Source organism: Lissotriton vulgaris, chromosome 1_2, assembly GCF_964263255.1.
Source record: "Lissotriton vulgaris chromosome 1_2, aLisVul1.2, whole genome shotgun sequence".
Classification (NCBI taxonomy): domain Eukaryota; kingdom Metazoa; phylum Chordata; class Amphibia; order Caudata; family Salamandridae; genus Lissotriton; species Lissotriton vulgaris.
In genome coordinates, this window is record NC_141686.1 from 359,834,754 (window position 1) to 359,978,932 (window position 144,179).

The 144,179-nt window shown below is 47.7% G+C and overlaps 2 protein-coding genes across 2 annotated transcripts; one reads left to right on the top strand and one right to left on the bottom strand.

Annotated features, from left to right (window-relative positions):
- Window positions 1–8,256: 8,256 nt before the first annotated feature.
- On the bottom strand, window positions 8,257–35,151 carry LOC147736848 (uncharacterized). The gene is made up of 3 exons (XM_086953827.1): window positions 35,035–35,151; window positions 19,924–21,315; window positions 8,257–12,592 (listed from the first exon to the last, which is right to left on the bottom strand). The coding sequence occupies exons 2-3, from the start codon at window positions 21,281–21,283 to the stop codon at window positions 11,736–11,738; spliced, it is 2,217 nt and encodes a 738-aa protein (XP_086809953.1). The 5' UTR covers window positions 21,284–21,315; window positions 35,035–35,151; the 3' UTR covers window positions 8,257–11,735.
- A 248-nt stretch (window positions 35,152–35,399) lies between these two features.
- On the top strand, window positions 35,400–121,041 carry LOC147736849 (uncharacterized). Its single transcript, XM_086953527.1, has 7 exons — window positions 35,400–35,678; window positions 48,556–50,170; window positions 87,208–87,623; window positions 87,969–88,653; window positions 88,692–88,788; window positions 120,375–120,585; window positions 120,670–121,041. The coding sequence occupies exons 2-7, from the start codon at window positions 48,586–48,588 to the stop codon at window positions 121,039–121,041; spliced, it is 3,366 nt and encodes a 1,121-aa protein (XP_086809653.1). The 5' UTR covers window positions 35,400–35,678; window positions 48,556–48,585.
- Window positions 121,042–144,179: the final 23,138 nt, after the last annotated feature.

Below are 144,179 nucleotides of genomic sequence, written 5' to 3' on the forward strand. Positions count from 1 at the left end.
AGACGCCCTAGCGACCGATGCATTTCTTCCACATTGGGGGGAATGTTATGCTTTCCTTCCATAGATGAGGATTCTGAGGGTATTCTCTCAGGTGAGGAGGCAGGAGGCAGAGTTAATTCTGGTGACAACTGCTTGGAAGACTTCAGTATCTTTCCCATTCCTTCTACAGCTGTCCTGCGACTCGCTAGTTGTTGCTCCAGGACCCAGTAGGCTCTTTCCCATCCACTGGCACAGTCCATTCGTCTGTAGCTCGTGGCTTGGAGAATTTCAGGACTAGATTGCAAGTGGCAGGACATTCGGAACCGCCTTCTATCTTCATCCAGTGTGCCCAGAAGATATCCTTCAGCCTAGTCTAGACGGTTAACTTGGTGTGTCCAGTGGAAGCACCTATAACCATGGTGGTACATTTCCTACCTGAACTGGCGACTTGTGGTCTCCCTTCACAGTCCGTTAGCACCTCTCAGTCTGTTGTTTCTGCTGGACATTGTCACGTGGAGGGTCATCTGGTGGGGAAAATCCTATGGTCAGTAAACTGTTACGGGTAATTAGATTTTTCCAATCCCTCTTGACCAAGATATTAATTTATGTGGGATGTGAACGTGGTTTTAAAGTTCTTGGAACATTAGTCTGACAACTCTGATCTTTCAGGCAAACAATTATTGGACGAGTTGACCATGTTGTTACGTCTCATCTCATGCAAGAAGTGGTAGAATGATTGAAAATGGGATATTACAAGTAGAGTGATTTTTCACACGTCTGAACTTAATATCAGAACTATAAATTATCCTGCATTTCCTAACAACTAGATGTTGTGTTTGGTTGGTTGTTTCAAGTAATATATGAAGATATTGCCAGAACGAATAGACCGGATTCTGCAGGGCAGCTGCTGATTGCATTTCAGAAACCCTTTCGACCCGTCTCTTCTACCAGGTTGGCCAGATGGCACAAGTGGCTGCCTTTGGACTCTGGAATAGATGTTTCTGTGTTTGGAGCTCCTTCAGTGCCAGGAGCTACGGCTTTTTTAGGTTCACGACTGGAAGAGATCACAAAAGCGGCAAATTTGTCTGCGTAGTCTACTTTTTGTACCTTTTATCATGAGCATGATGTTGATGTGGCTTCTGAAACAGTGGGACAGCTTTGAGCAAGCATAATCTCAGCCTCTGGTCCCGACATAGAATGAAAAACCTTTTAACTATTGCGTTAAATTCTATTAAAGACATGGAGGCGAGGATTATCCCACTTGATAAGGTACATTTCATATATTATTGGCGATGATGGAGTTGTGCACTACTAGGATATCCTGAAGGTAATAATGAAGCTCAATCAATTTCTTCGTTGTAAGAGTCTTTATTAGTATAATTCCAAAGTGTAAAAACAACAGCCAACGCGTTTCGTTCTTAGAACTTCGTCAGGGCAGTCAGTAAAGTTGAACAGTGATCGTCTCAGTCTATCGTGTCTTAAGCATCATGGAGTGAAGTATTCTTTCAAGGACGTGCGCCACCTTGATAAGGGCCACAATAAAGAACTGTTTGTCAGTCGTCTCTACGCGGTGCCGTGTATTTCCTGGAACCTTTTCATATATTATGTTGAATATGTAGTGTATTTTGCCCTCTTGATTGTGTTTGCACACTTGCTGTTGACGCATAGTAATATTTTGCTCCCTTGCTTTGTCTTCGGGAAACAGAGTTTACCAAATGTTTTTCTTTTCTATCTGGGGAACAGAAGCAAGAGTGAGCAGTCCTACTTCTGGTGGATTCAGATTTTCTGGAATGCAATTCTGTTCATCTGAGGGACGTTTTATACAACTAATGTAGTGTTCCAAGTTAGACAAAGAAGGCAATCCCATCTAGGACCCGGATACTTTGGTTGAACTGTTTGAAACTGAGCATACTCAAAGACGAGGCAGTAAGATGGTGCTGGCCATACTTGAGAAGCATAATGGGCAGTGATTGCTGGATTGTGGTTACTGCAAAAACAACAGTTGATGGACAGAATGCAGAACAATGCCATACATTCACCCCAGTCCAGAGATCTGGGCCTAAATCCATCGTTTTTTTGCACTCCACACCACCCCAGTTCAGACACGTCCATATGCAAATCAGCCTTGACCCTGTGCCTCATGGGAACAGTCCAACCCGAACTGCCAAGCCATGTCTTTACTGGACCGGAATCAAGCATCCTAGGACCGGCTTCTGGCTATCAGCCCTCTTCAGTCAGGATAACTTGACTCCAGTGGTGTGGAGAGCACGGGACTCACGTCTGAGCATACCCATCCCACTCGGGGTGACAAATGCAAAAACAACAGTTGTTTTGCGGATTGTGGTTACTGACATCATGGGAAATTTTGTTTTTAAGTTTTCTTTTGATTGGTTGCTGTGCAAATTTAGTAAAAGAAAAAGAAGTCTTTTTCTCACCCATATGTGCTTAATAAAATTGTTAATTCTTGATGAGATAGCTTAAAAAAAATGTAGTCTCAACAATTATATACAGATACATAAACATTAGGCCTGGGCGGTGAACTCTGCTCCGTTCATGGACTTTGTGGAGTTTTTCACACTCTGCAGAGCACTCGGAGTTCAGAAAAAACATTTCCTTGCTCGTGCTCACCAACATTAAATTGAAGAGCGTGAGCAAGGAAAATCCAGCACCAGACCATCTCCCAGCCAGATTTCTCAATGCAGGTGCTCGGGGATGGGCACTAGCACTTGTGTTGAGAAACCTTCCATTCACGTTGAGGAAGCTGCCGCTCTAGTAGAACTTCTACTCAAGCGGCGGTAAGAAGCAGCGCCCTCTTGAACTGTGCGTGGTGCCATTCACACGGATTTTACAGTGCGGGACAAACATCTGGCGCAGAAAAAGCAGTGCAAAAGGCGCAACGTATTCCACTCCACCCCTTGCTGAACTCCGCATAGCGCGGTGGAGATTTTGTCACTTCTCAGAGTCCTGCTTAGCAAAACTCGCTGAACTCCGCCCAGGCCAAATGTACATTAGGCAATACAATAAAAATTTAAAATGTAGACACGGACATCCCTGGGAGGATTTGCAATGAAATCCTCACTTACATCAGCACAATAAAAGTAAATAACTAAAGCGGCCGCCAATCCCTATATGCACTGCAGCTACCACCACTGTGTAAATAAGTTATGCCTACAAAAAAAATAAAAAATAAAGGCCTAGAAGTTCATTTGCTTCAAAGAAATTGGATTTCCCAAGGGGAGGCACTTGCACTATCCTGACACTTCTTTATACGGATGACGCAGCCCTATTACCAGCCCCTGGATACCCTCATGGGTGATAAGCCGTGCTCTACAAATCTGAGATGTTGGACTTGGCCGTTTCTGCAGGATCATCCCTGAACTTTTTGCCTTCCTCCAATATTCTCTCTGACCTGTTTTTGTTGGTTTAATGACTCTGGGCACTTTACCACTGCTGACCAGTGCTAAAGTGCATATGCTCTCCCTGTGCAAAATGTGTATATTAATTGATTTCCATGATTGGCTCATTTGATTTACTGTCAGTCCCCAGTAAAGTGCACCAGGGGTGCCAGGGCTTGTAAATACAAATACTGCTAGTGGGCCTGCAGCGCTTGTTGCGCCACCCACAGAAGCAGCCTTTTAAAATGTGTCTAAGTTCTGCCATTGCCGAACCTGCGTGCAGTCTGGTACGGTCATGCTGGCTGGGCAAGTGCACACACTTGCCAGCCCCTAAACCTTCCCTTTACTTCATGTGAGTCACCCCTATGGTAGGCCCTAGGGCAGGGTGCATTGTAAGCATAAGGTAGGACAAGCCCTGATGTGTGTGGCATGTCCTAATAGTGAATTACAGCCATTTTCGTTTTTCACTATTGTAAGGCTACCTGTTCTCATAGGCCAGGATGGGCTGCTGGAATTATTACACCCTATAATCCCAGCAGGCTCAGGGAACATGGTAGATGGTCAAGTCTAGTATGACTGAACTCAGAATAATAAAATACTTCTTTTAGTAAAGTTTATTTTAATATACTGTGTTTGCAAAGGCAACTATTAGAAAGTTAGCATTTGCTTGCCTAACCATTTCAGCCCGCCTCTGCTCGGATGTGTATCTGCTGTCTGTGTTGTGTGAGTGACAGGGCTAGGGATGACAGGTGGTGGGAGTGCCCCTGGACTCTGAATAGGGCTGTGCTCTGCCACCACAATGCTGGCTCCACCTCCTGGGGAGCGTCTGATGACTCTGCCCGACACCTGGCCCAGGAAGAGGGAAGCCTGTCAACAAAGTGCTCCTGGCTGTCCTATCATCTCAATGCCGGCTCCACCTCCTGCGGAGCATCTGCTGCCCTGCCCCACACACTGAAAGCAGAAGGCACACCCTGCCCAACAAAGTGCTCAGAGATTGAAAGAAACTATGCAATGGCCCCCCTAGGCTGGCAAGACAAAAGAAATACTGTATAAAAGACGGAGCCCTGCTCCCAAAAGATCAGATCCTGTCAGCCCAAAGAAGAATCTCTGCCAGAGGAAAAAGGATCTTGCTGCTAAGAAGACAAGAAGAAACCTGCAAGGCCCCTTTGACCCCCCTGGCCTTATTCCTGCAACCACGGGGCCTCTGACGATCTCCAAGGCCCTGTAGCTGAGCTGGTCCCCTGACTAGAGTCCCAGAACCATTGGACTCTGCCTGATCCTCTCTGACCCGCTGCTGGGCCCCCCTCAGAAGTGCCTCGCTCTCACCTCGGCAGCTCGTGCCCGGCCTCCCCCGTCTAGAGCTGCACCGCTCCTTGTGAAGCCGTGCCTGCTCCGCCTGGGCCGCCTGCATCCTGCTCCTCGGCAGTTCGTGCCTGGCCGCTCCCGACTCGAGCCCCCACCGCTCCCCCCAGGAGCCGTACCCCCTCGGCCGGACCGCCCCGCACCCTGCCCACGACTCCCCTCTGAGCTGCACTCCACCAAGAGCCCCCACTGCTGGAAAAGACAGGCTGGGTCCGCGGCGAGGCATCGGACGTCGCCTCTCCCCGCTCGCACCTCCGTGACAAGCCCAGAAGTGTACTTCGAAGCGCACCATCTCCTGTGCGCCATGCCTCCCGAAGAAGAGGGATTTCCCCTCTTTCACCCGGCACTCCCGGAGCGTTCATGGCATACGCCAGAAGCGTACGCCATCACTCCAGCCTTTGTTTTTGAGCCCCTACGAGATGCACCGTCTTGCCTTGTGGCTGTACGCCTCGCACCTGCCTGCAATCATTGAAGAACAGCACTCCTGATCCTGCGAGCCGTACCAGCATGTGGTTCTCTGCCGGGTACGACTTTCCCTAGCCTGCATCTGGTGAAGTTCGCCTCGTACGCCTGAAGCGTACCATTTGCCCGCACCTTGTCCCCGAGGCCGCGCCGCACCCGTGAGCCGCACTGTAACGGTGTACAGGCCGTCCCGTGCTGCTGCCGCCTCTTGGGGAACCTCCTGGCACTCGAGGACGTCTGCCACCAGCCAGACTGGCCCTGACACATCCAGCGTCCCGAGTCCGTCCAGCAACTCGCGGGGCCAGCACATTTTCAGGTACTGTGCCCGCCTTGGATTGTAAAGTCCAACCCTCATTGAATCTAAGGGCAGAGCTGTACTGTTACCCCCCTCGGGTCGCCCCACAACATCGACCTACATTCAGGGAAAGTTAACGTATTTCAACAAGCAGCCAAATTCACTTCACCTCATTTTGAATCGATTGAAAGTTTAAAGAAAGCATTGTTTTACATCACTGAAGCATTTTTTTTTTAGAAAGCCTCATTTTTGTGCATTATTGAAACGTGATAAGCAAGCCTTGTTTTTCCTCACTGGAACATCCAAAGAAAGACTGGTTTCACCTTTTTGAAGCATACTGCCTGATTTAAAGACCCTGATAAAAGCCTATATCCTCAAACCCAAAGTATTGTGTGCATCTCAAAGTGAATGTTATTTATGGTCTTGTGATAATTACTGCAGCATATGTTATATCTTTTTGCATAAAGTACCCGTATTTTTGATACAACTTACAGTCTGGTGTCCATTTGTGGGGGGATCATTGGATTTGCTGTGTGTAGTCATAAATGCTTAACTGTAGCGCCCCGAAGTTTAGCCTTGTCTGCTCGCGCCACGCACCTAGAGGGTGAGCAAGGGTTATTCCCAGGGGTAATCTCCCACCCTGACAGGAGGTGAGGGTCCCTGCTTGTCGCTGGTACTTACCTGCGCCAACCAGAGCCCCCCATTTCCAACATGAGAATTATTATGAATATTATTAACTAGGACAGCAATGAGCCTTCAAAAAGCCCTGGATACCTTTGTGGAGTTTGTCATCCCTAGATTTGCAGATTATTCAGCAGAAGTCATTTGTAATGCTCTGTGGGACAAGGAAATGTAAATCTAAAACGGTTATCATTGAGGGACCTCCAGTTGCCAAAGTAGAGAATTTTAGGTTGAGACTAGAGTCAGCGCACAAGCTGACTCTAGTCAGATACAAACAATCAGTGCTAAAGTTCGAGGCAGAATGTCATAGAGTGGGACACAATCCTGTATCCTTCAAGGTTCAAAACAAAGAGACAATAACACGTACACAAAATATTTTCAGGCATGAAAAAGAGCTCATCGCCAATACATGAAACATGAGGGCAAGCTTTGTAAAGACGTAGACAAAAATGCACAAGTTTTAACGAATGTGTTTAACATGCATTCAGTCTAAAAGAGTCGATAACGTTTAGATCTATAATGAGGTACATAGATCATCATCAGGACGGAAATTTACATACGCCTGAAAATTAACAATGCCTTGAGGGTGAATACGAGTGCTGATGTCGCCAAGGTCTAGGGATTCCAGGCGGAATTGCTATAAGGATACCGCTCGGTCACTACACAATGATTGAGGATTAATAGGATTCCAATTGGTCATGACTGCATGAGTTGGACGGGTCAGGAGTTGAGATGAGCCGGCCACGAAGGAATCGTGAGATGGGCACCGGACCTCTAATGCCCGGATTGGCAGGTTGAGGAGCGGAAGGTCTGCTGCCAGGATCGGCAAAGCACATCGCCCTTTCTTCTTTTCTGAGCACTTTATAAATCAGTGAGAACCCGTTTGTTTATTTCCTCATAGTTTTAATTCTTTTCAGGGAGGTTTTAGATTTCTGCAGCACCTCAACGCACCTGAGATTTGCTTTGCTGTGATCAGTTTCATTAGAGGGTCACTTATAATTAGGAAAAGATACTGCTAATGGTTGGGCTTTGGTCTTGGTCGGGGATTTAAGTTATCGACATTTTATTCCATGTTTATATTTGTTGAGATCTTGAATGTGTTTATGTATGTTTTATTAAATGAATTTTGAGTCTAATATGCTGGTAACTTGTACTTTTAGAGCCTATGTAAGCTGAATAAAGTTTTATGTCTGGCTAATATGCCGTAAATGTGCCAACGCAGCTGTAACAATCTTGTGACCCACTGACTTGCTCTTGACAATAATCCAGTATCACAGCTTCAGCTGAGGCCCCCAATTCCTAGTCTCATCATTCTCTTAGCATCCAGGGCGTCTCATCATTGCACACACATACATGCCACCATTGCGACTTAGTTCATTCCTGGAGATTCACACGTCACTGCAGATCCAGGGCTTGCCACCAGCCACAGCAAGCTCCAGCACTCACCCAAATGTGGGTGTCGATCTGGGCACTGGAGTCTGAGTGACCCCAGATCACCCTCGCACCAAGCCTAGCACCAGGCATCAGCCTGTCTCTTGCTGCATGGCCACATGCAGTGTGGCTAAAAGGAGGGAGAGCTCAGTGGGCCCCAAAGGGAACTCATCACACATGGTCACTGATGACCACAGGTGGATCTTGTGGGGGACTCAGTGTTCACCAGGATTCTTCACGACTCCATACACTAGTGCTGTTGCTTCGATATAATGGTTTGGAGGCACGCTTTGTGCGCTCACAGATGGCACAGAGTCCAGAGTAATCATCTATTTTAAGCCAACCAATACGGTCAGTGAAGGAAAAGGTCCAAGGGACAAAGGTGTTCCCAAAGCAATTACACTATTAAACGTCAAAAGTTGTCTTTGGAATCCATCTGGGCCTCCCCACCCCATGCGGTGACTTTACATCAGGTATTAGGTTACCAGAGGTTGCCTTTCTGCTGATATGGGTAAGGCTCTGTAAATAGCTCATCTCCGCCGGGTGAGAGTTTACTGGCATAATGATGATGCCTATTGCGCTGTAAGACCTACAACATAATGTTTACATTGAAAATCCTGGATTTTGAACGACATAAGACAGTGCTTATCAAAGGTGTGAAGTTTATTGATATTCTATACCCCGTTTTGGGACTGGGATGAATTTATAATTAATTGATATACCAGTAAGCGATAACGATGTTGGGTGCTTCAAATTGCTTGGGGCTCCTGCTCTAAACCATGTTTCAAATACAGTTCGGTGCCTGACAATACAGTGTATTTTAAATTGTTGGGACTGCTGAAAAAGGTTTTTGTCAACTTGCAATATCGTTTTTGAATTTGTTTTTTAAAAAATTTCCCCGCTTTTCAGTGAGCCGTTTTTTCTTTGAGCCGTTCTTTCATTGAGCCAGTTTTTTCATTGAGACAGTTTTTTTCATTGAACTATAACCTCGATCTTTAGTGCAGTAAATTAGATCGTTGGTGTACACAACACGGCGTTTGACGCCGATGAGGGAGTCACATGACTGACCCTGATCACATGACCATAACAGAGTTTAGATCTTTCTCCTGTACAAACTCGGCATTTGATGCCGAGAAGGGAGTCATGTGACTGACCCAGGTCACTTGCCTGCAATAGAGATGCAGCTTTCTCCGCGGTGAATTTTAAGTCAGAGAACGGAAGACGCCGTGTCATCTGGACGAGAGACAGAGCTCCGTAGAGCTCCGTATGGTGAGGAGTGGGGGAGCGGGGCTAGAAAAATCTGACGGGATAGTAGGATTACACCGTTCAATTTGGGTGCTAAGAGATGAGATGTAAGATGATCTGATGGCATGATCGGAAAAGGGAAATTGATGGTAGCAGCATTTTCAAAACGGAGTGAACGGGCTGTCACAGGATATTAAGAGAGACTGTGCATATCAAGGTAGTAGTTTGCGTAAAGCAGTTAGTGTCACTCTTTATCTGGATCTACAATTGTACTTTGGATAGGGCATATTCGTGTGTCAGGTAGTGACCATGGACAATATAATTTGACCTATGACACGCTGTTTTGTGTTTTGTTTTCCTAGATTGATGCAACAATCGTAGGGGCCATTAAGTTGATGTTGAGGCTCACATGAGGAGCCAGCATATACCTTCCTCTTCCGCTGGTAAGAGAAAAATTGACTGGAAGAGGGTAATGCTGGATAGACTAAGAGTGTCCGGAGAGGTGCTCCTGGTGTGTTTTTAATCTCTGTATTCTTTCCATTTGACAGTCCCAGCGTACAAGGTGTCCAACATTGGTGCAGTGACAAAGTGTCAAGCCCTGATGAATCTGCCGGAAGTTTCAGTGGCAGTGAAACATGTTGGCTGTAGGTAATGGTATGCAGAGCTAGCTACCAGCCTTTTTCGTTCAACAGAATATACCTAATTTCAGAATAAAAGTTGTGCGAAAGATGTGTCTGTTTATTTTAAGCACCTTTGGTCACAAAAGGGAGTGAATGCTTGTTGCTCCTTTGCACTTTATACACTTTTTTGGTTTGTCTTGGACACTTTTCTTTCTTCTTTTCTGAATTGAATGACTACCTATGATGAGAAAAGGGGCATAATCTGGTGAACACATGCCAGTTGCGCCGAGAGTGGTGCGCCCGTGAGGAGTCATTCTTTTCTCCACACATTTTTTTACACGTAGTAAGTGTGGGCGGATGTCCTGTGTACATGACTGATACAGACATCGTTTAGTGCTCTGTTTGACTGTCTTTATGAAGTTTACTAGGAATTTCCCTTACTTTTATGTTGAGAATTTTGGGCGAAATACACTAAACACACCAATGGAAACATTTTCAAAAATCGGTGGTGTAGCATTGGACTTTGATCGTTTGTGTCTCCATTGCATTTATACGAGTGTTGATATTTAACGCCTTGGGGACAGGGTTTTTGTGATATTGTTGTTTGTTCATCACCACATGAAACAGGCAGGCAGATTAGTTTATTAGCAAAGTTTTATTGCGTAAAATAAGTCATTCTTGGCAAACAGCTCCCTGCAACAGTGTCCTTTGTCTAGTTGTCAATCTCCCCCTCACACTAGGACAGGACACAACTGACTCCACAAAACACATCACAGCATGCAAAGAAATACGCCTTACAGTGTCTTTATCAGACAATCTGCTTTGTTTTGTAATAAATGTGAACGTTAGTTTTTGGGTATTTAATTCTCACCAAAATAGCGGCCAAACTCCGGCCGACTTCGACCATATGGTTTGCTTTGCCCAGGCCTTGACCCATTCTGGTCCGAGGAGGAATCTGAGCTCACACAGACCTTGGGTCGCCAGGTTCCACACGATCCCTTACGTCTTCTCCTGGGTGTATTTGAAGGTTTGGACGACTCTAAAGCGGACAAACATTCTCTGGGAACGGCGGTCGCTGTGGCTAAATCAGATATTGCAGCGGCCTGGGCCCAGCCCAACCCCAATACCCTGCGAAAGTGGCGCCGGGGAGTGGATTGGTGTGCGGCCCAGGAGGAACCCCTCTTTGAGACACATGGTTGTCCCGCGAGGTTCCATAGGGTTTGGGGCAAATGGCTGAACCTACTGTTTTAAATTGCCAGCTTTGGCTCTCCCATGTAACGGGGTGCTGCTTTGCAGCTTGGGTGGCTTGCATATACACTCCTACCCTAACAGTGAGGTTTTTTACTGTCTGTTGGAGATGGAATTGGCTTTACTGTGTAAGACGTATGCGGCCTTTTTTTTTTCTTCAATTTGATAATAAAATTGATTATAAAAAAAATAAATAATTCTCACCAGAATAAACCATCTCAAAACATTGTGAATTGTGTCACGGTTTTGGCAGTTAAAACTGCAGAATTATTATGGTTGGTGCCACCTTTGTAAGTTGTTAGAATCTGGAGAGCCATGAATCCTCTTTTGATCTCTCAGCCTGGATGGGTTGTACAGAATATTTACACAGCCGGTCCGAAGATACTGATAGGGAGTAGATGTTCCTGCTTTAGTGATGAAAGGAGTTTATATTTTTTGTCCTCAAGTGGTTATTGATTCCTATTTCTTCTCCTAGTTTCTTTTTCCCATGTGCTCAGGTCTTTCAATATTTTTTTGTTGAATCCCAGAAGTTATGTCTATCTGGATAGTTTATGATCCACACTTGATAACATGTCCTCAACACTGCACACATTTCATGAGAGTCGGAAAGGTTTAATTCGCAGTGAAGCAGCCTCTGTGAAGTTCGTGGCTTGGTGAAGGGACGTTAATGACATTGAAGAAGCTACATTCTATTTGGAGACGCTGCGAACGTTAGAGTTTGTCCTTTAACTCAAAGCTTTTCTGACATTCAGAGAACAGGGAGGATCTCGCCCCGGAAGGATCGTTAGATGTCATAGGAGGTCTAACTTCAGCTGTAGATTCTTAGATGATGTAAAAGATCACATTTCTTTTTTTAAATGAAGGTTTTTGTGCAGTGCTTCAAGAAGGCTTCCATCTTGTATGTGTTACTTGAGGTTGCTGAGCACCACCTTTTGTTTACAGCAGTTTCCATATCCTGTACGGCGTCATGGCCGTCACCTGTGTGTTCTTTGATGGCGTACAAGGCGTGCCTTAAGATTAAAGCTCTTGCTCTTGATGAAGCCTCTGTCCTGTGTGTATGCTTTGATGCCGTACAAGGGTCTCCTTCCGAGAAAACCTTTTCTCACACACAGTGCAGTGATAAGGCCTCTCTCCTGTGTGTATGCGTTGATGGCGTACAAGGGCTGTCTTAAGAGTAAAGCCCTTGGAACACACGTTGCAGTGATAAGGCCTCTCTCCTGTGTGTACGCTTTGATGCTGTACAAGGTACGCCTTCCGAGAAAACCTTTTGGAACACACAGTGCAGGGAAAAGGCCTCTCTCCTGTGTGAGTTCTTTGATGTAGTACAAGGTTTGTCTTCTGAGAAAAGGGTTTGGAACACACAGTGCAGTGATAAGGCCTCTCTCCTGTGTGAGTTCTTTGATGCCGTACAAGGGTCACCTTCTGAGAAAAGGGTTTGGAACACACAGTGCAGTGATAAGGCTTCTCTCCTGTGTGTACGCTTTGATGTTGTAGAAGATTTCCCTTCTGAGTAAAACTTTTCTCACAGATATTGCAGTGAAAGGGCCGCTCTCCTTTGTGAGTTTTTTCATGAGTTGCCTTATCAGCAAACCTCATTTCATGCTCAGTGTAGGAATACCGATCTGTGTGTGTTTGCTCGTGCAGTAAAAGACGCGTCTTTCCAGTAAATGTCTTCTTACACTCAGCACAGGCATAAGCTCTTAGGCCGGTGCGTATTCTTTTCTGCCTTGCAAGTGGTGTTTTATTGTTACAATTCTCCCTCTTCTGTATTCCTTGGTGTTTTCTTTCATTCATTTTATAAGCAAAATTCTTCCGTCCTCCAGAAGCTTTACGTTTCTCTTTCCCATCCATACTTTCTGTCGTCGGCTGCTGTGCTGCAGAATGAAATGAACACTGAGAATTATACATGAGAAATATTTCTTGAAAGAAATGCACGGTTATAATATGAGAAAGGTGGACAGTAATATCTAGGAAGGAAGGAAAATGTTACTACCTGTAATCAATCATTTGCTGCTTGTAGTTCTACAGTTCACATGTGGTGACCTCTCATGGGTTGGGTACTGACTACTAAAAATAATTAATTTAAGATTGAGTTTTCATCTGGAGAACGACTCGTAATCCGATACCAGAAAGGCATAATGCATCAGCGCGCAGACTCCAATTAAAATCATTGTGTTGTTTTCTCCATCGGAGTACAACTGCTTACATTGTAAAATAAAAAAAATAAACTGCTTAATCTGAGCAACCTATATACTTTCCAACCATACAGCAAGTGGGTGATGCATGTGAGCCTGCAACATGACAAGCTGACAGTATTTGCAAGAGAGTAACATTTTCCATTTGCAGCAAGCTGTGGCACATCACAGGTTGTGCCATAACTTAAAAGAATCGGTAAGGTCCATAACGCCGTGGCCAGTCTCATTCTAGGGACACCACGCCACAAACATATGACCCAACACCTATGAAGCCTCCACTTGCTCCCCGTCAAGAAGAGGATCACCTTCAAACTCCTCACCCACACCTAGAAACACCTCAACAACATTGGACCTACATACCTCAATGACCGAGTATGATGTCCACGTACCCAAGAGGAACCTCTGCTCCACAGACCTCACCCTGGCAGAGGTCCCTGCATCCACAGAAACAGAACCGGCGGGAGAGCCTTCTCCTACATCGCAGCTAAATCCCGGAACGAGCTCTCGGTCTACATCAGACGCTCCCCGACCCTCCACATGTTCAGGAAGGACCTCAAGATCTGGCTTTTCGACTGACCCGGAGCTGCTCCCTCCACCTCCCAGCGCCTTGAGAAGGATGCACAGAACCACATGTTTCTACTTTACAAATATCTACTAGAGGTATGTTGGGTAGAAAAGCCATGGTTGCATTTTTATCACACGTGGACTCAGCCTGTAGTATTTCTATGTGGAGTCTCCGCTAGGCCTGGTGGGTAAATTCAGTTCCACTTGCGGCATTTGTGGAATTTGGGTAATTTCGCATTCCTCGGAGAAAGTGGAATTGCCAAAACTTCCGAGATCCGCGGCTTCGCAGGATTGTTTACTTGCTCACACTTTCAAAATGTGTGTTTGCAAGATATTCTCCCCCCGAGCATGGAAACAGCATTCGGGAACAGGGAAAAAGCATTGTGAACGGGCGGAAGAAGCCATTCCGCGTGTTCGCAGAATTCTGCGCGCTCACTGAGATTTTTTTCGTACAGCTTTGCGTAACACGACTACGCAAATTCCGCCCACCCCTAGTCTCTGCTCGTGTAGACAACCATATGCTAAATTGTGCCGGTGCAAAAAACAGTCTTATTTTTCATACATTTTCAATTCTGATAATGTAGAGCATGAGTGTATGTTTAACACTGGATGCAAAAAAAAAAAAAAAAAACACAAAACACTGGATGCATATTTAACTTTGTCTTTGTAAACTTGCAGGAACTGTTCATCTACTTATGGGGCATGTAGTTTGCTAACTGGTTGAGGAAGTGACTGCTACTAGGTAGACAACTATCCACATTAAGGTTTGCAGTGACGTAGTGGCTTAAAAGGTGGCCTTTTTACTCTTGATAAGACAACATTAAAATCTTAACTGTATGCCAGGGGTGCTCTGGTCGGATAACCATTCTCAACCCTCCCATGAACATTTTCACAGGAGTTTTTTCAAAAGTATTCAAACGTTAGTGTAGGCTAGGCCAGCTTCTTTATGTATGTATGTATATGTTATTTCTATACTGCAAACCTAGCCTAAAGCTAGGGCCAAAGATGAGCACAAATTATTTTAAAGAAGGAAGTCCTCAACTCTTTCCTAAACGGGAGCAATGTTGGGCGGTCTTGATGGATGCAGGGATGTTGTTCCAGATCATGAGTTCATAGATGGAAAAGGCCTGCTAACTTGTTTTTTTTGTTACAGTTCTAAGTCTGCAGTCCGATGGAGTTCTCCAACCTCACATTTGTTGCACTTGAAAATAAGAGCTGAACTTAAGGACAACGAGAATGATGAACAAGTGATAAGAAAGAGGTAATAGCTACAAAAGAGGAAATTTTAAAGGGAAAAGCAAGACTACTGTCCTGGAAGAGTCTTAAACTTTGTAAGATGATATGAATAAGTAAGGAGACCAGTCAAAATTTGATTGACACAAAGACGACATGAACTTCTGACAGAGGAATCAAGATCAGAAGGTGACTCAGACGACTCTGCTAGCAACAACCTAGAAAAAAACCTACTTGTCAGACAAGGACGGACAATGGAATATCATAAAAAAGGAAAAACAAAAGCAAGCGGCACAAACAGAGGAAGAGAAAGACAGGAAAGAGTAAATGGAAGACAAAAAGATAACACCCCATAGGAAGAGAAAGGTGATAGAGCAAGGCGGGATATGATTATTAAATCATCCCAACATTAACTGACAATGGATGAACTAAATATCCAGAACCGTGGCTTATATTTCTGCCCCAGGAGGGACTTAGATTACAGTTCATGTAGAATCAACATATTTCCATTTCTAAGATATCAACATAAAATCAGATCCAAGCCAATGAACCTGAGAATAGGGGGCCCAATACAGAAAACATGACTTGTGTTCAAGAGACGCTGATACTTCATGACATTGGCTGGTCTGGATAATGGAAATATATGTGCAACGAAAGAGCGGGAAGCGTTGCTTGGAAAGAGGGCACAGATAGATCAGGGAAGCCTAACTCGCTTCAAAAAGCAAGCTACATATAACTCCAACTTGCCTCATGATAATCTGGATGGCTTCAGTGACTCGGTCGCCAAAGACTTGTTCAAATAAATTGTTCACCAGTTAAGGCAAGAAGGGAAGAATCAGATCCGACTTGAGTAATGGACAAAGGGAGGCCATTAACATTTACGTAACGACAACATAAGTACCAATGTCATACGAAAAGGGGCAAGAATGTGGTTTTAATGATTGTTTCCAATTATGAACAAAAGGCTTTTCAATAATTATTAAATACAGATTGTTGTGAAATGGGAATGGCAACATTTTCATTTGTGTAAAACACTACCCTCTACTCTACCATGCTTTTACCTTGTAACAAATGTATGCAAGAACAAGGGGGGCGTATAGTGCCCTCCAACAATAGCTCACTGAAAAGCACAGCAATAAACTAAAACCATTTATTGCTGATTCTTGTGGAGAGCCTCCCATCACATTGTATAGATAGAGAGAATTTTCTACAAAAGATATACACAGGAGACAATCATATTTGACAATTACCTAGGATGTGATCTTGCTAATTATGTATACAATACACACAAGGTCTAAGAGCCTACGAACACGCTTTTTGCAATAGACCAATATCTCCATATGACTATACGTGGATGCTTAGGACCACGACTTTTGACAAAATAACAATATTTTCACATTTAAAGATAGATATTACAGACAAATCTCAGGAACAGCAAGGGGCGCCTGCTCTCCCAGCTCTGCAAATGTATTTGTGGTCTGGTGGAAGGAACAGGTGTGTCGTGTAGTTCCCACTAATCCGTAGGACCAGCACGTTTGATGGACAACATAAACTTTGGATTAGGTGCCTAGACTGGTTCCGGCAATTGCAAAAACAACAAGTGATGGACTGAATGTGGATCAATGTCACACACTCCCCCAGTCAAAAGATCTGGGCCCAATTCCATCGTTTTTTTGCACTCCACACCACCCTGGGTTAGACAATGGCGATATGCAAATCAGCTCTGACCCTGTTGCCCCATGGGAACAGTCCAGTCCAAACTACAAAAGCCATGTCCTTCCCAGAACGGAATCAAGCATCCGAGGACCGGACCGGTTTCGAGGTAACACCTCTCATCAGCCCGGCTAGCTTGACTCCAAGTGGTGTGGAGTGCCTGGGACCCACGTCTGGGGATCCCCAGCGCACTTAGGGCGGCAATTGCAAAAACAACAAGTGATGGACTGAATGTGGATCAATGTCACACACTCCCCCAGTCAAAAGATCTGGGCCCAATTCCATCGTTTTTTTGCACTCCACACCACCCTGGGTTAGACAATGGCGATATGCAAATCAGCTCTGACCCTGTTGCCCCATGGGAACAGTCCAGTCCGAACTACAAAAGCCATGTCCTTCCCAGAACGGAATCAAGCATCCGAGGACCGGACCGGTTTCGAGGTAACACCTCTCATCAGCCCGGCTAGCTTGACTCCAAGTGGTGTGGAGTGCCTGGGACCCACGTCTGGGCATCCCCAGCGCACTTAGGGCGGCAATTGCAAAAACAACAAGTGATGGACTGAATGTGGATCAATGTCACACACTCCCCCAGTCAAAAGATCTGGGCCCAATTCCATCGTTTTTTTGCACTCCACACCACCCTGGGTTAGACAATGACGATATGCAAATCAGCTCTGACCCTGTTGCCCCATGGGAACAGTCCAGTCCGAACTACAAAAGCCATGTCCTTCCCAGAACGGAATCAAGCATCCGAGGACCGGACGTTCGATATGTAGATAGCCCTGTCACTCCGTGAATGAAGATCGTGATAACATTTGTACATAGTGCGTCAAGAGGCCTTGTACATGGTGTTCGAGGCATCGTGATAATGTTGTGCGAAGCTAGATGTGTAAACAAAGTAGTTTCAGCGAAACAAATCCAACATTGTCGTGCATGCAAATATGTGCAAAAGGTCACAGCAGAAATGATCCTGTAAAACATTGGACAATATATGAAATGAGCCACTTCGCTAAATGGGCCTAACCCGGGCACATTACGGGTGGTCTGGACATCACGAAATGAAAACATGACAAACCATACGCTGATTTGGATCGGGGATACAGATGACCTTTCCCTGCTGTGGGACGGAAGTAGGGAAATGTCTAAAAGATATATACAGAGACAGACAAAAACTGATCTCAACCGAAAATTCACTCATTAGATCAGAAATAAATCTATAAATGACCTGGCTAAGTCATCCTTATGTGGGACCAAGTTCAGATTATGAACTGATGATCAACCTCTTTTGAATGGTAATAATGTGAACACCAGCAGGCTACTGCCAGGTTGGTGAGGTTAAGTTTGAAACATCATTTTGAGAATGAACACACTGCAGGCGAGAGGGTCAAAAATACTGATTGCTTGCCTTGACTGCCCTGAGGGCAGGAAGATGTGGAACATGAGAAAAAAAGAGAATGACTGCGAAGATGTGGAATGTATTGCAGCAAGTATTTGTTGGCCGGGTAAAGAGTGTGTGTGTGTGTGTGTTTGTGGGCAAAAGACATTGGATGAAGATTCTATTTTATTGAAAGTGATTCATTTCATGAGGAAAGAATAGCCAAAAGAAAAGCGATTTGTTGTGTGAACTGCAGACCGATGGCCAAGTTCATACTGTCAGAGGAGAGCCATGAAGGACATTTAGGTGTGATATCCAACAACAAACGACTGACAATGCAATACTGGTCGCCTGCCATGGACAGGGATGTGGAAAAATCCATTAGAGAGTTACCAGCTGTTTGTAAAATGATAAAAGGATGATATACAGTGTTCTGCTTATGACAGAAGTGGGTTTTCCTGACAGAGTGCAGGCCAATGAATGTAAAGATTTTTTAGGTCTGGTTCAGATGCTTGCTGTGCATCAGAAATTTGCCATTGTGCTTGTGGAGTACATGTCAAATTGGTTGAAAGTATGGTTTGTACATGGAAGTGAGGGTTTTCTGTGTGAATTGGTATCGGATAATGGTGTACAGTTTGTCTTGTTCGAGATGAAGCAGTATTTGGATGGAACTGGTATTAAGATAAATGTGCTAGTCGTCATCACCCACAGAGTAATGGCCAAGCAGAGAGGATGAACAGATTGGTCAATCAGGGTTTTTTCACGGCCCTTTTCAAAGTGGAAGATGCTTCGAGGGCTATGCTTTCAGCTTATCGCAACACACTGCACTGCACCATTTTGTGCAGAGAGACGGACATTTGCATGATTTGGTCCTTGTAATGTGCACTGAAATGTCTAAAGAGGGGCTGAGACACAATAGCTAAATAAAGAAGGAAGAAAGATAAATTGGGCTTCAAAAGAAACATGTGATATTGTAAAGCTATTGTTCGCACAGACATGATCACAGAGCCAATAATCTTATGCAATCATAGTACTCTGGAATTACTGAGGGAATCAGATGCCAAATCTCCACAGTAATTCCACATAACTCAGAGCAATCACCATTTACTTCACCCACCCTTCACCAGAGTTTCTTTATTCGCGGATATTGCTGACTTAAAGGGAGGAAAAAGTGAAGGAAATGTAATAGGAAACATTATGGAGACACAGCTGAGGCCTTATAATGGAGCCCATATTAGATAAAATAAACATAAGAAAATATATCTCCCAATCCTGTATACGGTAATACAACTAACCCAGCTTGATATTCAGAACACCTTGTACTGTGCACCTAACCCTACAGACCACACTTAATCTTGAAACTCCCTTGACCTTGTACGTTGTTCTACATGATGTAGTATGTTATAATACAGCCAGCCCTCTCTGACCTGCAGGCCCCCCAGTTCTATGTACCTGTACCTACATACCACAGAAATAGACCACTTCTTATCGAAGGCTCTGGGGTGCAGCGGACCTTACCCCACCCATCCCACCACTACAGACCTGACTTACAGATCACCTTTCCTCTTCACACTGCCTTCCTCCCCTTTTATGCGGCAGACCCTGACTGACCCAGAAATCCTCTTATATTCTGTGCACTCGAACATCACAAAGACCCAGCCCCATCTCTAAAGTGCTTTAGTTTGCACTAGCAAAAAAAAGGGCAATATTACACTCTGTGAATAACACCTCACTTTCATCTCACACTCAGGGGACGAGGAGTATTGCGGTGCTTGGATTGAAATCACAGATTCTGCCACATAATTCCTGAGCCCGGAATGGGGCGTCTCATGCACAGATCAGAATTCAGGTCATTTTTCATGTGCAGAGTCCCAATTCTTAGCCTATCACATAACGGGAAGGAGAAACTCCTTTGCGAAAATAAAGGAGATACTAGGTACATGACCGCTTCTGGTGTACTCAAGGCCCCCACAAAGATGCCACTCCACAAAACTCAGATTATGCCCCCTGCAGGTCTTACTAAAAATATGGAAACATCAACTTTGGAAATATTTTATGCTACATTCCCTCAGAACTGTACAAGTTACTCGACATTCTGCATGTTCATTCAGTACAAACCAAATACCTGGGATGGCTTTGGGCAGCAATCCATCTGCGTCTGTATTTCCTCTCTCCAGTGGGTCTCTAGCGATAGCTCCATCAGTATCAGCAGCATTCTGTGGCAGGAAGGATGAGGATCCAGATGGGCCCTGCGCATCAGCACATGTTGGTTGTAGGTCAGAGTTCTCATCTCGGTTCTCAGGGCCCAGTGGTTCTTGCTTGTAGTTCTGATCGTAGTCCTCAGCACTCAGTGGTTCTAGCTTATAGCCACGATCTGGACTGAGTGCCTCAAGGTGCATTGGTTCGGTCTTGCAGTTCTGATGTGGTTCATGTGCATCAGAGAGCACCTGCAGGCATGTGTTGAGCTGCAGACTCTGGTCCTCTTGAAATGCTGGTTGTCTGCAGATGTTGTGCCGTTGATCCTCACCCTCAAACCACAACAACTCTTGCTTTAGAAGTTCACTTGTTCCCTCCCCATCTGGGAGCACTGGTTGTCTGCAGGGGTTTCGCTGTGGCTCATGTCCCTCATGAAACAGTGGCTGCAGGCAGACGTTCTGTTGTGGGCCCCAACTATCTGCATACAATGGTTCTTTCTTCAACTGTTCAACTGGGAAAACTAGTTGTATGCACTGGTCCTGCTGTGGTTCCTGCCCATCATCAAACACTGGTGGAAGACGAAGGCTTGGCTCACCTGGGATGACTTGAACATCCGGAGGAGGGCACCTGGAGACAGTACCGTCCTGCTGTGGTCCAGGGCCAGCCGGAGACAGAGTTTGGGGGCACTGTCTCTGCTTTGGTTCATGCCCATGAGGAGACAGAGTTTGGGGGCACTGGCTCTGCTTTGGTTCATGCCCATGCGGAGACAGAGGTTGGGGGCACTGGCTCTGCTGTGGTTCATGCCCATGAGGAGACGTAGGTTGAAGACACTGATTCGGCTGTGGATCACGACCAGGTGAAGATGTCGATTGAAGGCATGGGTTCACCTCCTTGGCCCTGACTGAAAGATTGATCGGAGGGGACCTGCTGAGAGGATAATCTCTAACCACCACCGGACTGACCATCTCCAAAGACAAACCCCCATTCACAAGGTGATCTAGACCCTTTGCTATCCAGATTTGCTCCATGAGCCCAGCGACTCTTGACGGCATGTCCTCTAGGGTATTCTGCAAGTTATCCAGTTTGGCTTCCAACTGCTCCAACATAGATAAAAGGATCATGTTAGGTGCGTTCCCCGATAGCGGTTCCATCTCACAGTCCCTCTGAGCATCAGTTTGGGATCTTGAAGAAGGCACATTATGGATAGGAGAAGATGGGAGTGTGGATATTACGGGTTCAGGTGAACTCTGCACTTCTCCTTTTTGTCTTGGAACCCGCCTTTTCTCCATTCTGAAATTCCGATGTTCATGTCCTCAAGTGTCTGTGAAGGGGAAGAAAATAGAAAAGACAACACATTATCACAGGACAATTAGGTCAAAATACTCCTTCCTGTCTCACCACACGTTGTTTAAGCTTTAAGTAAAAATTATTCAGTCCAGCTAATGGCTCGAAAGAACTAAATTGTCTCAAGAGCTGGAGAGGATCTACCCTGATCAAGGTCAGGCTGTCCCCGAGGACATCAGGAGTTACCCCGCTACACATCTAAACCCGCTCAGTGCTGCCCTTACGTGATATGGTGAGATTTCATGCAGGTCCGCTCTGCCCTGCCAGAGAGGACTCCCTATCCAGAGTTGATCTGTTAAGCTTCAAAATTTATCAGTATGACCTCATCAAACCTAACCCTATAATTTAACGGACTTATTATGTTTTTGTAATTCTTTATTAAAATTTGGCAAGCATTACCATAACAGATATTCTCTATGAAATTGAGCATTGAGGAATAATAGATTTAAAGTCCCAGATAAAAATACAAATGTGCTGGTCAGAAGCTACCTAGGCCACGTATTCTCTGCTGATGGGGTCTGCCCCAAAGATGAATCAATTAAAGCGACACAGGAAATACCTAGACCCATAAAGAAAGAAGAGGCACTCACGTTTTTGGTGAGAAACATTCTATTCTCAGTTTGTACCTAATTTTCTTGTGCCATGTGAGACCTGCTGAGGAAGAGTGCAGACTACGTGTGGAGTAGGGAATACGAGAAGAATTTGCAGATGTTAAGGAGAGTCTTGTGAATGCTCACAGTCTACATAGTTTTGCCCCATTGTGTTGTTACGGACGCCAGAGACAAGGGCCCAGGAGTGGAACTGAAACAGCGGCATGATCGGAAAGAAAGTCATTATTGCCTTTGCATCTAGGGCTTTGCCGGAGGCTGAATGTAGACATTCCACTACTGAGAAGAAGGCCTTGGCCATGTTTTCGGCTCTCAAAATAAACATTCTTGAGGACTGTCGGAAACTGTAAGTAGAGGATGTTCGACCAGTCCAAACTGGACCCAATCTATGCTGTTGCTACAAGGCGCCTGCTTTCTAGTGTCAAATAAGAGGCAATCTCTTTCTGGGTTTAATATGATACATGCACAATGACACGACTCACAGACCTTGCCAGATCGAGAAAGCACTGTTGATCTTTACTTTCAAGCTCTACACATTTTGAGCAAAGAGTGGAAGAGTGCCCATCTCCGAAGGCTAGTAGGCATCAAGCCATTAGTCATTATGACAATTAATAAGCAGAACGTTTGTCTTCTCAGCGTGTCACTTTAGTTTATTGCAACCCAGCCACTGCTATAGACAGGCAAGGTTTGGTGGAATGTGAGGTGAGGGGAGAGTTAACTGTCTAAACACAGCAAGATCTGGGTGTCGTCAGAACACATAAATGCTCTAACACCTTTCTCAAGTAAAGCTTCAGCAAGCGGGATTACAAAGCTGGTGAACTAATGGGCCGAGATTGAGGACCCACGAGTCACTCTGAAATTGCATGCAATATGTTGGACGAACAGTTGCCCAATCTGGCGATACGTGTTCAGCCTGTAAAGAGTGATATGAACCTCTTTAGGGCCTAGCACCCGATGCCCAAAGCCTCAACATGATTCCCCAAGATGGAGTACTCAACTGTGGACGACAGCAGAGAGATCTAACGAGAACAAAGCTTTGGCTCCTGCTCCCATTTCAGCTCATCCATAATCGGTAGAGGCACTGTCGTTGTATTGTGTGATGGCCTTCAATAATGCCCTAGTGTCCTTGAGAAAGTGGTTTTGCTACAAACCTTTACACCAGCTAAGAGCAAAAGAAAGTAACGATATTGGTAATAACTTTTTTTAAACCAAGGAATCTGCTCCTGGCTTCCAGAACAAGGGATTCACTTTAGTGTCTTTAAGAGCGGCAGGAACCATACCATTAACAACTAAGTGGGGAGTAATGGCAGAGGTACTGGACCAACTTAGAGGTTCAGATGTTTGAAATTTGTTACAGGATTGACGTTGTTCAGCTAACCAGATCTAGCCACCCCAAAAGGAAGTTGCAGAAGTCTCAGGGTATAAAGTGGAGAGCTCCCTGTGTCAAATAATACTAGGTGCTGAAGTGGTCTCTACCAGGGGGAAGGTACGTATATCAATCACCTCCATTAAGGTTTTAATTTTGTTGTGTCACACAGTTGGTGCAACAGTGTGAGAGTGAATTATAAATTGAAAGTTTCTGTGAAGCTGACATACAAAGGGACACGGATGAGTTGGATGACAAGATGAAGTCATTGTAGGAGGCGACAAACAAACAGATTCTCTGAGCTAGAACAATAACCCCGCCACATAACTTAGTTGGGAAAAATAAATATAATATTTCAGTAAAGGAGGAGGACTTAGAGAAGAGGTCCTGAAGGAATAACATCAGGATCGAGGAGTATATATGCGCAAAGCAGAGGAAGACAAGTAAACATGTTAGAGAAATGTTGCATACAATCCTCGACTAAAGATGAAAAGGCTTGGGAATGACAAGGCTATGACACTATGAACGTTTGGAGACAGCTGCTTATCACCTCCCCTCCCTTCCTGGACTCACCTCCTCTCCACACCCCTGGACTCACCTCCCCTCTCCACCCCCTGGACTCACCTCCCCTCTTCACCCCTGGACTCACCTCCCCTCCCCCCTAGACTCACCTCCCCTCCACACCCCTGGACTCACCTCCTCTCTTCACCCCTGGACTCACCTCCTCTCTACACTCCTGGACTCACCTGCTCTCTACACCCCTGGACTCACCTCCTCTCTACACCCCTGGACTCACCTCCCCCTCCCCCCTGGACTCACCTCCTCTCTATACCTCTGGACTCACCTCCCCTCTACACCCCTGGACTCACCTCCCCTCTACACCCCTGGACTCACCTCCTCTCTAACCCCTGGACTCACCTCCCCTCTGTGCCCCTGGAATCACCTCCTCTCTACACCCCTGGACTCACCTCCACCTCCCACCTGTACTCACCCCCCCCCCCCTGGACTCACCTCCCCTCTTCACCCCTGGACTCACCTCCCCTCTTCACCCCTGGACTCACCTCCCCTCCCCCCCTGGACTCACCTCCCCTCTACACCCCTGGACTCACCTCCTCTCTACACCCCTGGACTCACCTCCTCTCTACACCCCTGGACTCACCTCCCATCTACACCCCTGGACTCACCTCTTCTCTACAACCCTGGACTCACCTCCCCTCTACACCCCTGGACTCACCTCCTCTCTACACCGCTGGACTCACCTCCTCTACACCCCTGGACTCACCTCCTCTCTACACCCCTGGACTCACCTGCTCTCTACACCCCTGGACTCACCTCCCCTCTACACCCCTGGACTCACCTCCCCTCTACAGCCCTGGACTCACCTCCCCTCTACACCCCTGGACTCACCTCTTCTCTACAACCCTGGACTGACCTCTTCTCTACAACCCTGGACTCACCTCCCCTCTACACCCCCGGACTCACCTCCTCTCTACACCCCTGGAGTCACCTCCTCTCTACATCCCTGAACTCACCTCCCCTCTCCCCCTGGACTCACCTCCCCTCTACACCCCTGGACTCACCTCCCCTCTACACCCTTGGACTCACCTCCTCTCTACACCCCTGGACTCACCTCCTCTCTACACACTTGGACTCACCTCCCCCCCTGGACTCACCTCCCCTCTACACCCCTGGACTCATGTCCCATCTATAGTTAAACATGCAAGTACATTTTTTAAGTGGTGGATATGTTAGTCAGTTATCTGGATTCGGAAGGATAGTAGAAGGATAGAGGAGGAAAAAAGGTTTGTGTTTATATAGCGCTTGGGGTGTTGAAGCACGCTACTCCGGAAGCCCATGAAGGCCTAGTGGTGAATTAATATGGTGAAATGTGAAAGTAATCTGCGTGGTGGATATTAGTCAGTTATTTGGAGTGAGGGGAAGAAAGGTTTGCATTCATATAGCACTTGTTACCCCTGATGGGTTTAACGCATTGGAGCCAGAACCATAACTGAACTTTTAACTGTGTCCCTGGGGACTCGCATTGATACTAGACAAGGTGTGTCTTGGCTGTACAGCACTTCACAATTCACGCGAGTGTGGGTGTGGTCTTGGGCCCTCGGCCAATGATTAGCATTGAGCTGCTCTGATGTCAGCGCGCTCATTTGTCACCGGACTGTCTGGCCACTGTGATAGGCGCACGCCACGTCTTCATCGTGGTCGGCGCACGTCCAAGCAAGAAAAAAAGAGCACACAAGCTTAATAGCAGCCCAAAAATGTGCCCCCCGCCAGGCATGGGTTTTTCCCGCACAATTGGAAAAAATGTCGCCCAATCTGGCAACACTATCTGGAACTCTTGAATAGATTCACTTCCGGCTGACCGGAGGCAGCTCCGCGCGGAGGATGTTTAAAGCCTCTTTGTTTTCTGAAAGTTACATTACACCGACACAGTCCTTCTTCCGGGTCAATCGCGGCAGAGAGCACCAGCAGCAGAAGCCGGAGGGAGCATTTGTCTCAGGACAACATTACCCCGCCCCCTCCCTCTCACAATGTCTGCTTCCGGGTCAGCGGTGGCAGAGTCTCCTCTATTGCCGGATCCTGCTGAGCTCCTCAGGCCTGCAGGTAGAACAGTGTCCGGGTCAGCGGGGGTAGAGTCATCACCAGCAGTGGAGCCCAGCCTCGCCCGCTCTCTTCCTGTGGCTCCGCAGGGGGAGCGGCTCGAGACGTCTCCCCCTGCGGATTTTTGCACAGATGGTAGGGTCCAGGAGCGCGAGGCAGGGAGAGCGTTTAGGGCAGATTAGACGGCGTTTTTTAGTGAGGAGAGCAGGCGTAGGTAGATAGAGAGGGCGTTTATCAGTAAAATCAGAATAGTGAGCGTAGATAGTGTTAATATTGATATTACTGTAGAAAATAGTGTATTTAGTGAAAGAAAAGGAGGGTTTTGTTGAAGGGGAAAAATGGATATGAGTGAAAATGTAATAGCTGCCTTAAGGGTAATACAGCAGGAAGGTAGGGAGGACATGCTGACACAGGCAGCACTTGAGGAAATGCTCCCCCCGAAGCGCCCACCACGGAGACAAGCGGCAAAAGGGGTTCAAATTGCCATTGAAGCCTGTCAACCGGCTTCTGTCAAGAGGAAGAAGGTGAGAGCTCGTTCCTTGAGCGCAGGTGCGGAAGCAGCCTTAAGACCTGTGGAGATGGAAAGGGGTACAGAGGAGCGTAGAGCGTCTTCCCTCACACGGCAGAAGGCAGCAAGTGACTTTGGAGCTGAGGTAAATGTGCAGGTGGCGCGGGTACCTTCAGGAGCGGCTAAGAAGGGTACACAGGTAGCCCTGAAGAGAAAAGGGAAAGAAAAAGCGATTAAGAAGGTGGCCCTTACGCAAGACAGAATAGGTGAACAGGGGTTGGCATTACCTTCCCACACCTTTAGCTGTCTTCCCGTGCGGGATGCGACGGGCAAGGACTATATGCAGAGTTCTGCCAGTCAGAACTTCATCATGAGAGGGGGGTCGGGTTCTTTAGTGGCATATTCAAGCGACAGCGAAGAAGAAATAGTTTATGACACGCAACCCACCAGTGCCCCCCTCATTCAGCTGATTCCTATCTCTATACCTCAGAATAGTGCCAGGCTGGCAAGAGTGGTGGAGACTGGAGCGAGGAAGCCCCCATTGGTTTCGGCGGTGGGGCATCAGACAGGTCAGCGAGAGGGCCCAGGTCAGGGGACTCAGGATGCGAGTGATTCTGAGGTAGAAGAAGAATATTATGAAGAGACTGACTCAGAAGTAGAGTGCGAGCAGGACCAAGGACATGGACTTTTGCCTAGGGATCAAGACGCCGGGCAATGGGACACTCAATATGTTTTTCCATGTGCACGCCCTTCACCATATGATATTCCACACAGAAAGAGCGCGCAGGGCGAGAGCGGAGACGGTCAGTTGCTTTGGGTGGAGCGCCCAATGTTCACTGACAAACAAAATGTGCGCCATGTTTCCAGAGAGGTGGCTAACTCGAGAGCACAGCGCGACATGGTTGAAGCGCAAATGGTGAATTCTTTGAATGGGCCATTTGTTAATGCGGCTGCCCCTATAGTGTCAAGGTATACTGGGGAGCTTGATCAAGTTTACTCTAGCGAATCCAGAGCGGATTTTGTGCGATCAGATAGGCCTCAAGAGCGGAGTTCAAGTCTGATTTGGTCACAGTTTGATGGGGGGGTGGGAGACGGAGCTTGCCCAGGGACTAGTGCTGGTTTTCAAGGGAGTGGTGAGTTTAGTCAGGCATCCAGGAGTCAGGCTGGGAATTTCAAGAAAGGCAAAAAGAGTGTAAATTCAAAACAAAGTGTTGGGGGTAATGTGGGGAAAGAGGTCAGGATTGGGGGGGGGGGCAACAAATTCTTCTTTGTTGTTCCAGAGGTCAAGTGCGGACTCTTCGGTTCAAAATGTGACACCACGGGACTATCAAGAGCGGATGGCTCCGACTGAATTACAGCGGCGGGCAGGACAGCTACCATGCGGTAAGCATCAATGGTGGGCAGTGTGGGAGGAGGGAAGGAGTGACAGAGTGAATGTCAGGCAACTACCTGTGGTGGAGTTTGTGGGGGGAGGTGAGGGCAGAAAGATTGTGGTACCACGTGCCGTGGCAGTTCCAGGTAAGCTGCAGTCCAGTACAGCAACAGGCACGTTAGATTTACCCCAGGAGTTACCGGTCGTGGTGGGAGGGAATACACAGGAGGCGGCGTCCGATCAAAGAGTAACTGTTAACGTTAGGCAGAAGCTTCCCTATATGGGTCTGGCGATGCCTTTGGGTTCCCACTTATCAGAAAAAACTAAACAGCGAATTTGGAATCACGAGTTTGTAGATATATTCAAGTTGCTTCACCGAGATCTACAGGCCAAAGAGGGGTCAAAAGAGGAAGAATGGGAGTTGGCGCGACGTCCCAGGGTGCCTCGCACGATTGAGAACTGGACCTCAGCTTTCTTGATTTATGCGAGCATCTACTGTGAAAGGTATCCTGACAGATCTGTGGCCTTGTACAAATATATGGACATAGTCAGGAAGGCACATTCACATTTTGGTGGATACTCTTGGCTGAATTACGACGAGGAATTTAGAGCTCGTATTAGCATCTCTGTAGAAAAGCCTTGGGGTGATGTGGATTCAGAGTTGTGGCTTCAATGGATGTCCACGTCTCATCCGTCAGCTACGACGCATACAGCGAGTGGCTTGCCAGTCCCATACCGGCCCTTTCTATGGCGTCCCGCTCAATTTGGAGCGGGTACAGGGGGAAGAGGTTTCTCTTCAGGTACAGGAGCCTGCTGGAATTACAACAGGGGCATGTGCAACAGGCCATTATGCCGTTTCAAACACGACTGTTCCCATTGTGGGGGACGGCATCCGCTTACGCAATGTAATGCACCGGCAGGGAATTTCGGTGGGTACAGAGGCGGTGACCAGCAGCGGTTCCCAGAGCAGGGGGGCTGGGCAACAAGAGGTAGAGGTGCCCCTTTCCATACTTTCCCAAAAGGCGCCTACTCCAATTAAATTGAACAACTTAGTGCCCTGGTTGAATAGATATCCTGATACTGATTCAGCAGCTCGATTGTTCTGGGGGTTTCAAAAAGGTTTTAAACTAGGATACCAGGGACCCAGGCACCAGAGGTGGGCGGACAATTTACGTTCGGCGAAGGAACTGCCGGAAGTGGTCCGTAAGAAGCTTGCAACTGAAATCGAAGTTGGTAGAATAGCGGGCCCTTTCCGGCATTGCCCTTTGCCGAATCTGATGGTCTCCCCTCTTGGAGTTATTCCCAAGGAAGCTGCTGGAGAATATAGGATGATACAGCATTTATCCTGGCCAGAGGGGGGATCTGTCAATGATTTTATATCAGAAGTCGACACATCAGTATCCTACACAACAGTCGATCAGGCAATGGAGCTTGTGACAAAAATGGGCAAGGGAGCTGAAATGGCCAAATGTGATGTTCAATCTGCTTTTCGTTTAATGCCAATTCACCCTACTGACTTTGAACTATTAGGAATGTTCTTTGAAGGACATTATTTTGTCGACAAGGTATTGCCAATGGGCTGTGCGGCCTCTTGTGCGATTTTTGAAATGTTCAGCACATTCATACAATGGATTTTTTCCCAGACGTGTCCTGAAAGTGTCAGTTGTCACTACTTAGATGACTTTCTGTTCATAGGAAAAGCAAACACTGGGCAATGTAAACAGGCATTGATGCATTTTCAGAGATGGGCTGAAGTTTTGGGGGTCCCGTTAGCACCAGACAAGACCGAGGGACCGGATACAGTCATAACCTTTTTGGGCATAGAGTTGGATACCAAACAGATGTATGCGCGCCTCCCACGGAGTAAAATCTGTGAAATTAAGGCTTTTCTCCTCACGATTATGGATACCACTAAGATTGAAGTGAGGCAGGTGCAGCGTTTGTTGGGTTATCTGAACTTTGCTTGCCGGGTGGTGAGGGCAGGGAGGACGTTTTGTCGACGTCTAGGCATGGCTTTATCGGGAGCGTATCTCCCACACCACAGAGTGCGAGTGACGAAACACATCAAGGAAGATTTGCGAGTGTGGCTGTGCTTCCTGGACAATTTTAATGGTGTACCTTTACAGTTTGTGGATGACAACTTCATTTGGCAAGTTCAAATATACTCAGATGCAGCGGGATCCATTGGTTTCGGTATCTTCTGGGAAGGCAGGTGGTGTGCAGAGGGTTGGCCAGTACATTGGAAGAGTCAAGGCAGGAGCATAGCCTTTTTGGAGCTTTTTCCACTGATTGTAGCATTGCTAGTGTGGGGCAAAGAATTTCAGAACAGGTCAGTGTTATTTCATGTTGACAACATGGCAGTGGTGAACTTGATAAATAACCAAAAGGCTAAGGATGTTAGAGTGTTGCAACTACTGAGGATGTTTATGCTTTTAAGTCTGAGTTTCAACATGATGTTTAAGGCTAAACACGTCCCAGGGGTTAATAACTCCATCGCTGATGCTCTTTCCCGATTTCAGTGGCAGAAGTTCCGCGAGCTGGCGCCTGGGGCAGATTTCCACAAAACGACAGTGCCGCACAACATATGGGCCCTAGGGGAGTGAGGATACGTCAGATAGTCGAACAGTCCATTGCCCCTTCGACTAGAAGAAGCTATGCGCAGGCGTGGCAAGAGTTTGTACAGTACTCACAGAGTTTGGGCAGATCTGAGTCAGCGGGGAAGGTCAAAGGTAGTATCTGTGATTTTGTTTTGACTCTCATAGATAACGGTTTGTTACATACAACCATAGCAGGAAAACTGTCAGGTTTATCATTTTACGGTCAGTTGTTCTGGGGTTTTGACCCGGTTGAGGATCAATTAGTTAGAAGAATGTTGAAAGGTGTACAGAGGGGGTCAAGTGTTGTTCAGCAGCCGCGAGCTCCCATCACTTTTGACTTATTGCAGAAGTTGTTAGATCAGTTGGGTTTAATTTGTTATGATCTTTGGGAGGTGGGGCGTTTTAGGTTAGCTATGATTTGGATGTTCTTTGGGGCTTTCAGGGTGTCGGAAGTTTTGGGGGTGGGAGAGGACACAGGTTTATCCAGTGCTGAGATTTCGGTAAGAGAACACAGATTAGGAATTTGGGTGAGGAGGTCGAAAACAGATCAGCTAGGCCGAGGGACGTGGGTCTTTCTGAACAAGAGTGGGGTAGCAGATTGTTGCCCGGTGCAAGAGTGGGTTCATTTTGCTTCTGGGGACAAGTTTCAGAAGGGACCGATTTTCATACATGAATCTGGGAGGAAGATTACAAGTTCTCAATTCTTAGCAGTGTTAAGAAAAGCGCTGACCTTTATGGGGGAAAACCCGCAGTTTTTTGCCACACACTCTTTTCGGATAGGGGCGGCTACAGAGGCTGGCAGGTTGGGTTTAGGTGTGGATGTGCTAAAGCGCATAGGCAGATGGAAATCTAGCAGCTACAAACGTTATGTTAGAAAATGATTTTGCTGTTGTTTTATAAAACTGATAGGTTGTGTGGGTCTAATTTTCATTTCATTCCAGGTACAGTGCGGGGGGCAAATTCGAAGTTTAAGAAACAGACCTGGATGGTGGGACATTCGTTTATAAAGTGGGCAGCCCTGTTTGCGGAGAAGCAGATTTACGGAAGGTCATTGGGTATCCCTAGCGCGACGCACGAGGTAGTATGGAAGGGTAAAGGAGGAATGAAGTGGGTTGATTTGTTTCCTACTCTATCGCAAATGTTCCATGTACGAGGATGCCCGGATCAACTGGTAATACATCTGGGTGAGAATGACTTGGTTAAAATGTCAGGACTCACGCTCATCAAGCAAATGCAACTTGACTTGACAGTTTTAAGGATAAATTGGCCGACCACTCGTGTGTTTTGGACTGAGTTCGTTTACAGACAATCGTGGCGGCAGGCCAGGTCCCATGGAGCAGTCGAAAAGGCCAGGAGGAAACTAAATAAAGCCATGAAAGTTTTTTGTAAGGTTATGAAGATTGGGGTTTTGCGACATGAGAGCATCTCGGGTAGCGAGAGCCACCTTTTCCGGGATGACGGGGTTCATCTGTCCCAGATAGGCATGGCCTACTATTTAGTGGAAATAAGAGACATGCTTGCACAAGAACTACAGGTCAACGTTTGGTGCAATTCCAAGTTATGAACAAGATGTTTGTGCTATTTTAGGTGGGGACAGGAAAACTCGTTGGTTTTCCTGGGTGGCATAAAATCCCCAGGGAAGAGAAGCCTAGAGCGGGCTCCTCTAGTTATTAGTTAGATAGGGGGAATTAGACCCAACAATGGAGGGGAAAAATGGAAGGAAAATGTTGGGGAAGTTATTGATGATTAGTTGATGGTTTCGGTATAAAGTCCAAATTTTGAATGAAATGAGATAAATAAATAAATAAATAAATGGTTTGCGTTCAAATGCCAAAGTTACATTATTGATGATCTGTTGGGAAATTTTATGATTATTTATATCCTGAATAAAGTGGCCTTTTCTGCTATAACAAAGCGAGTGGTCTGAATTCATGGGCAATGGCTCCGCAGGGGGAGCGGCTCGAGACGTCTCCCCCTGCGGATTTTTGCACAGATGGTAGGGTCCAGGAGCGCGAGGCAGGGAGAGCGTTTAGGGCAGATTAGACGGCGTTTTTTAGTGAGGAGAGCAGGCGTAGGTAGATAGAGAGGGCGTTTATCAGTAAAATCAGAATCCCACCCACCCACCCCTTTTTAAAAAAAAAAAATAAATAAATGCATGATGTACTTGTTGGAAGGCTGGTACATTCATGAGTTAAGATTTCTAATCTTAGTTGCCACTTCAGGATGCGTTTCCCAAACAGATGGCTGCGGCATAAAATCCCCAGGGAAGAGAAGCCTAGAGCGGGCTCCTCTAGTTATTAGTTAGATAGGGGGAATTAGACACAACAATGGAGGGGAAAAATGGAAGGAAAATGTTGGGGAAGTTATTGATGATTAGTTGATGGTTTCGGTATAAAGTCCAAATTTTGAATGAAATGAGATAAATAAATAAATAAATAAATGGTTTGCGTTCAAATGCCAAAGTTACATGATTGATGATCTGTTGGGAAATTTTATGATTATTTATATCCTGAATAAAGTGGCCTTTTCTGCTATAACAAAGCGAGTGGTCTGAATTCATGGGCAATGAGCCCTGGCTGCAGGCACCCTCGCTTTCAGCCGAGGTAAGTGAGCCTCTCACAACCATCTGCAACCTAAGGAGTGTGAATGCAGCCTGGGGTGTACTGACCTCACACCATCATCAGGGGGTGCAGGGGGAAGGTGTACTGACCTCACAGCATCATCAGGGGATGCAGGTGTACTGACCTCACACCATCATCAGGGGGTGCAGGGGGAAGGTGTACTGACCTCACACCATCATCAGGGGGTGCAGGTGTGCTGACCTCACACCATCATCAGGGGATGAGGGGGAAGGTGTACTGACCTCACACCATCATCAGGGGGTGCAGGTGTACTGACCTCACACCATCATCAGGGGGTGCCGGGGGGCAGGTTTACTGAACTTGCAGAATATAAAGGCAAAACTGCACATGCAAAGCTCTTTTAATAGGCAAATAATAAAAATAGTTTTTAGATGTATCCCTGCACTCTTCTCTGTTTCCACACAGGACTGCATCCTTCGTGTGCAGAAACAGGCCTGGTTATGGGACTCTGCATGAGACAAGGAGGCCAGTAGCTCCCGTCCTTCAATGTTCGTCGCTATTCCTGGCTGAGGAACTGGAAATAGCGCTATTCATGGGAGGAATTACTGGCCGGAATCACACGTAATAGTCAATGCAAGTGATGTGGTGTTCATTGAGAATAGAAGACATGTGCAGTCCAGAGAGGGAACTGTGTTTCCAGTTGCACAGTTACATTGGGTAAGATGCAGTCATCTCCAGTTTCTGATAGAAAAATCCTAGTCTGAATTCAGGCTCAATAGTAGGGCCGACCAGGGATGTTGTTGCCACTGCACGGTTCTCCAGGAGTGCACACCACCTCATGGTAGATATATACACAAAGTGATTGGTTATGTGTCACTTGTGAGTTCAACCTCCCAACCTCTAGCTCAGTAAAGAGAGTTAATTGTATTACGGGCAGACAAAAGTAGCCATGATCTCCCTACAGCAGCACCTTCGGGTAAAGTCAGCGCTTTATAAAAATGCATTAAATAAAATAAGTAAATAAAATATAAACTAACTGTGTAAAATGTCATCGCATCATCACACGTAACATACTGAGTTGGGGTTTGCACACCCGTAGTGTGACTGACGGATTGTGGTTCTAACCATAACTTGCAAATTTCAGGACTTTGTTCGGCTTTAAGTCTTAACCATATATACATTTTACCCTTGTTTTTAAGTGAATTTCTGATTTTTTTTAAAGACCCATTCAGGCGTTTTAACAGAGCCAACTATAACTTCACTCTAACCATATTCAGTGGAAATATATTAGAGATAAAGTACCCCCTGCTGCACCTTCTAAGGATATTGCAAGTCAACAAGGTGTTCCATAACCATGTAGAGGAACGAGGAAGGCAGAGTTCCTTTATAAGGTTACGGAACTCTAAGGTGACTTGCAATAATCTTATTATATGCACCAGGTGGTACTTTATCCCGTATAATACATGGTCACACCATCACCTTTCCTACAAACCCATAGCTGTCAAGGTTTCAGATTGCTATGTGTGACATTTTGATAATTTCAGTGTAATTACGAGTGACATTTTAATGGCTATGAGTGACACTTTCTCACAAGCAAAATCAAGCAATGAAGACAAGGGAAACATATATATATATACCGGAAATGACACCTCTGTATGAACTGATCAAACTGTGCTGAGAAGCCCCAGCACCAAACAACTCAAAGAGTGTATCCACCTCCTGTACCAAGTGACACTCAAAGAAAGCCATCTTCTGACACAAATGTCACCTCATTAGGAGGGTTTGTGTAGTGTGTATTTGTTATGGCAGAAAAGACAGCCTGACCTTTCCTATACATCTGCAGAGTCACCACTACCGTGGAAACAGAGTGCAGTTGTAAGGAGCCAAAGTAAAATTACATACCCAAAGCATTAGGACTAAAAGATATTGCCTTGAAATAAATGCTTGTAAATATTTATTTTTTTCGAAAATAATGCATTTTTAAAACAAATAGGTAAAAACAACGATAATTCTAAATATGTTTTGCCGTATTGTCAGTTGAGTTTACCTTACTTTTCATCTCCTTCACTGTGGGAAACTCATGATCAGTTTCTCTTCCGGGTCACCCGGGGCAGAAGCAGCGGAGCCGATGGACTCTTCCCAGGCCTGAGAGGGGAACAGTGTCCGGGTCAGGGGGGCAGCGTCAGCATCAGCAGAGGAGGTGGAAAGAAGCCTCCTCTCAGGATACCATAGCCCCGCCCCCTCCCTCTCAGTAATGTCTGCTTCCGGGTCACCGGCGGCAGAGTCAGCGTCAGTACCGGATGTTGACGAACTCTCCTCGGGCCTGTGAGTGTGATAATGTCTGGGTCACGGGGGGCAGAGTCAGCATCAGCAGCGAGCCCCAGCCTCCTGCAGAGGAGAGGAGCCCTGAGGGTCTGTCTGTCTGTCCAGAGGAAGGAGGAGCCCTGAAGGTCTGTCTGTCTGTCCAGAGGAAGGAGGAGCCCTGAGGGTCTGTCTGTCTGTCCAGGGGAAGGAGGAGCCTGAGGGTCTGTCTGTCTGTCTGTCTGTCTGTCCAGTGGAAGGAGGAGCCCTGAGGGTCTGTCTGTCTGTCTGTCCAGTGGAAGGAGGAGCACTGAGGGACTGTCTGTCTGTCCAGTGGAAGGAGGAGCCTGGCTGCAGTTACCTTCAGTTTCAATCGTAGACACATCAGGGGTAAGTGAGCCTCTCACAACCATCGGCAACCTAAGAGGTGTGAATACAGCCTGGGGGAGTACTGACCACACACCATCATCAGGAGGGAGGGGGGAAGGTGTACTGACCTCACACCATCATCAGAGTGCAGGGGGAAGGTGTACTGACCTCACACCATCATCAGGAGTGCAGGGGGAAGGTGTACTGACCTCACACCATCATCAGGGGTGCAGGGGGCAGGTGTACTGACCTCACACCATCATCAGGGGCGAGGGGTGCAGGTGTACTGACCTCACACCATCATCAGGGGGGAGGGGTGCAGGTGTACTGACCTCACACCATCATCAGGGGGAGGGGGCAGGTGTACTGATCTCACACCATCATCAGGGGGGTAGGGGCAGTTGTACTGACCTCACACCATCATCAGGGGGGGAGGGGGCAGGTTTACTGACCTCACACCATCTTCAGGAGTGCAGGGGGAAGGTGTACTGACCTCACACCATCATCAGGAGTGCAGGGGGCAGGTGTACTGACCTCACACCATCATCAGGGGGCGCAGGGGGCAGGTGTACTGACCTCACACCATCAACAAGGGGCGCAGGGGGCAGGTGTACTGACCTCACATCATCATCAGGGGGTGCAGGGGGCAGATGTACTGACCTCACACCATCATCAGGGGATGCAGCCTGCAGGTGTATGTGTAATGTTTAATTGTGAGACGACATGGCCCACTGTCATATATGAATCCCTTCATTTAGCCATGGCTCTTTAAAGAACATTGCATTATGATATTTAAACACCCATATTAACAGTGTTTAGATCCAAGCTACATGTCCCAGAATGCTATGTATCCTTGCTGAAATTCAGGACTTGAGGTGTACTGTACAAGGGGGTCACTTTGTGACCTTGTTATAATACATCAAAGATTTACTGTGGCCTCAGTGTGTGGTCTTAACTCCTTTATAGCAAAAAAACAGGAGAGAGTTTTCCCGAGAGGACCCAGAAAGGACTGGGAAATAGTAACAACAAAAGTGGGGGGTTTCCTTTCTGTGGTTATTTCATAATTGTTGTACAATAGATCAAACCAATAGATCAAGACACCTGTTATGAGACAGTTTTTAACTTAAAATGAGTTACAATATCCTCAAAAACACATATACCTTCAGACCAAAAGTTGTATCAAAAAAGTCACATTTATTAAAAATCAAGACACAAGCATTAATATTAAAGACTTCAAACAATATCTTAAGAATACATACATATACTTTTCTTCCAAATGTTACAATATAAAAACATAAAGAGACGAATAAAAAACACTGTTGTCGACGCGTTTCGGTGCTTAGTTGGGTAAAACACCTTCTTCAGGACTAATGATTAAAAAGTTCATAAATCTAAAAGAAACATATGTGACATAAATTAATACAAGGTATTGGAGGATTTGTTTTTTCACAGAAACATTTTTGTCTCACTTCATACAGGGTCATTACTATTAGTAGTCAAAATATCTTACTCTTAAAGCATTTTCAATTTGCTATGCCAGTCTTGATCCTGGAGTGGAAAGTTCCTTAATTTGTGCATTCACCTCAGCTTGACAATCTAGAGGATCTAAAGTAACAATAATACTTAGTATTACATGAGGCTCTCCGTGTCGTACATATATTCTTATTTTACATGCACCAATGCTTACTTGGTAGCGATGTGCAGATACAGTGAATTTAGATGGACATTTCTCCAAGCGCCTACTTTTTATCTAGGTCGCCTTAGGGTGTGCAGGAGCCTTCTTACAAGTAAATTGTTTGTTTGTTTGGGCAAACTTCACATCTATAAATGGAAAGCAATGAGCAAAGTCTATTACCATGTTTAATTTGTAATAAATCTACGTGCATTAAGTCACATAATTCACGGCCAGCACTATAATCAGGCACATATTGGTTAAAGTGCTGCTACAGCTCTGTTTGGATAATGTTAGCAGAGCATTAGAGCTACTCTAGAAGTTCGTTTGTACAAAAGAGTAGTTTTAGGTTTAGAAGCAGCAACAATATTTATCGAAAAGGGGGGCTAGAGGTCCCCTATAGCTTGGTTCAAGACACGGGTATAAAACTCCGTGTTTACGGGCAGAGTCTTACCTAGATTAAGTTTCATGCCCGCGGTCTGCCTGGTCTCCCCGGTCTCCAGAGTCAGTATGGAGGACGGGGCACGCATTGAATACAGTGCTGCTGAGGCTCTGTTGGGGCAATATTAACACAGCGTTAGAGCTACTGTTAAATTTGGTGAGCGCACAAAACTAGCTGGATGATAAAGTAGTTTTTCGTTTTAAAGCAGCAACAGTATTTAACAAAAGAAGGGGGCCAGAGGTCCGCTGTAGCTGGGCTTCAGTCACGGGTATAGATTTCCATATTACCGAGTGGAGTCTTACCTAGATACAGTTTCATGCGCGCAGTCTGCCTGGTCTCCCCGGTCTCCAGAGTCAGTATGGAGGACGGGGCGCGGAGGTGGTATTTATACGCAAGAATATTGCAGTAAACAGGGTAACAAGATGCACCTGTTTATCGTTAGATCATGTTAATAAGCCGCGCCATTTTAGTAGTTTTACGGTATCAACTATACACCTTCAATACAAAAGACGGACTTTGGTAAATGCCTATTCGTAGTCAAGGAAACGTATTCAATTGTGCAATTGTTGTCCGAAGGTGAAAACGGACTGCGATTTTTACGTAGATTCCATTGTTTTAACTACTAAAATGGCGCGGCTTATTAACATGATCTAACGATAAACAGGTGCATCTTGTTACCCTGTTTACTGCAATATTCTTGCGTATAAATACCACCTCCGCGCCCCGTCCTCCATACTGACTCTGGAGACCGGGGAGACCAGGCAGACTGCGCGCACGAAACTGTATCTAGGTAAGACTCCACTCGGTAATATGGAAATCTATACCCGTGACTGAAGCCCAGCTACAGCGGACCTCTGGCCCCCTTCTTTTGTTAAATACTGTTGCTGCTTTAAAACGAAAAACTACTTTATCATCCAGCTAGTTTTGTGCGCTCACCAAATTTAACAGTAGCTCTAACGCTGTGTTAATATTGCCCCAACAGAGCCTCAGCAGCACTGTATTCAATACGTGCCCCGTCCTCCATACTGACTCTGGAGACCGGGGAGACCAGGCAGACCGCGCGCATGAAACTTAATCTAGGTAAGACTCTGCCCGTAAACACGGAGTTTTATACCCGTGTCTTGAACCAAGCTATAGGGGACCTCTAGCCCCCCTTTTCGATAAATATTGTTGCTGCTTCTAAACCTAAAACTACTCTTTTGTACAAACGAACTTCTAGAGTAGCTCTAATGCTCTGCTAACATTATCCAAACAGAGCTGTAGCAGCACTATCAATCAATCAATCAATGACACTTATAGAGCGCGCTACATACCCGTAGGGTCTCAAGGCGCTGGCGCTGGGGGGGGGGGGGTGCGCTACTGCTCGAACAGCCAGGTCTTCAGCTTCTTCCTGAAGGAGAGGTGGTCTTGGGTCAGGCGCAGGTCGGTCGGGAGGGAGTTCCAGGTCTTGGCGGCCAGGTAGGAGAAGGACCTTCCTCCTGTAGTCGCTCTTCGGATGCGGGGGACGGCGGCGAGGGCGTGGTTGGCTGATCGGAGGTGGCGTTTGGGAGCGTAGAAGTTGATCCGGCTGTTGAGGTAGCTCGGGCCTTGGTCGTGTAGGGCTTTGTGTGCGTGGGTGAGGAGGCGGAAGGTGATTCTTTTGTTGACGGGGAGCCAGTGAAGGTCTCTCAGGTGTCCGGTGATGTGGCTGGTTCGTGGGATGTCGAGGATGAGTCTGGCTGAGGCGTTCTGGATCCGCTGGAGTCTCTTCTGGATCTTGGCAGTGGTACCGGCGTAGAGGGCGTTGCCGTAGTCAAGTCGGCTGGTGACGAGGGCCTGGGTGACGGTCTTCCTGGTCTCGGTGGGGATCCACCAGAAGATCTTCCGTAGCATGCGTAGAATGTTGAAGCACGCCGAGGAGACGTTGTTGACTTGCCTGGTCATGGAGAGGGAGGAGTCCAGGATGAAGCCCAGGTTGCGTGCATGGTCTGTCGGTTTGGGTGCGGTGCCCAGGGCGGGAGGCCACCAGGAGTCGTCCCAGGCGGAGGGTGAAGAGCCCAGGATGAGGACCTCCGTCTTGTCCGAGTTCAGTTTCAGGCGGCTGGTCGTCATCCACTCGGCTACCTCTTTCATCCCTTCGTGCAGGTTGGCTCTGGCGGAGGCGGGGTCGTTGGTCAGGGAGAGGATCAGCTGGGTGTCGTCGGCGTAGGAGATTATGCTGAGGTTGTGTTTGCGTACGATGGCCGCGAGGGGGCTCATGTAGACGTTGAAGAGGGTGGGGCTCAGAGATGATCCTTGAGGGACGCCGCAGATGACTTCGGAGGCCTCTGACTTGTACGGTGGTAGGCGGACTCTCTGTGTTCTTCCGTCGAGGAAGGAGATGATCCATTCCAGCGCCTTGTCCTGGATTCCGGTGTTGCTGAGGCGCTGTACTAGGGTGCGGTGGCAGACCGTGTCGAATGCCGCGGAGAGGTCTAGGAGGATGAGGGCCGCTGTTTCTCCATTGTCCATCAGGGCTCGGATGTCATCGGTGGCGGCGATGAGGGCGGTCTCGGTGCTGTGATTGGCTCGGAAGCCGGACTGTGAGGGGTCGAGGGATCCGTTCGTCTCGAGGAAGGCAGCCATCTGCTTGTTGACGGTCTTCTCGATGACTTTCGCAGGGAACGGGAGGAGCGAGATGGGGCGGTAGTTCTTGAGTTCGGTGGGGTCCGCTGTTGGTTTCTTGAGTAGAGCGCTGAGTTCGGCGTGTTTCCAGCTCTCAGGGAAGGTGGCGGTGTCGAAGGATGTGTTGATGATGTCTCGCAGGTGGGGTGCGATGACAGCGTCGGCCTTGTTGAAGACGTGGTGAGGGCAGGGGTCGGTCGGTGATCCGGAGTGGATGGAGTTCATCGTGCGGATGGTGTCTTCGGTGCTGATCGGGGTCCAGGCGTGGAGGGTGTTGGTGGGGGGTGGTTGTTCGGTCATGGTGTGCGTTGGTTGGTTGTTGAAGCTGTTGTGTATGTCCGCGATCTTGTTGTGGAAGTATGAAGCGAGGGAGTTGCAGAGGTCTTGCGATGGGGTGATGTCGTTGTTTCCTGCGCTGGGGTTGGAAAGCTCTTTAACGATGTTGAAGAGTTCCTTGCAGTTGTGTGCGTTGTTGTCCAACCGGTCCTTGAATGCTGTTTTCTTGGCGGCGCGGATCAGCTGGTGGTGCTTCCGGGTGGCAAGCTTGAAGGAGGTCCTGTTGTCCGGTGTAGGTTCCCTTCTCCAGACTTTCTCGAGGGCTCGGCAGTTCTTCTTGGAGCTCTTGAGTTCGTCGGTGAACCATGGGGCTTTCTTGCTGCCGGGTCTGCTGGGCGGGGTCCTCAGAGGGGCGAGTTCGTCCGCGCAGTTGCTGATCCACTTCGTGAGGTTGTCGGCGGCCTGGCTGGGGTTCGCTGAGCTGGCAGGAGGGTGCTGGCACAGGGAGGTGGCGAGCTGGTCTGCTGTGATCTTGTTCCAGCTTCTGCGGGCGGCTTGTTGCTGGTGGTGGTGGGTCGTCGTTCTCTTGAAGGTGAAGTGGACGCAGCTGTGGTCCGTCCATTGAAGCTCTGTGGCGTGGCTGAAGTCGATGTCTGTGCTGGAGGAGAAGACTGCGTCGAGTGTGTGTCCGGCGAGGTGGGTGGGGGTGGACACCAGTTGCTTGAGTCCAAGATTGGCGAGGTTGTCGAGCAGGGTGCTGGTGTTGCGGTCGTTGTTGTTCTCCAGGTGGAAGTTGAGGTCCCCCAGGAGGATGTAGTCAGCGGAGGGGAGGGCATGCGGGCTGACGAAGTCGGCGATGTCCTCGCTGAATTGTGTGCGTGGTCCAGGGGGTCGGTAGATCAGGGTGCCTCTGAGGGTGGTGTTCGGGTTGGTGTGGATCTGGAAATGCAGGTGTTCGGCGCTGGTCAGGGTGTTGTCGGTGCTGGTCGTGAGACGGATGGTGTTCCTGTGGATGATGGCGATGCCTCCTCCCATCTGGTTGGCGTTGCGATCCCTCCGGACGATCTTGTAGCCCTCTGGGATAGCGATGGCGATGTCGGGAGCTGAAGAGGCGTTCATCCAGGTCTCCGTGAGGAAGGCAACGTCAGGGGCTGTGGCGTCTAGGAGGTTCCAGAGTTTGATGGCGTGTCTGTGGACGGAGCGGGTGTTGAGCAGGATGCACTTGAGGTGGGTGCTGCTGGTGTTCGGCTTGGCGGGTGCTGGTGCGAGGCAGGTCCGGATGCAGGTGAACTTGCAGGCGTGGCAGCTGAAAGGTCCGTGGGTGCGACGTGGAGTGGCTTGATGGCATTCTGGGAGGCGGCCGGTGTTGAGTGCGATGAGGGTGGCGGCGGAGTACGTCCGGCGGGTCGGTCGGGGTCCTCGTGGGCCAGGGGTCCTGGCGCTGGTCGCGATCCGGTCGCGGACGGGCGCAGACGGGCTTACCTTTGGCGCGCCTTCGGCGCACAATCGGCGCGCCCGCTGCGCGTGACCGCTGCGCGTTCGCACGGTCGCCATATATGGCGAAGTGCGCGGGTGGGCGGGGCAGCTGGGAGGCGGGAGCGGGGAGGGATACAGAAGGCAAAAAAGGGGCGGGGCTTAGCGGCGGTGGCGGGAAGCGGGGAGCGGGGAGGGAACAGAGGGACAGAAACTACAATGCTGACAATAAAGGAAAAAAGACAATATTACACAGATTAAGCAATACAGATCTTACTTAAGCCTAACAGAAGACAGCAGGGCACAGGAGCTACCACGGACCTCGAGGCTCGAGGGAGGGGGCGTGGTCGGGCGGCAGCAGCTGGGCAGCGAGGCAGAGGGCGGAGGGAGCACACGCAGCAGCTGGTGGCCGTGCGGCGCGGGGGTGTCCTACAAGTAGGTCACACTCACCTGCGTCGCGCGGTCGCCATATATGGCCAAGTGCGCGGGTGGGCGGGGCAGCTGGGAGGCGGGAGCGGGGAGGGATACAGAAGGCAAAAAAGGGGCGGGGCTTAGCGGCGGTGGCGGGAAGCGGGGAGCGGGGAGGGAACAGAGGGACAGAAACTACAATGCTGACAATAAAGGAAAAAAGACAATATTACACAGATTAAGCAATACAGATCTTACTTAAGCCTAACAGAAGACAGCAGGGCACAGGAGCTACCACGGACCTCGAGGCTCGAGGGAGGGGGCGTGGTCGGGCGGCAGCAGCTGGGCAGCGAGGCAGAGGGCGGAGGGAGCACACGCAGCAGCTGGTGGCCGTGCGGCGCGGGGGTGTCCTACAAGTAGGTCACACTCACCTGCGTCGCGCGGTCGCCATATATGGCCAAGTGCGCGGGTGGGCGGGGCAGCTGGGAGGCGGGAGCGGGGAGGGATACAGAAGGCAAAAAAGGGGCGGGGCTTAGCGGCGGTGGCGGGAAGCGGGGAGCGGGGAGGGAACAGAGGGACAGAAACTACAATGCTGACAATAAAGGAAAAAAGACAATATTACACAGATTAAGCAATACAGATCTTACTTAAGCCTAACAGAAGACAGCAGGGCACAGGAGCTACCACGGACCTCGAGGCTCGAGGGAGGGGGCGTGGTCGGGCGGCAGCAGCTGGGCAGCGAGGCAGAGGGCGGAGGGAGCACACGCAGCAGCTGGTGGCCGTGCGGCGCGGGGGTGTCCTACAAGTATAACCAATATGTGCCTGATTATAGTGCTGGCCGTGAATTATGTGACTTAATGCACGTAGATTTACTACAAATTAAACATGGTAATAGACTTTGCTCATTGCTTTCCATTTATAGATGTGAAGTTTGCCCAAACAAACAAACAATTTACTTGTAAGAAGGCTCCTGCACACCCTAAGGCGACCTAGATAAAAAGTAGGCGCTTGGAGAAATGTCCATCTAAATTCACGGTATCTGCACATCGCTACCAAGTAAGCATTGGTGCATGTAAAATAAGAATATATGTACGACACGGAGAGCCTCATGTAATACTAAGTATTATTGTTACTTTAGATCCTCTAGATTGTCAAGCTGAGGTGAATGCACAAATTAAGGAACTTTCCACTCCAGGATCAAGACTGGCATAGCAAATTGAAAATGCTTTAAGAGTAAGATATTTTGACTACTAATAGTAATGACCCTGTATGAAGTGAGACAAAAATGTTTCTGTGAAAAAACAAATCCTCCAATACCTTGTATTAATTTATGTCACATATGTTTCTTTTAGATTTATGAAGTTTCTAATCATTAGTCCTGAAGAAGGTGTTTTACCCAACTAAGCACCGAAACGCGTCGACAACAGTGTTTTTTATTCGTCTCTTTATGTTTTTATATTGTAACATTTGGAAGAAAAGTATATGTATGTATTCTTAAGATATTGTTTGAAGTCTTTAATATTAATGCTTGTGTCTTGATTTTTAATAAATGTGACTTTTTTGATACAACTTTTGGTCTGAAGGTATATGTGTTTTTGAGAATATTGTAACTCATTTTAAGTTAAAAACTGTCTCATAACAGGTGTCTTGATCTATTGGTTTGGTCTTAACTCCTTTATATCCACAATGGGAAACAACCTTTACAACGCAACCATTACATCGCACTACACTTACAACGCAGGCATTACAACGCATGATACTACATCGCAATTCACTACTACGCAGGCATTACAACGCATGATACTACATCGCAATTCACTACTACCAGGCATTACAACGCATACCATTACAACGCATGCCATTGGAGTTAGAATAATATTTTTTACCACTACACTATCCAACACTTATTCTACTGTTGCACCCCCCGGAGTTAGAATAGTAATGTTTACCACTACACTGTCCAACACTTACCCTACTGTTGCACCCCCTGGAGTTAGAATAGTAATTTGTATCCCCATACCATCCAATCCTTACCTTAAATGCAATGTAATGATATGCGTTGTAATGGTTTGCGTTGTAAAGGTAGTATGCGATGTAATGGATTGCATTGTAAAGGTAGTTTTTTAAAATGCGATGTAGTTTCATGCGATCTAATGGAATGCGTTGTAGTGGATGTTGTGATGTAAAAACTGAGTTGTAAGTGCATGCGTTGTAAATGTATGTGTTGTAACGTCATACATTCGTCCAGAATGGGCCCGTGTGGAGTTGTTACTCATTTTCATGAATACCTGCTCAGACCTTGTTTTTTGATGTTTGTACTCAGTGGGAGGTTGTCTCTGCAATGAATTAAGAGGTATGCTAGGAGGAAACAAAAGCATATTTTTACAGAACAGTATTAGTTTCTTCTCTCAGAATGCATGTCTTTATTTGGTACCTTTGTCCACAGTTTTGTACGTTGAACCCTTTGATATCCGGACTTTGTTCCATAAAGTATGATGGTTGTTTGATTCATAACTAGCATATGAAGCTGACTTCTAGTTCATTGATATACTAATAATTTGTGGGGCCCGGGCAACACATATTTGGGTCTCCCTATTTGGAATACATTTGAATTTATTACAGCTTTTAGGGTCATTGAAGTCCGTGTGATGCCCCAAAAATATTTAATCATGTTAAACCTTCAGAACCCGGGGCCGGCAAAAGCATCTAAAAGCCCAAGCTGACTAGAGTCCACCAGCCAAGTACTATCAAAAGAAGCTTGAACAGACACTGATGAAGATATTTCTTTTTGCGTTTGAGTCTATATTTTTTCTTGCAAAAAGGTTTTATGTGGCTGTCCAGTCAGCTTGTTACTCCTATTGCAGGAAATCCTGTTATTGGTTATGTGTTCTAAGTTTAATGGACTAGTGCATAACATTACAATAAAAAGACTTATAGATATAGCACTTGAAAGTGTAGCTTTAGTTGCTTAATATTTGTAATTACAAATATATCCCCTTTCACCATGGGCATTCCTACTCCAGCAGCAAAATTCAAAGCACCGATCTCAGGATTTTCGCCATCGCATTAGTGAAAATCGAATAACTTTCTCTTTATTTCTCTTTCCCTGCCTTGTCCATCTCTACTTCTATATATGTGTAAACCTACGGATGTATGACATTACAACGCATGCTTTTACATCGCATGCCTTTACAACGCTGTTTTTACAACGCATGCCTTTACAACGCATAGTGCTTTGGGGCGCTGGATAGTGAATAGTTTAATTTACTATTCCAACTCCAGTCCCCGTGGATAGTAGGGAAGGTGTTGGATAGTAAATTAAACCTATTGCCTATCCTAGAGCGCCCCCCAGCGCAATGCGTTGTAATGGTTTGCGTTGCGAGTGAAGTAGTGTGGCTCACTGGTTAGAGGCGGCAGACCGAGAGCAGAGGACGGCCCGGGACCAGGGTTCGAATCCCGGCGCGGCAGGTTTCTGGACCAGGGTCAGCGGACTCGATAATTCTCTCGACTCGGTGCCCACTCTGATCAGCGATCACACTTGGCAACTCAGGGCATTAGCTTGCCTCATCTTCACTAACGGCCCCACCAGACCGCCGGGGATGCCTGGTCTCACCCTGGAGATACCCATTAAGGGACCATCTCTCAGGGAAGCCAGGAAGGGTTTCGCAGCGGTCGAAGCGCCTTGGGACCCTACGGGTAAGTAGTGCGCTATATAAATGCCAATACATTTACACATTTACATTTACATTGTAAAAGTTGCGTCGTAAAGACACTGCTTGGTAAAAGTTGCGTTGTAAAGGATGTTTCCCAAACCTACAGCTAAACCCGAGCCGCTTTCAGTGGCGGGCCTTGGCGGGGTCGCGAATTCCAAATCTCAACAATCGTTTCGCCGGTTTCCCACAAACGATACCCGGGCCACAAGTATTCCTTTTCAGCGTGTTTTTATTTTAAGCAAAGTCACTCTGCTCATTTCGGAGGAAACCTCCTGGTTCACGAGTACGAGTGCAATGCAAATCACAGTGTTTATACAATATCATGTGACACACCTCTACGTAATAGACAGTGACAACAGATTGAAGGTGTTTGACAGTCCTCGGAGCTGGAAAAACAGACTTGTTTAGTCAATGTTGGGAGATACATCATGATACATTGCATTAAAATCATCATGCAGTATGTAAATTAAACATTACGTCATTGCTGTTAACCTAAACATTTTTCTTGAGTTTTTTACGTGCTTTTGCGAAAAGCATTAATTTTGCATCGTCATGTGCGGCACCTTGTCATTTCCAACCAAATAAGTGCTGGCGAAAGTTCACTGTGATTATAAGATAAACCACGCCATCTGTAATTCTACGCGCTTGGTGTAAAACACATTCAATCATTAATGCTGGTGACCAAGTGCGTAGAATTACAGATGACGGGGTTTATCTTATAATCACACAGAACTCAACTCTGAGGTGAGGCTGGGTAGACCACGCATACACAGGAGAATGTGAGGGTTGAGGCTGCACAGATCAAGCATGCACAAGAGAATGTGAGGGTTGAGGCTGCACAGATCAAGCATGCACAAGAGAATGTGAGGGTTGAGGCTGGGCAGACCACGCATGCACAGTTGAATGTGAGGGTTGAGACTGGGCACACCAAGCATGTACTAGAGAATGTGAGGGTTGAGGCTGGGCAGACCACGCATGCACAGTTGAATGTGAGGGTTGAAGCTGGGCAGACCAAGCGTGCACAAGAGAATGTGAGGGTTGAGCCTGGGCTGACCACGCATGCACACTACGGGGCATATTTATTATTTTTTAGTGCAACGTAGTTCAGCAGTTAGGTGCAGCGCTGTGATGTGCGAGGGGGAGAGAGCCGCGCTGAGCAAGATTTATGAAATACAGCACGCTGCTGCACACTGCCCCGGCACTAGTACACAATCTACCTAGGGCCACACAAAACCTTTACACCATAGGCGTGTGTGCTGTCTAGCATAGGATTCGTACTGGAAACACACCATTCCAGTATAACATCTATACATAAGTAATCCTTAAACACTCCAGATTTAGTATTTGTCAATAGCGGCGGCTGTAGTCCTATTTAGATCGCATAATGCCAACCGTGTATATGTAAGAATACCCACTATCACCATTCAAGGACTACAAGTAATTCACTGCGACACAGCTTGTGTACTACATCATCTTCAGAGGTGGGCACGCGCCACACCTATATTGAAATAACAAATCCCCTCTAAGAACCTCTGCCTCAGCCCTAAAGGGGTGAGAGGTCAAGCCCCTCACTTCATTGCAAACCAGGTGGAAATGCATACACCCGTACAAAAGCAGAGATCTCCTAGCTTGAATTTACTTTCTATTCCAAAATTACAGAGGATCAGATCAGGTGGACGCAGCTTTGGTACATGCTCCTTTCATCCAGAAAGCTGACAACCCACAAGCCTATTCAGACTAGATTCTTCCCTGGTCTGATTTGTTATCTCCTCTTTAATGTATTTCTGATTCAGTTCCAAGAAACCACAGGTTGAACATGCTCTCTATATATGCAATGACATAACAAGCGTTTTGTAGATCCTGTAGAGGTTTGGTATGTTGGCGCGTGCTTCAGTCACTGAACTGAATATTGCAAAGGAGAGCTGTACAGTGCAAGTGAGAATGAGAGTGCACTCTGGTCTGCTAGGGTGCTATAAACCTTTCATTGCTGCAAGGCTGTTAGAATATTCTCTTTTTTTGTGGTTGCACAGTGCACAATTTGAGCAGACCAAGGACAAGACATAGTGTTGACAACACATTTCAAATTCTTGCCTTTCATAATATATGAACTACGTTGCGGGTATTGTGACATTTTAATGATTCATTCTTTTCTGGTTTTAGAAATGAGCGATGTTCTCTGATCACACTGGAGTTGGTGAGACAGGAAGGAGTATTTTGACCGAAATGTCCTGTGATAACGTGTTGTCTTTTCTCTTTCCCTCTCCTCTGCAGACACTGAGACTTGAACATCAATTTACCGGAATGGGGAGAAGACGGGCTCCAGGAAAGAAAGTGACAGCGCAGTGTTCACGTGAATCCGTAAGAGCCACAGTCCCATCTTTATGTCTTCATGACGTCTCAGCTTCAAGATCTCGAAAAGATACTCAGAGGGACAATGAGTTGGAACCGCTTTCGGAGAACCTGCCCCACATTATCCTTCTATCCATGCTGGAGGAGTTGGAAGCAAAACTGGATAACTTGATGAATACTGTGGAGGACGTACCTTCTAGAGTCGCTGGGCTGATTAAGAAAATCTGGGTAGAAAAGGATCAAGGTTCCCTAGATAATGGTGCAGTGTCTTTGCAGATGATCTGTCCGGCGAGCATTAGAGATTGTACTGTTAGCCGGTCTCCTGTGACACCTCAACTGGACAGGTCAGAGGAACCGAGCTTGTGTCTTCAGACAGTGTGTTATGATGAGCATGCACCAAAGCAGGAGTGTACGCTCTCCTCGCCAACTGATGTTCAAGGGTGTCCAGAGGAGCCAAACCTTTGTCTACAGCCAATGTTTCCTGATCGACATCACCCACAGCAGGACCAGTGCTTGCAACCTGGGTTTCCAGATAGAAATGGAGTACAGCAGAATTGTCCTCTATCCCGGTGCCCTCAGACAGATCCTCCATGCCGATCACAGGAGGTAAAGCTGTGTCTTCACTCGGAATTTGTTGATGGGCAGAGACCAGAGCAAGAACAGAGCGTACAGACGGCGTTCCCAGAAGAGTTGGAGCCAGATGAGCCCCTGAAGCAAGAACCATCTCCATTGTGTGATAATAACTGGGACCAGCAACAGAACCTCTGCCCACACCCACTATTTCCTGATGGACACGAACCACAGCAAAACCACCGTATACAACCTGCGCTGCCAGATGGGAATGGACCTGATGATCCCTTGGAGGAAGAATTGATGTGTTCTGATTTCCAAGATCCCCAGGAGAACCGCAGCCTACAACATATGTCACCTGATGGGATGTCATCACACGAACACTTAGAGTCTGGGCTATTGTCCTTTGATGATTTGGGGTCACAACAAACCCAGTGCCTACAGCAACATCTATTCTTGAAGCAGGAACTTCCTTTTGCGCAGGATCCAATCGTGAACTATGAGCTGGAATCTATGAGCCCTGAAGCACAGGAACCAGACAACCATGACAATCTAGAACCGGCCTATACGGATGCACATGGTTCAGATCAGAATTACAAGCTAGAACCACTGCACACTGCGGCACAGGACCGAGAGCTAGAGTCAGTGATTCCTGAAGCACAGGAACCAGATACAAATGACAATCTAGAACCGGCCTGTACAGATGCACACCATTCAGATCAGAAGTACAAGCTAGAACCTCCGTGTACTGATGCAGAAGGTTCAGATCAGAACTACATACTCGAACCACTGCACCCTGAATCACAGCATCAACATCAGAACTGCAAGGCAGAACTGCTCTGTCCTGATGAGCGGGGTCAGTGTGTGCCTCCATCATTCCTAGGACTGGATACAAATACTGCAGATGAAGACTCAATGGAGAGAGGAAATACAAAATCACATTTATTGCTGTTCGAAGCTACCCCAGGTATGTGTTTCACTATAAATGGTCTCTCGGAGTGCATACTAACACAAGTAACCTCTTCAAAATGCGTGTTGGCAGATTTTAGAAAGTCTCTGAAGGGATGATTATGGTTTGGAATGAACCCACTGAGCGATACTGACCCCCAGCCTCAACAGCAGGGCTGACCAGGGATGTTGTTGTCACTGCAGAGTTCTCCAGGAGTGCATACCACCTCGTGATAGACAGATACACAAAGGTTTTGGAACTCTGAGGTGACTTGCAATAGGTTTTGTAAGTCTGAGGTGACTTGCAATAATCTTATTATATGCACCAGGTGGTACTTTATCCCGTATAATACATGGTCACACCATCACCTTTCCCTCAAACTTTGGTGCGTAGCTCCTATATATGCAGCAAACATGAAGAATGAACTTAAAACCTCTTGTGCAAAAGTAAAAATAAAAACTGTTAGATATTTGTTGCAAAAAGATGTTAGAAACAGTTCAATAAATGTCTATTGAAAAAAAAAAAGCTGCAGTAGCTCGGAACGTGTAGAAACATGCAGAAAGATTCCACCCTTTCTTTATCTAAGGAAACTAATTAACATATTCCCTCTGCTTCTCATAGTAAGCTAGTAACATACAGCAGAAGTAATAAAAGCAAAGTTCTGTTTGTTGCTTTAAACAGTTGCTTCAATTATGCTTCGTTACTTGACCTTCTTTTCACATCAGCTGCTGGGGCTGGCAGCAGGCATTGTGCCCTCAGGACTCGACTGTAATAACATATAAAAGCCGAGTTCTGACGTTTTTTCTTCATAATCACTGACTTGGTGCATCACAAATTCCTGATTATAAAGAAATTAGAGGCTGCCATTTATACAGGGATTACAGAATCCCATGTGATATAATTATATATAGACATATAATAACGTTGGAACAGTTCAATGAATCTGCACAAAACTATTTGGGATTCGCCTGGCTAGTTTCATGCAGTGTTTTTTTGTGGTCTTCAAATTAAGCCACTAGTCATTTAAGATAGAGCTAGCGGGACCTTTAGCCCATGAATGGTCCGTGCATCTGGACTCGTGGACCCAATTGTAAAAATATATTGGATCCGATTGGATGAGGGAGCTTTTTCGCCCATCCATTTCGGATACGTAAACCCAAAGTTGGGTCTGCGGACCTGAAGCTCCCTGATTGGCTGGCTACATCTTGAACCATTACATGACGAAGAGACTTGTTCCCCGCATTCTGTAAAAATACTAAAGAAGCCATAAAGAGCTGTGGTGCCATCCTGTCTCTGAATGGGTTACCTTTGGGTTACACAGATTCTGACAGCGAGTGAAGATCTGCTGGTCCCTCTGAGCCCATGTAGCGGTTCATTAAACCTAGCACTGTAAGTTTGCCACAATTTCCTATTTTATTGCTTAATCCTCCCATTTAATGCTGAAATCCTCTTTGCACTAAAAAATAACTACTACTGGTCTGTCACTTAATATACTCCCTTGTCTGATTTTAAATCTACTGTTGGTATGAAACACTCATGAAAAGTTACCGAAAAGAAACTTTGGTTTGACAGAAAGGGAATACTTTCTCCTTTTCATAAATGTAGGCATGTAGTCTTGAACCTACTTGTGGTGGACAATAAGGTAGACACCACTAATATCCTCATTAGAATAAATGAAGGGTAGAATTAATATTCTGTATTTGAATGAGTTCATACATGTTGAGTAAAGGGCACAGGTGTGAGGGATAGATATATAATAAGATTTGATATGTCATTTTGTTCACAGATACAACGCCTGATGACTAACAGGAGTTGGATGGGTAAACCATGAGTTATCCTGAGGACAGTACTAATTGTTAACTTACCTCACTTTTCATTTCCTAACGGTGTGGGCAGGCCTTAGCGTGCTTGGACCCCCGTAGGATTGTTTTGTTTTGTTTTAATTTGGTCCTGAAGAAAGCTGAGCTGACTTTAGCTTTTTACAGCAGAAACATGTTGACCAGTCACCTATTGGTTCCGCTGGACTAAAATCAAAACATCCAGTGATTATACCAATTTTAATGTGAAACAACTGGCCCCGAATAAAAGTTTGTTGAGGCACGGTTGTGATCTTTTATCCACACACTTTTTGCACTGATCACCACTTTCACACACACCTGCTCCGCTGCACTTGCAGGCGTGGTAGCACACAGGAGGGGATAGTCAGCCCCCCCTGTGAACAAACCCAATGATGAAGCATGTCACCTCTAGGGTGAGTGAGGGTTCTTTTAGAAAATAATTAATTTTCCCCTTTTTTTTCCTTCACATATGCATATACTTATGCACCATCTGACCACTCACTTTTAGGATAGGTTTTCCACCTTGTTTACACAGAAGAATAGGGTTCTTCATGGTTACAGTGTCCGGGGCGCTCTTTTGTTGATTAAAGCCATCCTGTCTCTCCCTGGCACAGGGGCTGCCTAATGTTAAAATGTAGAACGAAATTGCTGATTTTGAGCAGAGGTTGGATTCCACATCATGACCCTTGTGGTCCGCAAACCTTAGGCAGGTGTCTGCGCAGGCACAGTAATTGGCCTTGTACGCTGGTGGACATTTGTGATGTTCGGAGACCTGCTGCTCGGTCTGAAACCCTATCGATATCCAATAAGGATACACAAGTTTGCAAGGGTCCGAGAACCCCAAGAAAGTATCCGGAAACCCTTAAAAAGATACAGAAAAAAACATAAGCCAGGCCCTTTAGGGAATCCCCTGCTGTGCCCAGGCACAGTTGAACACCTGTGCCTGCTTGGAGTTGGCTGCAGGGAACTGTTGCGTGTGTATATGATGAAAACAAAAACATTGAAAACAAGCATTGGCAAAACAAATAGGTGTCTCCTATCCGAAAGCTATTGGCTTTGGCAACGAGTTTTAGCCATTATGTACACCTGTGTGACTGCTGTTCGAAATGGCTAAAAGTTAGTGGCATGAGGTTGGTGGGGTAGATAGAAGGGTGATAGATTGGGGTAGAGTGGAATGGGGTAGATTGGAGTCAAGTGGGGTAGATTGAATTAAGGTAGATTTGGGTGGAGTGGAGTAGATTGAGGTGGAGTAGGATGGATCGGGGTGGATTGGAGTGGGATAGATTGGGAAAGAGTGGGGTGGAATGAGGTAGATTGGAGTAGAGTGGGGAAGACTGGAGTGGAGTAGATTAGAGTGCAGTATATTGGGGTAGTTTGGATTGCGGTACATTTGACTGGAGTAGAATGGAGTGGAGTTATATAGAATGGTTTAGGGTAGATTGGGTTGGGGTGGGGTAGAGTGTGGTGGAATTGATGGGAGTAGATTTGAGTGGGGTAGATTGGATGGGGTAGATTGAATAGGTAAGTTTGGGATGGAATGGGGTAATGTAGATTGGAGTAGGGTGGAGTGGATTAGATTCGACTGGAATGAGGAAGGTTTGGGTAGAGTTGGGTGGAGTAGAATTGGTTAGATTGGAGTGGGGTAGATTAGGATGGAGTGGAATGGGGTAGATTGGATGAAGTGGAGAGGGGTAGATTGGGTAGAGTGGGATAGATTACAGTGGAGTGCAGTAGATTATGGTAGATTGGAGTTGGATAGATTGTGGTAGTTTGGAGTGGGTAGATTGTGGTAGGAGTGTAGATGAGTTGAATAGATTGCAGTTGGATAAATTGAAATGGAGTTGGGTAAATTGGACTGAAGTAGAGTGAGGTAGATTGGGGTGAAGTCAGTTAGATTGGAGTAGATTAGAGTTGGGGTAGATTGAAGTGGAGTGGGGTAGACTGGGATATATTGGAGCAGAGTGGGGTAAATCTGAGTGGAGTGGGGTAGTTTTGAGCGGGATGGGGTAGATTGAGTTAGAGTGGGGTAGATTGCGGTGGGTAAATTAGTAATGGATAGATTGGAATGGGTTGAATTGGAGGTGGATGGATTGGGGTACTTTGGAGTAGAGTGGGATAAATTTGAGTGGAGTGGATTGGAGTTGAATGGGGTAGACAGGTATATTGGAGCAGAGTGGTGTAAATCTGAGTGAAGTGCGGTAGATTGGGGTGGAGTCGGGTAGATTGGGTTAGATCGAGTGTATTAGGGTAGATTGGAGTAGAATGGGGTAGATTGAGTTAGAGTGGGGTAGATTGCGGTGGGTAAATTGGGAATGGATAGATTGGAACGGTGTGAATTGGAGCGGGATGGATTTGGGTACTTTTTAGTGGAGTGGGGTGGATTGGAGTGGAGTGGGGTGGATTGGTGTGGGGTAAGTGGTGTGGAGTAGAGGGGTGTGGAGTGTTGTTTCATGGGGTGAGTGGCATAGATTGGAGTGGAGTGGTGTGGAGTTGAGTGGCGTAGTGTGGAGTATACTTGGTGTGGTAGCGCACTGCCATTACAGACAACACATTTTCAATTGAAATGATCATTATATTTACACCGAAATATCGTTTTACTGCACATAAATGATAATGTTTGCAAATGTCATCCCCTAGTGTATTAACCCTTTCGATGCTGATGACGAGCTCAGCTCGTCATCACCCACGGGTGTCGTGTGCTGATGACGAGCTGAGCTCGTCATGATGCCACTAAAATCTCATTTTCCAGCACAGGGGGGGGGGGGAAACGCCCAGCAGCCATGTGGTTTATGTGTTTCAATCATATTCAAATATTTTTCTCCACACTTCAGTAATACAAAACAAATGTGCTTCATTTGAACTAATTCTGATATATTCTGAAACATCAGCCCGGTTCTTTTTTTTAGGTCATGCCTCAACAGCGCTTAACTTTGTGGGCTTACTGCTCACCCATTGCTTTTTATTTATTTCTTCGAATCTCCTTTAAACAGCCTTGCTTCCAAATGGCTAATCTTTCCTACTTGTCCCTCCTTTTCGTAGATTGTTCCCTCCCACGGAGCACCGTCCCGTTACTTGTGTCCTTGCAATGGTCCCATATATCAACTGCTTTAGGCACTTTTTTTTTTCTTTGCCTAAGAGCACTTCCCGGTAGAGTGAATAACGCCGAGGTGAACACTGTTTGTTCGTGTCACCCGAATAATTGAGAGAGACCGTGTGATTTAAGCCACGCATGTTTGGAGTCTACCCCTTTTTCAAGCGGACATATTATATATATAAGGTATTTTTTATAGTACCTGGGCTAAGATAGTGGCTCCCACCCCATCCGTGTGGGTGGCCCTGTGGTCTCACCGGGTATACCAGCCCTAGACGCGGCCAGGACCGTCAAGATTAGAGTACCCATGTCCTGATGAAGCCTACATCTTCTGGCTGAAACGCGACCGCGACTGCGTCAACACCTTTTGTTTGAATGGAGTCCCCTGTTACAACTTAAAAAGATTTGATTCATCTCTGTTTTGCACCTATACAATTTGAGATTGGGTTGATGTTCTAACCCCCTGGTGCTTTCCTTTTGGGACTACCACTTTGTTGTGCACTCCATTGCAAATTAGGAGGAGGCATTTACTTAAATTGGTGTATATATATTTGTATATATTTTGAATTCAGGGTACAGATAAAATGTTTGTTGATATTGTAAATGTTTTTGTATATTTGTATATGATGTATATGTGATATTTTGTATATAGATTGTTGATCATCGTGCCTCCCTAGATGTCCGCTCATATGTGTGTATATGAATTTACCTACATATGTTTCTAATGTTCTATTTGTGTTTCACAAGATAATTAGATGTTTCTTGTTGGAAAATTAAAAAAGGAATAATCCTTTCAGTACCTTTTTTTGCTACTTTTTCATCCTTGGATGTCTCCTGCTCAGGTACAGGAGGGTTAAGTGGGCAGAACCCCTAACCATTTTTTGCTTATAAGAGCACTTCATATGCGCACTTTTTTCACTCGCTCCAAGCTTTTTTGTAAATGGCTGTAATTCTTGTTCATATCTCGTCACATTGGCTGTTCATTCACAGACCTGGATCAAATGTCAGATGATGTTTACCCTAAACAGCCTGTTCTTTCTCTGGCTTCAAAGAGAGCCAGTTCCTCACCGTCTCACTCATCGCTGCTTGCTTCTTCTTGCTTGTTATTTATAAAAGCAAATGACTTTATTTTCTTGCCTTCACCACCTCCCCTTCGCATAATGGTAGCAGCCGTTTCGACTAAAGTGCTCATGTCTACTGCTGCCGACCAGAAACTTCACTGTCGACTGTAAAGTTGGCACCTAAGGTACTGGAAGGTCGGCTTGGGGTGGAGGGGACATTGGCATGTACAGAGGGCCGTGCCATTGAAGCATCTTCTGGCAACTCTCTCCAGCAGCATCATGACGCGATCCTGCCACAACTGTACAACGTTTCCAGGCAGAAAGCAGTATAGTATAATATCTATATATTATGTAACCAGTCTGTTTGCTACGTACACTCCGCTGTACTAAATGATATGAGGTATTCTTATACATGTATTTCTAAAATGCCAATTGTTGTAATATTTAGGACACATACTATTGTATTGCAAGTTGATCTTTAGTAATGTTTAGGCCATGTATTATTTGTAAAGTAGAAATGCTTTCCACTTAAATTGAATATATGTACTTGGTAGTTTGTTTAAAGGACTAATCAAACCAAATGTCAGAAGTACAATGCTATAGAATTGTGAAGCACTCTGGTACCCAGAATGGTCATGTTTGCGCTATATAAAACACTGAATTAATAAATGAATAACACACCTGAGTGCGGGGAGACCCCCCCCACTCACACCTGGTGCCTGCTGTGAAGAAGGTGTGTGAGGGCTCCTGCTGCCTGCGTAGTGGCCATATTAAAGCAGAAAACCATCAGGACATCTCAGGCATTTACACCCAATACCATGAAAGACGGCAAGCCCTTAGGCTGATTTGGAAATTATTGGGCGCTTTGCTAGTGGTATCTTGAGGAAAATAGTCAAGTAAAGTACGGCGGCGTGGCCAAACTACTTTTCAAAAATAACATACTCACACTGGGGAGAGACATCTCAGGCTCTGATTGTGGCCTGGGATTCCATGCAACAGAGAGCAGACCAATAGTCCCCTTTCCCGGCGTTCAGAAAAGAAATACAATATCAGCATTTTTAGGTGCAGCACCTGAGGAGTTTATTGATGGCACAGTAATAACTCTCAGTTCCCGGCATTCTATTTTCATTAATCATATCCACCACATTTGATTGAAATTCAAAGGGTAGGCCTCAGTAACTACGTGTCAATCTTTGTAACCCGGAAAAATGCAGTAGGATATTTCTTTTTCGACTGATGGGGTGGGACACTGCTAAAAGTCATTTGCAAAGTCAGTAGGTTCGCAAGACCAATCGGCTTTGCCAGTGCTTGTTTTTTTGTTGTGTGCTAGGAAAAAAATCTTCCACCTTCTCCTCTTGTATGGATACTCAGCAGAAATGACACATCAATTCTATAATTTTGAAGTCCTAGGAAGAAAAGTAACAAGCACTGGCGTTGCCAATAGGTCTCGCAGTAGGAAAGTTGGAGCTATTGGTTTTGTAAATGACAAAGCCCTTTATGTTTTTAAAATGAAAAAAAAATAAAAGGCATTGTTATTTGCAATTGTAATGGTTCCAACTTTCCTACTGCGAGACCTATTGGCAACGTGAGTGGCGTTGCGTGGGTGAGTGGCGTTGCGTGGGTGAGTGGCGTTGCGTGGATGAGTGGCGTTGCGTGGATGAGTGGGGTTGCGTGGATGAGTGGGGTTGCGTGGATGAGTGGCGTTGCGTGGGTGAGTGGCGTTGCGTGGGTGAGTGGGGTTGCGTGGGTGAGTGGGGTTGCGTGGATGAGTGGGGTTGCGTGGATGAGTGGGGTTGCGTGGATGAGTGGGGTTGCTTGTTGAGTAGCGTTGCGTGGATGAGTGGGGTTGCGTGGATGAGTGGGGTTGCGTGGATGAGTGGCGTTGCGTGGGTGAGTGGCGTTGCGTGGGTGAGTGGCGTTGCGTGGGTGAGTGGCGTTGCGTGGGTGAGTGGGGTTGCGTGGATGAGTGGGGTTGCGTGGATGAGTGGGGTTGCGTGGATGAGTGGGGTTGCGTGGATGAGTGGCGTTGCGTGGATGAGTGGGGTTGCGTGGATGAGTGGGGTTGCGTGGATGAGTGGCGTTGCGTGGGTGAGTGGCGTTGCGTGGGTGAGTGGCGTTGCATGGGTGAGTGGGGTTGCGTGGGTGAGTGGGGTTGCGTGGATGAGTGGGGTTGCGTGGATGAGTGGGGTTGCTTGTTGAGTGGGGTTGCTTGGATGAGTGGGGTTGCGTGGATGAGTGGGGTTGCGTGGATGAGTGGCGTTGCGTGGGTGAGTGGCGTTGCGTGGGTGAGTGGCGTTGCGTGGGTGAGTGGCGTTGCGTGGGTGAGTGGGGTTGCGTGGATGAGTGGGGTTGCGTGGATGAGTGGGGTTGCGTGGATGAGTGGGGTTGCGTGGATGAGTGGGGTTGCTTGTTGAGTGGCGTTGCGTGGGTGAGTGTGGTGTTGCGTGGGTGATAGTGGGCTTGCGTGGGTGATTTCCCTTTTAATGAATATTTTTTTTTGTTGTCATGGTGAGCTGGCCACAGACATGTAGCCCCTAAGCACCGACCATACCCTTGTATATAACCCCCAGCAATTAAGGTTGTTGCAGGGTTAGAAAGAACTCATGCAGCATAAACACAGGCAGGGCAAAACAGTGGTTTCACAGCAGAATCGGCAGTCTGAAAACCGTAGCAAGGCACAGGGTTTGGGGGACGGGCAAGCAATGAAGAGACAGGAAACAAATTAAATGGGGGAGGGAGGGGGGGCAGGAACGATTGGAAAGCTCGCAGAGGAGGAGAGATAAAAGCTTCAAATGCAGTAATAGAGTGATAGATAGCAAATACAACTTTGCTCAGGGTACTTTATCAATAAAATAAATCTTCATCTAAAAAAGTTTGATTGCAAAGCGTCCTGTCCAGCTTAATGAGTGCGTGTTGCAAGCTGGTCAATGATGCCACAGAAAGGGCTTAAAAGTTTCCCCTCTTCTAGGTAAGGACATGGATGGCTGCGCACTCTATGCAGGGGGAAGGGTGGGTTGAGGGAAACGTTGCATTCGTGCGCGGAGGGTGGGGGAGTGCTCAACACCAATCCGGAAGGTGAGAGCGCTCACTTTGAAGCTCCGTGGGCTTCTGTGGTGACCTCAAACAAAACAAGGAGGGAAAAAAATGGTGTGCCTGCAGAAATGTTGTGTGGTGTTAAAAAACTTGAATCTCCGGTTTTAAAGTGAATTTATTAAATTAACGTGAATACCTACAAAGTGGCCTTTATTTTGGCGCTGTTGAGATGGCTGTGGTGGTCGTGGGTAGGCTGTGAGTAGTAGCGTTGGAGGGTGAGGGTAGAACTTGGGCTTCAGTGGTGGGGAGACGCTGGGGGCAGGAGAAGACGAGAGCGGGGTTAGTGGAAAGTGGGAGCGGTGGTTTTGGGGCAGGGGTTGGAGAAGTTTATTATTCTAGTTTGCTTTGTCGCAAATCGTGTGGAAAGGGTCCTGCCACCACGAGCTGACAGATGACCAGCACTAAACCCTCCACTAGCAGTCTCCCGTGCACTGTATCCAGCCAAGCGTCACTTCAAAGGCCTAGCAACAGGCTACAAAGGACAGGAAGACGGGCAGCCCGGACAGGCTCACTGAAGCAGACTGTGCCGATAAGATCTTCACGGAGAACAATAATCTCCATTTAGTTGGGGTGGGGGTGCTTGGACGTCTGTGTCAGAGACAGGACAGCTGCACGGGAGCCGCGGACACTGCAGGGCTGACAGGTCTCCAGCCGGGCCACACTCACGGGAGAGACTGTCCTGATCACTTCATCGAGATAGCGCATGGCTGGCGAGGGCCTGGTTCCAGCCTCTGGCATTCAGCGCCATCGAAGGCCTTTGTACACAGTAGCTACATTTCAGGAACATTACATTTTACACGCTTCAAGTGAAATAGCCTCTATGCGTTTGTTCAACAACCATGTTAGTAGCACGACATATGCATTTAAAGCACGACCAGAAGCAAACAAAATCATTTTTAGAAGACTAGAAAACACAACGAGTAACCAAACGCACCCAGTGCGCCGCTCCTCCGCAAATGCCCTAACACAGGGTACAGTGCCACAGAAGTCAGATACTGGAGAAAACGGCATAGTGTGTGGTCGCGCACACCCCTGGTGCAAGGTTTGCACCACTGACAGACTAGACTGTGAGCTCCAACAGCAGAACAGGAACAAACAAGGCTGTGATTGCGTGGAGAGAGAGGGGAGGTGCTGGTGTGGGAGGGGGGAGGTGCTGGTGTGGGAGGAGTGCTGCTAGGCTGTGATTGCGTGGAGAGAGAGGGGAGGTGCTGGTGTGGGAGGGGGGAGGTGCTGGTGTGGGAGGAGTGCTGCTAGGGAAAGGCTGTGATTGCCTGGAGAGAGAGGGGAGGTGCTGGTGTGGGAGGGGGGAGGTGCTGGTGTGGGAGAGGGCAAGGCTGTATTTGCGGGGAGAGAGAGGGGAGGTGCTGGTGTGGGAGGGGGGAGTTGCTGGTGTGGGAGGAGTGCTGCTAGGGGAGGATAAGCCTGATGCCGGATGGGGGCGGGAGAGGCTGGGCTTGCATGCGATGCGCGTGCATGTACACGGGCACTGCATGAAAACCGCGGGGCTGAAAGCCCTTTGGTTTGAAGATGTTTTCGCCACTTGAATTCTCGCTCCGCTCGATGCGCTTGCGCACATCGATAGGTCGCGAGACCTAAAAACCAAGCTCCCTCAAAGAGAGAGCTTGACATTGGACCTCTGTCTTTGAATGCACAGCAAATGTCACAAGATAAAACAAGATTTAAAGGCCTTTTTACAGAAAGCATGCTAGTGGAAGAATACGGTAAACAACGTTTTGGCAGCGGGAGAGACGGATGTGAGTTACAAACCACAAATCCAATGGTAAGGAATGGGTGGAATGTATTCCCAGGGATGCTTTCTGAATATCCCCAAGGTGTCTTTAGCGCTGTCTGGCAGTCTTGGATCTAAAACACAAAGGTCACAAGAGGTTATTATTGGGAATGCTTTTAACATCTTAATTTATGTTTAAAAATTATGTGAAACTCACTTACACAATAGTCTCTCACTCTCTCTCTCTCTCTCTCTCACTCACTCTCTCTCTCTCTCTCTCCCTCTTTGTCTCTTCCTCTCTCTGTTTTTCTTTCTTTCTATCTTTCTCTCTCACTCTCTCTCTCTTTCTCTCTCTCTCTCTCTCCCTCTCTCGCTCTTCCTTCCTTCCCTCCCACGTAGTTTGTGGTTATAGGAGTTTCTATTGAAAAGCAATTATTTATTTGCTAATAACTTTGGAATCTTTTGACAAATCTGCACAAACTTTTCAAAAAGATGTTTTTTCTGGTTTCTCTTTATTATACCAAATGTGTTTATTTTTGTGGTTTTATATAGTACAATCTTGGCTGAAGGGCATTCAAACACTTTTCTAAAGAAGAAAGACCAAAATGCAGATTAGATGTGCCATAAAATAACAGATAAGCATCAAAGAAAATAGACTAATCCCACAGATCACGTCAGGGGAAAAAGTTCAAACAGTTAATATCTGGATACATTGGAAAAGTGGATGCAGAAAAGCGATCACAGATTTATTATTCAAAGCGTCTCTCAAATAGGAAGATTTTGATTTTCTTTTTAGGTCTCGTCTTCGCAGCGCGCATGCGCTGCAAAGGCAAAAATACCTTTTCCGATCGCATTGGCTTTTCAGCCAACACATGCACGCATTCCATTGCCTTCAATGGCATCGCGTGCACGTCAGGAGATTTACTTGCGGGAGCGCGCGTTACCATCTGGCAGCAATTATCGCTCCTGCAAGTGAATCGCGATCGCCGCGCCAGGCGTGCGTGTTTGTGCTTGTTTCTACTTCAAGAATACTTACGCTGATGTGTGTGTGTGTGTGTTTAGTTCTGTCTTCTTGCAGTCCTAAAGTATTCTAAGAACAGGGGGGCGCCTTTCAGCAGAAACTCCCACCAGTGCCGTGGGGTAGAGCAAAACGATTGGGACCCCGATTCTCCAATATCTCACAGATATTCCTTGGTTTAAAGCTGAATCGGGGCGCCTTGAAGGTGTTTCTCCCTCCGCCCCCCTGGGTCACATCCCCTGCCACCAGGTGCGTCAGTGATGCATCACAGGAAAAACGCGTGAGAGGTCGGCGTAGAAAAGAAATCGTGTTTCAACGCCAAGGGTATCAGCCCAGCGCTTGATAAAGTAACTGCCCATGGCGCGATGTCAAGGGCCCGTGCGAACGCGCTCAACCATTAATGGGCATTATTTCTCTGGTAAAGATACTTTTGTGAACGTGCCGATCTTTGAAACCAGCATAAGCCTAGCATGCCTCTCGTACCCCGTGAACAGCCACAACTGGAGATAGGCACAACTGACTCCTTATGAATCTGGAACCCTTGGGCATCCCCCTTCTCCGCAGCATTAATACCTGTTTTTTTATTATTAGTTTGAATTATTAGTCTGTTTTTGCATTTTGTGAACGTACTTTTTCAAATGCATCCCCATTACAGAAATTTAGAGCAGGATTTAATAAAAATTTTATAAATGTAAGGCGTTTCTAACCGATGAACCCTATGGTATGTAAGGGCAGATGTGCGCGCTCCTAAATGGACAACCCAATGGAACTAATGTTTACATAGGCACCTCAATTTTCTAGGATTCAGTCACAGTTTGATATGGTGAGGTAAGTAAGCGCTTGTGAATGGTGTTTAAACCTTTAGTATTTTCTTTCACTAGTACAATTCTTCGCTTTAGTTATTTTGGCTTCTCTTATGTTTGATATATATTGTGTAATTTTTTGTGACCTGTCGCTACTGAAAAAAGACTGCCTTGTTCCTCAAAATGTGGAGATTTTGGGTTGGAATGCAGCCAGCTTGATTCCTTGTTTGTGTGTGTTTGTATGTATTGTCCGTTTTCTTGGTCAATGTGTAAGGAGAGCGCCCATGCTGTTCCTTCTGCCCGTTCCTGGCCTGCACGCACCACACAACCCTAGGAAGGTATGGCAGTCTGATGTTCATATAAGATCAAAGCTGTGAGCACTCTTAAAATTAACAGGGCACCGGGGAAGAATCGAATCAGAAGTAGATTTGTAACCTATCCTGTAAATTTGTTCTTAGCATGTGGTGCGTGTCAAACTGAGACATAATTCCGCTAAAGTGAGCTCAGCTGGAACATTCTCTCGCTGTACTGCAGCCCTGGACCCAGCTGATGTGTAAGGGATGCTTGGAGCTAAGCGCTCAGCTGAAAGGCTGCCGTGTTTCCGCGAGGGAGCGGAGCTGCGACCCACAAGTAACATTGCATTATCCTTGTGAGGAGGGGTGGGCGGAATGTGCGTAATCGCGTTACGCAAATCTCCGCGAAACGGTAAAAAATCTCCGAACACGCTGAAATTCCGCGATTGCGCGGAATTGCTTGTTCACGATGCTTTTTTAGTGTTCGCAATTGTTGTTTGCGTGCTCGGGGGAAATATCTTGCGAACACGCATTTTGAGCGCGAACAAGCAAAAGAAATTCACGAAGTCGCCGAATGCTGAATTTTGGGCAAATTCACATTCTCTGCGGAGCGCGAAATTACCCAAATTCCGCAAATTTCGCAAGCGGAACGGAATTTACGGTCCCGGCCTACTTGTGAGTCACTGGGAGTGAGCCAGGCTTCGTGGTAGGTAGACAAGAAGGGGCATCAAAAATGAAAAGTGCAGCTTCTGTGAGGTAGGGTTGCTGATGTTTGCTGGACAAACTACACCCACGGTAGCTACGGAGTGTTTAGTTATGTTGAAAACTAAATACAACGAAAGCATTCGTCAAATACAAAAACAATGACATTCACAATAGGAACCCTGTGGGTTTCGACTCAGAGGCGGAATCATTTTTAACTTTTCAAAAGATTTATCGTGATCGGGGTTTTCAGAATGTTGAGCAAAAAAATAAGTTAAAAGTCTTTGCTTTGGTTGTGCTTTCCTTTAGTCAGCAGGAAGTGTTTGGCCCCTTCTTGATGTCTTCGGTTTCTGGCAGGTTACCGATGTGGAAAATAAAGAAAATAAAGAAAAGATGGAGAACGGTCAATTTGGAGACCTTCGGTCCGTTCCGTAATGTAGGGAAGGGGAGTGAAGGAGAGCACCCAAACCGTCACCAACAGAATACCCCGGGTGAGACAAACTGAGGAAAATGAAGTTCCCTGAGGGCGTGTCTCATGGGGTAGCAGGGGTTTGCGCTTCTCTTCCCTCCCCCGGACGTTGGACAGTAGTAGCAGCCCCCCGGTGGAACCAGCCTCGCACTCGGAAACGTACCTGTGGAAACCACGCTCCCCGGTGAGCGTGGCTGGCAGACTCGCAGTGCCAGATTGGGTCCGGCTCCCCTTCTTGTCTCTTCAGCGGATGGCAGCTCCTCCGATCCAATGACCTCGATGATCTGGGTCCTGTCAGGCTTAGGTCGGCGTTCTCCTGTTCGGTGGCGTCCTCTCTCCAGTCCCTCAAGGTTTCGCTGCTCCCAAGGATTCCGGATGTTGCCTCCTCGTCTCATTCCGGACTGGCTGAAGTATGTCTCTCTTCTCTGTCCGAGGTCCTGGTTGATCCATGTGATCTGGTCACCTGGGATGGCTCGTACTCGTCGGAAAACAGGAAGGATGCAGAGTTACAGGGGCCGCTGCTGTCAAGGTCTATCGGGTCCCAAGGCGACTGGGAAAAAAAGACAGGAGAGGCGTAAAGAGGTATGTGTTCGTCATCCTCTCCGTTCCATATGTCGTCAGGGGGTGGTCCCTGACAAACCCCTATAATGGTAAACCACCCAAAACACTTTTTGTGCCTTGATTCCATAGTAGTGCAGCTTCAAAGTGCTGTCACCGCAAATAAAAACCTAGCTTTTATCACCACAATCTGCTGTTACTACTGCCCTGATGATGTCCAAAAAGTAAACAAGAGTTAGGCAGCCTTTACAGAATGCTTACACCACATATTTAATCACTGTAAGATTTCCTTGTCTGTTTTTATATTAATTATGTTTTTTGTCAGGTTTTGGTAGTTTGATCGTTCGTGATTCATCTCCGGGGCATGCTGTCTTTCTGTGTAGAAGATAAGTGTGGCAGTGATTGTGTGCCAATGCCTTGTCATCAGTCCTTTTCACAGGCTCTCTACAGGCTGCTCCAGCATTCTGACAGTGACAGCATTGTATGCAATACGCCACAGAGCCCATCCTTGCTCAAGATTGAATGGCTTTTCTGTCAGTCTTAGTTGCCTTCAGGGCGCTAGTCCTAAAAAAGAAGTTGGGGGATTAACCAAGTTAAGTATTATGCAAGTGAAAGCATGGCACATGCCATCACAGCACATGATGTCACAATGCGTGACCATGCACGTGACATCACAGGAAGTCACATAAGAAGTGACATCAGATATTAAGACCTCACATATATGTTTATCAGGTATATCATGTGTACATTTAAGCGCATTATGAGATTTCAGAAATGAGATTTTGCATTGGGGTTGTGCAAAAAAGTTGCGCAATGCTGACTCAAAATCTGGGTCTCAAGTAATACATTTATTTTTTTTAAATCCTGCCACAAAGACATTGGCAACAAGGAGAAGCATGGCAATAGATCTGTTCTGCCTAATTGGTTCCAAAGTCTGAATTTTAAAATATTTGATAGGGTTCAGGCATCTGCTGTACCGGTGCCCAGGAAATCTCAGGGAACAGTAGTAATGGTGAGATAACTGTGGAGGTTAACGCATTTGTGGGAGAGATCTGTGTTTTGTGAAGTCCCAGATTTGAATCAAAGTAGTATAGAAGGTTAATGTGGCTCCTGCTAAGCACATCATGAAACATGCAAATTACATATTTATTTTATATAGCTAGTAAAGTAGGTTACTGCTTTTAACACAGAGATCATTCTATTACCTGCAGTCCATAAATTGTAATCCTTGTAATATAGAACAGTGAGACATGGACATGTGACTCCTACACCTTGTAACCCTGGCTCATGTCACTCATCATGTACATTGATTTACACATGATTTACACACATACATGATTTATTGTCAATGCATAATGTGTATGTTTTGTAAAGCGCTCTGACTCCATGCATTGGGATGCGTAGCGCTATAAAAGAAATAAAACCGTGCTTTTGAAATTGATATTTGTGTAAATACTGGGACAAACAGACACATCTGACTTTCGTACAGTGCATGCACTTATATACAGAGACTGAGCAAAGGCAAAAGCACGTCTCTTTTAAGTACCTGTGAAGAGATAACAAGCTGTGTGCCTTTGTTTTTCCTCTGTTGCAAATACTTTTAAATGTGAGGTTTCAGGCAGGTTCCTGTCAGCATATTCAAACAAAAGGAGACCTGATGGCCACTTAACTTCGGCCACTTTATTTTCGGCCCCGCTGGAGGTGAAAAAAAGCTCCCTCACCATCTACTCGTTACTGCTGCAAATGGAAAGCAGACAATGTACTGACGCTGCTGAACATGTCCCTGTGTCTAAAAATTACACCTAGACAAGTTCAACATACTTCTGTGGGGCTCTACTTCTTGGCAGGGTAGAAAGCGTACTCACCCTGAAAATAGCGGGTGGACACTTGTACCTACGTGTACCCCAGACACTCTTATTTGTTGCTTTCCTTCCCTTTTTTAGGTCTTGCCTGAGCCAGCGCATAAGCTGCCCTGGGTGAGACATTTAGTAGGGCTCTGAGAAAAGCTACTTGCCGGCGATCAGCATGCTAGAACGCGCAATCAATCAATCAATCAATCAAGCCATTTATATAGCGCACTACTCACCTGGAAGGGTCTCAAGGCGCTAGGGGGAGGGGGTCTGCTATTGCTCGAACAGCCAGGTCTTGAGTTGTCTCCTGAAGGCGAAATTGTCCTGGGTCAGCCGAAGGTGGATGGGGAGGGAGTTCCATGTCTTGGCCGCCAGGTAGGAGAAGGATCTGCCTCCGGCGTTGGCTCTTCGGATGCGTGGTACGGCGGCGAGGGCGAGGCTAGTGGAACGTAGCTGACGGGTGGGCGTGTAGAAGGTCAGGCATTTGTTGAGGTACTTGGGGCCCAGGTTGTGGAGAGACTTGTGTGCGTGGGTGAGGAGCCTGAACGTGATCCTCTTGCTGACGGGGAGCCAGTGCAGGTCCCTCAGGTGGCCGGAGATGTGGCTGCGTCGGGGGATGTCCAGGATGAGTCGGGCGGAGGCGTTCTGGATGCGTTGGAGTCTTTTCTGTAGCTTGGATGTGGTTCCGGCGTAGAGGGTGTTTCCGTAGTCCAGTCGGCTAGTGACGATTGCCTGGGTGACCGTCTTCCTGGTTTCGGTCGGGATCCAGCGGAAGATCTTGCGGAGCATAAGTAGGGTGTTGAAGCACGATGAGGAGACGGCGTTGACTTGTCTGGTCATCGAGAGGGAGGAGTCCAGGATGAAGCCCATATTGCATGCGTGGTCTGTTGGCTTGGGAGTGGTGCCCAGGGCGGAGGGCCACCAGGAGTCGTCCCAGGCGGGGGCGATGAACCCAGGATGAGGACTTTCGTCTTGTCTGAGTTCAGTTTCAGGCGGCTGTTCTTCATCCATTCGGCGATGTCTTTCATCCCTTCGTGTAGGCTAGTTCCGGCGGCGTCGGGGTCTCTGGTGACATGTATCGGGTCTAGAGATTCATCAGTCCAACAAGTACCGACTTGCACCCACCTGGGTGATCCACTAAAGAACTACAAGCACCAGAGTCCCGAGGGGCGATCCGGAGGAGGGGCTAGCGGTGTGCGCTCCATTGATGACTAAACACAATATGGCTCCCTTGAGCTTTGGGCCGACGGGCTCTTGGACGACGCACCTGCGTGCCGGTTCTGGCATCGAGGCCTTTGACTGTTGTGTGGCGGCCTTCTCTTCCACCCCTAACGATCTTTCTCTACTGATGAGGGAAGTTATCCCGAAACCCGAGACATGTCTCGGGCGATATCCTAAAACCCGGGACATGTATCGGGTCTAGAGATTCATCAGTCCAACAAGTACCGACTTGCACCCACCTGGGTGATCCACTAAAGAACTACAAGCACCAGAGTCCCGTGGGGCGATCCGGAGGAGGGGCTAGCGGTGTGCGCTCCATTGATGACTAAACGAGGCGAGAGAGTCGCAGAGATCTTGTGAAGGAGTGATGTCGTTGTTGCCGGTGCTGGGGTTGGAGAACTCCTTGACGATGTTAAAGAGTTCCTTGCTGTCGTGGGTGTTGTTGTCCAGTCGTTCCTTCAGAGATTCCTTCTTGGTGGTGCGGATAAGCTGGTGGTGCTTGCGGGTGGCGTGTTTGAGGGCGGTCATGTTGTCTTTGGTCTGGTCCCAGAGCCAGACTTTCTCGAGGGTGCAGCAGTTCTTCTTGGAGTCCTTGAGTTCGTCGGTGAACCAGGAGGCCTTCTTGCTTCTGTGTCTGCTGGGAGGTCGTCGGCGCAGGCGGACAGCCACTGTGTGAAGTTGCGGGCTGCTTCGTTGGGGTCCGTTGTGCTGGCGGGTGGGTTCTGGCTGAGGGAGGTGGTGAGCTGCTCGGCGGTGATCTTGCTCCAGCTCCTGTGAGGAACCTGTTGCGGGTGGTGGTGGGTCGTGGTTCTTCTGAAGCTGAAGTGTACGCAGCTGTTGTCGGTCGAGTGGAGTCCGGTGGCGTGGCTGAAGGTGATGTGCTTGCTGGAATAGAAGACGGGATCAAGCGTGTGGCTGGCGTAGTGGGTGGAGGTGTTGGCCAGTTGCACACAAGAGCGTGCTCGACGTGCACAGCTGTCGCGGCTTCTTGCGCTCGTGAAAGCTTTCTCCTACCCTCAGCGGGCATGCGGCTTCTTTGATCCACACACAACTGCCGTTTGCCCCTTGATCGCGATCACTTTAACTTTCGCTGCCGCGCGCCCAATGCTTGGATCCTTTCCCCTACCCCTTTGTTTTTCCAACTCCATTTCCACTTGTTCTGTTTTGTTAAAGCTCCCTGATCGTGTAAAGTTGTAGGTATCTTCTCCAGGTTTGTGGCAAAATGTACAACTTCCTGTGTGTGGTTTATGATTCGCTTGTGAATACTGGCGGCTCTGGCTGGTTCTTGTGCTTTGAGGCATTCTTTACCCTTGAAACTGCACCTGATTCGACCTCTGTCTCTTGCGCCCTCTCCCCTTCAGTCTCACAACTTCTGTTCGAGCATTTATTTCTTTTGTTCTTATTTTACTCGCCCGTGGGTGCCCCCGTCTCTTTAATGTTTGAAAACTGCCCCTAGGGTCTAGGTTTAAAGCCGGTGCTATCCAGACAGACGCGCAGATAAGTGTAAAGTTTATCTGTGTGGCTTTGTTGTGACTTTCTGTTCCCCTCATGCTCCTTCTCCCTTCCTCTCCTTTCAGCCGCCATCATTTCTGTCTCCCGTGTTGTGTCTTTGTGCTCCTCCTCATCCTTGCCTTTGGTGTTTACTGTGTTTGGAAGCGTTGTTTCACAGTGCCACGCTGGTGGAGCATGTTACGCAGAGTTTGGCGGTAGTCACCATTTTCCCAACAAAACAGGCCGATATGTGATTTTGTAGACTTTCCTATCCTAACCTGCATTTTTAAATAGAAGGTTCCGACTGTAATATATTGGGGTGCTTTACAATACACACGTTAACAGAATATTTTTTTGTTTTGTTAGGGGAGATAGTAATTTGCCTAGAACTATAGGATGTTGACTTGAGAGTCGAACCTTGTCCCCCAGTTCTGAAGTCGGCCTCTCTGTAGCGCCACATCTTCCCCCCACCCCTCACCCGACCTTTGAACTAACTCCCTTCCCCGGCGGAAGCTTGAGCCAAAAGAGACCCGTTTAGGGCACATGGTGATTCTTTTAATAAATAACTTTATTGTAATTTTCGTATTTGTACAGTTTACATTTTATGTCGTGGAAATAGTATTAATTATTCTTCAACCACTTAACGTTCACTCATTTCTGTCAGGTTTGAAAAGGATACAAGCGAGATTCCACGGGAGAGAAGATAAATCCTCCTAACTTCCAAAAAACAGTAACAGGAATGCCCAGAGAAAAACACTTCTGTCAGCTGTTCTCTAAAAGTATGGGGGGAAAAACCCAAGGAGTGTCCACCACTCTCCCCATACGAAGGGGGGGGGGGGGGACAGACAGGAGGACGATGATATGTCAGTAGGATCACTCTGCAAGAAAATAGGGCATGTGATAGACTAATAACCAATCTGTAACTCAACTCTTTAGTTTACATTGACATGTGCTTAATAATTAATCTCACTAACCCCAGTGAAGTCCAATGGTGCCTTAATGGAAGTCTTTAGCAGGCAAGATGCACCTGTGAATGCTGGTGCCAGGTAAAACAGGGCAGGACCTTCAAAGGACGCACATACACACCATACACTCAAACTCAAATAAAAAGGGGATTGGATTTGAGGTGTGCTGGCCGGCTCTCCAGGGGGAAGAAGAGCGGAGCAGCCACACTCTCAAGAGGAGTGCCGCCCGGCCCAGGAAGGGAGTCCCTAGGTGGAGCGCGCACACTCTCAACCAGGTAGAAAATAACACGCTAAGCAGCAATGACCATCCGGTCAACACAAGGGTTAAAACTGTAAGGAACGAGACGAGCCGAGTCAATAACCCGGGATACCCTCCAAGGTACTTAAGGGCGGACCAATAGAGCCCCCTGTGAGGAGGGAGAGATAGGAGACCGTGAACGCCAACTATGTCGGGGACTCTGGCGGGGGGCCGGGAGTGCGAGGGAAAGAAAAGGCTTTTAGGTAGTAACTGCCGAGAGGTTCCACAGCGCTTTCCAAATGGGGGTTGAAATCGGAAAGCAGGGAAAGGAACCTAAATCTGCCTGGAGCTGGAATAGAGGCGGGCAATGAGAACGAGCAGGAACGGGGCAGCGACGCTGGAAAAGAGCTGCTGTTCTGAAACAAGGAGGCAAGGAAGGGGCGTGGTACCGGAACAGTAAGCCAAGCAATGGTTTACACGGAAATGCGTCCCTTTACGTAACTAAGGGAGCGTCTTAAAATAACCACCTCGTGAGGTTCTGCAATTCAAGGGAGCGTGTGGATGGACCTGGGGAGACCAACGCTAACCACACGTCAATGTCTTCGACGCGGCCCGCGCCGTAAAACTCTAACAATTTCTTTATGTTCCATTTTTTTTGTTTACCTGTGACATCCCGTCAGTGTTTTATAGCGCTGGGGCCGTTTCCTTGTGCAATTGGTATTGTCATGCATGGAACAATAACGCTTTGAACATTGAACTCCCTCCTTCTCACCCTTACTCCTAGAAAAAGGACTCTTTCAGCGTATTGCTAGTGCTATTAGGTGGATGTATGCTGTGGAACCGTGTGGGTGCGGTCCCCTCCCTCCTATTAGTGATTTGTTATTTAAGTTTATCCTGGACTTGTATGTATTTCATGATCGCCAGCCAATCCATTGAAGGCATCTCCTGTCTGTGGGACTGGCATGTAGATATAGCTGTGGAGATTCAGTAATTTGGCGCTGCCATGCTCAAGCAGACCTATCATCAATATTTCCATCTGTTTTAAAGGTGTGGTTTGTCTCAGCCCACAGTCCTCCCATGGGTTTCAGCTTAACACCGCAAGATCAGCGAACTACGTAGCCACCTTATATATCTTGAGTGGTGCGTGTATCCCCGGCAGGCACCTCTCAATGCTCTTGTGCCGTCCTCCCAAATTTGGGGATACTAGTATATAATGCACAGAAGTCCAAGGTAATCAGTATGTTGCTGTCAGTCCACATTTTTAGGTCGAGCTGGAGAACAATGCGAAGCTTTGTCCAGCTCGACAACTATAGTTTCCCGTCTCCTGGGAATCTGAGACAGGGGTCGGGCACGCGCTGCGATTGGTGTCTGTGGACGCGCTCGTCCAGGCCGGTGCCGTGCACACCCCCTGCCTCAGATTCCCACATAAACACGCAGGCAGGCACACACACAGAAGCAGGCACATACAAGCGCACGTGCGCACACACAGAGCCCCCCCACGGGCTCACGCGCACACACACAGCCACGCACGCCCCCCTACATGGTACCTGATCGGCGCTTACACACCGCGCTTAGTGGCACGCATTCTATCAACCACTTACGGGTGAAAGGAGGCGCTGCCCTAGCCAGCTTGAAACTCGTGCACTTACTGCTTTGGAGGGCGCACAAATGCTTTTTTTTTGCGATTTTATATAGCGCGAACTGGACCCAAAGGTATTGGAGCGCTTTATATGAGCACCATCTACATTAGTATACATTATAATTTTAGTAGGTACGGGGAGATAAAGTGATTTGCCCAGAATTACAGGATGTTGAGCCCACACTCAGACTCGAACCTAGTTCCCCAGGTCCAAAGTTTGAGGCTCTGACCATTACTCCACATCCTTCCACAGGTTTGATTTTATTTGGCCTTCTTTGTGAACCACTTGTGCAGAGCCAGCCCTCCCACGTTTGTGATGAGGGCGGGCAGCTCTCCATTATCACATTTGTGTGACACTTTGCATGCCCAGAGACATTTGAAGACATTTTAGGGGTTTTATCCTAAACCCCCTTTGAATCAGTGCACCTGAAAAGATATTTATCAGCCGCACACTGAGTGAGTTTGAGTGTGATCACACGATTGTCACTGAATGCGAGCTCCAATTCCCTTACCACCCCCTGGAGTAAGTCCTGACTGCTCTCTATGCAACATCTGAGCGACAGCTTAGAATAACAAGCCTGGTGTTCACATGGATTTAATTAGTCTTAAGCTTTGAAACACCAGTGGTAAAAATCATTATCCACCAGGCATACTGCTATCTATCTAGCGCCCTCCATCTATCTATCGCCCTCCCTCTATCTATCTATCGCCCTCCCTCCCTCTATCTATCGCATCACCACAGCATCACTCAGAACCACCACGGCATCACTCAGGGGCACCACAACATCACTATGCGCTACTACAGCATCACTCAATGCCACAGCATCACTCGTCGCCACCACAGCATCAATCTATGCAACCATTCAACAACAGCTGGTTCAAATATGTTCTCTCAATGTTTCAAGCTTTATTACAAATGTCACAAAAAGATGTTAATATTTCACTTCTGTTCTTAGATTTTCGTCACAATAAAATACACTGAACATAATCTTCACAAAAGTTATTTACAAAAGTTTAAGCTATTGCCAATATAAATTACAATAACTTTTATTTAAGTATTAATTATTAAAAAAATAAAAGCCATTGTTATTTGTAATATCAATACATCTAAGTCACGTAAAGACAACATATATTGCATTACAAATGTTCTAGGTGTCACATTTGCGAACGTTAAAACTATTGGAATTGTAAATGACAAAGCTATTAATTTAGCTATTTTCAAAACCAACACTTAAATACAAAATTGCTCATTTACAATACCAATATCTCAAACTTTCCTAATGCGAGACATATTGCATTGCAAATGCTTGTTTTCTTATTGCTTCATCAACCCTACCCCCTTCTGCCGCATACACCAGAGGCTACACTACAAACAACCCCCTCTCCTTTCGCCCCTTCAGCCATGCCATTTAAGGTTTATTTTGTAACTTTAAAGCTGAGTTCGGCGCTCGCTCTTCCTCTTTTCATCTGTGTTGGACTCGTCCTTTGGCAGGTTCACCCCTGAACTTTTTGCCTTATGCTCTGACATGGTGGTAGTGATTTTAGACCTCTGGGCACTTTAGCACTGTGGCCCAGTGTAGAGTTTGTGCGCTCTCTGAGTACGTGTGGTGAGATTGGCCTGCCCTCCCATAGGAATACATGGGGATATGTGTGTCCATGGTAATTCCTGGTATGAGAGGAGTGCAGGGGCGAGTTTAATATGTATGAACTCTTGAGAATAAATGCTGCGCAATGGTGTGCACAGATTTATGGTGACTTGTGGAGAAATGCCACTTTTAGAAGTTGGCATTGCTGTGTGTCTGCCTGCCTGATGTGAATGGCATGTCTGGCTTGTGAGTAACAGTGGCTGGATGGTGTGGGTGGCTCCAGGAGACAGGGCGAGTCAGCCCAGGGATGAATAGAGAGAGCTGCATGCAGATGGGAGGTAGGAATTTCACCTGGGACCTGAATAGGGCTGTGCCTTCCCTCCACAATGCCCCCTGTGGTGCGTCTGATCACTGAGCCCCCACCTAACAATAGGGAAGAGGAGCCTGGTAAACAGAGTGCTCCAAAACCAGTTGTATCTGGTTTCCCAAAGCTATAACATAAAGGAAATGTCCCTATAAATGTAGGGCTGTGACCCCATGAAAGTGTTGTGCTTGTTCTTACTTTGGGAGGACACTCTGCCAGGAGGAACCGCCGCTGCGTGCTGGCCTGCCTGTCTGCACTTTGCTTGGGTCTCCCCAGCACCAAGGACTCTCTTATTTCTGCCTTTTTGAGGACTTTTGTGCCCTAGGGCCTCTTGAGCTCTATATTTGGATCGCCTAAGGGGGGAGGAGCAGGCCCTGCTGCAGTGCGAGGCTGCGAGGGAATTCCTGCATGTGGGATTCCCCCCTGAGCTCCTTATTGAAGTGGGAGCCCACCCCGCATTTGTGTGTGCTGCCGGCGGGTGCCCACCTGCAATCATCTTTATTGAAAGAGCGGGTGCCCACCCCACATTGCCACTGTTTCCACGTATTAGTACTTTAAAAAAAACAAAAACGAAAGCGGAGCCCACCCCGCCTGTTCTAGCCCACCACGTGAGGCCGCCGCCGAGTACACAGAGGATCTACAAGAGGGGCCGCCACGCTGCCCGCGGTGAGCCGGAAGCCAGGCAGAGCGGCCTGGTTGTGGGTGGGCCGCTCCGCAAGAAGCCGGAAGCAGATGGGAGCCTACCCCGGATTCCGGTGGAGAAAAGAGAAAGGAAGCGGACTGGAGCCTACCCCGCGCTCCTTGAACCAAAAGAAGAGAGAGACCGCCCGACCAGGTGAGGCGGGGCCCAGGGGTGGGAGAGAGACGGGGCACGTTGTCGGTACCACCAGCACACATCATATCACAACTCACCACTGCATTCCACACCATGCCACTGTCCTAACGTTACTACACTAAGCATAACTTGCACACAAAATTTACAGTTTTGAACACAGCAGCTACTTTTCTCTACAACATACCTTAACAAGCATTGGCATAGCCAATAGGTCTCGCTTTTGGGACCTTATAAGTATTTAATTATGCAGCACAAGATCCTTGGTGCAACAACATCAACTGTTGCATGGCTAAACACTTATAAGCTCCCAAAAGCGAGACCCATTGGCTATGCCAATGCTTGATAACTGTGGCAAGACTTGTGGTTCTTCAAGGAGGTTGTGGGAGGGAGTTTCAGATGCTTGTAGCGCTGGCAGAGAAGGCGAGCTTTATAAAGCGTTCTTGCCTGAATGACGCTTGTTCCAGCAGGATGACTTTACGATTTCTCGATCCTTGTTCAGATCCAGAGATTTTGAGTTTTTCAACCACGTAGGAGGGTGTGGAGTTGTGGAGGGCTTTGTGGCTGATGCATCCAGTGTTACATTGGTCTGTTGCTTCAATTGGAAGCCATTGTAGGATGCGAAGTATAGAAGAAATGTGATTAAAAAATGTTGTGACCTGTCTCAAAGTGGATAACTGTATGAAGCGTTTCTCTTAGTGATGCTAATTTTCTCTGGAAAGGCCAGACAGGAAGAGTTCCAATAATCCAGTCTGAAAAGTACCAGCGTATGGACTACTAAGTTCATCAGGCACTCTTGTGCTTTGATGAGACTTACTTCTGAAGGTAAATGTGAATAAATATAGGTCTGTAATTGTTAAGGTTGGTCTAGTCGGCGTCTGTGTTGTTTGATGAGGGGGTGACTTGGCCGAGTTTGAGGGAGGTTTGCATGGAGCTTCTCAAAAAGGAGGAGTTGAAGATTTTGGTTCATGCAGGCGAGATATGATGTGACTGAGATTCTTGACACGCTCAGGAGGGAGGATATCAGAAATGTGCGATGTTGGTTTCATGCAAGCGAGTAATTTGAGCACTTCTACTTCTTTTTTTTTTTTGCGGAGTTTTATATAGCGCGAACTTGACCCGAACCGGGTATCAGAGCGCTTTACATAGCACCAGTTACGTTATATGAGGACACACATTCATTTTTTTGTTAGATTAAGTGATTTGCCCAGAATCACAGGAGGTTTAGCGACATTACCGAGACTCGAACCCGGTTCCTCAGATCTGAGGGCGAGCGCCTGGGCGAGCGCATAGGGTGTGTTTGGTGAGACGACCATTAGTTGGAGGTAGGGCCTTGGGTAGACCCTTTTTGGTAGGGGGGACAACTTTGGTTTAGGACGGAGAGATGGGTGGGTCAAGAGAGATTCAATATTAGATATTTTTTCAGAGAAGAATGTTGCAAACTCTTCACTGCGCATGGTGGAGTCATTTATTGAGTGTTGATGGAAAGAGGAGGTTTGCTGTTTGATGATGTTGAGAAGCTCTTGAGGTCTGTTCCTAGAACGGTCAATGTGAGAAGTTAGCCTGGCATATGATGTCCACTATTCTAGTGGGCACCTTGCACCAGTCTAAACGACCCTTATTGATGGTGGTTGTAACGTCAACCTTATAGACAAGCTATCCTAGTGATAGCATGGACCAGCAGTTATAGGCTAAGACTTCAGAGAGCATGTAAAGCAAGCTGTTTTACCAATTATAATCCCTTGAATACCAAATGAAAGGCACCACACAAGGTATATATCAAATATATAAGCATTTATTTCTAACACAACCCCTCTGCACTCTTTATGAGGTCAGAGATCGAAGTACATCACAAGTTACTCAATTAGCATACAATAAGTTGCACAAATACAGTTTTGCCCTGGGGGCCACAAAAACCATATACTAAGTAAGTGGTATAAGGATCACTACAGGAATAGTGAATATGCCTAGGGCCTAGGGAATCGCTGGGGCTACACTAAACAACCAAAGGTTAGGAAGTAGGAGACCCACAGGAGACGCGTTCAGTGTGGGAACACAGTCGCGAGTTACCATTGACTTATAATGGAGAACGAAGAAGTTACAAAGTTACTGTTTTAGGGCACTTCCGGATGGACTACGACAAAACCCCTTTAAACTAGGACACTTGGAGAGTCAATACCCACGGAAGCACCGGAGTACTCCAGGTACCTCACCCAGGGAAGCCGGGTGCCTAGGTGTCTTTTCGTGTCGGGTTTCATCGATGCTTTCAATGGAGATCTGCAAAAGAAGTGCTGCAGGCGGCCAAAGGAAGAGTGTCCGGGTGGATCCAAGGGTGGATCGAAGAACTGAAGAACCTGAAAGCAGAGGGGACAGAGTCTGGGTCACTAGCCAGTGACCAGGAAGGAACCAGGAAGGAACCAGGCGAAGTTGTGATGCAATCAGGTGAAGAGGTGAAGCTTGTTTCTGCTGCCACGAGTACCAGGAGGTGTCGACGACAACCAGGAGCTGAATTCGAGCTGTCCCACGAAGGATCTAGTTGACTGCGGTGTCGGTGTCCGGATTGGACCCAACAAGCCTTTGCAAACGCAATCCACGCAGGAAGTGAAGATGGGCTTCAGGCCAGACCAGCAAGGTCTGGGGAGCTTCTCCTTTGTAGGGAAGATGGAGCAAGCCTGGAGCAACCAGGAAAACAGTTTAGTTTCAAATGTTCGTCTTCAGAGGGCTCACTAGCCAATGGTCTAGCAACCGGGAAGACGCGTTGAGCTGAAATGCACGAGCGGGCCCAACACGGCACTTGTGGAGTGCTGAGCTTCGGTGCAAATGGCGCTCGGGTCTGGGGCTTCTCGTACCCCAATGCACAACTGCGAGTTACCTCAGGAGTCGATGCAGTTAGCAAAATGCAGGATGTCCAGGGTGTCTGGTCCCACGTCTCTCGTCTCCGCCATGGGTCTCAGCTGGAGTGCCCCAGCAACTGGTTTGAAACGGGCTATGCATGGAGCACCTTGTGTGCCCCATGCAGTGTCTGGAAAAGCATCTTTCCATTCAACCCACCCTGCCCCAATACACTACAGGCTGTCTGGGGAGGTGCTAGCACCTCCCTCGACAGGAACCCTATTGTCCAGGCCTCTCTTGCTGGAGTTTACCCCAGCTGCAGGAGGTCAGACTCGTGTCTGTGGCAGCAGCATCCATTTTGTGATGCTGAGGCTCTGTTTAACTTTAACCGGGTAAAGCAGTAGCATACATGTCTTTTCCCTCTAGAAGGGTGGAATGCTACCCCCGCCGCCAGAATTGGCGGGGGTCATATTCCAAAGTGTTTGACACCTTACACGACATGTTTTGATAAAGCCAAACCAAAGTTAGCATTAACCGCAAGGATTATAATGCACTTAAAAGTATATGGTATGGCTATATTATAGAACAGCTATTAGGACATGCTTCCGAAAGCTGCAGAGGGGCTCAGCTCATGCTAGGGCACCCTCTCACATAAAACCAAGCGCTCTGCCTCCAGGATTGTTAAGGCCTGCCATAGGAGTGACTTATAGGTTACTATGTGTTTATATATAAGGTAGATATATATATACTATATCTAAGTAAGGGGTGATTACACCACCTTACCCAAGCTGAGTGATAAGCCTGTGGTGTTAGTTTGGATGGCCAGCCAGGGGTGGCATAATACATTCTGCAGCCCCTGGTAGACCTTGGATGCACCTATGCCCTGGGTACCTATGGTACACTATATAGGGGCTCACAAAGGTGACCCAGTACCCAATAAGGTATGTACCTAAAGTACATGGTATCAATTTAGAGAGATAACAGCTGGGCTGTGGGTCTGATTAGCAAGCCCACAGCCACAATAAAGTCGAAAAAACAGAGAATCACAGCAAAAAGTGGGGGTGACCATAGGAAGCAGACCCTACTCTCCTACAGTCAAGTTGGACTCAGAAGAAGGGGGATTTTTCTCTGAAGATGTGCTTTTTGTATTTTATGCATTTAGCTCCCGGTATTGCATGATGTGTTAACAAGGGTTGTTGTCTCCAGTTTCTTTCAGCCAATCGGAGTTGTTGCCTCTTTGTTAAGGTCGTTGTTAAACCAAGATCTGGAAGGGATACTTCTTGAGTTCTTGAGTTTCAAAGGGGCGTCTATGTCAAGGAGTTTTCCCATTTTTCTGTTGTAGTGAGCGGTTAGATCATCACCTTGGAATTTGGGAACTGACTAACGCTTCTAACTCTGCCTGGGAGATTCAATGTATGTACCTCACTCAGTGTTTGTGCCGGGTATTTTGGGGGTGGGCCTTTGGTTGGATTGCATTGAGATTAAAAAGAATTAGGTGGTGGTGAGTCCAGTCGGTGGGTAGGATAGAACCGAGGGATGTGGTGTTCTGCTTAGAGATGATTGCATCAAGGGTAGAGCCCTTGGTATGAGTTTGTTTATTGCAGTGTTGGGTGAGATCATTCGCTTCCAGGAGGGTGGAGAGGGCTTGTACTGTTGGATCATCGGCGTTGTTCAAGTGCAGGTTTAGGTCTCCTAGTAGAACATCTGTGCTGCCTTTAAGGTAGTTTTGCGTTAACAGCTTTGTTAAGTCCTCAAAGATTTGTCATTTTTCACCAGGAGGGTGATAGATTACATGAATTTTGATAGAGTTGGGGCCTTTGGACGAGAGTTGAACTCCTTTATATTCAAAGGTAGGGTATGTCGTGTTGAGGAATGGAGTTAAGCACAGATAGTTTTTGTGTATGATGGTTAATCCACCGCCAATACGATCCTAATGGTCGTACGGATGATTGAGAAGCCCTGTGGGTTGAGGAAATTGATAAAAGAGGATGAGTGGTCGTTCAGCCGGGTTTCCGTTGGAAAGCAGAAGTCAATTTTGTGTCCTAGGATGGTTTCGGCTATTTGAGTGGCATGCTTGACTGCTAACTGACAGTTTAGTAGCATGCAGCAACGCGTAAGTAGTGATGTTGGACCAGGCTGACAGGGTTGAATGGTTGTTATTTGGGTAGGCCACCTGGGAGGGCGAGTGGTGTTCAGGGTTCTACTCGTGCCAAGGATGACTGGGATCTTGTGGCGGCAAGGCTTGCTCGGGGCATTGTCATACGTGTTGCTCAGCATTTCAGCTTCCCGTTGCGTGATTTCAGTCGTGGTGCATCTAGGTTTGAGTTGGTGATGGATATAGGGAATAGTTTATCTAAGGGTAAAGGATAGGGGATCAGAGTGTATGTTTGTTGCAGGATCAGTGTTCGCTATAGATGCCTGAAGCTGGGGCAGGAAGGAGGTAATCTTTGCGTTCTTACGTAGTGACGAGATTTCATCCAGAATAGTGTTGATAGTGAGTTCAAGCTGGGCTGTTGTAGGGATCAGTTGAGTGGCCGTTGGGTCAGTGGTAGGAAGTGGAGTGTGATGGAGCTCGGCAGAGTTTGGGGCGGAGGCTAATGCAGGAGCGGCCGGTGCAGGTAAAAGCAGTGGGACCGGGTGGGGGGGGGATTCAATAGACGACAACGAGGAGGAAATGATTTATTTAATTTTCACTCGTCGTCGTCTGTCGCTTTCCCCGGCCCCCCTCCGCTCTTACCTGCACAGGCCGCTCCTGGGCTAATGTAGTATCCAGCCTGCTGTGATTGGAGGACTGAGAGGATTCCGGTGGGATAGATAAGTCAAGCTGGGCAGTGGAGGTGTGCCATGCAGAGGGGACAAATAGTTTTGGTATCTAAACAGAAGCTTCAGTGTGTCTGGGGATCAGAGAGGCTGTAGGGGGGGTAGAGGTAGGGGCAGTGCGAGGGGGATTGGGAGTAGATGGTTCAGCTAGTAGATGAGGGTCTGCATGGGAGAGGGTAGAGGGGTGGTGGTGGGAGCAAATGGCATGGCAGCGCAGAGAGCCGGAAAGTGGAAAATAGATAATTGTGTTAAGTGGCTTTGATTAGGATGTTCCCATTTCTGTATATAGTTATGGACAGATCTCCGCTAAAGCTCTGGTATATGGATATAGTTTGTTTTGATCCATAAGGGACATTGGTAGCATTAGTTACATGAAGGTGTTGAATGACGTTTTCTCTCCATTTGGCGGGTTTCGTGGTGTAGAAGATGTAGTCCATTTTAAGACTTCCGTGTGTTGGATTGTAGAAGATATTATGATGTGACTTCGCACTGCTACTTGTTAAGAAAAAGTTTTTTTCTTCACTTAGTCCGTGCTCCCAAGTTTACTCCCTGCGATAGAGTAATATCAAAATACAAAGGGTTACACCAACACTGGATGTGCGAGTGTCTCTTGGGGCACAGGTGTATGCTGTAATGCTACAGCGAAAGTTCTCTCAAGTTAAGATATAACACGTAATGTGTATCCTCAAAGTATTTTATTCATACTTCATGAATGCGACTTGCTTTTGATTTTATATTAAGTTCCATTCCATATATAAGTTTATATTTCTTATACATCATTCCATAATTTCATCATTCCAATGCATTTCGGCATAAAATGCCTTCATCAGGGAAATCTGCAGAAAAATAGAATACGATTCCTGAACTTCTACCTCTAATTGAATAATGTACCAACACATATGCACATGAATTACATGTAAAATCTAAACCTAATACCATCATTGTATACCATCTCTTCAAATAAACATTTCAAAAACTTTACATTCTAGTGTATTCCAGCATCATGATTATATACAACAGTACTCAATTTATATAGAAGCACACTGTGGATTAACCATCTAATTTGACATAGGGGGGTAATCTTACACAATGCCGCTATCAAGTATACTAGAACTCTCGGGTGAAATTCTCAACTCTTGCATCAAGTATTCATTTCTAGTTTACTGGATATTAGTCTGTTGAGACTACCTATCTGTATCAAAGAATCTTAGTTCTTTGGAATACGGTCTTATTTTTGCGATGGTATAGAGAGCGCGTGTTACGCTTCTAACGTTCGACGTGCTTAATAATGCGCTTATGTGTTACTTATAAACATTATGTATCTATAACATATGTTCAAATTTGATGTTTTATAACAACTGATGTGTAGTGTGACGTCACAGCACCTCTGTTCCTGCGCCGACCATTTGCCGCCTCCTTGACCAGTAAGAGTAGGAATTCTCACCAGGGGCCAATGCGCAGCTCGCAATCTGGGGGGGTGTTCTGCAGAATGACCCTGTAGAGGGCGCTTCTTTTTCACCATCGATATTTCCCCCGGACGCGATACCACTACCAACATCTACAGGGTCCTTTAATTTTCGAACCGCACCCTGCTCCCCTATATCTCTTTATTCCCGTATTCCTGTAACACTCCCTGAATGTCTCCTACCCCTTCCTCTCCTCCATTGCTATTACCCTTCCTTAATTTTCACACTCCTCGTGCCTTTCCATTGTCCGCTTATGTTTCCATTTCTCACTGCATATCTCCCTTTCATCTGCCTTCCTTGTCCCTCCTCTCCCCCCGTACCCCTTCACTCACCGGTTATTCCTCATTCTTCCTGTTTACACCCATCCTTCCTTTTTCTTTATTCACCCTTCCTCTGTATCTCGCTACTTCTCTGATCGCCTCCATTTTCCACATGTAACAATCCGCTACCACCTCACTCTCTCCATTGGCGTAACCATTCTGCAGTGTAACTAGCCCTTCAATTCTCTTTTATGTCCACCTCCTCTGGAGTCTCTCCCTCCCCCCCCCTTCTCGCCATCATGTATTTAATAAATGGATCGATGTACTAGATATAGCAGAACTCTCCATGTTGAATCTGCTTAGGCCTCCTTTCACAACTTGAAACAATTCTCAGTTTAAGTGCAAAACAATGTAGCTCTTTGTTTAGTGTACAGGTGAAGATAGCCGGACTGCCACTTGACATTCAAAAAGTGTGTTCTACACTCAAGAAAGATTTGCAGCAATATTTTCGTGTGTTGAATTCTCCTATAGAGAGATGGGTGTTGCACTAGTGGGAATGCCATGAAACTGTAAGCGCAACAACCAATGCACATTGGTATTCAAACGTTTTTTCCCTGGACTATTCTGGAGAAGGCATATCATTACCCCTCTCTCTCTCTACACCCCTCTCTCTCTACACCCCTCTCTCTCTAGCCCCCTTTCTCTCTACACCCCTCTCTCTCTACACCCCTCTCTCTCTACACCCCTGTCTCTACACCTCTCTCTCTACACCCCTCTCTCTCTGGCCCCCTCTCTCTCTACACCCCTCTCTCTCTACACCCCTCTGTCTACACCCTTCTCTCTCTACACCCCTCTCTCTCTACACCCCTGTCTCTACACCTCTCTCTCTACACCCCTCTCTCTCTACGCCCCCTCTCTCTCTGGCCCCCTCTCTCTCTACACCCCTCTCTCTCTACACCCCTCTGTCTACACCCCTCTCTCTCTACACCCCTCTCTCTCTATACCCCTCTCTCTCTCTACACACCCCCTCTACACCCCTCTCTCTAAAGCCCTCTCTCTACACCCCTCTCTCTACACCCCTCTCTCTACACCCCTCTTTCTCTACACCCCTCTCTCTCTACACCCCTCTCTCTCTACACCTCTCTCTCTCTCTACACACCCCCTCTACACCCCTCTCTCTAAAGCCCTCTCTCTACACCCCTCTCTCTACACCCCTCTCTCTACACCCCTCTTTCTCTACACCCCTCTCTCTCTACACCCCTCTCTCTCTACACCTCTCTCTACACACCCCCGCTACACCCCTCTCTCTAAAGCCCTCTCTCTACACTCCTCTCTCTACACCCCTCTCTCTCTGCTCCCCTCTCTCTCTACACCCCTCTCTCTCTACATCCCTCTCTACACCCCTCTCTCTCTGCACTCCTCTCTCTACGACCCTCTCTCTCTACGCCCCTCTCTCTCTACACCCCCTCTCTCTACACCCCCTCTCTCTACACCCCCTCTCTCTACACCCCCTCTCTCTATACCCCCTCTCTCTACACCCCCTCTCTCTACACCCCTCACTCTATCTATCACCCTCACTCTATCTATCTATTGTCCTCACTCTATCTATCGCCCTCACTCTATCTATCTATCGCCCTCACTCTATCTATCTATCGCCCTCACTCTATCGCCCTCACTCTATCACCCTCACTCTATCTATCGCCCACACTCTATCTATCGCCCTCACTCTATCTATCAATCACCCTCACTCTATCTATCAATCGCCCTCACTCTATCTATCTATCGCCCTCACTATCGCCCTCACTATCCATCTATCACCCTCACTCTATCCATCTATCGCCCTCACTCTATCTATCTATCGCCCTCACTCTATCTATCTCTCTCACTCTATCTATCGCCCTCACTCTATCTATCGCCCTCACTCTATTGCCCTCACTCTATCTATCGCCCTCACTCTATCTATCGCCCTCACTCTATCACCCTCACTCTATCTACCGTCCTCACGCTATCTATCGCCCTCACTCTGTCTATCGCCCTCACTCTGTCTATCGCCCTCACTCTGTCTATCGCCCTCACTCTATCTATCGCCCTCACTCTATCTATCGCCCTCACTCTATCAATCGCCCTCACTCTATCTATCAATCGCCCTCACTCTATCTATCTTCGCCCTCACTCTATCTATATATCGCCCTCACTCTATCTATCTATCGCCCTCATTATCACCCTCACTCTCCATCTATCACCCTCACTCTATCCATCTATCGCCCTCACTCTATCTATCTATCGCCCTCACTCTATCTATCTATCTATCTATCTATCTATCTATCTATCTATCTATCGCCCTCACTCTATTGCCCTCACTCTATCTATCGCTCTCACTCTATCTATCGCCCTCACTCTATCTATCGCCCTCGACCCTATCTATCGCCCTGACTCTATCGCCCTCACTCTCTATCTATCGCCCTCACTCTCTATCTATCGCCCTCACTCTCTATCTATCGCCCTCACTCTATCTAGTTATCGCCCTCACTCTATCTAGTTATCGCCCTGACTCTATCGCCCTCACTCTCTATCTATCGCCCTCACTCTCTATCTATCGCCCTCACTCTCTATCTATCGCCCTCACTTTATCTATCGCCTTCACTCTATCGCCCTCACCTTATCTATCTATCGCCCTCACTCTATCTATCTATCGCCCTCACTCTATCTATCGCCCTGTCTATCTATCTATCGCCCTCACTCTATCACCCTCACTCTATTACCCTCACTCTATCTATCGCCCTCACTCTATCTATCGCCCTCACTCTATTGCCCTCACTCTATCTATCGCCCTCACTCTATCTATCACCCTCACTCTATCTATCGCCCTGACTCTATCTATCTATCTATTTATCTATCTATCCCCCTCCCTCACTCTATCTAGCGCCCTCCCTCACTCTATCTATCGCCCTCCCTCTATCTATCGCGTCACCGCAGCATCACTCAGGGGCACCACAACATCACTCAGCGCCACCACAGCATCAATCTGTGCAACTATTCAACAACAACTGGTTCAAATATGTTCAATGTTTCAAGCTTTATTACAAATGTCACAAAAAGATGTTAATATTTCACTTCTGTTCTTGGATAAAATACACTGAACATAAACTTCACAAAAGTTATTTACAAAAGTTTAAGCTATTGCTATTATAAATTACAATAACTTTTATTTAAGTATTAATTATTTAAAAATTATTTGTAATATCAATACATCTAAGTCACGTAAATATAACACATATTGCATTACAAATGCTATAGGAGTCACATTTGTGAAAGTTAAAACTATTGGAATTGTAAATGACAAAGCTATTAATTTAGCTATTTTCAAAACCAACACATAAATACAAAATTTGTCATTTGTAATACCAGTAGCTCAAACTTTCCTAATGCGAGACCTATTGCATTGCAAATGCTTGTTTCTCCAGTGAGAACAGTGTTGTTTCGCCTGGAGGTGTTACCAGAGAAACAAACACGTCCTTGAGCCAGCGTGCTCACTGCAGCTGAATTGTATTGTGAACCTCACCCCCAGAGTCTGGCAACATGTCGCCACCGTCAGATGACACCAAGAACAAACTGGTTTGGCCCCTCTGGTCGTGAGACTCGAGGAACAGCCCCCTGAAGACTTGTACTGCTCTGAGGTGGTACAGTGCAGCGACTAAGGCTGCAGAGCTACATGAGCTGCTCAAAGCCTTCAAGGCAGGCCTTCGGACGACACGTTGTTCTGTAACATGTTTTGCTTGCCAGCATTCTGAGACTCATTCCAGCCGGCCTTGCCCTCTGGGTTTAACGCATATACTGCACGAAGCTCTCAATGTCGGGTCCCACTCCTGAGACATGACAACATTGTTAGCAAGTTACAGATGCCCTGAGGACAGTGACCCTGCACCTACAAAGCTACTGTGAGGTGGGTCCTCCTTCACTGGTAGCTTGGTTTCCATTGGGCAAAGAGACGCGATTCAATCGTCCTGACGGGCTCCAAATTCGCAAGAGCGGGTGGGGCATTTCTTGTTCAGCATTGTCTCTGCTCTGGAGATTACCTCAAGAATGGCGCAGGGCCGTCCATAGAGGAGAACTGCTGGAAGACTCAAGCTCAATTACTGTTTAGCGTTTAGTAGGTGCTCCTGCGCCCTACCTTTGGTTTCTAAATGCAAACACTTCAACCACGTTCACTATAGTTACCGTATGAAGTGTAATAGGAGCGCAGGTGCGCTGTGACCTATGTTTTCATAGTAATTTGTGTTTTTCTCTGTCAAACCTGCATTATTTGCACTCACTGTGTGATTTAAGTAATTTTGGTCTTGTTTGATGTACAATATAGAATTTATTTTTACATAATCCTGTGTGGATTCCCTTTTGTGGTTTACCCACTGTGTTGCTGCGCTAGTGTGTTGCACAAATGCTCTGCAGATTGCCTCTTTAAACTAGCCTGACTGCTCTGCGCCGATCTACCCGAGGGTGAGCACAGGTTATCTCAGGTGTGTATCTGGCTTACCCTGACTAGAGTGGTGGATTCTGCCTGGCTTAGGTGCCTACCCTAGCCAACCAGAAACCCCATGTCCAACAGTGGTTCTTGTGAATCACTTGATTTCCCAGCATGCTCCTGCTGCAGAACTAAGTCACCGCACTTTGTGTAGGACTAGCCACCATTTGTGTCTCAAAGGGAAGTATGACTCTTTTTCTTAGAATATTAGTTTTTTTCCCTGAATTGTAACTGTTCACCTCTCCATATTATAACAATGCAGCTTTTTCAAGAAATATTTTCCATGTGTAACTGTCAATGTTTTTTCTATTTTGCAGAACAGCAATCACATCTAGAAAGTATGAATGGGAAAGAAAGCCATAAAGGTCCCGGAGGCAAGATGAATTTTACTCAAAATATCTACTTTAAAAAACGGCGCAGAATGCACATGAGGGAGAGACCCTTTGCTTGTAATGTGTGTGACAAAGGATTTATCAATGAGAGACTTCTTGTGAGGCACAACAAAGGACACACCAGCCTCAGGCCATATCCCTGCGGAACGTGTAAAAAGTGTTTCACTCAAAAGGCAGCTTTTTTACAGCATCAAAGGACACACACAGGAGAGCGGCCTTATCACTGTACTGTGTGTTCCAAGCGCTTTGCTAATAAGAAAGGCCTTGTACGGCATCAAAGTGTACACACAGGAGAGAGGCCTCATCAAAGCGTACACACAGGAGAGAGGCCTCATCAAAGCGTACCCACAGGAGAGAGGCCTCATCAAAGCGTACACACAGGACAGAGGCCTCATCAAAGCGTACACACAGGAGAGAGGCCCCATCAAAGCGTACACACAGGAGAGAGGCCTCATCAAAGCGTGCACACAGGAGAGAGGCCTCATCAAAGCGTACAGACAGGAGAGGGGCCTCATCAAAGCGTACACACAGGAGAGAGGCCTCATCAAAGCGTACACACAGGAGAGAGGCCTCATCAAAGCGTACACACAGGAGAGAGGCCTCATCAATGCGTACACACAGGAGAGAGGCCTCATCACTGCTCTGTATGTGCCAAGAGCTTCACTCAAATGAAAATTCTTCTTCAGCATCAACGCATACACACAGGAGAAAAGCCTTTTCACTGCACCTTGTGTGAGAAGAGCTTCAACCATAAGGCAACTCTACTAAAGCACAAACTAATACACACCGGAGAGAGACGATATCACTGCACCATGTGTGAGAAGACCTTCAATCAAAAGGAGTATCTACTACAGCACCAAAGAAAACACACCGGAGAGAGACCTTATCATTGCACTGTGTGTGAGAAGTGCTTTTCTCAAAGGACAACCCTTGTGCGGCATCAAAGAACACACACAGGAGAGCAGCCTTATCACTGCACTGTGTGTTCAAAGCACTTTTCTCGTAAGGCGACCCTTGTACAGCATCAAAGAACACACAGTGGAGAGAGGCCTTATCACTGCACTGTGTGTTCCAAGCGTTTTGCTTATAAGGGAAGCCTTGTACAGCATCAAAGAACACACAGTGGTGAGAGGCCTCATCACTGCTCTGTATGTGCAAAGAGCTTCACTCGAAAGAAAGTTCTTCAGGAGCATCAACACATACACACAGGAGAAAAGCCTTATCACTGCACCATGTGTGAGAAGAGCTTCAATCAAAAGGCAAATTTACAACAGCACCAAAGAAAACACACCGGAGAGAAACCTTATCACTGCACTGTGTGTTCCCAGCGCTTTACTTATAAGGGAAGCCTTGTACATCATCAAAGAACACACACATGTAAAGCACTCTGATACCTCTGGGTCTTATAAACAGTGGAGAGAAGCCTTATCACTGCTCTGTATGTGCAAAGAGCTTCACTCGAAAGAAAGTTCTTCAGGAGCATCAACTCATACACACAGGAGAAAAGCCTTTTCGCTGCACTGTGTGCGAGAAGAGCTTCAATCAAAAGGCGCATCTACTAAAGCACGAACTAATACACACTCCGGCGTCAGCAAGAAACGTTCCCTGCCAGAGAGGCTCCGGTCAGGTAGAGCCCCGCCGACCGCAGGGTGAGACTACAGGCTGGGAGGAGTACCGCTTCCCACCCTGCCTCCTGTAATGACCAACTTCTCTGTATGTTTTGGTGCTTCTGTCAGTCACCAGGCCATTACTTACCACATCCTTTCTCAGGATCCAGAAAGACACCACATTTCACAATACTTACCCAAGAAAGGAATAAACACTGACAACATATAAGACCATTGCTGAGGAACTCGCAAATACCAACAAGTCCAACACCTCCCCATCCGAGAGGGTACACAGAAATTCACAACACCTCCTCATCTAAGAGGGTACACAGCACATGCTCCTCCTAGCAATGTAATTTAGACATCCCTGATGGGAGCCGATTTCCCTCCCGTATCAACAATTACCCATTAGAGGGGAATCGCACATCCCTCTGTAAGTACTTGGTAAAAAAGGGTCCCGACCTTCCTTCACAAATGATATGCTCTAGGGTTTTTTTATTACATGATAATAGGATGACAAAAGAAAGAAATGACTAAACATCACAGTAAACATTAGTAGCAATCATCAACACATACATATACATAGAACCTGAAAATAAAAGCATAGTTAGATACAATAAGTACACCTGGAACACCTCACCATAATCTTAGGCGTCTTGTCATCTGAAGAAGGGTCCGTCTCTCTTTCCCTCTCTGGTTGGGTCCGGACTCTCTGTTGCACAAACACGACTGCACATCTGCACCGTGATGTATCATCAGACCGCCAAAACACCAGACCAGCATCTCAGCTCAGCATCTCAGCATCTCAGAATCTCTCTGCCTCTCAGAATCTCTCTGCCTCTCAGAATCTCACCCTCTCTCGGACCCCCTTTCTCTAATATAGAACTCTATCCTCTATCGAAGCTTCTGGAAGAACCCGCCTACCTTTCTCACAAGATTCCTGTACCCTTCCACACCAGGCACCCAACAGCAGCTGGCCAAGCGTTTTGTTATGGCGCCAATGCGAAGAAGGCACATCCCTCCTGATAAGAACTGGTCTGCTCTGGTTCACTGCAGGTGAACAACACATGTAATCTCAAATATCACCTCTCACCTACAGAGGCTCAGAAGACGGCTGCAGTTTAGAATATGGAGTTGCTCAAGCATGGGCCTCTAATACTTGGAAAGCAGAATGATATCAGACCACGTCAAAGCCAATAGGCTAAAGTCATAATTCACCTAACTCAAATAACACTATGCCCTTAATCCCTCAGTCTCCACTATGGAGCACATGTGTGCACCATCACCAACAACACTGCACCTCGACATCCCATACCTTCTATTCTTAGGCAAGATTATTCTAATGCAAGACCATCCTACATTAAGGCTAAAGTAACATAGCACACTAAAATCAGTTCACAATGGTGGTGATCGAGGGTCATCACAGATCATCAGACCACTAAAGTGGCTCATTCACTACACCTCCACAAGATGCTGCCCGAAGTCTCGCCGACTCCCCTTTTAAGTCCCAGTCCCAGAGGAAGGACCGGGTGAACAAGAGTCTCCCCGGCCGGCCCGCAGGAAGTCAGGCAGCCCCGCCGAGGACGTGGGCGGGGCTGGGATTGGATCCCCCGGCCCGTCACCACAGAAGCCGGCGTCTCCCACGGGGCTCCCGAGAGCCAGGGAGAGCCCCGTAGTGATCAGCAGAGGAGCGGCGCCGAGGAGGAGCCCCTGCCCCAGGTCCCGGTGTGTGGGGGCCCGTGTTATTGATTTGGGGAAGAGGGAGGGCGTCGGGGCACATTGCCGGTCCCCCACAGTGGTGCTGCTGCAGTTGGGGGTCCCTTTTGTTAACGAGTCCCCCGGGAGGGACTCCAGACTTTAGGGGGCAATCTTTACTTAGCCCACGAGGGCTCCGGGGGCATGCTTGCACAGAGCCCATGAGGCTCCAATGACAGGCACATTGTAATCTGAGTACACGAGAGGCTCAGGCAATTGTTGATCTGAGTCCCCCGAGCGGGACTCCAACGTTGTGGGCCACATTTGTTCGAGCCCACGAGGCTCAGGGGGCATTCTTGCATATTTTGAGTCCCCCGAGCGGGGCATTTCTGGTGGTAGAGCGGCCCCAGCTGGCAGCGGGCCGCTCCCTCAGTGGTGGCATAGTTGTTGAGAGCCCCAGAAGAGTGCCAGCATCCGTTCTACAGCTGCCCAGCACTTAGTGAGCAGCTGCTATGTTTAGGCCTGGCGCATTTCTTCTAGCCCCAGAGAGGTCAGTTGGCCTGGGAACAGTTACATGTTGCTGGCTTATGTTATTTCTACTGCAATTGTTCTTTGCTACACCGCTGAATGTATGTTTATGCATCATGTATTTTCTTCCCTACACCTCTGAATGTTGTGATGTATCATGTGCAATGTGTTCATGCCTATACCCCTAAATGTATGGTGATACTTAGGTAGTTGTTCTTTCTAGTACAGGTGTGCTAGTGAAGTCCAGGTTCCCTGCGTAATATTCTCCTAAGGTGGTTAGGGTTGCGTAGGTGGTACTTACCTGGTACCAGTGATTACTGGTTGTGTGCTAAAGTGATTATTATTCTATGATCTACACGTGCTATTTCTAACAATATTTCTAGTTCTAAAAGTGCTTATTCCTGACAGTGGTCCAGGTGGCCCTGTCTTGTACATATCCCCTGTAAATTCTGCCAGTGCCTGTTGGCACATTGTAAAGTGTGTGTTTTATCTAATGTGTTTGCTACAATACATAGTCTATTTTTATATATAACCTTGTGTGGAGTTTCCTTTGTGGTGGGCCTTGGTTGTTGTTGCTGGGGTGCGCGCGCAAACACTTAACTTACATCACCTCCCAGTTTAGCCTTACTGCTCATGTCACGTTACCAAGGGGGTGAGCAGGGGTTATCTTGGCGTGTAACTCCCTTGCCCTGACTTAGAGTGGTGGTCTCTGATTGACTTTGGCGCCAGCCTTGGCCAGTCAGGGATCCCATTTCTAACATTGATCATTCAAAAAAAAAAATTCTCTGTGTAGTTAAAAAGAGCCTCCATATTGCGCTGCAGCCCAATTGGGGTTAAGTCAAATATAACCACGTCATCACCGTACATTAAAATATGGATTGTTTGTGATGCTAATTGAAGTGGAAAATGATTTACCTCCTGGAAACAATCCGGTAAGTCGCTAGGAAATAGTGAAAAGTGGATGGGAGCAAGTAAACATCCCTGTTTAAGACTATTTTCTGTGGAAATCTCTTGAGTTAAACCCTTATCTCCTCCCATCTGTACCTTACACCATGTGGATGTATGAAGCGCTATTATTATTCTTAATAAGGAACACATAACTTCTGTAATTTTCTCCACAGGGAAGGCCTATCCACTTTGTCAAAAGCTGTAGAGAAATCCACAAATAAACTATAGACAACCTGAGCTTTACTAACTACATATTTATCAATAATATTTTTCAGGATAGCAATATTATCAATCTTAGAGTGATTTCGACAGAAGCCTGCTTGGACCATAGGAATGACCCCCCTGGCTGTGGCCCAGTCGTTCGGATGGTTCAAAATGCTGACCGCAAATGTTTTTCCTGTAGCATCAAGGAGGGCAATTTGGCGATAATTATTTTGGGGAAAATGGGAACCTTTTTTCAGAAGAGGAACCACTATACTGCCCGTCCAAGAGCTCGGAATTGGGCCAGTTTGGTAGCAGTACATAAATAGAGGGGACAAGAATTGACTCCATCCTTCGATGTTTTCCTTTAGGATATTCCCCAGGATCCTGACTGGTCCCATTGCTGCTGTATCTCTCGCTTTCTTTATATATACGGCAATTTGGTCTTCAGTGGCAACTTTATCTGCTGATCGATCTTGCTGCAGGTTCCATCTCGTAGAGATTTCCCTATGTGGATAGTTGATAGATTTTTTCCATGCAGTTTGGATAAGTTAGCAACCCATTGTTTTTGTGTGACTTGAGTTGCTGTCAGGGATATTTTATTCACACAGGCTTCTGCAATTATGCCCCAGAAGGGCTTGGTGTTTTTTGTCACACTGCTTCTGGCAGGTCTACCCAGTATCTGTCCATTCTTCTATTTTCTTTCATGCAGAGCCTTTTTTGTCTTTTCTTCAGGGTGGAAATTTCGTCTTTCCTAGCCAGAGAGAAGTTTGTAGATTGCAGACTGGTTAGCTTGTTTAATTTCCTAGAAAGGAGGTTAATTATCAAGTTTTTCTTTTTTAAGGAACAATTTGTAATGGGAAGAGACTTCCTCCGCATAGTACTCGATACCAACATTTTAGTACTTTCAAACTAGGAGATTGGGTTGGCTCCCTTGTTGGTTTCCTCAAGCGACAGGAACTCAAATATCCTATTAATTTGCGGGGTGTTGCCAGAGGGCTGGTTCACATGAAACGTGTGGAGCACTCCGCCCAGCTCGCCCAGCTGGAGGCTCAGGCAGAGCAGTTGGAAAGACTCCAATTGACCGATGACGGCGATGGCTCCTCTCGACAACTTCCAATGGTCCGCGAAGAGATTCGCCGGATCTTGATGGAGTCCGCTAAAATGCTCTGGCGCTCTTCGGTGGCACGTATTTATGGATGGGGCGATAAAAATGTCAAGCTTCTCCATAACCTAGTGTCTTATCCCAAAGTTAACAGCATTATTCCTGAGATTCGGACGGACGCTGGGGTTCACCAGGTGACATCCGCTGCCATTGCGCAGACCTTTGCTGGCTACTACGCAACCCTATATGACGCTCGCCCTCCGTGTACTCCCCTGGCGGACTTGCTGGAGGAGACCGGTACTCGGCTACCGTGTCTCCCCTGGGAGATCGCTGATACCTTGGACCACCCCTTCACCCCGGAAGAAATACACGGGGCGATCTCAATGTTACACCCAGGCAAGACGCCCGGGCCTGACGGCTACCCCCAAGAATACTACGCCGCCTTCCGTGATGATTTGGTTCCCCATTTAGTGGAGCTATTTAATCATGTGGTGGAAGAGGGGTGCTTCCCACCTGAAACCGACATGGCCACTATCGTGGCCATCCCAAAGACGCAACCGCCCTCCCTGGAATATGCGGACTACCGCTCGATCTCATTGATCAATACAGAGGTCAAGATTTTTGGCACCGCGATAGCCCAGCAGCTCCACCCACTCCTACAAGACTTGATCCGCCCTGATCAGTGTGGGTTCATGCCCGCCAGGAGTACCCGCATTGCATTCGGCGCCTCCATCTGGCTATGGCTCACCGTCAACACCTGACCCCATATCTGGCGCTCCTATTCATCGACTTTGAAAAAGCCTTTGATACGGTGGACTGAAGCTACCTTGAGGAGGTGCTGGAACTGATGGGATTCCGCAGCCTGATCAGAGTCCTCTACAGCAACCACATTGCCCGTGTCCTCAGGGGTGGCCGCTTTTACCGCTCTTATTCGCGCTGGCGATGGAGCCCCTGGCAGCACTCATCCGCCAAGACCCTCTTATCCGAGGCTGGGCCTGGGATCAGAGTCAGATTGACATGATAGCCCTCTATGCGGACAATGTCCTGATTTTTCTGGCGGACCCGGACCGTTATGGCCCCAGATGCCTAGTGGCCCTTTCTGCCTTTGAGCGGGTTTCTGAGCTGCGACTTAACCCGGAAAAATCAACCCTGGTCCCATTGAATCCCTCTCGGACATGCTTTGACTGGCAGACGACTATCCCGCTCTTAAGGCAATCCTTTAAATACCTAGGTTTATGGGTTACCCTCCTGCCGGAGCTCGAGTGGGCCCTGAACATTACACCATTGGTCACTAGGATGAAGGCAGACCTTAAGAAATGGCAGACCCTTCCCCTTAACCCCCAGGGCAGGAGTGCGCTCTTTAACCCCTTCGCTGCTGGCCCGTTTACGCCGCTGTGCAGTAAACAAACGAACAGGGTGGGGCCGTGATGAACCCCAACCGTCATCAGCACACGAGCATCGCGGAGCATGACGGCTGGGGTTCGTCACCAGCATGCAAGGGGTTAAAATGATGATCCTCCCCGCTTTCTCTACATTCTACAAAATGTCACCATCCACCTCCCAGGTAGCTGGTTCCGAGAATTGGACGGTGCTCTTACCCGGTTCTTCTGAGGAGGAGGTAGGCCGCGAATGTCCCTGGCACACTGTCGTATCCCCCCCTTTGACAGGGGCATGGGGTGACCAATCTCCACCTCTGCTACCTGGCCACAAAACTTATCAACAACTGGTTTGCGGGCGGCTGGTCCGACCCAGCATGCATACCAGGTGGAACTCAGGGCAATGGACTCCACGCAGATCCAGGCATTTCTATATGGTAGCCCGGTGCCGCAGGCTCTTCCCCCTGTCACCAGGACGGTGCTCACGGCCTGGCGTATTTCCGTCAATGGGACCTAGTTGGGATCTTGCTACTGGGAGACGTGTGGGTGGGAGACCACATTCGGTCCTTTGCTGACCTACAACAATGTCACGCCCTTCTTCCTTCCCAATACTATAAGTACCTCCGACACGCCCTCCACACTCACATTCCATCCCCCACCTCTCTCCCAGAATTCAGTCCCTTGGAGGCCCAGGTGATGATGGGGAACCTGGGGAAGGGGGGTGGAGGGGGGGGGGGATTAGAGTCTCCCGAATATACCGGTCACTGGTGAACAAAGTTCCTTTGTCCCTGTACCGGCTTCGGGATCGCTGGGAGGGATGGGTGGGTCCCTTGGGGAAGGCGGATTGGCGGGATGTCCTTATGGTACCCAAAACCTTGACAACACCCTCCAAGTTACGCCTGGTCCAACTTTACTTCCTCCATGCAGCATACCTCACTCCGGCACGCCTTTTCCGGGCCCGTATGCGGCCCTCCCCAACCTGCACGTGCTGCGAGTCTGTCCCAGCAGATTTCTATCACCTGGTATGGCAGTGCCCTGGCGCCGTTCTGGAGAGGGGTAGAACTCGAACTTACACAGGCCCTCAGATGGGAGGTTCCCCATGACACGAAGCAATTGCTGTTGGGAGTGTTTGATGGCCTCGATGGCTTCAGGGCTGACAAGCGTTCCTGGGGACAGCGGTGGCGAAGAGGGATATAGCCGCGCTCTGGTCTCAGGCTAAGGCGCAGACTGTGAGGGGGTGGAGGAGGGGGGTGGATTGGTGTGGAGCGCAGGAGGAGCCTCTCTTCGAGGCCCAGGGATGCCCTGAACTATTCGGTTAGGTGTGGGGTAAATGGTTCAATATGGTGCCTGTGTGAGGGTCTAACTGCACTTGTACGTGTCTAGTGTTTTGGAATTGTCACATCCAGTCCAACTGGGCCGACTGCACTGTTTGCCAAATGTATGTGATCGAATTTCCCTAATTACAACGCTTGAACTGCTACCAATGAATTTATTTGTTTTTAAAAAAGCCAATAAATTTTCGCTACTCCAAAATATTTGGGCTGGCTTTTACTAATACCTCTCCTCTACCTTGTGATAGAGACCATATAGAAACTGGCTGAAGATGGAGGTCTAGTTCCAGACGAAGTATTGCGTGGTGACTGCTTTGGACAGATTGTGTAGATAAACTGCGAAATGTATTGAATAAGTCATAACTGCTGATAATATAGTCCAGTCTAGATGACCCTGATGGACCCTTCCGCATATATGAACCTGGCACATCTCCTCTCTTTCTTCCGTTTAAAATTATCCAGTTGATTTCCTTGATATGTTCCAATATGATTTTCCCTCTTTTATTAGTTTTGACATGGTCTGGGAAAACTGGTGCTGGGTTACAGCAGGACAGAATTCCGAAATGCCAAAAGTAAAGAATTAGAAATGTTTGCATTAAAATCACCCAATAGGAGTATCTGTGCATTTTCTTTTGAACCTAGGGTGATATTTATTTGGTCGAATATGTATAAGAGTATTGTATCGTGTTCAAACCCAGGAGGAACAAAAATGTTAAACAGAAATATTGACTTAGCATGAGCATTTTTATCTAAGTGCTTTAGGTAAAGACATTGTACATTAGGGCTAGTTAGGTGAATTATTTCAAGGTCCCAGCTTAATTCCTCTATTAACAGGATAGCCAGGCCTCCCTTTGAATGTCCTCGTCTGGTCCTTGTGGCTGAAGGTTTGAAGACAAAGTAGGACTAACCAAGTTTCCTGTAGGCATACTATTGAAGGTCGGATACCTAGCAACCAAGGTATTTTATCAAGGTTTAAACCCGCTATGTTCCACGAGACGATAGTGGAGCTGTTGCTAAAAAGCAAGCTTGGCAGTCTTTTCATGTATGTGTCCATTTAAGTTGTTTGGTAACCACAACCATACATTGTCATTTTGACTGTTACTGTTACTCGAACCCTCCCGCTATACCTGAAGAGGATGCAGGGTACAGACGAGCGGGTTATAACTTGCTGATAAAACACTACTTTTAGCTGTGTGATTCGCGCTGATTGCTAGCGCTTTTTAAAAAGTGTCATTTGTGCTGCTTTAATTTTTACTGTGTGCCCTTTCACTCTCATTTCATTTTTCGGCACCTGAGGCGGATGCCAGGTGACATCTTGCTCTCTGCCTACCTTTGCCTGTGCCTTCTCTCACCCCTCTGCCTGGTGGCAACAGGGTTGCGTTGGTCTTCTGCGATTGTCCCCTACCCGCACGGCCGATTAGGTGCCGCAGGGTATTCTGGGACCTGTAGGCTGCTGATAGTGCTAGCGGCCATCTTAGGGGGAGCCAGGCACGCTGGTCAGCGGTCCAGTGGTGCGGTTTCTCGCCTGCAAACCCATAAATTTAGAGGCCCTTTGCTCCGCGGAGCGGACCGGTAGAGCGGACGCGCCTCTTTCGCGCCAAAGGAGCGGCTAAGGTAAGCCCGTCTGCGCCCGTCAGCGTCCCGGAGGCGGACGGGTGCGGGCGGGTGTGCAATATATTGTTCTTGCCACCTGACAGTATGCTTTCTTATACAGCTACTGAGCTTCTCTCCTTTAGGGGCAATACGGCCAACTGTTGTATAGTGTTTCCTTGCAGGCCTAGTAATAAAAGGTGATGCCCCGGTTGTGGTTGGCTTCCGGGCAATGCCCCCGTTTCTACTCCCTGCGACCTGCCTGACCTGAGCTTTCTGCGTTGAGAGGCACATGCTTGGGGGCAGTGAGAGGCGCTCTCCGTATTTTCTATCGTGTTGACGACAACTCCTATGGTTTTTTGGAGCATTCTGTCAATCGCGGTAAGGCTTGGGAGGGGGGTGGTAACTTGGGCCTTCTGCCTAGAGGTGGACCTAGTCGACATAGGAGTAGTCTTACTTTTATTCATGATGATGATACACCGGCTTATGATAGAGATTTATCCTTGTTAAGGGAAGTGCATGTTACATAGATTGAACAGGTAGCACATATGATTATGCCTAGAGGGAGAATGTCAGATATCCAAAGACCCTAATATTCAGGCACGAATGTTAACTAAACAGTACAAAAGAGTCACCTTGGTAAGAGAGCAGGGGGCGCAGTGAATCCAAAAGGCGTGGCCCAGTCCAGTCTCCTCAGTCCGCGACGCGGGAGGAGCTCTGGTCTTTTTGTGCACCTCCGGGCGCGTCTGACACCGTCAGTGGGCGGGGCCTGGTGGAATTGTGGGGGCTGCAGTCCCCCCGCTCGGCGGCCGTGGTTTATATGCGGCGGGCGGGGGGGATCGAGTGCCCGAGTGCAGCTATCCCAAGAAGACCTCTCCGCAGGTACAGCAGGCTTGGCGGCAAGGCAAAGAAATCCCTCCTGAATCGGCAAGGTTTGTTGGACTCACTTCCGAATCTAATCGTGAAAGCAACTTTCTGTGTTGTTAACCTCGGCTGAATTTCTTTCTTCTTAGCAAAGCCAGATCTATCGCTCTGGGGCAATATTACCAGAGAAATATAAAAACCTAACAGCGCATAAAATTAAAATAAACAAAGTGCCTTGTGCCGTCTTCCATTCCAGTTTTTTTGTAATTTGCCCTCTGCTTCCTTTTGCTGCGTCCAACAGCTTCTAGAGACACATTGAAAAAAAGCTATTTTAGCTCTTGGTGCCTGTATTGGTCCAGGAGTAGATCATTATCAATAAGCTGGACTACTTATTTTGCAAAGCTCCAACAAACACTACTAGTACCTGTTAAGTGTTCTGAGCGAAGAGTAAAATATGCATTTTATTTGCTGCCTCATATAAATGAGTTTTTATCCTTCTTCATTGTTTTTCCCACGTCTGTCTTTATTAGCCTTCAGGTTCCATAGGTCGGTGTCATCTGGTTGACTTTCATCGTCTCGGGAAAGCTGCATTTGAACTTCATTCACCACTTGACCTGCTGAATCTAAGCCAGCTATTAACTCAGTGCCTCAACAGAGGTGTTCCATCCACCCGAAGGCGTGTTTTTAGTGGGAGAGGACCTGAGGCCCATGTCCACCATCTCCATCGCTTTCTTTGATCCAATATCTGGGTCAGGTACATACAACGGCTGTTACCAATACAGCCATGTTTAAGTAATCCTAATTCCCTGCCCTCAGAGTATATCGTCATCATTGATATAATGGGTACTATTAATGTACATATTGGTGCGCTGAGGTGTGTTGGCCTATGCAACGAGCCACCAACCTGTAGCAGGTTTGAGGAGTGAGACTGTCCACTCTCTTCCATCTGTTCTTGCCATCAACCCCATCCTCTCTCTTAAGCTTATTGTTGAAGGATAAATAATATGGGGATACATTATTAAATGTACTACATTCTTGCCAAGGGCATTGCAGCTGTGACTGTTATTCCAAATTGACAAAGCCTTTCTTACCGCTGGCAACCCTGGCTGATGCACCGAGGTGATTGTTGCTAATAATATTGCAGTCTGTGACCACTAATGTAAATGCGCATGATGCGGTTACTATTACAACACTGCCATTGCAATGAATGGAAATGAAGCTGTTTGGTAGTTAACCCTTTCGATGCTCATGACAAGCTCAGCTCGTCATGATGCACGGGTGAGCTGTGCTGATGATGAGCTGAGCTCGTCATGAAACAATGGGAAAGCAAAGGATCCAGCATGAGAGGGGAAAACGCCTAGCAGCCAAGGTGTTAATAGGTTACTGTTCTATATTAGGATTTTAAATTATAAACTGCAAGTAACAAAATGAGCTTTCTGACAGAAGCAGTAATGCACTGACCTAGTTACATTGCATGTGATTTTTGATCTGCATGGTTCACCAGCTTTTCATCAGGCATTTTAACCTCCTCGGCTACTTAATGAGTCAACTTCCAGTAGACAAAACTTAGATCTCTCTGCAGCAGGTCCATCATTCTTCACTTATCTTGACATATTTATAGTTGCCTGAAAATTGCTTGAACGTAGTTATCATATTTTTTGCACGCCACTGTGAGGTTCCGTGACAATTGTAAGTGGTGTTTTCGACTCGCACGAATATAGTCGAGTCTGGTATCTATGAACCGCAAATGACGAGTTTAGTGGGTGTACGCAGTTTCGCTGTGCTAACCTAAACCGTTCGTCTGCTACGTGGGTATTTCTATCTGTACCCACGGGTTCCATCTTAGATACGGCATCCATTTTGTCTCTTGCCCTCAAGTAGCCAGCGAACGGACGTTGTCCGCTTCGCGACCCTGGGACTCCCAAGATATTTGCGGAAGACACATGTCCTTTGTAAGTGTCTTTATGATGAGGGGGATGATACTGTAAGGCAGATGGCGCCGCTCGAGGCTCATCTTGCCGTATCGGCTTATTGTCTCAGCCGTGCATCTCATTAGGCACGTCCCTTTGATGCCTGTATCTCGTGTTTCCTGATACCTCCCCTTTTACACCCTTTCCGATCTCCCCACTGTTTCCATCTTCCTCTGCACCTGTCCTAGTTCCTATTTCGATCTGTTTTACTGCTGATTGGAATGCACTAATGGTGGGAAGATGGGTTTTTACAGTTGGGAACCGCCAAATGTTTCCGCACTTATGTCCCGGACCTTGTGTGTATCAAAGTGACCAAAGCGACCCCTCTGGGGGATAATTGTGGGAACCGGGTCATAAACTTTTGTGTCCAATGTAACTCTATGGGAAAATTGTGTATAAAAGGAGCGATCAGCAGAACCAATTTGAAGCAGTTACCCTGAACTACACTGGTTGTACTTCCGTGATTTCTGTGTTTCCCTGCAGCAAATAAACCTTGAATCTTTGACGCCGAAGGAAGTGTCCCGTGTCTCTGTGATTCGTACGCCGGAGCAGGTTACCCACGAAGGTTTCAGGTGTTGTGCCCTGGCACCGCTGGGTTCTAAATAACCCAGTCCTTCAGTTGGCGCCCAACGTGGGGCTGCATCAGTGGTACCGGTCCAAGCCCGACGATCGTGAGGAACTTCGTGTGAAATCTCCGAGGGAAGGTGCACCCCGCTTCATCGATCCTGTTGTCGAAACAAGTGGCCCGAAGACTTTTCCCGCGAAGATTCCCGCCTCCTGACGGCTGCGACGGACTGCTGCCCTGACTGTAGACCTGTTTTGGTGCCCGGCGTAGACCTTGGTAGAGCGAGACGATTGACGGGCCTTCCTGGTGACGCCATCGATCTTTGAGTTAAGTATTGGTGGGTCGCTCCCAGAGTTCTTGGTTGTGGTTGCTTAGTGGTTGCATGGTTCCATTGCATTTGTAGTTCTTGGTACTTTGTTGTGTTGTTTGACGACTGCAGCCGCCAAAAACCGAGGGTTTTTGTTCTTTGCAGGGACTTGGTAAATCCCGTAACCCTTGACGTTTGTGAAACTCGGCTAGTGTGCAAGATGCCTGGTCGCAGTACTTTGTTTAGTTGTTTCAGACCTTGTGGTATGGATTCCCGACTGGAGGACTCGTGTCCGATACCTCCGGTTGGAACTCCGACTTACGAACTGTACAGTAAGCATGGGCTAGGCCCGATTACTTTTAATGATTACTGGATCCGATATACGAAGAAGGATGGTGTCCTTAGTTGGCCACCTCATGGTAGCTTTGAAACCCCGATTTTAGACAACCTAGAGGCTAAATTGTTCGAGAGAAAGTCTAGGCCGGCCATGTTTGATGCCTTTCGGTTGTGGCGTAAAGAAGCCCGACAGAAAGAAATCAGACAGACTAAACGAAATCAGAGAGATAATGTTGCTACCATTGTGAAGAAAGCAGAGCAATTTCAGCGTGATAAGGAGGTTAAGGAAAAGGAAGTGTTTGATAGACTACAGCGTATGACCATAGATAAATGTTATCCTACTTTGCCTACGGAGTCGGAAAAAAAGGAAGAGGCAGTTGAGGATCCTTTAATGTCTTATCTTATGAAGTCGCCACCTCCGTACATACAGGGTACCGCAGCTCCTGTGGTTCCTCCTGTACCTATTCTTCCGCCTATTCTTCCTTTGCCTGTTCCTCAACCTGCACCCGTTCTTCCGACTGTTCCTGCTCCTTTGCCTACTGCTATCCCTACTGCTCCTCCGCTTCCACATACTCCTGCTCCCGCTACTGCTCCTGCTTTGTTAACTCCTGCTGTTGCTACTGTTTCTACCCCTTCACTTGTTAGTCCTGTGTCTTATACTTCTCCCTCTACTCGTTCTCGTACTACTCCTCTTGCGGCTAGCTTCTTTCATTCTCTCGGACCTGTTCTTGGGTCTGCTGGTTCAGATGGTCCTCAGAGACGTAGTCAGCTTCCTGGTAACAGAGAACGTGCTTCGCTATACAATATGGCGATGGGTTGGATGACACATCCTCTTAGAAATCCACCCCGTATTGTACTCGACACATTTTGTCAATTCAATATACCAACCCAGAGATTTGTGTTTGAGGAAATGTGCAAGGTCCTTCGCGATCAGATATCGGCCGATGCACCTGACGAGGTGCTGACCGCTTTGTCTGATCTTCAGCTTCAGTTCTCGACTGGACTGATAGTGGATACCAACGTTCGACGTGCTGTTGAGCGGTTGCTATCTTTCCGTCCCACTCCGATACCCCAAGCATTGTTTGTTGAGGATATTGAAAGACAGCGAGATGAGTCTGGTCAGTTTCCTATGCGAGAAGTTCCACCAGTATGGATGCCAGGTAATCCTGGGGCAAACCCCCCGATCTTGCCGTTCTTCCAGAGAGTGTGGATACATCTCCCATGGAAACGATCAGAAGTGTTACAAGTGAAGCAATCTTTGCCTGACCCTCGCAAAAATCCTACAGGGTATTACAAGGAATTATCGCAGCTCGTAGATGCTACGATAATGAATCTTGCCGATATTGATATGTTGTTCGGCAACGTTGTACCGCAACCGGTATGGGCTAAGATTCGTCAGGAAAATCATCCCAATGAATTAGGTGGTGATTGGGCTGCCATTATAGCGGCGGATGGGTTGCAAACTGGTGGTGCAAAACCCGACCAGCTGATTGCTGCTCTTCCTCAAAGAATAATAACGTTAATGAAAACTCTTATGCCAGCTATGAGGGTGAACTGGGACAAATTGTCAGCTTGTAAGCAAAAGAAGGACGAGAGTGTCTCCGACTTCTTTACGAGGTTCGAGGAAGCATTCATTGACCATAGTGGACAGGATATGGGTACTGAGGGTGGTCAGCGGTTGTTCGTGGATAAATTTGTTTTGAACTTATTGCCCGATTTGAGCAATAAATTAAAGAATTCAGAAAGTGCATGGGCCGTTTCTACCTCAGCTCAGATATTGGCCACAGCGCAATATTATGAGACTAGAGAGAAAGAGGAGAACGACCGTGCTGATAAAAAGACGAAAGAGCTCAAAACTAAAGTGTTGCTGCAACAAGCGTATCCTCCACGTTCAAATCAGAATGCACCCCAACAGAATAGATCGCAGTCGCAATCGAACCGATCACAGCCGCGTAATGACTCCTCCTCCCAAAGATCATCGTTAGGGTACAATCAATGTGCTTATTGTAGGCAGGAGGGACACATTAAATTCAATTGCCCTGTTCTGAATGATCGCAATAGGGGTAATTCATCTAAAGGAGGTCGTGGTGGTTCGCATCAGGTATCACGCGGTAGGGGTCGTGGTGCTCAGAATGATCGTTCTGATAACTCGTCTAATTCTAATAACTGTTTCGATCAACGTGGATCATCGCAAGGACGATCTGCGCAGTACAATGTAGACGATTATTACGTCGATCAGGGAACTGACGACAGTAATTACTAGGACAGCCAAAGACAAGGAGAGGGAGTGGTATCGGTTCCGGTTGATCAGAGAGGGCCTTACGTCGCAGTTGCTACATCGGGCGTCTTTGAGCCTTTTCTGTTGGACACTGGTGCAGCGAAAAGTTCTATTATGCATTCAAAACTCCCTGGCGCACCTTTGTCTGGCTTAACAAATGTTTCCGTTGGATTCTCTGGCGCCCCCGTTAGCAATCCAGTTTCGCGCCCTTTGCCCCTTATAATTGGGCCACGTGAGCTTCAAGCTCCGTTGATTTTGACTACTGGTTGCGGTGAAAATCTTTTGGGCCTGGATTTGCTTAAACGTTTGTATGCAACTTTGTATTGTTCTCCTGCGGGTGTAAAGCTTACGTTAGGAGAGAGGGTTGTCTCTCCTATGTACTTGTCTCTCGATAAGCTTCCACCGGAATTGAGTTCTCTTCCTGCGTCTTTGTGGGCAACAGGTCCCAATGATGTGGGCCTGCTTGACATCTCCCCTTATGTTGTTCAGTTGAAATCTAACGTGCGACTGCCACGTATTCCCCAGTATCGTATTTCTCTTGATGGTGAACGAGCACTGTTAGCGATCATTTATGATCTGATCGAGAAAGACGTTATTGAAGAGACTCGGGGAAACGTGTGCAACAGCCCTGTACTGCCCATTCTTAAACGTACTGATCCTTCAAAACCGCCTGTTTATCACTTTGTTATCGATTTACGGGAGGTGAATAAAATTGTGGTTCCTCAGTTCCCCGTTGTGCCTGACATCACGGCGCTACTGACTCTGATTCCAGCTTCTGCATCGTGGTTCTCGGTAATTGACTTGAAGAATGCGTTCTTCAGCATCCCGATTGCCGAGGAGAGTAGAGACCTTTTCGGTTTCTCTCTCGGTGGACGCAGCTTCCGGTTTAAACACGCTCCTCAGGGCTACTGTGAAAGTTCATCGATTTACAGTCAAGCCTTGAAGGGTCAACTGGATGCGTTTCGGTTGCCGGCTGGTGCGGCCTTAATCCAATACGTCGATGACCTATTGGTGGCTGCTGATACTCAGGACATTTGCAAAATTGCTACGGTGTCGTTGCTGCAACATCTCTGCGAGTTAAATCACAAGGTGTTCCCTTCTAAACTCCAATATTGTTGTCAAGAAGTAACCTATCTAGGTCACTTATTGTCAAAGGAGGGAAGGAGGTTGACCCCAGAGAGGATTGCAGCGATTGCGCGAATGGCTGTACCAACAACCCAAAGAGATGTGCGTGCCTTTCTAGGTATCACGTTGTACTGCAGGCAATGGATTCCTAATTTTTCATTGCTAGCGAAACCATTGGTGGCTCTTACGTGCAAGGATGTTTCAACTCCTTTACCATGGACGGAAGAATGTCAGAAAAGTTTTTCTGAATTGCGTGATTCATTGTGTTCGGCTCCTGTGTTAGGTACTCCTGACTACAGTAAGCCGTTTACATTATATGTTCACGAGAGTGAAGGTTGTGCTTTGAGTGTTTTAACGCAACCTTTTGGTGGTAAGCAACGTCCATGTGCATATTTTTCCTCGACCTTGGACCCGGTAGCTAGAGCATTGCCGAGTTGTTTGAGAGCAACAGCGGCAGCTGCGGTGTCCATCCGACAATCAGCAGGACTGGTCATGGATAATATGCTTACGGTGATGGTTCCGCATGCAGTCGACACTCTTTTGAATCGTACGAAAACTCAGCACTTGACAAGTGCGAGATTGTCTGGGTACGAGATGACGTTGCTGGCAAGTCATATCCAGATAAAACGTTGCAATGTTCTGAACCCGGCGACTTTGTTACCAATTAGCTCAGAGTCAGATGAAATAACAGAACATGATTGTTATTTGAGGACAGAGGAGGAAACAAAAGGTCGAGTGGACCTTAAAAACACCCCATTGGAAGACCCAGATGGAACACTGTATGTGGATGGTTCATGTTTTAAGTTGCCGAATGGCGATGTGACTACTGCTTATGCTGTTGTAACGTTGAATACTGTTGTTGAGACTGCAAGGTTGAATCAGAATTCTGCCCAAGCTGCAGAGCTGATCGCTCTCACTAGAGCGTGTGTGTTAGCAAAAGGGAAACGTGTGAATGTGTTTACCGACAGCCAATACGCGTTTGGCGTTGCCCATAGCTTTGGACGATTGTGGAGAGAGAGAGGTTTTCTGACATCGCATGGTACGAAGATTCAGCATGGCCAGCTTGTGAATGATCTTCTGGATGCACTGACGTTGCCTAAGCAGGTAGCGATTGTTAAATGTAGTGCGCATCGTAAGGTGACGGATGATGTTGGTCGTGGTAATGCGTTTGCGGATGAGATTGCTAAGGAGACTGCCCGGAACCTTAGCACTCGAATGTATGTGACGAGTTTGGTTAGGTGGCCTACAGAGTCGAGCATGTGTGAAGACACTATTGAAAGTGTGAAAGAAATTCAGAATGAGGCCACCGAGACTGAAAAGATGAAGTGGAAAGAAAGCACGGGAAAGTTGGATGCGAATGGTTGTTGGATTGATTTATCGGATCAGAAAAGATGGTTGTTGCCTGATGCGTATGTGCTGGCCGTTGTGACAATGGCGCATGGGTTAGCACATATTAGCGCAAAAGGTATTTGTAAGTTGCTGTCCCCTGTGTGGAGGAATGACGGTATCACGAAATGTGCTGAACGCTTGGTTAAGAACTGTATGGTGTGTATGTTGTACAATCCTGGCAAGGGAACCCCAACTCCTCCTGGCAGTTTTGCTCCCCCTTCATGTCCCTTTGAGGTGATTCAATTGGACTTCATCCATATGGAGCGATGCAATAACCTGAAATACGTTTTAGTTGTGGTTTGCGCATTCTCCCGATGGATCGAGGCCTATCCTCTTAAAGACAATACTGCTTTGTCTACTGCAAAAATCCTACTGAAGGAATATTTTCCTCGGTATGGAATGCCTAGAGTCGTGTGGTCAGATAACGGAAGTGAGTTTGTGGGAAGTGTGATGAAGAGTGTGTGTAAGGGCCTTGGAATTAATCAGAAATTCCACAGCGCCAATCATCCCCAGTCAGCTGGTTTGGTTGAGGGGTATAACGGCACCCTTAAACTGAAACTAGCAAAGATTCAGGCTACGACTGGTCTCTCGTGGCCTGACGCTTTACCTTTAGCATTACTGTCAACTAGGGCGACTGTACACTCCCGAGTAGGGCTTAGTCCCTATGAAATAGTGTTCGGCCGCCCTGCGAATGTGTGGGGGGTTCCTAGGCCAGGTGCGTTCTGTGATCTTGAGTACCCAATGTTGATCGATTATCTTCATGACTTGACTGCTAAACTGAGGTTAATTCACCAACAGGTTTACGACGCACTGCCGACGCAGACGGAGGGTCCAGGCCACCAGCTCCAGCCCGGAGATTGGGTGGTGACGCGGAACTTTTCGCGCAAGAACAATTTGGATCCGAGGTTCACTGGACCCTACCAGGTTCTCCTTGCCACGAGGACTGCTGTTCGTCTTGAGGGACGGAAGAATTGGGTGCACGCCACCCACACCAAAAAGGTCCCTATTCCTTTGCCGGCAGACCCGTGGGTGAGGAGAGGCATTGCATCAACTGAAACCGAAGGATTGCCGGCGTTTGTACCTTTTAGCGATGCACAGCCTGTCGGAGAATCCTCAGTGCAGCAGAAAGACACTGTTGAACAATTGTCATCAAAAGACTCAAGACCAGAACACTCAACTGATCAGCAGGACGCTGTCTCTTCAACGGATCCTTTGTTTGACGAGCAGACACGTCCTGGGAAAACCCGATACTTTTTGCGATCTAGCACTAAAGACTAATAAAAGATCCTGCTTTGCTTTATTGACAACTGCATTTATCCCGTTTTCCGTGATCAGTTTGAACATTCATATTACTGTGATTATTCCTGTATATATATACATTGAGTTTCGTTCCTTATACTTTTTGCTTCCACAGCCGAGAGACATTGTTTTCGCATATATATATTGTGAAATAAAGGCCGTAGGGCCGCGCGTGTACTTCCTTCTGGTTAGCAGGTCTTGACACTAGGTTAAAGACCGTCGATTCCTGGGAACTCCTGGGGATTGACTGCGGCTACACGGAACGAAGTGCGTCAAGAGACGTTGCGGACGGTCGTAGGGGATGGCGTTTTCGAAGCTGATGGACTTGGAAGAAGCTCAGATACAAAGATTCAAGTTGCAACAACTCAGTCGTACCAAATGTTTTATATTCCAAGTGTTTGTATTATTCTTGACTGTTTCTGCATTTTTGGCGGGTGGGGTGTACTATATGATCTCTGGTTTTCTATCTCCTGTCTTACCTACTCCTACACCTGATCCTAAACTTACCACTGTTGCCTCTCCCCATTCTTTTCATGTCCTACCCGAACACGAGCAGGCTAGACGTGCAGAATTCCGCAATAATTCCTTTATTCAGCTCCTTCACCAGCATCAGTTAGTGGTTAACACTACTAATTGTTGGGTGTGTGGGTTGATGCCACATACTACGGATAAGGGAATTCCATATCTGGTGTTACCGTATAGATCCCAAGGGTCTGCTCGAGCATTTCAAACAATGTTTCGAAGCGCACTAGGTTTTCACCCCATTCGAGAACCACGTTCCCCCTACTCTGGTCCTACCTCGTATCAAAAACCTTTGTCAATGGCAATAGAGGACTTAGACAGCGATATCTATGATCCCTCGCTTATTCCAGAAGAAGAGGTACAAGCTTACAGGGTCCTGAGTAGAGGCGAGTATAGTGTGTTCACTAGTGAAAAGCAGCTTAAAAGCTCACCTCCGATATGGGTCGTACCCCACATTGGTAATTTTTGTCTAATGGGTCGTGGCCGAAGATCGAAAGCCCGACTTGGAGAGAGTGCTTGCACTGAAAATTACATTCTGCCGATGGTCTCGTCCCCTGTGTTTCTGGCTGCCAAGGGTACATACTTTATCTGTCATGATCGTGCGTATGCATGGTTGCCCTCTGACTTCATGGGCTCATGCTTCATTGCAAATTTGTTGCCTCCGACGTTCACTGTAGATGCCGATTATCACAAGACCAGAGTTGTGAGAGGCGTAATTAGCGAAGAGGACACTGCCGGTCAAGAGGCAGGAGACTTTTTCAAGGGTTTCCTCCCGTTTTGGGGACCTATGGTTAATAGTAGGAACCTGAGACAGTTGACTCGAGTGGTAGAATCGACAGCTAATATTACTGCCAAGTCCCTTGGTAATATCACCACAGAACTTCAGGCGGATAGACTTATGACGTTACAAAACCGTATGGTTTTAGATGTTATCTTAGCAGATCGAGGTGGGGTATGTAAGGTGATCCATTCGAGCTGCTGCATTTTCATTCCTGATAACGCTCCGACTGTCTATCAAGCCATCTCTAAGTTGCATAAGATCTCTGAATCCATACACGTGGATGTAGGGGATTGGACGCTACTTGGGTGGTTTTGGGGCCTAATGTCGACTTGGGGTTGGAAGATTCTGATGATTATCGGAGTTGTCGTGGCGTTCCTGTTCACGTGTTGCCTTTGTGTGCAGTGCGGTCCTGCCTTATGTGGCCTTTGTGCTACAACATGTATGAGACAGCCGCCTGTTACCAATGGAACTCGGTTGGACAGAGCTATGCTACAGCAACATCTAGATGGTCTGATGAATATCGAGTATGATTCCGACTAGTGCTTGCCTACATGAGGGCAAAAGGAGCGTCTGAGGTTCCGTGACAATTGTAAGTGGTGTTTTCGACTCGCACGAATATAGTCGAGTCTGGTATCTATGAACCGCAAATGACGAGTTTAGTGGGTGTACGCAGTTTCGCTGTGCTAACCTAAACCGTTCGTCTGCTACGTGGGTATTTCTATCTGTACCCACGGGTTCCATCTTAGATACGGCATCCATTTTGTCTCTTGCCCTCAAGTAGCCAGCGAACGGACGTTGTCCGCTTCGCGACCCTGGGACTCCCAAGATATTTGCGGAAGACACGTGTCCTTTGTAAGTGTCTTTATGATGAGGGGGATGATACTGTAAGGCAGATGGCGCCGCTCGAGGCTCATCTTGCCGTATCGGCTTATTGTCTCAGCCGTGCATCTCATTAGGCACGTCCCTTTGATGCCTGTACCTCGTGTTTCCTGATACCTCCCCTTTTGCACCCTTTCCGATCTCCCCACTGTTTCCATCTTCCTCTGCACCTGTCCTTGTTCCTATTTCGATCTGTTTTACTGCTGATTGGAATGCACTAATGGTGGGAAGATGGGTTTTTACAGTTGGGAACCGCCAAATGTTTCCGCACTTATGTCCTGGACCTTGTGTGTATCAAAGTGACCAAAGCGACCCCTCTGGGGGATAATTGTGGGAACCGGGTCATAAACTTTTGTGTCCAATGTAACTCTATGGGAAAATTGTGTATAAAAGGAGCGATCTGCAGAACCAATTTGAAGCAGTTACCCTGAACTACACTGGTTGTACTTCCGTGATTTCTGTGTTTCCCTGCAGCAAATAAACCTTGAATCTTTGACGCCGAAGGAAGTGTCCCGTGTCTCTGTGATTCGTACGCCGGAGCAGGTTACCCACGAAGGTTTCAGGTGTTGTGCCCTGGCACCGCTGGGTTCTAAATAACCCAGTCCTTCAACTGTAACATCTTCAGGTGGGATCTTTTGATTGTTCACCCACCTCAACCATTGGCACATTTTGTATTTCGTGTTACACCGTCTGTGATGCCGCGTCCCCTGGGATTCAGATTTATAAACCAGTTTAAGATAATGGATGCTAATAATGGAACACAAGGGCACACCCCTGTATGTCCTAGGATGGAATCCCAGGTAATTATTTGGTCATTTTTCCTATTGGGCCTCTACACCGGTCCCATGCATAGTTTGTAATTCTTTGGGCGTTTGCTGACTTACTTGTCTCCACTTGTAGGTTTCCAGTCTGTAAGGTATTTGCATTTGAGTGGTCAGATGTGAGTACCACAAAGACAAGGTAATTCTGTTTATGTTCCTTGTTGGGTTGGGGGTTGCTGGGTAAATAGATTCACAATCCGAACCCCTTTTTCTTTTGCAGGTTTGTGAGACCGTACTACAAAGACAGTTGCACAGGCAGACGTGAGTAAATGCAGAACAAACAGGTAATTGTTTGGTAGAGTTAAACTAGTGCATTTCGAGTTGCAGGTTTTGCAGACAGTACCCCACACATTTGAGCAGGCGTATGTGAGTACACACAGAAGAGGTAATTATTGGGTTGAGTTAAACTGTGGTGCATCTTGAACATTTTAGTACCATATATACTTACCCAGGTTTTCTTCTGATGCAGGTTTCGCAGCCAGAACCCCATACATTTAAACAGGCGTACGTGAGTGCAAGCAGAAGAGGTAATTGTTGGGTTGAGTTCAACTGTGGTGCATCTTGTACATTGTAGTATAACAGATTGCATTCATGAGCTAGGCGTCAATGTAAGCCATGTTTCTTTATTTTGCAGGCTTTGTGGCACAGCAGGTTCAAACCTTCACCACAAAGGGAGAAATGTTGCCTTGTTTTCAAAGAAGAGTGGATGAAGAAAATTGTGGAGGCTGAGACACAGAAGTCACAAAACAAGGTTCACGTGCAACTCGGGGAACTATTTCTTCTACAGTCCAGACATGGGCTTGATTTGCCACTGACGACAGAAACTGCCACTGACAAAGCAAATAGAATGGAAGTAGTTGAACGCCAAAGATCTATGCCTGAAAAGATAAAGATTCTCATCAATGTGTTCCTGGCAGTCAAGATGAATACTTCAATGTTATCTGAACAAGACATCCATGACCACCTAGCTTTGTATGTGAAGATACCAGACAGCTGGAGGAGCAAGAACTATGCCTTTGAGTTCCTTGAGGCCCTCAATAGCATGATACACTGTGAAGCTATGACAGAACTTCAGCACGCTTTGTATCACACATTGATAATTGATGAGAGCACTGATATTTCTGTTACAAAAATGTTCATCCTCTACTCTAAGTTCTGACCTGTAACATCAACTCTAGCACAAAACGCAGTTTGGGGGCATAGTGAAGCTGGCTAGCTGTAATGCTGGGGCTATCACTACTGCCGTGAAAGAATTCTACACTGCCAATGAACTGGACCTCATGAAAATGGTCTTGTTCACATCCAATGGTGCATCTGTGATGCTGGGTAAAGAATAATGCTGTTGCTACTCGCCTTAAACAGTCCATTCCTCATCTAGTAGAGCAGCATTGTGTAGCCCATCGAGAAGATTTGGGAGTTGATGATACCTGGAAGAGGGTTCCAATCATTAAAGAGATGGAGACATTATTGAGGACTGTCTACACTGTGTTCTCCAGATCTCCTGCAAGGAAGTCCAAGCTGGATGAAATTGCATCGGTCACTGAATGTGAAGTTGTCTTTTTTCGACCACTGAATGAAGTCCGGTGGCTTTCAATGCATTTTGCTGTTGGTGCGCTAATTCGTAATTGTGAGACTGTTCTGAAGTACTTTGAGCATGAGAAAGTTGAGAATGATCCAAATGCTAAATATTGTTATAAAAAGCTATCGGACTCCAACTACCATTATTATTATTATTATTAACGAATTTTGTACCGCGCACGGTTACCCAGAGGCATCCCAGCGCTTATAGAGAATCAGAGCAAGCTGCCTATGTGAAGCAGAACAGATTTAGAATTATTCTGGAAATAGATACGTTTTCAAATGTTTCCTGAACCTGAGCAGGTTTGGTTCAGAGCGTAGTGAGAGTGGGAGGGAGTTCCAGGCGTGTGCAGTATGGATAGAAAAGCTCCTGCCACCTGAACGGGCTCTCCTAATTCTCTTTATCTGAAGGAGGTGTTTATTATCGGAACGTAAGGCTCTGGTGGGCTTATAGGGCCGAATCATGTCCTTCAGAATAGCAGGTCCTTTCCCCTGAATGCTCTTATGAGCAATACAGAGGGCTTTGAAGGTCACTCTCTCTTTGACCGGGAGCCAATGGAGTGCCTTTAGAGCGGGCCTGGCTGATTGCCTGGCCGGAACGTTCCGCAGCAGCCTGGCTGCCGCGTTCTGCACTTGTTGCAGGATTTTGAACGTTGATTCCGGTGCTCCGAGAAAGAGTGCATTACTGTAGTCCAGGCGTGAGAAGATTAGACCTTGGACTAACAGCTTCCGGGAGAGTTCAGGTAAGAGGGGGAGAACCTTACGGGCCGAACGGAGCAGTCCATAACACACGCCAGCGATCTTCTTGGCGTGTGTCCTAAAGGACAGATCAGGCTCCAGCCAGACCCCCAGGCTCTTAATTTCCTTCTTTGGGTCAGGCGGAGTGCCCATACAGTTGGGCCAGCTGCTCGGCGAGAGGGCAAAGCTTGAGTGGCCCATATTTCCCTTGCAGTACTTAATGACATTCTGGGTGAATTTGCATCTTTGTGCAAACTATTCCAAAAAAGTTCTTTGACTACTGTTGAAGCTGTACAGTATGCAAGAGAAAAGATTGGCCAAATTAAACAACAATATTTGGGGACACTGTGTTTTGGAGCAGCAATGTAAGAGATCTGATGGTGTTGTACAAAGAAAAGCAAGCTTTTTGGCAGTGGGCCTATTTTGTCTTTTGTTTCCCTTCTTTGTGAGCACATGCAAAAAAGGTTCCCTGAAGATGAGCTAAAAGAATGGGCAAGTTTTGAGATCCAGGCAATAGCAACAAAATCACATTTTGATTTTGGGACACCAGAAGATGTTGTTCAACAGTACAGAGACTATAAATGTGTGCTGGCAGAACAAGTAAAGGGTGGGTTATTTACCACCTTTCAAGACATGGTGAATTTCACTGTACGCAATGCTGCTTAGTATAGTGTGGTGTTGTTGAGGTCTGCGCAACATTTCACGCATCTAGTGCAGACTGTGAACGAGGATTCAGCCTCATGAATACTATCAAGAGTAAATTGAGGAATAGACTAAAGCAGAAGCATTTGGATAAGCTGATGAGGGCAAAGGCCTCCCTCCTGAATGGGAAAGTTGACCTAGACCGAGTTTATCAGCACTGGAAAAATAGCAAGGATCGCCGTGAGAAGCAACCCTGTCACCCATCTAGTGACGCCACTTGACGTGTCTGAACTGCCCTCTCCCTTCTTGTGTATATGTGATATTGTATAGGCTCGCAACATTTCCCCACCCAATGAACAGTGCTCCAGTTAAGAATATTTATTAAAATCTTATGATGGTACCACCATTGAAGTCTTGTGCTTTTCTAAACTTGAAGTGTACTTGCCTGTGTAACCAATTCATGTCAGGGCGTGATTATCCATTTTGAAAACTGCCCTTAAGTCCCTTATTGTGGCGCTGTATGTGTGAAAATGCACCATCTTTTCCCTTTTTAAAGTAAACATTTTGAGTGCCATTTGGCGCCGCAGACACGCACGGTTTGGTTCCTGGCGCACATAGCCATGGTTGCAGCGCACAGAGACCCTCCACTGCCGCACACAGAGGAAATAAATTAGAGGGAACATTGGTAACAACACATCTTAAAGGAGAGTAATACTCTCCAACTCAAGGACAGCGAGGTAGTTCCGGGGCACAAATGCCCGGGAATACCTGGCACATAGGACCACTCGGATCTTGTTTTATTCACGTCGGACCACCAGGTCAGCAAACCCGCATACGCTCACTCTCAATGTAGGCAGGGATCTCGACTCCTGCACCTCTGGTCCCCGTCAATAGCAAATAAATCCTCAATCCTCCATTCTGCTCTCGCCAGGGAAAAACGAGTGGCACAGAAGGCAAAAAGGGCACAGAAATACTGGAAAAACGAGTGCCACAGAGGCAAAATAAAGAATACAGAAATACAGGGGCAGCTATCAACAGAAGGCAGAACGGGCAGAGAGGCACAGGGGCAGCGAAGGGAACAGAAGGAAAAACCGGGCAGAAACACAGGGGCAGCGGGGGGTGGAGTCCATCACTGCTGCTCACTGCGCTGCAACGGGGTGCTGCCGGGGAGGATCTGACCAGCCTCGCTGGGGTGTCCATCACTGCTGCTCACTGCACTGCAACGGGGTGCTGCTGGGGAGGATCAGACCAGCCTGGCTGGGGAGTACATCACTGATGCTCACTGTGCTACAACGTGGTGCCGCGGGGGAGGATCAGACCAGTCTCGCTGGGGTGTCCTTCACTGCTGCTCTCTGCGCTACAACGGGGTGCTGCGGGGGAGGATCAGACCAGCCTGGCTGGGGAGTACATCACTGCTGCTCTCTGCGCTACAACGGCGTGCTGCGGGGGAGGATCAGACCAGCCTGGCTGGGGAGTACATCACTGCTGCTCACTGTGCTACAACGAGGCGCTGTGGGGGAGGATCAGACCAGCCTCGCTGGGGAGTCCATCACTGCTGCTCGCTGTGCTACAACAGGGTGCCGCAGGGGAGGATCAGACCAGTCTCGCTGGGGTGTCCATCACTGCTGCTCGCTGTGCCACAACAGGGTGCCGTGGGGGAGGATCAGACCAGTCTCGCTGGGGAGTTCATCACTGCTACTCACTGCGCTGCAACAGGGTACTGCGGGGAGGATCAGACCAGCCTTGATGGCGTGTCCATCACTGCTGCTCACTGTGCTACAACGGGGTGCTGCGGAGAGGATCAGACCAGCATGGCTGGGGAGTACATCACTGCTGCTCACCTCTCTACAACGGGGTGCCGCGGGGGACGATCAGACCAGCCTTGATGGCCTGTCCATCACTGCTGCTCACTGTGCTACAACAGTGTGCTATGGGGGACAATCAGACCACCCTCGCTCCAGAGTCCATCACTGCTATTGCCTCTCTACAACAGGGTGCCGCGGGGGAGGATCAGACCAGTCTCGCTGGGGAGTTCATCACTGCTGCTCAATGCGCTGCAACGGGGTGCTGGCGGGGAGGATCAGACCAGCCTTGATGGCGTGTCCATCACTGCTGCTCGCTGTGCTACAACGGTGTGCTATGGGGGACAATCAGACCACCCTCGCTCCAGAGTCCATAACTGCTATTGCCTCTCTACAACAGGGTGCCGCGGGGGAGGATCAGACCAGTCTCGCTGGGGAGTTCATCACTGCTGCTCAATGCGCTGCAACGGGGTGCTGGCGGGGAGGATCAGACCAGCCTTCCTTCAGCGGAAACAACATTCCTGAAGGAATCCACAGCCCATCCGGTCTCCCTTACAGGAACACATACAATCCAGTGAATGGAGAAGTTTGTGGAAAAGGTTCCACAAACCCCCCTTTCCACTCTAGAACACCCCAGGAACTGGGGCTTTCCCCTTTGGACTCACTCACAGAGGTCTGAGTGTGTCTTGCAAGGGGCATTGCTTTGTTTGCGTGCAGCGCTCAGGGCTTTCCTCACTTCCGTAGCCGACTTCCTGTGCGAAAAGTAACTATGGCTCTCGAAAAAGCCTGAAGACCAGCCCTTTTTCTCCAGTCCAATTTTCTATGTTACTTTTTCTTCAGGTCCTAGAAGCATTGGGGATCTGTGCAGAGAGGGTAGGAGGCAAACTATGAAAACAAGATTTCTGGCCAGTGGATGGAGGGCCAGAAGTTGTTCCCTCCACACTCCACTTTCTTTTCAACTTTTTACTGTCTTGCTTACCATCCCTTCTCCTCCTCCACTACTCTCTCCTCTCCCTCCTGCATTAGCCACCCCCACGCTACCCACGACCCTCACTCCGTTCCCCTGCTGTCACCTGTTCCCATTTTTTTCATCTTGCCCTTTCAACATGACTATCCGCAGCCCTCCTCTTCATCCCTTCCCTCTTCATCTCCTTCCCTCCATAAAGCTCACTACCCTTCTCACGCCCTCCTTTACTCCTCTCTACTCACTCGTCTCCACTCCTGTGTCCTGCCGGAACCTGCGCTCTCCCTCTCCGCTCCTCTTCCTCAACTGAACTTTCCTCTCATTCACCTCCCACGCCCTCCTCATCCCTTCTTTCCAACTAGACCCCCTCTCTTTGAAACCTTTCTTCTCTCGTCCCTCCTCTGCTTTGTCTTCTCCCGTCCACGCTCATTCCACCCCTATCCTCCCTGTCCACTTTCTTCTCTGATCTTGACTCTCTCGCAATTACTATCTTCACCCCCCTTCATTTTGTGTTTTCTGTCTGCCCTCTGCCCTCTTCCCTGCTTTTCACTCCTCACCTTTCAGCTGCTCTCGTCCTCTCTAGTTCCCCCTTCGCTTCTCTCTTCCTTTTTTGACTCCTTATGCCCACCCCCTTTTCTCTCTCTTCCTTTCGTATTCATCTCTCCATACCACCTTCCTCCCGTTCTCCATTTTCTTCTCTCGTTTCTTGCCCTTCCTTTCTCCCTCTTCCACCTGCTCTTCCATGCTTAGGGGAGAGAGCACAAGCACGTTAGCACTGGTTAGCCAAAGTGCACAGAGTCCTAAGGCCACAGAAACAAATTCAGCAAAAATAGGAATGGTGAAGGCACCAGTTTGGGGTGACCCTGTAGAGAGGGCCAAGTCAAACAAATTCAATAGCTGTTTTCTAAAAGTGCAACTAACAAGCTTAATCTTGCAGTAGTCGCATCGATCCTTTATGAGTGACTTCCAAGGTATATCATCCGTAAGGACGTAAGCGCAGGAGAGATGAGTTAAAGGCCGGCGTAGAATGTTGAGTTCTGGCGTACACGCAGCGTAATCAAGACGTGTTCAACTACTCTCCGTGTGTGGCTTGGTTATTGGCGAGTACCTAGGCTGGCAGGACACTATAACTGGTGACAACATAGGGGATATGAAGATCGTACACTGAGAGCGCTCTTCCAGAGAGTTTGCCATGGTCCAGCACACTGCTCTTGTGTGCCACATGTGCCTCAGTTGAAGGGCAGAATCGATGCTGGCCCTGGTGGAGTCTCAGCGCAATGCCAGCCTGCATAAAATGCTTAAAGATAAAGACAGCGACACTGAAAGTCTACATGTCGCTGGACAGGAACTGAACGAAACAGCTTGTAATAGAATATATGGCACCATTAGGCCAATTAATGCCATTACTCTATGCGGAGTAAGAAAACTAAAGGTGGACAAGGAAAGCACACAGAAATAGTTCAGTTCACATTACACTGAAATTCACATGCAATGAAGCAGAGATTAACCAGGTGTTTGTGAAGAAACATTTAAGCACAAAATCGACCAGTGTTATCTGCTTTCATGTACTTGTAGTGTACAAAGATTTATCTCCTTCTCTAAACCATCAACAAATCATCGTCTCACAACATGCCGGAGAGGAGTCCCAGAAAGAGGGTCGGGTTGGGTTTGCCGAGTTTCCCCAGACGAAGCGGCCCACCACCAAAGCTGCTGCCTAAGGGGCCCCGAACAACTCCTCAGACAGCCATAACATACAGAGCTCCGATGGAGAGCCAGGACGAGATCCAAGCTCCAAAAGTCATTAAGGCTGACGTCGAAGCCAGCACATCACGAGGCGCTAGAGACGCTCTGTCTGATCAAGTTCTACAGGAAGTGCCTGAGAGACCACTACTGTCCTCCAATGTATACACGGCTACTGCATTCTTAAAACCGTCAACTGCGTTTTATATTGCAAAAAAAATGAATATTGGTGATAGATGGATGGATAGAGACTTTTGAAGAGTTCATAGATGCAATAGATGAAAAAGAGTATAAAGTATCTTGAGAAACATATCCTGTGAATGAGTGAAAGAAGCCATGAAAAAGAATTTACAAGAAGGTGAAAAGAAATATGATCTAATCGAAAAGGCCTTTAATGTCAAGTTTAAGCCAGTGCCAAATGTGAATTATGAAAGATACATATTCAGCCAAGAATGCCAGAGACCAGGTAAGACCATTGATGAGTTTATTGAAAGACTGGATGTTTGGTAAAGCACTGTAAATGTATTTATTTTATGATGAGGCAGCTACCCTCCTTGGAGTAATCAATGGATGTCTGTCGTATGCATTTCAACGACGAATGCTGATGGAAACTGAGCTTGAAGCTCCCAACGTCGGGTCCTACTCCCGAGACATGACAACATTGTTAGCAAGTTACACATGCTCTGCGGACAGTGACCCTGCACCCACAAAGGTACTGAGAGGCGGGTTGGGTCCAGAAGAGTGGTAAAGCCGCCCTGCTCTCCTTCACGGGTGGCTTGGTTTCTCTTGGGCAAAGAGACGCGATTCAAGCAGCCCCAACGGACTCCAAATTTGTAAGAGCATGAGGGGCATTTCTTGTTCAGCATTGTCTCTGCTCTGGAGATGACCTCAAGAATGGCGCAGGGCCGTCCATCGAGGAGAACTGCTGGAAGACTCAAGCTCAATTACTGTTTAGCATTTAGTAGGTGCTCCTGCGCCCTACGTTTGGTTTCTAAATGCAATCACTTCAACCACGTTCACTACAGTTACCATAGAAATTGTAATAGGAGCGCAGGTGCGCTGTGACCTATGTATTCAAAGTAATTTGTGTTATTCTGTATCAAACCTGCATTATTTGCACTAACGGTGTGATTTAAGTCATCTTGGTCTTCTTTGATGTACAATAAAGAATCTATTTTTACATAATCCTTTGTGGATTCCCTTTTGTGGTTTACTCACTGTGTTGCTGCGCGAGTGTGTTTCACAAATGCTTTGCACATTGCCTCTTTAAACTAGCCTGACTGCGCTGCGGCAAGCTACCAGAGGGTGAGCGCAGGTTATCTCAGGAGTGTATTTGGCTTACCCTGACTAAAGTGGTGGATTCTGCCTGGCTTAGGTGCCTACAATAGCCAACCAGAAACCCCATGTCCAACAGTGGTTCTTATGAATCACTTGATTTCCCAGCAGGCTCCTGCTGCAGAAGTAAGTCACCGCACTTTGTGTCGGAGGACTAGCCACCATTTGTGCTTCAAAGGGAAGTGACACTTTTTCTTAGAACATACATTTTTTCCCCTGAATTGTAACTGTTCACTTCTCCATATTATAACAATGTAGCTTTTTCAAGAAATATTTTCTTCATGTAATATTCAATGTTTTTTCTATTTTGCAGAACAGCAATCACATCTAGAAAGTATGAATGGGAAAGAAAGCCATAAAGTTTCCGGAGGCAAGATTAATTTTATTCAAAATATCTATTTAAGAAAACGGCGCAGAATGCACATGAGGGAGAGACGCTTTGCTTGTAATGTGTGTGAGAAAAGATTTATCAATGAGACACTTCTTGTGAGGCACAAAAAAGGACACACCAGCCTCAGGCCATATGCCTGCAGAACGTGTAAAAAGTGTTTCACTCAAAAGGCAACTTTTTTACAGCATCAAAGAACACACACTGGAGAGAGGCCTTCTCACTGCACTGTGTGTTCCAAGCGCTTTGCTAATAAGAAAGGCCTTGTACGGCATCAAAGCGTACACACAGGAGAGAAGCCTCATCAAAGCGTACACACAGGAGAGAGCCCTCATCAAAGTGTGCACACAGGAGAGAGGCCTCATCAAAGTGTGCACACAGGAGAGAGGACTCATCACTGTACTGTATGTTCCAAGAGCTTCACTCAAAAGAAAATTCTTCTTCAGCATCAACGCATACACACAGAAGAAATGCCGTTTCGCTGCACCATGTGTGAGAAGAGCTTCAATCATAAGGCAAATCTACTACAGCACCAAAGAAAACACATCGAAGAGCGACCGCATCACTGCACTGTGTGTTCAAAGCGCTTTTCTCGAAAGGCAACCCTTGTACAGCATCAAAATGTACACACAGGAGAGAGACTTCATAATTGCAATGTGTGTTCAAAGCGCTTTTCTCAGAAGGCAACCCTTGTACAGCATCAAAGAACACATACAGGAGAGAAGCCGTATCACTGCACTGTGTGTTCAAAGCGCTTTGCTGATAAGGGAAACCTTGTACAGCATCAAAGAGCACACAGTGGAGCGAGGCCTTATCACTGCTCTGTATGTGCCAAGAGCTTCACTCAAAAGAAAAGTCTTCATGAGCATCAACGCATACACACAGGAGAAAAGCCTTTTCACTGCACCATGTGTGAGAAGAGCTTCAATCAAAAGGCAAATCTACTACAGCACCAAAGAAAACACACTGGAGAGAGACCTTATCACTGCACTGTGTGTTCAAAGAGCTTTTCCCAGAACAGAGGCCTTAAACTGCATCAAAGAGTACACACATGAGAGAAGCCTTATCACTGCACTGTGTGAGAAGAGCTGTACTGGTAAGGCCAGTTTTGGACATCATCTAAGAAACGCACACAAGAGAAGCTTATTATTGCTCTGGGAGTGAAAAGAGCTTTAGTAAAAAAAAAACTCTGGTCAGTCCTTCTACAGCATCAAAGAACACACCCGAAAGAGGCCTTCCCACTGGGCCAAGTGTAAGCAGAGCTTTACTTGGAAGGCATCTCTACTACATCACAAAAGATTACACACAGGAAAGAAGCATTATCAGTGCACTGGGTGCGAGAAGAGCTTTACTCGAAAGGCACATGTTCAACGGCATCAAATAAAACTGAACCCTATCACTGCACAGTTTATGCCAAGAACTTCACTCAAAACGAAAGTTTCAACAACACCAATTAATACAAACAAGATAGATCCATTTTCACTGTAACAATCCTATGTCCTGCTTACCCCAAAGTAAGATTTACTGGAATGTTATAACTTAGCGAGGGCTTATAGTAAAAAATGCCCAATGGCCAGTGTTCCTTGTAGGGTACGTGCATTTAGTGTAATAACCCTGAGTGCGCAAACTCCGTTGCGAAGCGTGTACACTTCACATATCACTGAGGCACCATTTGCAGCTCTTGCTTTTAAAAAGCGAGCAGCGTGGAAAAAAAGATCTCTTACGTGAAGGAGCACAGAGAGCAGATCTTGGGCCTAGCAACATACCACCGTGGAAGAGGGGAGAACGTTGTATCGTACCTCTTAAATGGCAGTGTATTTAGTTGCAGAGGGTCACAAGTTGTGCAGCATCTTTCTTCTTCGCATGCCGTTTGCTGCACTAGTTTCTGGGAGAGGCTGCAGGGCTTTACAGGCAGCTGTGGCTCTCCGGGCGTGATCAGCACCTTGCAGATTAATTTATTTTAAAAGTCCATGCACTAAGTAGCATTGTTCGGTATTTAAGGACATGATGTACGGCATACTGATGTTTAAGTCCCAGTTAAAAGTGTTCAAAAGGCAAGCACTTAGTGCATAATGGTATGCCTGTGCAAAACTTATTTAGAGAAGTCATTTCTGACCCTGCCACAAGCATGCTAAGTCATATGTGCCCCCAGTGAGGCAGCATCATTCAAAGGAGTAATTTTCCCGGTCTAGGCCTGGGCTCTGTCATTACAGCTCTGATCACCTGTGAAGCGTGATTGCGAGCAGCCATACAAGAATGTAAGGAGATATGATTGGTAAGAAATAACATCCTCGTGTTATTTCTTTATAAATGTGCTGAGTCTTTCTCACTTCTAGTTAATTATATTGTACCAACCGAATATAGGATTAATTTACCACCTCTCTCACGCTATTACATGAGGGCACAGCCGCAACCCTCTCACAACGTCTTACAAGACACACACTAAACTACTACTTACACGTCCCAACAACTTTGAGCTCACAGCTAGGGCTTTCAGCACAGGCCCCTATTCGCAGATGCTAAAGTGCCAACAAATCGAAGCCTGATGTCCCTCTGCAGCGCTACTCGCCTCGCGGAATGGACGTGCTTCCATCTTCATCCGAGGTGCTGATCGCTCTTTATGGTGCATGATTACCATTGGAGCTGCAGAAAGAAACATGGGATCTTTTACCTTCCCATCATACCTTTCACCATAAATGATTAAGAGTTAATAGTTGAACTGTGTTTATTGCAGATGTATGTAGACTCTTTTCCTAAATAAATCCTGCTGTATCTTGCATTGCAATGGGTTGGGTCAGCATTCTGTGCATTTAAGATCCCCTCCTATAGGGCGCACATTTATTTTTATGTCACTCTGTAAGCTCTACAGCGCTCAGGCTTCGGTAGTGAAGAGTGCTGCCGCAACCAACTGGAAAGCAGCGAACCCACTGAGCAGCCCTGTATCCATGAGTGCCGCCAGGTATAACTTAATTTACCTCTTGTCAGCAGTAAGTATTGTGTCCAGGCTGATTTTTTTATTTCTTTTTTTTATTCCAACCCTTTTTTGCTTTCCTCATTCGAAGAATGCAAAATGCAACAAGACTTAAGGTAGGATGTACTAGCATCAGGAATACCGATTTCCTATTTGCGATTCTCTATGAGTCGCAAAATTATGATATCGGAATTCCTAATGTATGAAACTCTTTTTAGTTTCATTACCAATTGATAGCGAGTGACAAATAGACCTACCTTATGCATATTAGTGAGGTAGGTCGCAGTTTGAGACCCATTAGGAATCACCGCCATCACAGAGATGGCAGCCTGCTGATGTCAGCAGACCACCATGTCTATGATTGTTTTAAAAAAAAAAATTTTTAATCTGCCCATTTCCCTTAAAGGGTAATAGGATGCATTTAAAAAGAAAAAAAATAAGCTTTTTCGTTAAAGTTTTTAAGAGTAGACAGTGGAGTCCGTGGGACAGCTGCCTGCTCTTAAAAATATTTGTTTCGGTTCCAAAACATTTCATACAGCTCATTCAGATTCAGTAATTGGAAGAAATGCCGTGAACACGCCCCTTTTAAATACCAAATCGCAAACACTAATTGTGAGTAGGTAGCGTGTTACTGAATCACAATTTGTATTTGGTACATTTGTGAAAGCATTTTTGCGGTTGGGCGTTTCCAACTGAAAAAATGCTTCGTACAAGTGACCCCTAATGATTTACTCCCCCAGCAGGAGAACTAGCCAATAGGGCACTACACTAATGGTGCAGCATCAGCTTTGCACGTGTGCAGCAACAGCGGTGGCATGAGCACCGGCACTTATAATCTCGGCAAGCATTCATTTGTTTGTGCTCCTCGTAATTGAAGATATCTCTTTCCGCCTTAGGCTTGGAGATAATATTTTGTTTGAAGTCCATGTTCGTGTTTTCCCAGCGGACGGCAGATGCTCCTGCTGTTCTTGATTCATTCATCACACACTTCTGCTGGTGCTTGCTGACTCCTCATGCTTCTTTCTGTGCACTTTACCATTGGTGCGGCAGGTGCAGTGGCACTGGGGACTAGGACTGTGAGGGGCCCGTTGACCCTGTAAATTACTGTATATTAGCAGCCCAACAACAGTCAAATTGGTGATTTCCTTTGCTTGCACCTGAGCTCATGGCATCCTGGTCTTTCCACCATGAAATGAAAAGAATCTTATAGCGCGCAACTAAGCCCGAAGGCATCAAGGCGCCTAACAGCAAATCCATGAAAACAAATGAACAGTAACTACGGGTACGCCTTTTCAATCAGCCATGTTTTCAGTGCTTTCCGAAACAGCAAAACGGAAGACTGAGATTTAATTTCACAAGGAAGGGTGTTCCATAACTTAGGGACAATTGAAGAGAAAGCACTACCGCCCCATTTACTCCTACGGAAGCGAGGTACCACCAGCAGGCTCCTTGAGGAGGAGCGTAATTCTCTGCCCGGTACATAGGGTAGCAGCAGTTTCTTGACACCCCCGCACCCTTACCGGAGATTGCACCGTAAGTCAGGCAAAGCATTTTAAAGATGATCCTCGATTCAATAGGAAGCCAGTGTAAGGCCTTCCTGGCTGCCGTTGCTGACGCTAATCTAGGAGCGTCCAGAACAAATTTGGCTGCCGCATTTTGGGCAGTCTGAAGACGCTGTATCAGGCTCTTATTCATGCCGGTGTATAAGGCGTTACAATAATCAAGTCGCGAAGCGACAAGTTCTACCACCACTTGCTTCCGCGCCTGAGGAGACAGATAATGTTTTATTTTTTGAAGTATTTTAATGATACCCCAGCAGGTAGCAACTGTTCTGTTCACCTGCAAAGTCATGGAGAGGGCGGGGTCAATCAATACTCCCAAGTTCCGTGCCAACTCCATAGGAGAAGGACAGGTCCCCAACGAAGGCGGCCACCATTCAGGTGACCAGATGTTATTGTTATTGTTATATGCATAAACCCGAGCAGGACGTTCCTGCTAGCACTGATGGACTGCTGTACGCTTTAGAAGGAGAGTCGATCTCTCCGGACCATGTACAGATAAAATGATCATTATAACGAGTCACTGCAGTGCCGACGCCTGAGCAGCAGGAACCCTTCGTCTATCACTTCTTAGTTCATGCAGGAGTTCATTCTACCTAAAATAAGTTTCCTGTATGTTTCATTTAACAACACAGTTTGCTTCCTAAATGCAACGGCAAAGTTAGATTTTAGTGGGATGAACAGCACATAGGATTCTACCTGCATGTGTTTTGGAAATACAAAACAGACATACACCCGCATCACCCTTTTAAGAATATCCACACTTTATGTCCATTATACTCCACTCCATGTGTTGTATAGTATTCCGCATCATAGGGAGGGGACGCCTTCACAAAAGAAGGGTCGAGGACGTGTGGGATCTTAAAAGCCTTCCAGCCTGTGCTCTGTGTGCTGCAGGTGTCCGCAGTGGATGTGTGACACGTTATTTCACCCTGTTTTCCCTAAGAGGATTTGTGTTTCCAAATGTTGAGTAGTAGTTTAGTATGCAACAAAGTGCACTTGTGCAGTGTATAATGTAAACTGTGCTGCATCCAGTTGTGTTATTGAGTAGAAATTGTGGGTGTGTGATTATGATGGGATGTGATTGACCGCTCTGGATTTGAGGCAGAGTGCAGTGTCGGCTTCTCACAGTGCACGTCAGTGGCTCCTTTTGCAGTTCAGACTGCATGTACCTCCACTCTTTGGGCCTGATTCACAGAATGAACTTAAAACTCAATCCTAAACTTACTACTATTTTGGTATTCACAGAATGCACTTACTACTTTTGGCATTCACAGAATGCACTTACTACTTTTTTCATTCACAGAATGAACTTACTACGTTTGGTATTCATAGAAGTTAGGATTTGTCTTAAGTTTGTCTTAAGACAAACTTAAGACAGACTTAAGACAGACTTAAGACTAAATCCTAACTTCTGTGAATACCAAAAGTAGTAAGTGAATTCTGTGAATACCAAAATAGTAGTAAATTTAGGATTGAGTCTTAAGTTCATTCTGTGAATCGGGCCCTTTGTCCTCTCCACACACCACAGCGAGTGAGGGTCACACGTGTGCAAATTGTGAAAATGTTTGGAGGAGTTACACAACAGTGCCAAAGGGTAACAAAATGAAAGGCCCGATTCACAGTACTAACTTAAGACAAAATCCTAAACTTACTACTTTTGGTATTCACAGAAGTTAGGATGTTGTCTTAAGTTTGTCTTCAGACAGACTTAAGACAGACTTTGTGGATTTGGATAAAAGTGTGAAGAAAATGGTTTAAAAGAAGCTGAAAATATGGAGAAAAATTTAGGATACTACTGTTAAATGGTTAACGAAACTTCGAAAAAAACATGCATGCCAGGGGCGGCATGACGCTGTGCAACTGGTTTCATGGGGCTAGATGTAGTCCCATTCTAAAAAGCTGATCCCATGGTCAGCATGGCCTGAAGCACTGTGTGTGTCGTTGGTTCACACCCTGATAGTTCCCAGAGTTACTCGCAGGAGAATATAAGTTGCCTGTGAAAGAGGAACTGCCCCAGAGGGAGCCTGCTCCCCTCAGCCAGATGAGCGAAGGGGAGAAGCTGGATCTCCACCTCTAGTAGTGAGCCATTGGTCAAGGCGCGCTGTTCCCTGGCTGTATAATACCCTAGGACCAAGGCAAGCTGACCAGGGACAGCAAAGGAGTATAGAGCGGAGGGTTCAGAGAGAAATTATGTATCCTAGCCATCGCCACCTGTATGGAATAGAAATAGATGCCGAATTGGCAGCAGCTACTGGGGCCCAGTCTCCATGGAGGCCTCCCCAAGTTAGCATCCAGTGAGACTGCCATTGGAGCTGTGTTGCCAGGAAATATGCCTTGAAGGATGGCGCCCAATGCCTCCCCGATCCGTCGGTAGCTGCATCTTGTCCAAGGCAACTCGCTGACTTCCGATCTCCCAAATGAGTGTACACAGAGTGCATCCAGCTCTTTAAAGTAAGAGTGAGGTCAGACAAATATAAGATTTGTGAAGTAATATAGGAGGCGGGTATAAATGAAATTTTTTGCCAGGGCGATCTTGTTGATGGGGCCTTTTGGATTTGTCCTCCAGAAGCCTACTTGGGAGCGTGCGCCCATCAGGGCCCTGCTGCGGTTGCCCTCATAAAGGTCGCGAGGATTATGATATAGGCAGACTCCCATGCAGGGAGCATCCACTTAGGGGTCATAATGTGCGCGTCATGGTTATGATATTACCCCGCCTAAATATTCTGTGTGCTGGATCTAGGTACAGTTGGGGGTGAGTAGAGAAAGCACTCAAGGCGCACATCGAGACTGTGCAGAATGGAATAGAAAGAGTATAGTCTGGATGTGGGGTGTCAGGACCCCCTAGCATCCGTAAGTGTCCAGTGGTGGACCCAGGGAAGGAAGCGCTCCATCTGTGTGTAGGGCGGGGAGTGCGGAAGGAGAGTGTGGGATCTATCCAAGGATATTTCAAACACGCAATTGTATTCCCTTCTAATATTCACGGGAATGCTGTATAGTGGGCCAGCGTGCCATAGAGGGTTTCCCAGAATGTGCCCGATCAGAGTTTGGTGCATAGATGCTACACAGGAATACCGGCTGGCTGTCCAGATGCCCATCAAGGAGGGCGCACCTCCCATCGTCAACCACCCGGTGAGTCACTTTGAATGCGACCCTAGGGCGCATCCACAACAAAGCCCTTCGGGCAAATGGCAAATAGGTAGTGGAACAAAGAATCCCTCTCCATCTCTCACGTAGGCAGTGCAGCTACTCAGCAGTAAAGTGTGTCTCCTGCAGAAGGACTATTTGCACCTGCAGGTGCTTGATCTAGGAGTAGACAGCATAGCATTTCCAAGCAGCGTGCTTGCCTCGGATGTTGTTGTTGTAGTACTTTATTCAATAAAACATTTATCATAAAAGTATAAGCCTATTTCAAGTACAAACAACCCTTAAAAATTCATACAAAATGGAATGTAAATCACAAATGCAATAAAAGAAATATGTACAATTAAAAGTAAATGGGCCAGGAGCACCATTAAAAATGGAATAGCAGCAGAGTCGGACACAGATAGCCTAACTTATCTTTTGTTACTCTCGCTCGAATTCATCTTTATCTGTTTTGATCGTGTCTGCCAGGCTCTTCCCCACACACAATGCACAGTGATGTTACCTCTGTTGCAAGGATGCGTAGGGCATTAAGGTGCTGTCTGAAGCCCAACTCCCTGTAAATCGGCCTTAGCCACCGTCTTCTTGCCCCCCCTATAGGCTCTGCAGGTGAATAGAAAGTGGGCTAAGGACTCTTTGGGGCATGGGCAGCATGGGCATTTAGCATAATCAGACAGGGAAGATTTCCACTTCTCGGTGAATGAGTTTAATGGTAGGCTTCCATACCTAAATTAGGAAGAGAGTTCTATCACTGGGTGATTGGATAATATCCAAAAATGGTTCAAGCTTTCTGGCAGATTTGTTGTTCAAAAATTGGTTGGTCAGAGGTCCCCACCTTTGTCCCTGTAATTCCTCCTTCTGCACCCAATCCCAGTACATTTTCTTGACAGTATTTTTTGGTGGGGGGGATTGCGTCCGCCAAAGCTCACCCAAACCTAACTGTGTGACCAACTCCCTCAACTTGCTCAGCCATCGGATCTTAATGCAGCCGCCCAAGCTGATGAGTTTGTCAAACACTGCAGCATAATTGGCCAGATCTGGTGATCTTCTCAAACGCACCCAGAACAATAATGGACGCAGGCAGACTGTTGGACCTAGGGTTACCAAGTCACATAGGGTAGCCTGGCTTAGGGTAAGACAGTCAGTTACTAGAAGCACAAGTGTAAAGTTTGCACACCACCCAGCAGTAACTCAATGCACTTCCACACAAAAAGGACACTACACCACAATATTGTAGGAAAATACGTGCTGTTTTATAAAAATAGTACTTAGTTCTCTTTTCCACTATATATCCTTAGTCAGTACAGAAAAATGCATTTAAACAATGACTCTATCAATTACTAAATGTCGGAGAAGAGTTCTCACAATTCAATTTACCAGCATTAGGGTACAATACTTAGGCTCTCAAAAAGCAGTTTCTGACCACTTTACAAGCTCAGGAAAACTTTGGACCTTCAAGAAGGGTTAATACCAATTATCCCCCACCTGCAACACCAAGGACAAATGGCTAGGAAACCCCTCTTTACTGTTCTGGGTAAGCTCTCCTCTAGACCTGTCACAAGGAGGTTTATTTATCAGCACAACACTAAACAGCATTCAAAAACAGCTTTGGTGTGATCGGGTCACTTGTGGAAGTCTTGGAGGCCTCTGACTGGAATAGTCCACTCTTAGTGAGGCCAATAGTTAGGTTCCGCTCCTCGGTTTCTCGATCGGAAGTTCTCCAATCCTTAATTTCCCCCCACACACACTCCTTACTTCTCAGTGATGGGCCCACGGGGCCAAAGTCTCGGAACGCCGGGGGAGGGAAGACCACACCGGGGGACTCAGCGTGAATCTGTCTGCCGCTTGACTCTCCTCACCCGCCAGACCAGCCCCTCGTTGATAGAGCTGGCGCGGGGTAAAGGGCCACACAGGCTGAAGGGAGCCGATGCTCGCCTCACGCCCGATTCCTCCTCAGACGCTGACTCCGCCTTCCTTGAGGGAAGCGGCCTGACCGGGCATTCGCGAGGGATTAGCAGCTCCAAGACAGAGCCTGCTCAGCTCCGGCGAACCTCCTCCTTTGGTTCCGCCCTCGCTCCAGGACCCGTGTTCACTCGGCGGGGCCTGCGCAGTTCAGGGAAGGGATTCCTTGACGCGAAGCCTTCAAACCCCTGTCACCTGCCTGGGAAGAATGGGGCTGCCTTCGCTACTCGGCCAAACCACCCGGCGACACTGCCCCAGGCACTTGGCTTTAGCCTCTGTCCAGGGTGAATCCACTACCCCTCTCGTGGCAGTTCGTTACCACAGGTACAAGGGGGGTTGTTTTGTTGAAATGCCAGATGAAGCCTTTATACTCTCAGTTCTTATGGCGACTGACAGAGGGGCTCTCAGAATTTCCTTTCCTCTGCTATAATTCCTTCTTCTGTCTAAACCTCCACTCCTTGAGTCTCAATGAGGACCTCTCTTACTGGGCAGTGGACGGAGCTACACTCCAGCTCAGTCCCCCTCACCCACTCTCCCTTCAAGGTGCTGGATGGGGACAGGCGCCCAGGGTCTCCAGGATTTCCTCTTGCAGGGTCAGGTCGGTAACTACAAGGGGGGAGGGGTGGTGAAACAGTAAGGAAGCGTCCCTACACTGGGAGATCAACCCTCTGATTATCCTGCCCCCACCTTATGCTACAGCCTTTACTCCAGCTAACCCTCTCTGGTAAGACAAAATGGTCGCCCTACAGGTGTTCTATTTATACCCTTAGCTCCCAAGGTCCAGAGCTAGCCAGAAGGTTCTGGAAGCTTCCTAATCTATCCTATGAGCCCAGTCCCTGAGTTGGCAGTTGTGGCAGTTACTAGCCACCATTTTACATGGCCCAACCTTTCTAGTCAGAAAAGGCTCCTGGGCCTTTGGAAAAAAACTATGAGGGCAAAAAGAGCATCTATCCCCCAGGTCACCACCACAAAAATATCCAGTGGGCATAAAAATTAAAAGGTTATGAGGGGCAAAAAGGGGACAAAATAAATAATAAATTGGAGGGACTACCGAAAGGCAGACAGGTCTAACACAGACTATATCCTTAATTGAGCGTTTGCCCAAGTCAAGAAAAAGCGGCTTTAAAGGGGTTGAAACAGGAAGGGAGACTAGATCTCGAAAAAACGTATTCTCTGCCCTAACCAGATCCGAGATATTCTCGAAGTCCGGAGCCATAAACTGCTGAGGCCAAAGCCTTCCCTTCGTAAACTGCCAGGGCCGGGGCTATGGGTCTACTAATCGAGCCTCGCTGGTCTCTTGAGATAGCTCCTGACACTCTCTTAAGGTTCAGGGGCATTTTCGAGATGTGGGAATTCCAGGTCATTTTGTTGTTTACTCTTATTCCCAAGTAATCAAATGCCTCGACTACCTCCAAGGGGGCCCCATTGAGTGAAATGTTTAGCCTTTTTACTTTTTAGATGAGGACAGTGCCATCAGCTTTGTTTTGGAGGTGTTGATGGTTAAACCACGCTCTTCACAAAACAAGCTGAACCTGTCCAGGAGTTTCTGAAGGCCCATAGGGGTCTTAGACATCAGGAGGGTATCATCTGCGAAGAGGAGGGTTGGTGTTTTTTTCCCCACCAGGACTGGGGCGTCAGCCGGGTCCTCCCTCAAATGGTCCACCACCCCATTCACAAAGCGGGAGAACAGGGTCGGTGCCATCACACCGCCCTGGCGCACCCCTCTATTCACAGGTACCCCCTCAGTCATCTCTCCCTGGCTCCCCCATCTAATCTTGGCATAGTTACCCTTGTGTAATCTCTTTATTAGTTCAAGAAGATAGCTCGGAAAACCCATGTCATGTAGCACCTGCCACAGTTTGTTGCGGGGCACCAGATCAAATGTGGTTTTCAGGTCAATAAAGGCCAGGTAAAGGGATCCCCTCCCGATGGACACAGATTTTCAAAAAAACACAAAGAATCTGAAAACCTGGTCCATCGTACCCACTCCCCGCCTGAAACCTGCCTGGAAATGTGACAAGATGTTCCGTTCTTCTAACCATGCTCCCATTCTGGATACAATGACCCTGCCAACTACCTTCTGCATCACGTCGATTAAACTAATCGGCCTGTAGTTGGCAGGGTCCTCTCTGTCCCCCTTCTTGTAAATTGTTACCACCTCGGTCGCCTGCCACGACTCAGGGGCATCCTGGCCCTGGACAATTAGGTTCAACAAGAGACTAATGTAGGTGGCCCAGGTCATAGGATCATGTAAGAGTAGGTCACCTGGCAGGCCATCCGGACCTGCAGCCTTGCCTGGGGCCATGTTCTTAATGGCTCGTTTGACCTCTTTTGGGGTAAAGGGGTCAGGGTCGAGAAGGGTTTCCGAGCCAGATTCTAGATAAGTCACAGATATTGGCTTTGGTTCTAACTCCACGGCTTCAGTGTAGCAGCGCCGGGACACTTTGAGTAGCTGTGCGCTTTAGAAATACAGTATAACCTAACATAACATAACATAACATAACTCCAGGACCGCAACGCCACAATATAAATTCAAAAAATGATCATGCCATTGTTGTGCGGTGATATGGTTTACAATTGGGTCAGAACCTCTCCTATTAGAAATGTCAATTAAATCCCAGAATTTGGTTGAATCTTTTGCTTGAGCTACAATTTTTAAGTTTTGCCAATGGTCTTCCTCCCATTCCCGCTTTGCCACATTTAAGATGTTATTGTAGTCCTTCTTAGCCTCCCTTACTGCTTCCATGTTTTTTTGCTGTAGTGCTAAGGATATGGCCTGTCTCTTTTTCCTACATAGGGGAGTATACCATACATTTCCCTGCTTCAATCCTTTACTATTGTGTCCTCTTGGAACATTTGTAGAGAAAAACAAACCCAACTTCTCCACCAATTCCCTGTAAAGGGTGCATCGATGTGAGCTCTGCTTAATGCCCGGGAAAACATTGAAAGAGGCGAGGTCTGAGTTCCCTAGGAGCTCTGTATCTCCGATACTATCTAGTGTGTCTTTTTGGCTCACAATCTTGTTCCATTTCAATCTGCGATTGCAGTGGGAAAGGACTACTTCTTTTGATGAAAAGAGCAGGACTTTGGGAGCTTACCCGGTAGATCCCCATCTGATTTTCATGCATAGTGGATTGTAGTCGCTATCCTGTGAATGCTGAACCTCCATATCCACTAGGTCCCCCCATGAATGCATATCCAACAATAAATAATCGATACGCGATGGGCTGCCAATTCTGTTAAAAGTATTGGCACCTTCTAGGTCCGATAATGTTCTGCCATTTAGTGCTTGCAAATTAAACTCCATAGTCAGGGCATTGATTTGGATCGCCCTGTGTGACCACTTTTTTATTGGGGGCAAACTCAGCAGGGGTATAGAATGTTTTGCATCATCCTCACTGGTTCCCAGTAAGTCATCTTCACTCAGGGGCTCAAAAGTACTATTTAAATCTCCTCCCACAAGTACTTTGGACTGTGGCTGGATACTCGCCAGGGCGGATTCCAAAAGGGATATGGTGCCCGATATTTGGGCCCCCGGCGTACCTCTAGCATACACATTGAAGAGTTCCATCTTATAATTATTCTGGGACCCTTTAATTGATAAATGTAAGATATCTTCCGATCCAGAGTCATTCATTGTAATGGCCCAATTTAGAGCCACATTAACCCAAAAGGTGAGGCCCCCTGCTGGCCGGCCTTTCCCTGAGCTCGACGCCGGGGTAGAATAGGTAGTGTACCCTGATTTATATAGGGGGATCGTACTCCCCCTATATAAGTCAGATGAAACCATTCCATTCCGGGATTACCATTTTTTTCTCAAGCTCTGCAATGTTCCAGGAAAGGAGCTGAATTACTTTAGCAGGGCTACTCTCCTCGACAAGGGTGCCCTGAACAGCTTGGCCATGGGATACCCCACAGGAGGGACTCGTGGCCATCTGCACTATGGACGATACAAGCTCTTGCTTCCCGAGTGCAAGTGTTTCTGCAGGGGGATCAGGGCAATGTCACTATCGCTGGCTAGTCAATCTATTCTATTGAGCTCGGAGTCGTCGAGTTCCCTATCAAAAGTCCAAAGTGGCATATGTCTAATTTGGATATTTGAATGTTTGGGAGGGCAGGACCGAAACTCAAGGGCCAGCAAATTCTCCACAATTTCTCTGTTACATAACTCAATTTTAACCCGTTTACAGCACTTCCGCAAAACGGGCGAGCAGCGTCGGCCATTGGCCGACGGCAGCACTGGGGAGGTAGTGCTGCCGTCGGCCAATGGCCGACTGCAGCAAGGAAGGGGTTAATACAATCAGTTTGGGAACTGAACAGGGACATTCTTTCGACCTTAATCATGTCTTCTCTAATAATTGAACGGCACCCCCTCACATGACGCAGCCAATGTATGGCTTTGTTATGAACTGCTTCCCTATCCTCTTTGATAGCACTTATGCCAAGCTTTGGGACTTTGGTCATGAAAACAACTAATGGGTTGTTTCTGGTGGAAGTGTGATGATTAGATGGAATGACCTGCCCAACTCCGGAGTTCATTCCTCCTGACGGTCTTTCTTTGTTTTTGTGGCAGCCCCTGCGCTTGTCTTCCTCCAATCTAGATTTCACCATTCCCACATAAGTGCTCGATTTAGGTTGCCCCGTTACAGTATTTTCATTTGAAGGCTTTTGCCCTAAGCTCCCTCCCAATCTGGCCTCCCCACCTTGTAGTAGAGTAGTGGGAGCGATTGGTTCCTCTTAGCAGCCCTGGGCAAAGGTAAGGGAACTTTATCCAGAGGATCACTGGTCGTGTCCAATTTCTGCTTCTGAACAAACCCTTTCAGAGTGTTTTTAATGAAGGCCATTTCGCTCTCTAACTTTTCTAATTTCTGCACTCGTATCCTGTTGAGATGGAAACAGTTCAAACAACTCACAACACCAGCGGGACTTAGCTCCCATTCCTTTGTAGCAACTGCTGGATTATCTGCTGGATCGCTCGAAAGGCCTTCTAAAACTGCGGTTAATACCCGTGCTAGGTCATAACTCGGCCTCCTTCCTTGGAGCCATGACTCTGGTAATATGTTCTGAATAGTTTTATCAACTTGGGATTCTGATGGCCCTTCAAGGGGATTGTGAACTTCACAGATGGGGGGGATATATGGGTTTTTTTTACTGAAAATTGCAGGGATTACTTTTTTACGGTGTAAGATTAAGGCATCGGAAAGAGGGTCACGGGTCCCAGCCATATTTGTATTCGGGTCCCCAGCCAGAACCTCTTCACATTCGCTAACAATGCTTTCGATTCTTGCGAGAGCACAGTTAGTTGCCGCATGAGCTGATTTCTTGGATTTTTTCCCCTTTTTGCGTGCACAAGTGTAAGGCCCCCTTCAGTTGCCTTCCTTTTGCCCATACTTCACACTTTATATTAATCACTCACCTTCAAACTGTTACCCAGGTGAACAGTCTCACTGCAGTAATGTAGCCCCAACAGACAATGTATATTCATGAAACCTCCTCCTTATGAGACTCACAGTACCTTGCTCCCTGCAGGTGGGATGTCTTTGTCCAGTGCTTAGGGAGGGGGCCCTGGCCTGCCTCCTCCTACCCCGGACGGCCACAGGCGGTCCCGCCCTTGTCCCGGGCTTAGCCCGGCGCACGCCCGCACGCGTCTCGCGGGGCCGGAAGTGTAGCTTGTTTAAATCACCCCCGTATCAAGGGGGAGGGTCCGCTGGTCTGGTCAGCGCTGGCTGCGCTGGCTGCTCCTGAGTCCCACCGCCGGCAAATGCTGCGTCTCCGGCGGAGCGGGAGGTGCGAGGTCAGTAATTATACCCCCGGTGTCAAGGGTGTAGTGAGGTAGGGGAGGCCTACCACGTGCTGGTATACTGTGGTAATAATGACACTCGGACACTGGATGGAAGTTAGCCGGAAAGACCACGAGCGGTCTTCCGCTTGTTTATTTATACCCCGGCGCGAGCCCGCCCCGGGGTTGTGCGTGCGTGCGTGGGGGAAAAGGCAACATTGTAGTGGAGAGCCCGAGTGGCTCTCTACATCCCTCCTTTGTTTTAGTTCGTTCTGCCCTCAGGCATTCGACTGACAGTCTAGGGAGATGTCCATGCAAAGTCCCTCAGCCGTTGGCTGGGCACCGGATTAGGCCTCAGGCTGTAACGATGACTCCTGATCCCTGATGGTTCGGCAGCCCCAGCCGGGGTTGCACTCGGATCGTTGCTCGACTCAGAGGCCCTTGGCTGACTCCGCTCGGTGCTGAGGCCTGGTGACATTGGCCTCGGTTGACTCTCTCTGTGTACCGATCTTGGCAGAGGACTCGGGGACCTAGGACCGCTTGGCTCTTCCAGCATCGGCTCTTCCTCTGCCGCTTCCTCCGCTCGCTGGTGTCCCATGGCTGCTTCGGTTGCCTTTCTGAAGCAGGCTACGTTCCGTGTGACAGTTTGCCCATTTCTCCTGGCCGTGATCATTGTCCCTTGTACTTTTTCGACTCTCCACACCTCTGGTTCAAACGGTGTTCGAAACTTCCATCCTGGGTAGCGATCCTTGACGACCACTGCGTCACCTTCTCGGATGTCCGGCTCTCTGGCACGGCGGTGCAGGCTCGCCTTGGCATTGGTGACCTGTCTCCTGGCTTGCGTAGCCTCTGCGTCTCTCTCCGCCGGCATCCACTCGCTCACCGTGGGTATGCCGTCTCTGGGGGCCCGCTTGAACAGCACGTGGGCTGGGGCGCACTTTGTCGTCGAGTGCGGCGTCTGCCGATAGGCTCCTAGAAACTGGTCTAGTGCCGTCTCCGGATCTTCCCCGTTGTCCACAGCAACCCGAAGTGCTCTGTTTATGGTCCGCATCAGTCTTTCCACTTCTCCGTTGGCTTGAGGCCACAGCGGAGTGATCCTTCTATGGTTGATTCGGAGGGATTCTAGGTACGATTGGAACTCTCGCCCTTGAAAGGGAGGGCCGTTGTCTGACTTAATTTCCTCGGGGAGTCCCATGGTTGCGAACACTCGGTTGAGTACCTTTCTGACGTGTGGGAAGGCGGTGGATGCTATGACTTCCACAATGGGGAACTTCGAAAAGGAATCTACCAGCACCAACATCTGCCTCCCATCCGGGAAGCTTCCAAAGTCAATACTCAATTGGGTCCATGGAGCCCTGGGCGCATCTTCCGTGATTACAGGAGCTGGAAGGGGTTCGCCCCCGGTGATCGTGCAGGCATGGCAGGACCTTATCATTGCCTCTACTTGGGTGTCCATCGCTGGGAACCACACCTTGCTTCGTAGACGCGCTTTCGTCTTCGCCATGCCTTGGTGTCCCACGTGAGCTAAGCTTAATGCACGTTGTTGGAGGCTTTCTGGCATGACGAGGAGGTGTCCTCGCAGAATCACTCCTTCTTCTCCCACGCTGAGTTCACTGCGAATGTGCCATAGCTGCTGTCTCGCATGGCTGACCTCCGGACGGAGGCTTGCGGCGCTATCAAGGAAGCGGGCCCATTGGTTCTCCTCCAGGGCCCGGCGGACTCTCGTGAGGGTTTCATCTCCCGCCGTGGCTTCTCCGATCTCCTTGAGGGTCATGTTGTCAGGGCACGCGGCCTGCGTGACCATGTGCACGATCTCTTCTACTTCCTCTCCGTCCTCGGTGGGTGGCGGTCGCGAGGCAACGTCCGGGTGCCGCGACAGGTAGTCGGCGGGATTGTGAGCGCCAGGCCGGAACACCACTTTGAAACGATAGCCCTGTAGCTGGACGGCCCACCGCTCGATCCGTGGAGGAGCTAGTCTTGAGGTTCCTGCAAAAAGGGGTAGGAGAGGCTTGTGGTCTGTGACCACGGTGAATTCCTGTCCACAGAGGTAGAGATGGAAGTGCTGGCAGGCCCATTTGATTGCCAGGGCCTCCCTTTCTATCTGTGCGTACCTGGTTTCCGTGTCTGTCAGCGCCTTGCTGGCATAGGCGACTGGCCTCCATTCCTCCGGACCGTACTCTTGCAAAAGGACGGCTCCCAGTCCCACGGGACTGGCGTCCACAATCAGTTCAGTTTTCCGTCTTGGCTGAAAGTAGGCCATGGTGGTATTGTCTAGAAGGCCAGCTTTGACGTCTTGGAACGCTCTGTGTGCAGCCGAGGTCCAGTCCCACTTCTGATCGGTGCGGGTGAGAGCCCGGAGAGGTTCCGCGATGGCAGCCAGGTTCGGAATGAACCGGCCGCAGTACGTGGCCATGCCCAGAAAGCTGCGTACTTCCGTTGGGTTTCGAGGTGTGCTAGCCGCTTTAATCGCCTCCGCTTTCTTTGGGTCCACCTTGAGGCCTTCCCTGGTGAATGTGTAACCGAAGAAGTCCACTGCTTCCTGGTAGAAGGCACATTTGGCTCGATGCAAGGTCAACCCGCTGTCGGCAAGCCTCTGCAGAGTCGCCCTCAGGTTGGTGTGATGCTCTTCTAGGGTTGAAGAGTAGACAAGGATGTCATCGCTCAGGTTGATGACACCCGTCAGTCCTGACAGCACCTCCCGAATAGCGTTTTGGAAAACTTCGGCTGCCGAGGATACGCCGAAGCTGAGCCTCGTGTAGCGACGCAGCCCCACGTGCGTCGAAAAGGTGGTAATGTACCGGCTGGCGGGCTCCAACTCTAGCTGGTGATATCCGGAGTTAAGGTCCAGCTTCGAAAACCACTTTGCCCCGTTGAGGTCCGCTATGATGTCCTCCATGGTGGGGGTGATGTGCCTCTCCCGCTTAACGGCTGTGTTCGGCAGTCTCATGTCCACGCATAAGCGAATGGCTCCTGGTTGCTTTGGCTTGGGGGCGACGACCAACGGGGAGACCCAGGGTGTCGGTCCCGACACTTTCTCAATCACCCCCAGCTCTTCAAGCTTCCGCAGCTCCTCCTCTACTTGTGGCCGTAGGTTGAAGGGCACCCGCCTATGCCTGAGTGCGACGGGCCTCACAGTGGGGTCTATGTGAAGTTTGAACTTCCGCCCCTTGAGTTTGCCGAGTCCTTTAAACAGTTCGGGGAAGTCTTTGAGCATGAAGTCCGCGTGTGCTTGATGCACCTGGTTGGCGAAGAATACCAGGCCGAGATCCTCCGCGGTGTGACAACTCAGGAGGGTGCCTTTCTTGCCTTCGGTGATATGGAATTTGGTCTCGGTGGAGTATTCCCCATTGACGACTGTGGTCTGTATTACCCCTCGGAGAGGGAGCGGTTCCGTGCTTCCATAAGTGTATATCCTTGCCGTGGTCGGTGTTAGCGTCGGCTTGGGGGACATGCTGTCGTATTGCTCTGAGTCCATGACGTTGACAGACGCTCCAGTATCAATCAATGCGTTGACATCCGTCCCGTCCACAGTGATGGAGCACATGGGCGGTGGCCTTCGTTTTGTAGATGCCCGGCTGACGTAGGAGACGATGTATACCTCGTCATCTTCATCGTCCTCGTACCTGGGCCGACGGTCTTGTGCTTCGGTGTCCGGCGTGGGTCGCTCCTGGTCGACCGATAGCTGGTGAATCCGCTGCGTCACCGCCCGGGCACGTGGCCCTGCTGATTTGAATTTGCCACCTCGGCAGACGGCGGCAAAATGGTTGAGGCGCCCACACTTGAGGCACGTCTTGCCTCTTGCGCTGCACGTGGCAGCGGTCGGGTGATCTTCTCCGCAATACCCACAGCGGTTGGTTCGTGGAGGGCCTTGTCGCTGCCTTGCCGGTGGGAATCGCCTGTGGATGGCGTCCACTCGCTCTTCCTTGATGGTCGGGGTTCGCGCCATCGTTGGGGCAATGACTGGAGTGCGCAACGCCACCTCCATCTCTTCAGCCCTTGCATCCGATAGTTCATGCGACCTGGCCAGGACGAGGATCTCGTCAAGTGAAATCCCTGGTTGCCTGAGGATCAATTTTCTTAGCAGCTTCGACTTGCATCCGACAATTATTTGATCCCTTATTTCTTCCCTGGGGTCCGTGAACGGGCACGTGCTCGCAAGTCGACGGAGTCGAGCATAATACATGTCGACGGACTCAGATTCAGTCTGCCATGCGCGCTTGAACTTGAATTTCTCGAAGTCGTTATTTAGCTGTGGATCAAAGTGGGCGTTTAGGGCCGCGACTGCGGCGTCGTAGTCGTCCTCGGCACCAGTGTTCGGGAGTGACTCGAATAGGTCGTAGATTTCTTGTCCCCCGTAGAGGATGAGTAGAGATCTCTTCACCGTTCCATCAGTTTCTCTAGTCCCCTTGAAATAAAGATTGAGGCGTCCGACCCACGCCCTCCAACGGAGGGCGGCCGTTGCCGGATCCGATGTTTCGCTGAATGGCGGGATGGGCGCTGCGCCCGCATGCAGGTGGGCAGACTGAGCAGAGGCAGTGGGCCCGGCAGGGGCCTGGTTTCCCGCCTGGGCGTTGGCCTGTGGGACGACTGCAGGTGGCGGTGGCTGGACAACGCCGTCTTGTGCTGCGCCGGCGTCCTGACTCATGGTGACGCTGTGTGTGAGGAGGTATGGTGCTTTCCGGGGCCGTGGCGGGGGACTGCTGCTGTCAGTTGTCCTTGGGTGCAGTGACTGAGACTAGCGTTCCCCTTATGCCTTGACCTGATGAGACCACAGGGTTGCAGGCTTTCCAAATGACATGCAGTACAGGCAGGAGCGAGGACTGGATTGCCTTGACCAATGCTTGTTGGGCCTCGTAGTGTTCTCTGTCCCCGGGTGCAGTCGGCCTGAATTGTGGTTGCCAATGCTTGTTTGTATTGCGGGCAGCTTGACGAGGGGGAAGAGAGAGAGAGAGCAGCGCGGAGCCCCGCGCGCACAAGCAGCAGAGGCGTCTCCCTGCAGCAGCCTGAAGAGGGGGAGGGGCGGGCCTGCTCCGGGCCGCGAACACGTGGTTCTGCCGGTGTCTTGACTCTCGCCGGCCGGCAAGATGAAGGGGCGCGGTGAGCGCGCGCAGGCGGGGCAGAAGGAACACTCACCCGCAGGAGGCGAAGGCTGCGCACCGTCGCCGCGAGTCCCGCCAGCTGAAGGCGCACCCTCACGGGTGACGCGTGGGCGGGTCTCGGTTTCAGGGCACGGCGAGCCAGATCGGCTGGGTACCGTAGCCAGGGCACACGCAGCAGGAGGTGCAAAAGGCGGTGGGCACGCGTGGCATACGACCGCCTCGTCGCCAGTGTAGTGAGGTAGGGGAGGCCTACCACGTGCTGGTATACTGTGGTAATAATGACACTCGGACACTGGATGGAAGTTAGCCGGAAAGACCACGAGCGGTCTTCCGCTTGTTTATTTATACCCCGGCGCGAGCCCGCCCCGGGGTTGTGCGTGCGTGCGTGGGGGAAAAGGCAACATTGTAGTGGAGAGCCCGAGTGGCTCTCTACAAAGGGGGAGGGTCCACTGGTCTCCTGGTCAGCGCTGGATGCGCTGGCTTCTACTGGGTCCCACCACCGGCAAACGCTGCGCCTCAGATGTTGAGGGTGAGATGACGGATGTCAGCCGGTGAAGCTATGATGAGGTGACAGTAGTGTATGGAAGACACGTAAGGGTACCAGTGCGCCTGTCCCTGTGGCCTGGTGACACCCACCCGCCATAGTGCTAATGGAGAAGGGAAGGGATGGAAAGAGTAAGGTAAACCTGCAATAACCGGGGATGGGCTATTCCTAATACTTTAGGCCTTCCGCACCCGGTGATACGCCAAAACAGAATGTGTGAAGCATGCTCCAGTGGATCGTGGGGGGTGAGCTAAAAGTGTGCATAATACAGAGTAGGTGCAATACCCGTTAATATCTAAAAAGAGAGGTTGCCGGAGGCGCAGGGGATGCAGTACTGCAGTGTTTCATCTCCATGCAATCTTCAGCACAGATGAGTAATCACGAATCAGCTCCATGAGTGTATCTGCCATCTGTAGAGTCACTGCGGCAGGTTTAGGCAAATTGGCCTGGGAGCTTCCCGAGTGCTGGGGTCCTCCTCATATGTAAAGATGTGTGGACCTTTCTCATCGTCTGTGGCTGAGCAGTCTGCGATCCGCAACAATTTGTTCCAGGTTCGGGGAACTGTTCAAAGACACTTGAGGGGAAGGCTTTGTGGATAATTGAATCCTCCCCCTGCGTTGCTGCCTGTTCCAGGAAGCTCAGGCATTGTCGGCGCGGTCGGCACCTGACATCGCTGGCCGCAGTTTGGTGCTGAAGCTGAGTAAGGCGTCACCCACTCCACATGCCCAACTCTGGTGCTCTGGTACAGCTAACGCAAAAAGAACACCAGGTGAAGGTAGGGAGCCAAAGAGGCCCAGTCCCCCGGTGGCAACCCTGCATCTAGATTATCATGCTGACCTGGGGCCAGTGTTCACTGTGGGCCCCCAACAGTGCTCTAGCAGGTGCTCCTACTCCATGAGGCCCTGAGCAGACAGGACCTTGTGGAGCAATGTGACAGGCAGGGAAGTGCAGCTCCTCAACCTCCTAGGCTGCAGTCTCCACCCACGCCTCGCTAGCCTGAGCTTGCATCCCAGGATTTACATTGACAAACACTGAGCATCATGCGTCCGCATTCAAATCATGCAGGTACAGAATATGGATAGCCCTGAGAGAGATGTTCCCTGACCGCCCAGATGTGGGAGGGTTAAGGGTGGAGGTTATGAAGCAAGGGGAAGAGTATAACAGTTTTCCTGATAGAATGAGGGAACAATGGGGACAAGAGACAGGACAGCCATGGACTTGTACAGGCCTACAAGTCGCATTCTATTACAATATTCCCAAAAAGGGGCTGACCATCGAGATACAAAACAGATTGGGGATGGTGACCTGTTGGGAGATACAAGCCCACATATTACATTAACTCAAACAAAGGCAAGAGAATGATTCAGAAAACAGGAACAAACCCAGAGAGACACTGCTAAATTGATTCAACACAAATTGAAAAAGAATGCCCTGGAGGGGACCCTGTTGGCAGCGAGGGTGCAACTGGCACCGGTCTTAAAGGGAGCTCCACCACAAAACCCAAGAGGGTTTCAACCTAGCTATAGCAGCAGATTCCAAGGAAGATGGAAGCAACTGAACCCTAGGGAATGTTACTATTGCCACAGGATGGGCCACTTGGCAGACTGATGCCGGCTAAAAGCATACCACGTACAGAGATCGCCAGGGCCAGCCACCACAAAGTTCTCATCCACAGTACCAGGCCCAGGGAAACCCGATTGCCCCTTACATTCAGCCGCAGAGAGGTCAGTCAGCCACCAAAACAAGGATCCAGTAGTTGGACAAACACGTGGAAACAGCAACCGCAGATAGAGAGCTCAGCCCAAAGGGGCCGGGCCACAGCCTCGGCATGGAGGGATAACTGTCTGGGGAGGTAATGCCTTCACACGAACACAGTCCAAATGTGAAGTAAGGTAAAACCCCCAGAGTAAATACCCCCATTCACCCACATCCCAAAAATTAATTGTACCAAAACCAAAAGAAGGACCAATGAGACAATTTTGGGAATACAAACTTTTACCTGCATGTGGGCATTCAGGGCTGCTGTATGTGTTCTGTCTACAGAGTATTCTCACTAAAGTTTGCCATTAAACGCACCTACAGGAGACAAGGCCTCACTCTGCTGCTGATCCCTCAGAGCGGTGTTGACTATTCACACCCGAGGGTGAGGGCAGTCTGACGAGGGAGCAGGGCATCTCCCAAGCTAAGTACCTAAAAACAGGCACTCTGCTCCTTGCATCCAAACTACCAAATCAAAAGGTCCCCTTTCTCTGGCATCTGGTCCGGGACCTATGTTTCCTTCGTAGTGTGTAACCGCAACTTGTGCCTCCCAAAAATTTAGAAGCCTCTGGCCAGATGGAGGCCCCCTTTCACATCTAAATCAAAGCTGTATTCAAGAGACGGGAGCCAAGATTCCTGTACGCCTGGGACAATGAAGACCCCATGACCTCCACAGCACACGCACAAGAACCAATGAGTAACAGGTGCTCGCATTGTGTCAAGTTAATCAGTATGTTTGCCAGGTTAGCCAGAAGTCCTAGAATTGAGAGGCAGTCCCCTTCCAGTCATCATCCCTAGGCAAAGTTCAGCGAGGGTTCTAAACCTTGGACCCGGGTTCCTGGATGTTCTTATGATCCTGGCGGTGTTTTTTTCTTTCCTTCAGGTTTTTAAAATCTCCAAACTCTGGTCACTGTGACATGCCTAGCCCAAATAGTGAGAGAAGCATGCTAGTTGGAAGTCCATAGCTACAAACTGTGAACCACAGATCCAAGTGCACGGAAAACACGAGGTCTGAGGGATCGTCAACGCAGAATTTGCATAACCTGGTATCAGGTCTAGAAATTAACCAATGCGACAGGCCTAACAGACACAATCCGGTGAAGGCAGTAAGACCTGACCTCTGGCACCACAAATCAGCATGATCAGTGGTGTACGGGGCTCTGAACAACTTTCCAACCTCTTTAGATCTCAGGAAGTGTGTTGGGCTTGGCCCTTTTTCCCCAAAATGTTTCGCTTTTCGCCCCCCTAATTGTAGGATGTCTCCCCCATGGTGAATAAAGTGTATAGGCCATGTGAGGTATGAGATGCCCTGGTTAATGTTAAATGTGACGCCATGTTAATGTGTAATGTCATGCAATGGTGTGAGCACTTGTCAAT

Coding starts and splice junctions, on each gene's coding strand:
- LOC147736848 (XM_086953827.1), bottom strand. CDS start 21,283: ATGGAGAAAAGGCGGGTTCCAAGACAAAAAGGAGAAGTGCAGAGTTCA. Junction 12,593..19,923: donor GCTGCCCAAAGCCATCCCAG/GTATTTGGTTTG, acceptor TTCATTCTGCAG/CACAGCAGCCGACGACAGAA.
- LOC147736849 (XM_086953527.1), top strand. CDS start 48,586: ATGGGGAGAAGACGGGCTCCAGGAAAGAAAGTGACAGCGCAGTGTTCA. Junction 88,789..120,374: donor CTCATACACACAGGAGAAAA/GCCTTTTCGCTG, acceptor CACAGGAGAGAG/GACTCATCACTGTACTGTAT. Junction 120,586..120,669: donor CAAAGCGCTTTTCTCGAAAG/GCAACCCTTGTA, acceptor TTTTCTCAGAAG/GCAACCCTTGTACAGCATCA.